The sequence below is a fragment of the Frieseomelitta varia genome, unplaced genomic scaffold (genome assembly GCF_011392965.1).
Source record: "Frieseomelitta varia isolate USP_RPSP 00005682 unplaced genomic scaffold, Fvar_1.2 scaffold_493, whole genome shotgun sequence".
Taxonomy (NCBI): domain Eukaryota; kingdom Metazoa; phylum Arthropoda; class Insecta; order Hymenoptera; family Apidae; genus Frieseomelitta; species Frieseomelitta varia.
The window spans coordinates 78679-222857 of NW_025110249.1; the positions used below are offsets into that span (position 1 = coordinate 78679).

The following is a 144179-nucleotide window of genomic DNA, read 5'->3' on the forward strand; positions in this document are numbered from 1 at the left end:
TAATATTAAAGTTACTAAAAATATTAATTATAATATCTATAATATTCTATAAATAAAAACAAGTCAATTCGAACGTGTGTATATTCCTTCCAACGAACAACTTCGCCCAGGCAAAATATTAAAATCTGGTAGAACACGCGGGAATCAGTTTCGTTTATCGGTAATAACCCTTCATCCGCAAGAAATATTCTTGATACTCAGCGTGCAACAGCACGTAGATTGCCATTTACACGACCGAATAAGATTTACGTTGTCATTATTTTTTTTTTCCACTGGCCTCTCGGCGAAGGCGCATAAAATGCTAGCGACTTTCAGTGGAAATCATAATTAATGGTCATCCTCGTCTCAGGATCCACGCATTCGCGCGCCTCAAGTCGATCCATCGGATTATCGATAACGACTGTTTGGCTGGCTCGTTCGCCGCAACGAGACGACGAGTTCTCGATAAAATGACGTGAAAAGGCGTTTTTAAACTGAAATTTATCGCCGAGATCGAGCAATGTGGCCGTCATTGAAATGGAATTGTTTCATTTCGCAGGGAAATATGAATATTCTCTTCTCTCTTTCTTTCGAAGCTTCTCTCGTCTTCTGTTCATTAAAAATTGCGAACACGTTTTAATTTTACAATATTTTCCAGTATCAATCGGAAGAAATTGGAGAGTGAAATGAAAGAATGTTTATAATACAACGAGGAACGTGAGCGTTTATTGTGGAAATTTGGAAATTTCCAATCTTGGAAGTTTCTATGAAAAACTGTCACGAATTTGATCAAAAGTGAAAGGTAATTTAGTTTCTCCTTCTCGTTTCTGCTACATATTAATTTCGCGAAGTATCATCAAATAATGACTTCTAAACGTTGTAACATTAATAATGGGAATAATAATAGAAATTAGAGTTAGTATGTAGAATTGGAGTCAAACACGAGTTACATTGGTGTCGGACATTTTATTTCTCTCGGAATCGTGGCCTGACAAAACACATGATTCCTCGTAATGACACCTCGTAAAAAGAAGAAGGCCAACAGAATCTACTCCCAAACATGCACGCTATTTGTACATTATCTCGACTAAAATGTATCAGCTAAATATACTTTGAAATTCAGTGACTGAGAAAAAGTATCGTCAGACTACACGCCATTGTACTTAATACATCATTTATATATACCAATTTTAATAGCACAATATTTTAATTAATTGCAATAATTGTAATTAATTAAAATATTACGCTATTAAAGCTGGTTCTATAATAATTATAATTAATTGAAATATTGTGCCATTGAAACTGGCATATAAATTATATTTGTTATATTGCAACAATTACAATTAATTATAATAAGATTTAAGCATATTAACTCGTGTTATTAATAATAATTCGGCAGTTAATAATAATTTTTATAGCTTCAAACGGTGGTGAACGATCGCGCTGAAATAATTTCTGCTAAAATGCACAGATACTGTCCGAAATTTCGTGGTATTTTCACGAGAGTACAAACACTCGCCATTTACATTTTCGCGTCGAAAAGTTTCCAAATACTGCACTAAGTAGACTACGAAACTTATCAATGGGATTTCCTTAATCGGTTTATCTCGATCTCCGCATCGATCGCCGATAGTCCTTCGACTTCCAGATTCTACTCGAACGTTGCGTTCGCCGTATCGCGAAACGATCGAAACGCGAACTTCCACTGGGAGAATTTCCTTCATAACTGATTCATCACGTAGATTATTCGCGTTTATCTTTACCGGTGTGCAACACTAACGATCATCGGGAAACGACCATGTTACAGTAATTGTTCATCGTTGAGGATTGTACAACTATTAACAGCAACAAATAATTTAATTGTGAGTATTCTTTTTAACACATCACGCAAACTAGGAAAATGTACTTTTTCCAAAACTTTCTGAAATTAACAAAAATATCTATTTAAGAATCTTAAAATATCTTATATTATATGATAATATTTTATATTTTATATTTATATTTAATATTAATATTTTATATTTATGATAATAATCTCGTTAATAAGAAGGAACATATCTTGTCTCTCATATAAACATTTCTTTATTATTAATGTTATATTTTATTCAATACACCCGTGAATAATATTAATGATCATTTGTCGTCGCGATTGAGAGCTTTGTAGTTTAAAACGGTTTGCAATGATTACGGAAGAAAATAAATAATAGGCTGCGCTGTCGCGATTTTGCCAGACCAACAACAGAGTGAATAAATCTTTCATCAAGTTGGAACAAAGTCGATTTAGAAGTCCTGAAGATTGGTGAAAGCTTCTTTCGAATTCGCGAAACACGAAGAATTGCCCTCCGTTTGTCACCGAAAAGTTTACGGGGTTTAACATTTATAAAAATATATCCGAACGCTTCGTATCAAGAAGAATAATTGCAGTCAAGGACTGGAAAAATTTATTAATATACTATTATTCATTCAAAATCCATCGTTCTACGTTGCTCGGGAATAAATCAATTTGTTTTAACAATTCAAATTCCTTGAAAATTAAGATTGGCAAGGAACGAAATTGCAGAAGACGAGATTCGAAAATTAGCAAAGGACTTTTCATTTTAACTCGAATAAAAATTTAAAAGTTTCGTTTATGTGTTAAGAAAAAATAAAAAAAAAGAGTCACACTTTCGCGAAATTAAGCAATTATCTATGAGAAAAAAATTCGCAATCATTGTCTAGCTTCGAACTTGCTCCGGATAATAAGTTAAAGTCGATACACGAATTTTCAGTCGAAGAAGAACCTGAGTAGAAGATAATCCATCGTGATTTTTATCCTCGCGCGCACACGCCGCATTTGTTTCGAGATTGGATTTTCACTTATAACAAGAAAACGTTCAGTCACTTTATCGTGTCGATGTTAGTACGCGACCGTTCTCGCACAAGGGGAATTGAAATTCTGTCGTAGTTCACTTCAATCGATTTATCATCGCGTACGGTGTACGTCAGGTTTGTTAAGAAACGTTTAACATTAGTTCCATTTCTGGAACCAAAGCTGTCTCCTCACGTTTAGCCCAATTTGATTGTATATTAAATAAATTTATTGCGTTAAAAATTACTGCGCAAATATCTGTATTCAGAAAGAACTGAATCGATTCGATATTATTCGTTTATTTGTTAATAATATAATTATAACTAAATAACACAATATATAATATATATAATGATGTTGAATATTAAATACATGAAGCATACAAAAGTTATATAATATAATATGTGTAATATACATATATTACTTTTTACTAAATTAGAAATAAGTATATTATAATAAGTATTATATATATAAGTAATAAATATTATTATTATTATATATTACTCATTATATTATACAATTTTTATATTATATATCTATTGTATGCTTCGTGTATTTAACATTCAATATTATTATTCAATATATCGTATTATTGGGCCACTTGTCATTGAATATCATAATTCCTGGAGTATCGACGAATTATGAAAATTTATGACTATTGTCGAATTACACGTTCACATCGAACATCGAATTTTATACCCGCCTGTAATATTGATACCGATTGCACATTCCTTTTTCGCGTGTGCGTGAATTATTAAGGGCGCGATACATCGAACTGAATATTAATGAAATGCCTGGAACAGCTGCTGGTCAGTTGGAACGCGCCGTGGCTGTACAGATTTCTAAGTTTGTGGCAAAACGTTGACACGGGTCTTACCGGTACGAAGTCTGTTGCAATTAAGCAACTGTTGTACAACTTCCCATAACATCGTACGACATTCCTGCGTTTTTATTTAGTCAGTGTGTTTGTTTAATGTGTTACGAATTTTGATGGCAATGCATTGTAAGATTTTTTTCTCAGTTAATAAATTATTATCGACAAATATATCTCTGTTGTCGTTAACTAAATACTCCTAACAGTTAATTTCAATTCTTCTTCGACGAACTTTCACGAACGAAATTCTATTTTCAAATTTGCAGCACAAGAATATCACCTGAAACTACGGATATCTTTAATTTCGTAAAGTATTGAGAAATTATGATAAATCATTCTACTTTATCAAATTCTGCCTTTTAGGGTTCGGAATTTTCCACAATTCTATGTACAAAATTTTGTGAAAATCGAAGGGTACACAACACGTTCCGCAATTTCAAATTGTCGAAATTATTTACGACACTCGCTTTTGTGAAATTCGAAGGAAATTGAGTTACCCGCGACACACGGCGACGAACAGGTGGAACGAACACGCGTTCGAAGCGACACTATCGTACCACGCTAATGCACACTATCTGCTGTCGAATGATTAGAAAAAGAAAGGGAGAAGAACGTGTGCTGGTGCTGGTGGCGAGGATGGCGAGGAGGACAAAACGATTTCGAAGCAGGCTGGTCGTAGATTCGACGGCCCCGAAAAACGTCGAGCGACGACTCGATCGCGAGATTAATCCATCGGATGTAATTGGAAGGTCGCAGCCCGGTGTCACAGGCCCGGGAGATTTACGAGCACGTGTGTCCCGCGCACACACGGGTCATTCATGCTTTTGTTTTTCACCGCCGGGGAATGGCAGGCCTGCCGCGCGCGACAATAAAGACCATTTCGGCGCACGAAGGAGCCGCAAAAGCAGGAAATTCCGGCGAGAATAATACTCGCCGGCCGAGCGATACATCGATCAATCTTCGTCAGTTTCGACTGGTTCGTTCGTTGGATCATCGGCTCGCAAGTATGCGAGGAATCGGGGAGAAATTTCCCCTCGAAATCATCTCCCCGTGGAATGAATACGATGACTATGCGGTAAACTCCCAAGTGCAAATCGTTTTATACTTGTGGAACACCTTGTACACGTGGTACTGTGGGTCAAAGAAGCAACGATCTAGTAATTTCGTAAAAAAATATTCAAACAGATTTAAGTAAATAAAATTCAATTAAATCTGAATAAATATTTAAATTATTTATAAATAGAGCTAGTTCCTTTTATTCTTGTTCCCGATGATTTTCGATTAACGAGTTGTGCAATGATCATACGAATAATATGAAAATTCGGTTTCATTCTCAAAATTCGAAGAACGATTGTACAGCTATTAGATGAAAACTTCCCTCGAATGCTCCAAGAATCTAGAAATGATTTAAATAATAATTCTCAATTAGAATGATTCCGAAGCAAAGTGAAAAGAAAATTGACGTGATAATTAACAAATAAATGGAAATTAAAATATCGTGACTTTATCAGTTGTAATAATGGTACCACATTTTGACATGAGAAAGAAGATAAGATATAGATAATAAATTATATATAATTTTATATAAAATAATATATTATATTATATGATTATAATATATATATATATATATATAATTAGATAATATATTATATTATAATTTATATAAGATAATAAATTATAATAAAAATAGATGAGATATAAATTAAAAAAAGATAAAAAAAGCTAACATGTAAAATAAAGAATATAAAAAAAAAGATAAGATATATAAAAAATTATAATAATATCTAATAAAATATACACTAAATTACAAAATAAAAAATTCCAGTTGAATAATATTTTACAGAATATATATTCTACCAGTTGAATAATATTTAGAAAGTAAACTTTGGGAGTTCTTTAAATTTCTCTCTCTCTCTCTCTCTCTCTCTCTCTCTCTCTTTTTCGTCGTTCCTCGATTCTTTCTCGATTCGGGACCACCGTGTAAACCAACCCCAGCGATATTTCATTCCACGGCGGCAGATAAAACCCAGCGAGCGGAATTCGCTATTTTTTTCCCCCGAAAGTTCGAGACTTTTTGCAACTCGCGCTCTTGCGTTCTTGCTTTGTGCGTTCGCAACATGTGGCGCGCCATCGTCGAGCAGAGGGTCTAATTTTAATTAACGCGGGTATCGAGAGACACTCCTTTGTTTTATTCAACAACCGGTTCGTTGTAACTGCCGGTATTCGTCCGCGTCCGGGGATATTTTTTCAAAATGTTTTACAGACCCACCCGTGTCGGTATTAGCTGTCACAACGTGTTGTATACTTCGTCAATGATTGAAGGATATACGTGTGTTTTATTTATAAAAAAAAAAGGAAAAAAAAAACAATGCGTCGTTGAACGGAAGAAGTGCTTCGTTTCGCGAAATTTGATGTCAAGTGGATTTCTTTTACAGATTGACCCAGTCGAAATAAATGAAACTCAATGAAAAAAAGGAATTTTTTAGATCTCGAGATTTGACGCGTGATCGTTTATCCAGAGGCACAGTTTCTTAGATGACTTTTCTCTCATCGAATGTTTCAGCTTCTCAAGTCAGTGTAGGACAATTGAAACACGTGTCACTTTCATTATTTGATTATATTTTGTATTTGTTGGAATACAAACTTTGTATCCGTGATTCAACAATTCTTCGTTCTCCAATGAAAGACACTTTTCAACACGTTTCAACGAGTATTCGACGCAAGATCTGAAGACGACGAATCATAATGAATTCATCTCGATACACCAAGTTTTTGACTCACATTATCAATGCATTGAATTTTGAAAGCAATCGTTTGTAAAAAAAAAAAAAAAAGAAAAAAAGAAAAAAAAAGAATAAGGACGCATCGACGCTTCGATAAACTATCAATTTCAGCAAAGCGGTGAAAGAAGAAAGTATTACACGCGGGCGTTACCGTAAATTCCTATAGGTCGCCGCGATGAATGCAAGTTGCAACTGCGAACGGATTACGGGTGGCGCCGACAAAGCCCCCCCTCTCTTTTATTTGCAGCTACGAGCGCGTTGATCATCGGAGTCGACATCAAGTCGCCTGCAACCGCGGGAAACTCCGGCTTACGGAGATTTCCTCTGGCTCGGGCATTGTTCGCGCGGATGTATTCCAAAAATCGCGAACTGAATGATATACAAAGGACAAGGAGAAGAAGCAAGGAGCAATCTTTGGTCGAAGAATGAGCTGAGAAACAGTGGCGAATGAAATAGCGTTGGAACTAAAGAGAAACGTATTTCCAGAGATTATTAGATATTTTTATATTTATATCGATTGAAGTGTCCGCTCGATTTTTCATATTCCTTTTTCTTTAATTATACATTTTTCCAGGACGATGAAACAATTATTTTTATTACTTTCATATGATTATAAACGATTACTAATAATCATGGGCAATTATTATTTCAACTAATAAATTCCACTTGCGTGTTTCAGAATATTTTTCTTCAATTTCAAATACTGTCTTATCTCGGCGAAAGCGTTTCAATTGTTATTCGCAAGATTTTTTACTTGAAATATGACGTAGGTCGTGAAAATTACTTAATACAAAGTCTGGATATTGAAATATTACGTCAAATAATCAAGACGTTGTGTTTTAGTTGCTACTTTATATCAGTGCGGTTCAAACAAGTAGTATTAGTCAACCGTAGGTCAGGTGGTTACTCTAATATTCACTTCCCATCGATTCTGACTTTAAATTCGTGTTTTATATGCATCTTTGCAACGATTCTTAATATTCTGCTTTATCGCGTTTAGAATTTCATCCAACGCTAGTCAGTCAACAAATAGTATTGGTCAATCAATAGTCAGACACGATCCTATTATTAATCCTTCATTGAATCTACGTTTAAATTCATATCATTTCTGCAGTAATTACCAATATTTTGCTTCGTTGGAACTCCGTCGAAATAGTATTTATTAACAAATAAATATTAGAAATCTTTGCAACGATTCTTAATATTTTGCTTTATCACGTTTAGAATTACATCCAACGCTAGTCAGTCAACAAATAGTATTGGTCAATCAATAGTCAGACACGATCCTATTATTAATCCTTCATTGAATCTACGTTTAAATTCATATCATTTTTGCAGTAATTACCAACAATTTGCTTCGTTGCAACTCCATAAATAATATTTATTAACAAATAAATATTAGAAATAAAATTTTGAATCATTTTTACTCGAAACGTGCAGGACTCGTTTCACTGGAATAATTCTTTGTATAATGCACGATGACAGTATTATTATTCAGAATAAGAATAATAATAATAATAATAAACTGATAGAAATAATTCACTATTCATTTTGAATCGCCGTTCTCCATTCTGTTTGGAACGTAACGCGAGATTTTCCGGGACAATGAGCGTTTCGTAGGATCACCATGTGGAGGCGTAGCAGTCGTCGGATTCATCGGAAGCACGTGGTGGTGGCAGAGGTCGCTTCTAAGACTCGCAAGCTTTCAAACTGCAAGCAGTCAGTCGCCAGCCGACCGTGCCGCGCGAGTCGCGTGAATTATGTTTTGCCCCGTGTTTTGTCTCGTAACGCCGTGACGACGACGCTTGGGGAAACGCGGGACCTGTGGATCGTCGGTAAGATCGGTAAGTTCTCAGACAGACAACGAAACTTATCTGTCCCGTCGTGGTAATTAAGGTTTTAGGATTTTTATTGCACGAAAATACTGGAAACTTTGTAATAAATTTTGACAACAAGAGGAGAAAGTTATCCGCGAGTTTTGAAATTGAATGTGCAAGGATTCGAAATGTTTTTTTTTTTTTTTAGATATCAATTGAACTTTGTGTGTGTATTAATTTACTTAGTCTTGTAAATTAATTGTAACGAGTTACTGTAAAAATTTGTTGTACCTCCATAAAAATTATAAAATAAAATATAATAAAAATTCTCTGCCTGTTAATACAGATTGATTGCTAAAATATACTTGTATTAAATACATACAGCTTTGTTCGATAAAATTTTTAAATGTTTCGTATGATATACATAAAATGTATAATTGTAAACTATTTCTGCAGCTGCTCGAATACTTTCGTGAGCATCGTTGGAAAACAATTTGACAGAGCGATTCGACTCGTTCACGATACTTCACGTTAAATCTTTACTTTACGTTTGTTTCTCACAATACGCTAAGAAAATAGAAACTTCTGTACATTCTAATCGTCGACGAGAGACAGTTATTGCACAAGATGTGAGATAAAAATGGAAATTAAATCACGAGACTCAGGTAACTTTTACTCGATACTTGCCGAGGTTTAGGTTCGAGATAAACGTTTACACGTGTTAATTCACGTGCCTTTCTTCGGTAAATTAGCCAGATGAATATCGTTCAACGAGCTTCCCCAGAAAGTTTCCCAACTTTGCTTGCGCGGGAGAGTCGAGAAATTTCAAAGACACCTCGATATCTTGCCGCGTTCGTTTCGAATTCGAAGCCTCTACTTTGAAAAAGAAACCCGCGAATTTGAAAAATCCAACGGGGAACGCTAATCGTTATTCTTTTTCTTTTCGACAAATGTCATTAAAATCGTGTGTGATGAATATAATGTACCGTGTATGCATAATACGTTACGCGCGAAATGATATTGGAAAATTCAGTGGGTCGAGCGTTATTAATTATTTCAACATCGTTCTATATAATCTCGGCACCACTGACTCTTTAATCCCGACGTGTTAATAATCCAAGCACACCATTTGTTACACGCGTTTGAAGTATACTTATCGTTCGTACCGTCATTGAGTCGTGATATCTCGCGTGTTAATAATCCAAATGTAACATTTGTCACACGCGTTTGAAACACATTTATCGAGGCATCGCGTCAGACATTTCACACTTTGAAAGCTGTCTCTTTGTTTCTTTCGTCGGGATTCGTTGAAAAGCGCACACTTTTCGTCGAATTAGAATCACACGGTGGGAATTTCAACATCGTTCCAACGACACTACGTTGAGAATTTCATTCTTGCCCTCGTGAATTATAACAAACGTTTCATTGTACATGAAACACTGGCACGCGATTGTATTTATTGTAATACGCGACGCTTACATGTTAATTAATCAGGTTCAAGTATATTAAATGTAACAGCGCCTTCGTACGACCATGGAAATTTAGCGCTACGAGAATGAAAAATACAAATTAAATATTAATCGAACGAAGGCATGAAAATAGGCATGGAATTCTAGGCCATTTTAAATTGAATGACAAACTGAAGCAACAAATATAAATATGTTATGTGGATGAAGATCAGTTCACGCCCAACATTTATTAATTCTGTTGCCAACAAATTACTATTTATTATGTTGCAATAATGTTGAGCCTCGCTATATGTTCAATTCTAGCTAATGTGAATACCGTTTCAAGTTCAATCAAAACACTTCTTTTTCATTGTTCGTCACGATCTGTGTGTTCGTTAATTTCCAGTAATTATATTTCAAATTTGGAAATAATATTATTTTATATAATAATAATATTAATTTAAATTATTTAATATTAATTATAATATATAATAATAATATTAATTTAAATTATTTAATATTAATTATAATATATAATAATAATATTAATTATTATAATAATATTATATTATATTATGTTATATTATGTTATGTTATGTTATATTATGTTATATTATGTTATGTTATATTATGCTATATTATCTTATATTATATTATATTATATTATATTATATTACATTATATTATATTACATTACATTATATTATATTAATATAATATATTTCTTCTGAAGAGAATTTAGAGCAATTCAAATTACGGATTGGATCTAAAGGAGAAGAAAAGAAAGTGTGATCGCCGTTTGAATCCTCTCTATCTTTGTTACGTAAAATTCAGCCAGCATCTAAACACGATCGACACAATTGCATATGCAGTGATACTCGTCCAGTGACCATGCATCTTTCCGCGTGAGATCGATAGCCAGCTCGAGTCCCTAGCGGCGACTAATTACGCGACTTCTTTTTTTTGTTCGACACGACGCGCTCGTTATACGGTAGCTAATTAGTTTCCTGAACGGCGTCTGCCGGGGAGGAACGAGAAGAAAGAGAGAAGGCGGGGGAAAAATGCTCGGGACATCTTAACTCGTGATAATTATAACGTGTGTGTATGGTGGCATTCAGAATCCGGCGGAACGTTGACGCGGTTCGTGAGCACGCGCCGACTTCAATAAAAGCCACGAAAAAGCGTCGTCTAACGACCGGTCGTCTCATCAAAAACTCCCGCCTCGTCAAAGAGCGAACCACACCAGATACGATACGTTATTCAATGAGCGTGCACTCGGTTATTTACGAATCCATTTTTTTTCACGAGATTTTTCACGTGGAAAGCAGCTACTCGGTAGGCGTGACAACGCAAGTGGACAAATTTTGGAAATTCTTGGATTCTCAGCATCAAAATTGCTATTTCGAAATTATCATGCACGCACGTTGAACTATTCAAATTCTAATCGATTCGCGGATACTTTAATATAGAGAATGGGCCAAAAGTTTCTTCCCAACCTGCTTTTTCTTTTTTTTTTTTTTTTTTTTTTTTTTTATAAAACATCCAAGTATAAGAAGACACTGATTTTTATTAATTTTAACCGTGATTTTTCTTTCGTTACGTTTTAAAAATTACTTCTCCCAAATGTTGACCGCCAGAGCGTTTCGAAAATTTAGTCATTTATTTTTATTTTTTCATTTATTTATGCTGCTAAGAATACTTTGGATGAAAGAAGTCGTTTTGCAATTGATCAGTTCAATTATTGATACTATAACTGGAATTCAGAGACATTTTGTTACATTCAATTCTTTCAGATTCTATCAATTGTGCCAATCGATATAAATCGATTTTCCAATGTTAAAAATGAATAAAATTCGTCTTGTTAATAATGACTATCGTTTCGCGGCAAAATTTTCGTGCTTTTGTTCGATTCGATGGTTTCATTAATCTTTAGCTTTTTCATAGTGTACGAGTTCTATAAAGATAGGCGACAGGAGTCTGAGAAGATAAAATATATGGGGGAATAAATTTCTCTAGAAGATAAAATATTATTTATATCGATCCGCGCTGTGCGTAGCTGTGCGCGAACTCTGTATATCGCGCATGTACTCGCGACACAAAAGTCGGCAGTTTGCAGGAACTTTATCCGCGAGATCTTCGTAATAACAATAAGGAGTTTTCATCGCAATAAGCAAAGTTTCGATTGTCCGGATCTGGCCAGGTACGCAGCGCTGCTCGAGGGAAGTTGCGGTCTCTCGCGAGTTTTCTCCCGCGACTCGATTTCGTTCCGTGAGATTGAATATTCCGGAGACTTCGGTCGTTACGTTACGAGCCCGGCAGCTCGTTGGCGGAAAGGGCGCGCCGAAAGGAAATTGTAAACGTTTGCGGAATAATTATCGGTGCCATTGGACTCACTTCTTCCCAACTTCACGATCTTTTCGTTGCACGAGAATCGACGGCGGCCGATTCCTGCGAAATGAGTTACTTCGCTCCGTCGGTAAATAGCTCTGTTTGCTGCGAGGAAAGACACAGAATAATTTTAAGTAAATTTGGCACAATGGCAAACTTTAAAGGTGAGTTTCTTCTCTTGGAGGACTTCGAATTTAGGAAATTTCAAATTTGGGAATTTATGTTATTATCAAAGTAACAACAAATTTGAGGGGAAAGTAATTTTTAAGGTGAATTAATAATTTTTTGAAATTTATTATTTCTCGAGTTCTCTAATTTTACAATAGCAAACTTTAAGGGTGAATTTTTGGAAAACTTCGAATTTAAGAAATTTGAAATTTGGGAATTTAAATTATTATCAAAGTAACAACAAATTTGGGGGGAAGATTAAAGTAATTTTTAAGGTGAATTAATAATTTTTTGAAATTTATTATTTCTCGAGTTCTCTAATTTCAAATTTCTCTCCTTTTGTGCAGGAAGGAATACGAAGTTAGTTTTTAAGTAAATTTGGAACAATAGCAAACTTTAAAGATGAATTTTTGGAGAAGGTCGAATTTAGGAAATTTGAAATTTGGGAATTTAAATTATTATCAAAGTAGTAATAAATTTAGGGGGAAATTTAAAATAATAGTAATTTTCGACGTGAACTAATAATAATTTTCTTAAATATTATAATTTCTCGAGTTCTCTAATTTTAAATTTCTCTCTTTTTGTAAGTTTGCTTGTTGCAAGAACAGGCACAAAGTAAACTTTTAAATAAGTTTGGAACAATAGTAAACTTTAAGGGTGAATATTTGGAGAACTTTGAATTCAAGAAACTTTAAATTATTATCAAAGTAAAAATAAATTTGGGGAGAAATTTAGGAAGAGTAAATTTTTAGACGAACTAATAATTTTCTTAAATTTATAATTCCACAAGTTCTCTGCTCTTAAATAGCTCTTTTTTCATCAAACATCAACTAAAAAATAAAATTCTATTTGTTTTTCGAATTTTAAATGTGACATTTTATTTGAGAGGTGCGGAAAATATTTAAGAGTTTCGTTTTCGAAATATTTCATTCATCGTACACATTATTGATGGATCAATAATCATCCACATTCGGAAAATACAATATTTCAATTTCCACAATAAGAATAATAATTTTAAAAATTCCTACACAAAATAATACTGCTACTTGTTAATTATTGTTTACCTTCAGCAAGTTAATTAACTCACCTATTAAATTGTTAATCCATTAATTTAATTTACCTGTTGATTTTATCTGCCGTGTAAAAACTCTCGCCAATATTCTACGAAAGTTCTCACCAGTTTCACAGTTTGTTCAAAGTAATTTTTCAGTCGGATCCATCACCAACAGTACCGAGAGATTTCTTTTTTCGCGGTGTCAAAGCGACGAAAAGTAAAATAATCTGTCGCGTTTGATAGCGCGTACTTCTTTGAAATAGCGTAATACATTTCCAGAGGCGAATATGGAATATACTATTCCTTCTACGATTGCCTTAAAAGCGGATCTACGAGGTGTAATAAAATGTTCGATAAAATTGTCGAGAGAACACTATCGAAAAATAATACCGAACGAATTACGATCGATTCATTCGTGGCAGAAAGATGTCTTTTAAAAAATATGTCCGAAATATTACTACAAGCTTTGTCTCCAGAAAAATATTTGCATCAATTTTTAACTGTGTGTTTCTCTCTCTCTCTCTCTCTCTTTATCTTTACCTACATTAAAATCGCCAGAATCGAAAATAAATAGCCGAATGGAGCCGAAAATAAACAGGGATATTAAAATTGAAGTCGAATATTAAAATTCGCGGAGCATAAACTCTCGATATCGAAAATAATGAAAAATTTTCACCATTCGCAGGAGAGCTCGCCTAGTTAAATAATTAAATGCTAATTCGTTTGATTCCGGAAGAAATGCAATTTTGGGCGAAATTTTTCGTGCGTCTAGCGTGCAAAACAATAAAGAGTTGCGAGTTAATTGAATGTTTTGCAAAAGTTTTTCGTTCTTCCATGGTTTACAATGAGCAAAATAGTCCGGTAAAAAATTGCAATTTAATTTTAAAATGACCAACTGAACCCAGTTGGTTTGTAAGTGGATTTTAAGCTGATCGAGTGTTTTATTAACGACAATTTTCCTTAAGGTTAATAATTACTTGGAATTTATCTATACGTTGGCTCTTTCATCGATTCATAGAAATGATTGATTTTCCAGAGTAAATTCAACGTACGGATAAATTTTGATCGAAATTTGGATTTAGAATAATAGACAGTGAAGTTTTCTGAAGCAAATTTAATAAAATATCTAAATTTAATTGTACGAACAAAACATCTAATTCCGAACAACAGAAACAATGAATAAAATATTCCAATCTGAATTTCAAATATCACACAAACGAAACACCATTCTACAAACTTGCTGTAACAAACGGAATTTCAAACGAAACGAATTCGCCGCTTGAAATAACAATCCACGGTAGAAAGAAACTGATAAACCGTGTGTAAGTTGTATCGTGGAAATGCTGGAATTACGCAGAAGCGAATGATCAGATAGGAAGCGCATGCACGTTGTTATGAATGGTCTATCGACAGTCCGTAAAAGTCTATTGCTGGCTAGCCAGACTTTGTTCGATAATCGATACAGAACTTTCACGTGGCATCCTTTTTTTTTTTTTTTTTCTATTGGACATTCGGATATCCTGATTATCCGTGCGAACTGTCTGTCTAAGAACTGACGTTTGTCAAAAGAAAAGAAAAAAAAAAAAAAGAAAAACACCTCGTTTTCGTTAAAATTGCGAGAAAAAAATTGGCAAAGTTGCGCGTTTCATTAAAATTCCAATTCTCTCTGGCGAGAGAACGAGGACAGAGGACATTTCTCATTACTCGCTCGATATGTTCACGCTGTCGAGATTCAATCTTCGTCCGCGAACGTCGTACGTTCGCCCCGGATTACCATAGAATTAGAGTTCGATAGACTTGGATAGCAAAGTTTCGGAAAAACAAGGCCAGCAATTTCCTCTCGCTCGCCCGAGGGAAAATGTTGGCGAGCGTGTCGATGGATGTATAAAGGATCGACGGCGACGTTCGAGGACATCGGCAAACAGAATTCCATTGGCGTTGGTAACTTCAGAAGCAATTTGTCCCATAAACACGGAAACGGAAACGAAGAAGACCCGGCGTTCTGCCCGACGAATGTAAATCGCCGTCACGCTACCAGCGGATCACTCGTTCTGGCCGAGTCGAATTAAATGTCAAAATGTCCGTCTACGTGTCAAATTTCAAAGTACAAGAGGCTTTCGAACGTTTCGCGAGGAAGTTTAAAAATTTTTTAAAGAAATTTAAAGATTTCCAGAATTTTTAGAATTGCACGAGTTTTAAAATCCCGGCCGTGTCTCTCGCGTTTGTTTAAAGGAATATGTGAATAAGGTGTGTTGGGGAATAATAATGTCGGGAAAGTGTTCGAACAATTTGCAATAATATATTTATATATATTTATAGTGTGGAAACTTTGTGAAACGAACAAGGAAAATATTGTCATAATTTTCCCGTACATTTCACAATTTCTTGCATTCGTTCAAAGGAATGTATAAATAATAAAGTAATAATATAACAATTATATAAATTATTATAATGAAACAAACAAAATAACAATTTTATATAAATAATAAAACTCAACGTGTATTGACGTTTTTATGAATGTTCGAATAGTTCGTACACATAATGTACATACAGTTGCCACTGATTTTGTTACTTTGATTAACGATAAAGCTCCAAAATTAGGCGACCGGATCTTAAACTACCGTGATCTTCAGCGTCCAATGCTACCTAAGTTTAGAGTTAAGAGTTAATGTTGCCGACACGGTGTTCCACTATGCAGAATGCTAATTGTCCCTTTAACAAAGGCCTCGAGCTCGCGCGATTCTGCCCTCCGCGCTCTCGTATGCTCGAGGTTGCCGGCCTGAGAACAGCTTCTTCGTCGAGAGTCGTTCTCCTTGCCTCTTCTCTCCTGTCTTTTCTTCGCAATTTCCGCGTAGAAAGAAAACATTTCGCCGGCGAACGATCGGCGTAAATGAAAAAGTCGAAGGCCAGCTTCTCATTTGACGAGTCACGCAGAAATATTTACACCCTTTCCGCATGTCATTCAATGACGATGAACGTCGAAATTTACGATGTATTTATGCATTCTTTCGTTTAACTCTTGAATATTATTGTTTAAATTGTTCACGATGATCGCGTGATCAAGCTACAGAGAGTTTTTCAAACGTTTGGAAATTATACCAACGTACGTGCGTAGAATAACAAGCGGGACGAAGAATAATTTTTCATCTACTATGTTACGTCGTTTTAATTATATTCTCGTATACTTGCACGCGAATTTGCATAAAAATCCGCAGTTCGGTCATTTCTCTCTTGAAATGACTTTTTGAAATAGTTTCAAAACACTAGTTTCTGGTATTTCAAGTAAAATATTCTACATACTGAGACTGTTCTAATGCGAAACGACAGATTCGAAAAGTGTGAAAAACTTAAGAAGAAAGTCAAATTTCAAAGGATCGTTAATTACAGAAGTGAGAATTGAACTATATTTTCTCTAACAGTTTTTTTCTTTTTTTTTTTCTCGTACTTGGCACGCGAAAACGATAAAATCCTACGCGTACACACGCGCGCATGCAAATATAAAGAGAATGCAGTTAATTAACACTAAACAGTGCCTCATATGTTTAAAGTAAATATCCACTTGCGAGCGTGTGTTGGTCAAACGTTTGACGTCTCTAAAATTACTCCAGCTTTCAACGAAGTCGAGCTAGCACGCGAGAAGATTGACGATATATAGGAAGACTGGCACAGACCTGCGTACATTAAGTTTCCAGATGATTCAAAAAATTGGCAACTGATATAACTTTCACGATTCTACGTTTATTCTTCGTGTGTATTCTTCTTTTCGAAAAATGGTGTTGTTTTTCGACACTTAATCCACGATGGACTCAAAGATCTAAGCTTCCTCTGAAACCTTGCTGTACAATTCCTCAAAAATTTTTAAACGATGAAAATCCGACGAAGTCTCACCATTCAAAATTCAACGACTTAAAAAAATCACATGACAAATTTCAGAAGGTCATTGCAAGAAATAGACTTTAGCTTTCGAACTGATGGTAGGTTCAGTGGCGAAAAGAATTTGTGTTTCGAGAGGCATTATCTCTATTTTCCCATTTATGTTATCCCACATATAAATTAAATTTGTCTATATAAAAAAAACTAGATATAAATAAATACGACAAACATTTAAACATTTTTTCTAAATATATATGATATTTTTTCTATTTTACAAAAAAATAATATATATATATTTAGATCATTTACTTTCGAGATAATTGAATTATTAAAATAAATTAATTAACCCTGATGCAAAAGGTACCAAATAAATTTTACTTGTTTGTTTTTAAAAAATTCATTTTCACTGCTTTAAACTATTAATAATATTATTAATTTTTAATTATTACTAAAATATATTTTTATTGTAAAACTTTATTCAATTAATATATTAATTTAATTTATATGCATATATATATATATATAAATAAATTTGGGAACTTGTATTACGCGACATTTTGTGAAAAAACGAAAAAACAGTCTAAGTATCAGTGATTTTCCGAAACATTCAATTCAGTGTATGCAAGTCCTGGTAATATTTTAAACATCAAGGCTTCGCAATAAAGCCATTTTTCAATATACCGTTGAACGACGAGGGATTAAGTTTCTTCAGGCTGCTGTGCATCGCGAAGGAAACAAAATTTTCTTCTCTCAGACTCCCCCTCCTCTCGGTGGTGACTCTTTGAGCTCGCCACGTCGAGCATAAAACTCATAAAGTTCTTATTGAAATCAGCGTTTTGTTGCCGGCGTCGTGGCTGGTTGGAAACGCGAGGCTCGCGTGTCAAAAGGATCGACCAGTTCACCGCGCGATCATTTTTCAGAACGCTTCGTGACATTCAAATTTCGTCCGCTTCCTGCGAGAGAGGATGCGAGGGGGAAGGGAGAAGAGAAGAGAGAGAGAGAGAAAAAAAATAGAAAAATAGGCGAAACTCGCCGGATGATTGACGGAAAAGGAACCCGGCTTCCTTGATTAGTATCGAAGCCACACCGTGGTGCTCGACAGTTTCACCTGTTATCGTGATCATCGACTTCGTTTCCGATTTTTTCTCGAATGGTGGAAATTTCGAACGCGAGCGTTTTCGAATATTAGGCCTCGATGCTGACGAATTTCGTTCTCGAGACGTTTGGAAGAAGTGAAATCCTGTGTTTTTATCGTGTTTCATTTGCATTGAAGAATGATCGACGGAAAAAATTTTTGCTGTTAAATCCTCACGATTTTACTCTTTGGAAACAAGTGCAGTCACTGATTTATCACAGAATTTGTTTAAACAGTATTAAATTTCAATATTAACAGTTGTATAATAATATGATATCATAATATTGCAATATTAATACAGCGCATTATAATAATACAATATAATATTGCAATATATTATAATAATATATGTTAACGGTCTCATATGTGGATTTTGTTCATGTACATATAACTATTAATATTGTATTACTATAATACAGTATTAATGCATTAACATTAATATTATATAATAATACAATATTAATAGCTATATGTGGAATCCACATATGGGACCATTTACTGTCGTCATATAAAAATTATTAAACGTACCCAATTATTATTATTATACATAATTAATATTATTTATTGTCTATAAAGAAACGACGAAAAAACTCAGTTTCTGAGCGGTTAAACGACAGTAATTAAATTAAATAGTGAATGAATTTTACGTACTACCAACTTTCTTTACACAAATTACAATAATATTTAATATACGACATTATCAATATAATATAATATTTAATATACGACATTATTAATTTATATAGTTATATAATTATTATAATTATATTATAATATACTATACTTATAATTATAATATAATATACTATATATATTATATTATAAACAATATACTAATATATTTATATTATAAACAATATACTAATATATTAATATTATAACATAATTATATAATTATTAATATAATTAATAACTAGTTTAATAATCAATATAATATAATTACTGTACTACACATAAATTGATCATTCTTGCCAATTTTAAATACGTACCGATCCGTCGATCATTCGAACGAATTGTATCACTCAATAGTAAATTTTGAGAGAGAAACCCCGAGACGCTAGCGTCTCAAACTGTCCAAAGTCTAAGCAAATGCAAGAGCTTCTCAGAATACGTTCAGAGTGATTCGATCAGCTCTCTCAGCGCGTGCACGCGCCGGAGAGACAGTGAACGGGCGCGTTATTTCGATAATCGATTCTACGCGCCGTGTCGAATAATGGTTTACACGATCGGTGATCCATCTTATTCCAGTCGAGCATGTAAACGACTGGGTACAGCGGACGGAGCTCGTAAGCCGTCCGTTCAATTTCCATCGGACTTGTACAACTGTGAGGAATAGAGAGTCGGGAGAGCTTGACGAACGTGTCAACGTGCAACTGCCGTCTGCGATTCGAGCCGCAGATTTCAGAGTGCGCGTCGCGTGGAATCGGATAGAACAATGCTCGAAGATCACGACGTGGAATAGAGGAGAAATTCGTTGTTGCGTGGAAATATATAGTTTATTTAGAACAATATATTTTTTTAATATAAAAAAATTTTTAATTTCATTAATATTTTGAATATTATGCTCTATACATATGCTATTTAAACATTATATATATATTGATATAATATAAAAATTAATATAAATTAAAATAGTTAAATACAATGAAATTTTATTAAACGTTAATTTTATATTTAACGTTGAAAATAAAATTATAATATTAGAAAATATAATTTCATAAATTAGAATTTTATAATATTAGAAAATACAATTTCAAAAATTTTTTCACAAATGATTTCATATTTATTTAAAAATTTCATTAAATAAAAAATAATAACTTTATATATATATATATATTTTAATTACAAAAGTAGAATTTAAGAAAAACTAAAATTTATTTTTAAATAAATTGATTGAGAAATTAAATAGTTGCATTAATGTACTCGTGTTAGCGGAAAGTACGCGATATTTTGTTTCTTCTCACGAGACGTATATTTTTCTTTTTAAACGAGCTGTTTGCCGATGAAACTTCGTTTGTTTGTTTAGAAACGAGCCAAAAATGCCGGTGGTGCAGAGTACACGGGCGAAGCAAACACTTTATAGATTGTTTATTTTATAGGAGAAACTTTTTTAAGATATTTGAGTGTCAACCTTGTAGTGTAAATTCGTCGCGTGAAGAGAGGTACTTCGTACTTTTCCAACTGTATGAAAAGTTTGAAAAACATTCCAAATTACGAAACAGTATAATTCATTTAAAAATCGCTTTGAAATTAAAATCATTGTAAAATAGAATATTTGGAATATTTGTTCAGTCCAACTTCGTAATAATGAAAATTAAGAATATTCATGAATTTAACATACTTTGGAATATTTTGAAACTGCAAATAAAAAGCAGAATTTCGCTTGAAAAAAATTTCATTCAGTCGCTTAAAGATTTTCTTACTATTGTTATTCTGTTTAAATATTTTATTTTATTTTTATCACAGAAATATTAACGAATGTTTAAACTTTGTCAGCAACGTCGACGAATTTAAGTAATAAAATTATTGATTTTTCGAAGATAACCAACTGTCGCGTCGTTACGATTTAATTGAATTTTACAGCGAGTTTTCTACATAAATGTTCTGCGTTTCGCGAGTGTATCTCTTGATTTTAGCGACACGTTTAACAGGTCAATTACTATTTTAATAAAAGTACGGATTCGCACGGGTCCACGAGACTTTTCAAATAAATGTTTCATCGAATTTTTCACCAACAATGAAACGTTCAGTTGAATGCTGTTAAATTATTAAATCGGAATATTATTGTTTAACACTGTGGACGCGTGAGTTTCTAACAGCGACTTAATCCAGAAACATAAAGTCGCTGTTAGTACCCACGTGTTCGCGATGTTAAATGATTAAGAAATTTTTTGCCATTTTTCAAGAGAATTATGTATCAAGTTGCGACCTATGGTTCCTTTGTGATGAGTAGAATACATTGCAAAAAAGAAATTCAAGATCAAAGTCAATTTTGTGAAAAATTCATCTATGATAGCCACGGACAAACATTTCTTTCCACCCTGTGCTCGAAAATTCTCGTTTTCGTTATTCCACTTTAACTTCAGCCCGGCAGTTAATAGAAACACATATCAGTTGAAAACGTACGTACGAGATCGCGAAGGATTTTCTAGAAGCAGTGTAGACTTTGTTAATTCCTACGAATAATTTCGTTAGTCTTTTCGAGCGTAGTCGTTTCGCCAGCTTCCTGGGAATTACATAGGTTTTTATGTAATAAAGTACGCAAAGGGTTGACAGTGAACGCTGGCGGGCGAATTTGAAAAAGTTCAACTACTGGTACACAGTAGAACAGGCAAGGAGGGCGAGATATAGGAAGATACCTTTCCTGGAAAAATTTTACGCGCGGCCATTACTAAATATAGTATAGTGAAACGATGGTTGTGCAAGTGCTTCTTTTGAAATTCTAATTCGCTTTCGAGATGCACGTTTAATCAGTTAAACGTATTCCCTTGTAACTTGCGAAAGTTCCCTGCAATGAAAAAAAAATCGAGAATCTCGGGGAATTAAAATGAATAACAATTCTAACTGGATATTTCGTAATTTGCAAATGAAGCACGTTACCGTAATAATTTAATTTACTCCCTAGGTAGCTAATCGTCTTCAATTTCAATTTCGAGAAGATGACAAGTTCAATTTTAATTTCAACAATGAAAAGTTAAATAAGCTCGAACATTAATATTTGACCAGAGTTAAAAATCTAAAAATCCATAATTATGTAACACCAAAGTTATTTCCAAACTCCCAGAAATCCCTCCTTCCAATTCTAAATTCGATTCAGCTTCGTTTTCAAATCAAAGGATGCACATGCTCCGAATCTTCGTTCGTGTATTAAATTTTCACATCGTGTTTCAAGCATGAAAATTCTCGGGTGGAAGTTGAAGACTCAAGTACATGTTCCTTGCTACGTTTCGTCTCTCTCTTTCGTGGCCAGAATATTTCTTTTCGAAGAATAAAATTACTCTACGAAATGTCACGAAATAATTCGCGAAATTGCGAGACGTTTCGTTATTCAAGCGGGCAACGTATCAAAAAACGAGATGGTAAATATATCATCGTCTCAAGTATAAGGATTACCTCCCGGTTATTTCGTTTATTTCGCGGCTTTCCTCGAGTTTACAACCTCCCCCCTCCCAAAAAAAGTTTATTTTCTCCGTTTAATATTAGTCGTTTTAATCCTGGCTCTTTGTTTTAAGGCGCGTTTAAAATTCGCCGCAGGAAGTCGGCTATTCTTTTTCATACCGGGGATTTATATCATTCTTGTTAACGAAGCACTGTTCTTGTTTCAATGCCGTACACCGCAGTCGGAGTATCGTTTATAATGCTTAAATTACAGAATAGAGTTTCACTCTAGCCTCAAATGTACATCGTGCGTGCAATTTTACGTAATTTCCGATTAAATTCCGTTTCGGTCAGTGTTAACGAGGCATAATGTTAACGATATTAATTAATGACTGCTGCAATGTTGCTCTGATTACCTAGGAATTCGTATCTCTGTTGCTAATGTACGCGTCGGTAGTCTCAACAAGTAGTATGAATCAACCAATGCTCAGGCGTGATCCTAATATTGTTTTTTTTTTAAATAAATACAACTTGTAATTCATATTTTATATGCATTGTAGCAATAATTACTATCATTCTGTTTGATTCTGCCTAATATCTAGAATTATATTTGATATTAATCACTAATTAAGTAGTATAAGTCAATGAAAGGACAAACTTGGTCCTAAGATTCATTTTCAATGGACCTCAGTATTTAAATTTGTATTTCTGCGTTTTTTTTTTATAATAATCAACATTTTGCTTCGCTGAAAATCAGCGAAAATTATATATAAATAAATAAACATTACATATTTTCCTACTAAATCTGTTCTGCTACTAATACACTGTTTCATTGAAAATCGACCAAATAATATTATATTAATATTATAATAATATAATATTATATAATTATATAATAATATTATAATAATATAATATATAATATTATAATATTATAATAAATATTATAATTACAATAGTTATACTGTAAACATAACAATTATATTGTACGTTCCATAAAATCACAGCAGCAGCAGCACATTTTATATAAGTTCAAACCCTTCTGCTATTATTCTTCTATACTTAACTAAAATCTACTACTATAATCTAATACTAACACCAATCCAATACTATACTAAAATCCTCTTGAATCCTCTAGATTCAGCTTGTTCACGCTTATTTACGCGTCCCGCGTTAATTTTCACCGAGTGATAACCGCGATAATTCACAATTTCAATAATCCGAACAGTACAGCTTTGTTCGCGAATAAAACAAAGAAGACCAGTGTATGGCTAACTGGACGAGTGGTCAAAGCAGTCAGACGCAATCAATTGGGGTTGTTCGTGATGGGTTGCCTTACTTCGTAAATGACATATCGTATATAGGCGTTCTGATTGGCGTTAGCTTGATCATCTCGTAATCTATCGTTCGCTTCGTACACAGATAGACGTCAATCGATCGATACGTTGTACGCGGTCTCTCGTATAATGAACGCTTTTGATGCTGTTTATCGATGGCTGGCGTCCCACTTCGACGCCGATACCGCGTAACAATAATTAAATACCATAGTAAATATATGTTCCGGTAGTAGCGCTGTTAATTGTTCGAATATGCTGCTTCACATTTAATTTATCACGCGGTGATAATTGTTGAACCCCCCTCTTCTTCGGCGAATGGTTCACGTTATGGTTCACGTATTGAATCGTCTTGTGGAAATGTCGCGGGTGCTGAGAAATGAGGATCGTTGCGATTGTTTCGATCTGTGCTAGATTAAAATCGAGGATGTATATTTTGACGTATACGAGATACATTGTGAATTTATTTTACACTGTCAACTCACAATCAAGTAACAATTTATTTATTGTAATTTTGTTAAAAGAAACTACCTTCGTCCGTCAATATTTGGAAATATATTAACATCTGGTCTTTGATTTCTCGATGAATTAAACCCGACTTTGTGCACATTCAATACCAAAAAACAGAGGTGTGGACAAATTTTTCGCTTTAGCGATTTATTTTCATTAATCGTGAATAACGACGTATATTTTTGCAAAAATATTGCCAATGGAAAAAGAACTGCCAAATAATTTCCAGGTAATTTCATTACAAGCCACGCAATTTCCCCTGTTAAACATTAAATTAGTTTCACCGAATTTAAATTAAATTATTTTCTCGTCGAATATTACGTGCGTGTATGTATGAATCTTCGACGAATGAATTTGTTGTTAATTTCGTGTTCTGGAATCCGCTTCCGTCAATGTTTCATTGGAAACCGACCGATAGCTGGTAGAAATCAGCGTGTACTGAAAAATTGGTGAAATTTCGAAACCGAGATCTCTCGTGTTTCATCACTGACATGTGTTTGTAATTACCGGGGCATAGAATTTCTCGTTTCTCTACTGATCATACGTTTCCTACTGGAAATTTTAAAGCGCAGAACACACTGAACCGAAGTGAATTTTGGTACATGAAATAATTATGCTTGCGTTTCCTTCCTTTTTTAATTGTTTCTAAGAAAACGTGAATCATAGGTGTTCATTTCTAAAGAAATATACACTTGTGAAGAATATTTGTATTACAGAACTTGGTATTATTGAAATTAATTATTATTCAATCCTGTATCATTATTCATAATCATTCAAATTCGACATGGCTATTATTTTAAGACTCCATACAACAGAATATCCACTTGTGAACAACATTTGTTTATCAAAATTTGGTATTATTGAAACAAATTCTGCAGTATTACTTACAATCGCCGAAATTCCATATAATTATCATTTTAGAATATTGTTGGAAATCATTTTAGAATATTGTTGGGTATAATTGTCAGAACATTCTTGACAGATGACTTGAAGTAATTAGAGAGGCAAATAAAAATTCGAAATAATTACCTAAAATGACTGAAATTCGAGTAATAGAAGCCAAACTTTAAATAAAATTTCCAAACAATTAATAATTATTGCATTTGAAACATATTTAAAATTACAAACAATTTCAATGATAATTCATTCTCGGTCTCAAGTAAACTGAATTTAAAATTATTTCCTCTTTTCTATTTTCTTATTTCGAATAATCCCATGATTTATACCATGTCTTTCTATTTCTTTTTCACTCGACACGCGCATTCCTCGAGGTGGCAAAAAACGCCACGGGCCAACCACGAGGTATCGTACACCTCGAAGCCATAGAGAAGCGAACGAGAGGTTCTCCTCACCACGAAATTGCGTTAAACTTTGACACACTCGGTTTCGAAAAGCCAAGAAATATACATATATACTCGTGTGTATATCGCGGAAAGCACTTTGCTTTTTTCCAACCCTCTCTCTCTTTCTTTCCCACCCTCTTCCTTTCTTTTTTTTTCTTCTTTTTCTTCACTAGGAAAAATTTAACATCTTAATATTCGCGTGAATGTTTCATCATCCGCAGCAAGTCGATCAACAAATAAACCATTTCCCATACACGCGCATGATAATTAATAATTAATAGTGAAATTCCAAAAGAAAGGATCGTAGATTGCAATTAGACAGACACTGTTTTGTGAAAAATTGGAAATTGCAAGAATATTACACAGTCTCAAATCGAAATATATATTCTTATAAAATGAATAAAACTGCAGAATATAATTTCTCACAAAAAAAAAAAAAAAAAAAAAAAAAATAGAACATTCATTGCAATATATATAGAAATTGATGGTTATTTAGATTTCGAGCAAAGAATTGAAAAAAAAAAAAAATAATAAGAAGGCAACGTAGCGGGCAAAGTAATGCAAGACAGTATCGAGAAAGGAGGGAAACATGTAATATGTCGAGCCCGAACTAGTAACAGATTAGAACTGGTGATACTGGTTGGAAACATGGTCGCGATACAGAAACGGAGCGAGTGGAGGGAAGATCCTGGCCAACGCTGAACGACGCTGGAACGATGCGAGCGCGAAAAAATAATACGCCCTGGGCGATGCGAAAAGAATAGGCGCGTGCCTCTTGTTGCGTGGACGAAAAACGAAGAGAAAGAGCAACGCGAATATTGTGAAAAAGAAAAAAAAAAGGAAGAAAGAAGAGAAATGCATTTCCTCTACGTTCGTTCGCTAATGGAAGCTGGCGAGAAGAAAGAAAGAAATTCTGAAGGATACACTACGAGATTAACGCGTATGGTTATTCGAATTGACTTAGAAGAAAACGTTTCGAGAAAGAATTCATCTTTTTCTACGTTCTTAAACTGACTAGAACTAACGAAGGACTAAATAGAATTTTGATCTAGAAGAGATATTAAAGTGAAAGAAATAGAAATACAATAGAATACGCAAACTTTTATTCCTGTATTTTGTAAAAAATCATTTACCTTTAACCTTTAAAAATACACTATTTTGATATTCTGTAATATATCTGAAAAAAATCGTGAATTAGTCATTTTGACCACTCGGTAGTTCTAGTGTTAAACATCTCTGGACTTTTTCCTCGAATATTTTTCGATATCCCCGATCCCAGGCTTTCGTGCATTTAAAAATTTCTACCGAAATGAAACCTGGAAGGGAATTTGCTTCAACAGTTAATCTGCGGTTTAATTCTACGTAGAATTTTTTATTATACATACGAGAAGTACCGAAAGCAACATTTCTAAAATGTTTCCAAGAAAAAAAGAAAAGGGAAACGAAAAGATGTTTTTACAAATCCAGATTATTAAAAACGTCGCAGTCGATATTCCTAACTCTGAATATTTTACACGCTTTCCACAGACAGCATGTTTGAAAATCCGCAGTTTGGTAATTACACGCTGCTTTTAGCTCGACGTTTGACGAAAATTCCCCGCGAAATCGGCATCTGCCGCGGAAGAAAGGAGCGTTCGAACGAACGAAGAGGAAAATAAAATAGTATAAGATCGGCATTGCCGACATTTGATCAGTCGGAACGGTATCGGCAATCGAACAAGCTGATGCTTGTTTACACGTACGTATGAAAGGTAGAGGCCAGACACAAATCCGGGATGCATCGATCTGACGCCGCCGGGCAGATGCACGATGGGTGGAAGAGGGGGCGGGCCAGGGAAAATAAATTGTTTACGTCTTTGATTTCCCCCACGTAATAAAAGATGCACGGGAAACTTCCTGACGCGCGGCGGCCGCCGAGTTTTGCAACTGATATCGCTTCGTTGAACTTTCTGAAAATTTTAATGTGCCCTCCCCGAATTATTGAGCATCGCTCCTGTTAGTAACCCGCGCCCGGTTTGCCCTCGTTACGGACGAACCTCGAATTTCAATATTTCGATCCTTGAAAAATTTAACGATGTATCTGTATACTTCTTTGTTTTCGTTACTATTTTTTTTTTCTTTTCTTTTCTTTTTTTTTTTTTCTTGTTTCTTAACCGACGTTATGACCTAGGAACAGACATCTTAATCTTTCGTGCACGCTGATAAGAATTTCTTCATTTTCACGGTTCAAACTTGAGATATTTCTTCGTTTCAGTGGAACATGCGTGGATTGACAATATAATTTATTGAATTTACGTATAACGAAATGAACAAGGGAAATGTATAATACGAAAGGGGGCGTTGCGTGATCATTTCCTTAGACGTGAGTCGAATATTTTCCATCTCGCTTCGCGTGATGTACAAATATGCGTCACGTACCACTGAAACTCTTGGGTTACTTGAAAACTTTCCGTAGAATGGTCCGCTTCTCGTCGTCGTACATTTAACTCTGAGTTAATACTGCACTTAAGAGTAGCAATGAGTCACAGTGACAACGTACCAAACATTCATTACCAATGCATTTACTAATTAGCGAAGCATGAATTATATTTGCGATTTTGTGCATTTTTACATATATAGATTAATTTCGTATTCATGGAATTATGTTTTTTTAACACGTATCGAGAAATTAAATTGATCAAAATTCAAGTAGTAACAGTAAATGAATTAACTCACGCACTATAACTTTTATCAGAGTACAGAGAATTCTGTGTAATACTCTAAATAAATACTTTACTAAAAAAAAAAATATCACGTTAGAATATTTTAAATAAATGTCATCGATGTTTGAAACGTAACTGAAGATTAAAATTTATTTTGCCAGACGATATTTCATTTGAACGGTGAATTTTCGAGCGAACGAATATTAAAGCACATATTAACAACATTGGTAATAATTAATATTTCGCAACGATTTTTCATCCTTTGGGAAATTCTTTCCCCCATAAACACCAAAACGAGTCCAAAATGTCATTGCCATCATCTTTGTAATAACACTATTTTACATTATTTTATATTGCTGTTGCTGTATATTATTGTTACACTTGAAATAAATATGAAGTATTGAATATTTTAAAAGATAGATGGGAAAACTTGGATGGAAGAAAAAAATGAAACTTTTAACTAACGAAAAAGTTACGAAAAATTCTACTATACGTGCCTGACAATACTGAATGACCGTATTATAACAAAATGGAGCTCATATATCACTCTACTTGACAGCTTTGAATGCGCTTCTAAAAGTGTCGAATACCACTTTTTACGCAGAATGTCCGAATGTTCCAATGTTCACTTGTTGGCCATTTTCTGTATGGTAAAATATTCGAAACTCTTTCATGCTCGCTCCGCGTGCCACGCTTCATTGCTCTTTCGAAACTCTCCTTTAATTTTTCGGCCGCGAAATTCCTCGTTCTCGCACTTTCGGAGACAATTTGTCAAATTTCCTATTTCTTTTTTATTAAATTTCAAACTTTTCTAAATTTCACTAATTACACCAAGATCGTGTGATATTTTTTTTACGGCTATGGTAATCATTATTCCATTATATCAGAACCATCCAACTTTAAAATTTCACTCGGAAGTAGCTACAGATAATGCTTCTTCGAATTCAAAACTGCAGTCTGTTTAGAATTTACGTTGTAATCTGTGAAATCTTAATGATCAATATGAACGAAGTTTCATTCCACTTAATAACTATCAACCGGTAATGACCAATATTTTACGTGATAATAAATAAAATACTCAGTTCCATTAATCTAGCTTTACTTAACTTAACAGAATGATCTAAAGTCGTTAACAAGATAACGATAAAACATGCAATTCCATTTGTTTAAATCGAAAGTTGATAAATTTATCCTCTCATTAAAATAGTAACATTTAAGAATCGACGGAGCGTCAAATCTTAAAATTAATTCTTCCAACTTTAATCATTTTTCAATCGGAAAATATAATGATCTTTAATCCTCGCCCATCCCTTGTGCCAGTGTTATATTATTTAGCTAGCTTTAGAGACGAGAAAACGTGTAATCATTATTTACATTAATTATACATATAAATATAAATATTAATATATATTAATTATTATTTATATTAATTAATTATAATTTATAGTGACTCCACGATCACCGTTTCTAAAATGCATCACAGACACCTTTGCTATCGAATATACTTATAGTACTTATACAAATGAAAACTCAAAAATAAATTATTACAACGTCAGACGAAAACTGAAGGAAACAAAATCGCGACGTAGAAAGCTGGTCTATCTGTTGTTAAACAAAGGGAAAATCTTCAAATCCAGCTGTTTATCTTTCAGTTGCGTTAGCTTTTTCGCTATCGCGCCAGTGTTTGGAGAATTCAGTTGGGAAAATAACAAACGAACACGGACTAATATTGACGGAATATCAGAAATTACGGAATCGTGCAAAATCGTCGCTAAACAAATTGCACTCGTTCAAGCTTCGCCGGCCAGCCAAATATATTCTCGTTTCGCGCGCTCGTTTCTGTCGCCGCGGAAAATATTCAAAGCCTCAAAAAAAAAGAAAAAAAAAAAGAAAAGAAAAATGCGTGTGGTGCACGTGTATCTCATCGCGGTTGCTCGATCTACTCGATTAAGTCCGATTTCCATTGATTAAACGTCGCCCAAGCAATCGTTCATTTCCTCCCTTTTGATTATCGGTTAAACGGTATTCTAATTAACTAAACGTTCCCCCTTTATCTCTCTCTCTTTCTCACACACACACACACACATTACGACAAACACGGCAAAAGCTGACAGAGTGTTGCAGTTGACAACTCTGGCCAGCAGCCGCAACGACCGCGTGTGTTATCTTTTCGAGCCTGGTACGGGCTGTTTAACGTTTGTTGTTTTCAATTAGATCGCCTGCGTGTCGCGTGCCTCCCCCCCCCTCTCCCCCTCCCCCCTGGCCAAATGCAACACCACCGCCTATAATTAATGAGTCTGAATGGGGTTAACTGGCCGCGTTAAATTTCACAGCGACGAATCTACTATTTCGAACAGGTTGATCCTCCGCCCCTGTAATCACGAACGTTCTCTCATCATTCTTATGATCGATTTTGCTCGATTTGGACTCGCCAGGTTGTACTTTCTGGCGAAATTGTTTCGGCTCGATTTGGATTGTCTCTTTTTTTTTTCTTTTTTTTTGGTCTTCATTCGAAAGAACGAACGAGATCGGTAGTTTATTTTATTATATATATATATTGTTATAATAATATATTATATATAATAATATATATTATTGTGTATGATAATATATTATTATTATATATATTATATTTATCCACACTGGAGCCAAAATGACCAATTTATTAATTTATAGAATCATTACTTGTATAATTTTAAAAAATCATAGAAATTTTATATTCAAACATATTTTATACTCAAAACATTATTTGTATAATTTTAAAAAATCATAGAAATTTTATATATAATATTTATGAAAGGATAATTTTTAGAGACTCGAATGATTTTTTATAAACTATTTGTACAAACAGCAAATGCGCTACTGAAAATTTTCTCTAGTGTTGAAGAAGCTTTTGAATGTTTAATATATTATATTATTGTTATATTATATATATTATATTTATCAACACTGGAGCCAAAATGACCAACTTATTAATTTATAGAATCATTATTTGTTAATTTTAAGAAATCATAGAAATTTTATATATAATATTTATGGAAGGATCATTTTTAGAGACTCGAATGATTTTTTATAAACTCTTTGTACAAACAGAAACTTTGTCGTACTATAAACGCGCTACTGACAATTTTCTCTAGTGTTGAAGAAGCTTTCGAATGTTTTATTGAAAAATAAGATGAGCTGAGGTTTGAATAAATCTCGATAACAACTGGATTGAACTTATTCACACAATTTAAGATTAGGTTGCTCAATTTTTAGTTAAATAAAATTGGTAATGGAAATTCTTTGAACACTGTACTTGCATAACATTTTACGCTAATTAATTAGCTTCGAGCACGTAAAAATTTCGTATCTCTGAGCAATGTATTCACGCAACTAAATGTAAATTTCATACTGTGAGAATGAAAAGTTCCGCAGAATCCGCTGAAAAAGGAGCTTTTATCGAGAGAATAATAAAAATTACAGCCAAATAAAAATAAACTTCAGTTTTTACTGTAACAACGCTTCAATATTATGCGAAATCAAAATCTCGAGCTTGAAATTATATTTCACCGACCGTGTCGTAAATTTTGCGACAATCACCAGTACACACTGGCGCTTTTCTTAATTATTATAACTAGAAATTTTTAATAACCAGACGGTTTAATTTGACATCGCGTAATAACGCACTGCGTATAAACAAAAGAATTTAGTAATAAGTAATACCTGACAATAATGTACAATTTAACAATTTAACTGTAACGTACATTTACTATAAATAATTGCAACTATCAAAGCACAGATTATTCGCTCTAGCAGCAGTGGAGAAATAGTAAAAATTTATGTCTCAGTGAGAAACAGTGCTGAAAATGCAAACAATTCTCGGTCCGAGTTCCTGCAAGAGACCATTGTCTTTGTCGTAAGTATTGTTTGCAAGCGATCTGTTATCTCGTAATTAGCTTGCAGCGGTAATTAGTTCGCTTTGAGAGCAACGCGGCTCGCAATCAGTGTATAAATCTTGTTTAATATCAATCCGCGAGGATAACCTTTTTCCACGCTGACGTTATCTCGTTTGAAGTAAGAAACTGTACGAGTTGACTAAAAAGTAAGAATAAATATAATGAAACTCGTGTTTCATTTATAAATTCAAAGATTTGCAAGCCCAAAGCTTTTATTTGTTCAATTTACATTCACTGAATGAAATTTTACCATTATTAACTACTGTCAGTTAGACGATGCAATTATAGTTGTAGTTTAATATAGTTAAATAAAAGTTACGAAAGAGAGGAGAATTTTATGAATATCGAGATTCTGACAGTTCGTTCAAAGTTCATTCAAAGAGAACTAAAGATTTGAAAATGCTAAATTTAATATTTAGTAACTTGATGGTTAAAATATAAAACAGATGTTTGTAAATTTTTCGTTGTTGGACAACATTACTTGAAGATCACATTCAAGACTTTCCGACATAATCTCCACGAGATTTCACATTTTTTACATATTCAGCCGAATAAAAACAAAATACATATATATATATATTTTATTTTAAAATCTGTAAAATGTTAATCAACAGTTGCACAGCAAATGCAACAGAGAAATTTAGATATATAAATTGCAAATTCTAAAATAGAATTTATATAATAATAGAATATAAATATAAATTTCTATAAAGTATATTCTATAATTCATAATACATTTCACGGAACAAAATTTCTCCCCGCGAAAATTTTGCTAATTACTGCGTGGAAATATTGAAAGTTCATAGCGTCCTAAGACTTTTGAGCAAAGGTGTACAGAGAGAGAGAGAGAGAGAGAGAGCCTTGCAAGGCGGCTCTGATAAACCACAGCGGCCGCGAAATGAAAACTGCATGCTCATCAGCGTTGGAGCAGGCGCGTGTGTCGGATTAAAAAATAAATAGGCTTGCCGGTTCGGAGCCGATAGAAGAGGTCGAAATTACTTGCAAGCTGGCGATATCGGAGCGAGGCGAGCGGAAAGGTCAAAAGAAAAATGATCGAGCGTGGCGCATAGGGGTTAGAACAGCGAGCGCTTTACAAACGTTGTTTGCCTTCAATTTCAAACCGGAGCTGATATGCAACACACAATTGGAAATACTTCTCATGAAAATTTAAATTTATCGAACCTCTGATACCAGAATGCGGAAACTCTTTCCCTATCTTTTTTCTTTTATCGTTTGTTTTCAGCTCCGTGCACACTGAACAACCTACGTGTACACGGCAAACACACACACACACACACACACACACACACACACACACGTATACACGTGTGATAACGCGCACAGAGAAATGGACCTCAACGAGACTTCAAACACAAGAAATCGCGGAACATAAATTTCCACCGAGAGAAAAGAACAATGAGCGAGGTTCTTTTTGTGGCGTTTTGTGGACGGGCAAACATATTTGACGTCGAACGCGGAGGATGTATTATATTTGCAATGACTCGAGAGATACGTATCTGCCGTGTCTGCTAGAGTGGAAACGGGAATGTTTGGTGCTCGAGTCTTGGATTGTTCCGCTATTTCAAATTTAATTTAAAGTCGCGGGATCCGGTGAAATTTAAACGACGAATCGAAATTAGTGAAACTGAAGTGAAACTCTCTCTCTCGTTCTCGGTGGAATTTTATAACATTGATGATAAATATATTCTATAAATATTAATTTAATATAATAATGAATTAAATAATAATATTTAATTAAGATTTATTATTTAATGTATTTATTAATTTATAATAATAATAATAAATATATTCCATTAATATTAATTTATTATATTTTCATACATTAACGATATACTATCGTTTCTCTCGACAGCGATGAATGTTACTCTTGATTAAAATAAGACGAACATCATCGACGAGAAGAGAATGACTATGATGTGCTCATTTAAATTTGACGAGTTAATCGAGTGAAAATTATAATTTTCAACGGTGGAAGACTGCAAACTAAGATCGGTTAGAAAGTCAAAAATTTTAAGAAGATATATATTAGACGAGTGAAATGAAAATGCAAAATAAATTATGAGATCAATTGAAAATTTCAAAGTCCCAACAGATATATACCATTAAAAATTCTTAATGGTGGAACATCTTTAAATAAAATCAGTTAAAATATTAAACTAGAAGCTGCAGAAAGAAGAAGTTTCACGAAGATAATAAATTAAGAACAATTCGTCTGACCGAAATTCATCTCTCGAAACGTTGAAATTTAATAAAATTCTGACCGATGATTGGCACTGACGAGAATACATATTTGATCATTGCCGATTTAATCACTCAGTCATCAGATTGTCGATGAAGTCACTCACAAACAGTGCAAACAAATTGTACAACGTGACACAACGATCCAATCCGCTCGTTGTTTCAATATTCACGACGTGTTCCAGCTTTGAACCAGTTAACATAACCAAGTTGGAGTTTGCAGACGGTGTGAAACGACTCGGTAAAGAATTTACACCGCCTTCGTCTGCCTATTTTTATAACGAAGCGATGCAACGAAGTATCGATTCTTCGGGCAAATAGGAGGACGTTAGAATCTTGCGGGCAATTTACATTAAGCTGCGAGCTTAGCTGCAAGTTCTTGTTACCGCGTTGACGTGATCATGTCTACGAAGTTAGCCTCGTCCCTGTTAGACTGTAAGTAAAGAACAATTCGCCGACTCGCGCGATACTTTACGATATTTACCGAAGTCCACGTACTCGATCACTGCTGGATACTTTTGCCAGATATTTACGTGAAACCTTTTCGATTCTTATTGAAAAAGTTTCGTGGCGTGACACGAGCTACTTAAATTTAAGGCTTTCTCTTCTAGACACGAAGGTAAAATATATATATATGTACACTCGACATTTTCAACTGATCAAACGATTCATAAAACAATTCGATCCAGTTGGATGAAGCCTCTGTCTTGACAGCTATTTTACGTCAGTTTTTCTCAAGTAGCAAGTAAGAAAGTGTCCATGAAAATATTGAGAAATTTTTCTCGTGGTCAAATGTATCATAGTCTTGAAGATGTATCAAGTCTCCCTTTTACGAACGAAAATATGCTATACAATTTTTTCTCGACGTTTTATTGAACTTGGAACATTGGGATTAAATGACAGAGTGTCAGAATTTTTGTCGTTTCACTCTCTTCAATAAAGTTCAATAAAGTTCAATAAAGTTCAAAAAGAAAATATCGTACAGTTTTGGAGGATTAACGTAAAGATTTCGATCTTCGAGACTGTGACAGAAATCATGAAGAAAATTTTTTCGATAATTTTCGAGACGTTTAAATTTTAAATAGACTGAAATGTCACAGTATAAAAATTTTTTCATCGAGAATTGAAATACTTTTCTCCACCTCCGCCTTATTTGAGATGCCAATTATGCACAAGAAATATTATTTATATAGAAACTATTTTGTAATTGACATTACAGAAATTTCACGAATAATTGTACGATTTTTGTCATGTCGATGGATATTTTTAGTTTTGATTTAGTCACGTATCAATCATCTCGTACATTCGAGATAAATATATTGCATACATTACTGAGCAGTGATTTTAAAAATTTAAAAATTTATCAATTTTCGTCGGACATTTTTATTTTCGATTATTTCCCGAATTAAGGAGAGTTTAACGAAGCTTATATCATATTTAATTTTAGTTACGTTTATCAGCACGTTAACTAAAGTATGGCTGTAATATCTTTGAAAATAGATTACACGTGTTCGTTTCACGCGTTCCAATCCATTCATTTTTTACGTTATGTATTCGTGGGTAATTTTATACTCGTTTAAGTATAATACACGGCTCGTGTCGTTCGTGAAAAATTCCCTCGCTAAACTTACATTATATTTCTTGGCTAACACACGTGCCGCACTCGCATACATATTAACCAGGGTGTGCAGATGTACGACGTCGGAGAATGAGAAAATTATTCAAAGTGTTTCGTCTATCGGTGATATTAAGTGGCAATTCGAGTTCCATGATTTAGTTCCATCATTTAATTAACTACGAAGAAAATAATAATGATGTTTTATATACGTGTTTCAATAGTACAGAGTATTACTGACTGAATTTTTATGCGTTTATAGAAAATTCGAAGGCATCAGAAAAATTAAAGTATTTATTTATTTAAGAAAGTTATTACTTCTTTTACTAACATGTAGCATTTTTGTAACTGATCTACGAACTATGCAACAATGAGATAATATAATGAATTCATTTTTGCGTCTTCAGGTTTCCCATAAATGTGGTATGAAAGCCCACAGACCAGTTGTGAATAGTTAATAAAATTCGAAGAGCTTTTCGTTAAAAATTCTGCTAAATAACACCACAATAAACTATTGGATACTGATGATTTGCATCTACAAGAATATACCACTCAACGAGCATTTACAGGAGTACAAATAATAAAAGGGTGTCGATAAAAATTTTCACACAGCTCCTCTATACTTGACTTTAAAAATACTATACTTCGGAAAAACTATAAGAATTAAATTATTAGTTTAGAAAACCAAACAAATTATTATATTCTCTTATATTATATTGATCTTTTTTTATCCCTAATATTTAAATCTTCTTTAGGTAAGCCTAATACCTAAATCTAATATAAATTTTCAATATCTAAATCTAGTATTTAAATCTTCAATATACAATCTCTTTTCATTATTTTCGTCCCTTTTCTTCACAAAATATTCTTACAAAGAGTTAAATTTATTCTATCAACCGTTTAGAGCATCGCAACAATTTAGCACCTAATAATTAGTCTATTCTGGAATAGATAGTTTGAAAATTCAAAGAACATATCATATTTCACTATATCAAAAGTACACTGTTAAAAATGATTAAATTTTTAACTTCTTTACTGCTCTATTCTCTTCGTTATCAAACTTTTGAATTTATATATATATATATGATTAATTCTACAAATGGTGTTTTTATTCTCCTGTGCGTTTAATAAATTAAACCACGACGATTGAATTCTAGCAAAATATTACAATCGATTAAATGCTAAACATTTAAAGAGTGAAAACGATGTAGATCTTGTCGGGGAGAAGAAAAAGTAGCGTAAGAAATGGAGGAAATCTAAGGAGAATCATTTCTTCAAACGTCACTTATTACTCGAGAAAAATGACGGTGTATCCTGCGTTGGTATTGTCGGTAATAGAAACAATTTTTTCCTCTAATGGGAGCAGAAAGGGTGGGAAGTGAGAGAAATATATACCGAGAGAAACGGAAGGGAAGGTTATTGTTTAACCGTACGCTTTCTGCTGCTGTTGAATATATTCAAAAACACAAGCGCACAAACGTAAATTATACGTTGACGCTTTTAGCAATAAACGTGCACGGCGTTCGCGTTATAGTTAACAATTTAGAAGCTTCTCATTTGGGAACAAGTTTCTACTAACTTTCGTTCCCCGACGAAATATCCCCGTTACGCGTATCTTATCTCGTTGTAACTTAACCAAACAACGCAATTAACTTTAGTTACCGTTGCTACGTTTATCACTTTGATGTGTCTTTGTATAATGCGCGGTTACATGTATCGGAATTTACAATGCACGAGATTACTCGGATATCGTACACGTTGTAACGGGAATATTTGTATTTAATCATGTTGAACGCCCATGCTGTGGGATCAGTAACTTCGAAATTTGAAATTACATTCCAAGTTTAATTATAGAATCTCATCGATAATCATGCAGGATCCACTGGTTTCTGCAATGTACGAATATCATCTCCAAGTTCAATCTAAATATTACCGAATATTAATATCTAGATTAAATATCTAACTTGGGTATTAGTTTTGTATACATTATTAGTTATCTATGGACAAAAATCCAACACAAATGAATATGCTTCGCCCACGTAATTCCCAGACAGAATTTCTCCTCCTACTAATTTCGCGGAACCTTGAATCATACAGCCGATCAGTCAGAGTCCGGAGATCCATCAAGATCCAAGAAAGAAATAAAGGAACCAGCAATCACCGGCAAACGCCGCCGTCTTTTCCTTCACCCGGTGAAAATAGCACATTGTGGCTGGCTTGTGATCGGTGATCCCTCCTATAAATTTGCCGGATTACGAACCCACCAGCCGGAGGTCGGTAGGTGATGGCGTGTCGGTGGAACCGCCGCCTTCGTCGAGCCTCGCTTCGGGAAATACGGGCCGGCCGCGCTTTGTCTTCGGTTAAATGACACCGGGATTGACCGTGTGGCCAACCTCTTTAAAGCAGCCGGCCGATAAAACGGCGAACTCGGAACAAAGGTGCAACTATCGAGGCACAATCCGCAGTGGGCCAACTGCGAAATCATTGAAGCCGTTTTCGCCTTTGTGCCCCGTTCGGCCCCGTTGTTTCCTTTATTTCACGGCTGTTTCGTTCTCGAGACGTTTCACTGATATTTACGTGCGAGGAACACGTACTTTTGTACCAGGGCCACTGTGTGCTCGATGCAACGACGAAACGAACGTTCGAACTTTAAAAGCGATAAGGAAAATTCGGTGAAATTAGAAACATCGTCGAGTTCTTGCGAGGGCTGGTCTACTGAGAAATGGCCCCCATTTGGTGCAAGAACATCCCTTTTGACTTTTCGTATTCGCATCCTCTGAACGCTCGCGATACAATTACAGGCGAGATATTTCAGCGTCAATGCGTTGAAATCAAATTTTTAATTGGACGAGTTATAGCAGCTACAATTCGTTGATAATCCCCTTTCATTTACAATTTGCAAATGAAATTCTAACTGTAAAAAAAAGGTCAATCGCGCTGGCTCCAATCGAAACTCCGGCAACACCGATAATCATCGCGAGTCGCTCATTTGGCAAATTGACGAAGCCCAACGTGTAACCATCAAGTCGCTTATCCGTGTATTATTATTGAAAATCATCGCAAATTAAATTGATCGAAATTACATCGCAGATTGAAATTAATCGGAAATTACTGTAACGTTGTAATTGGAAGTCTGACGACTGACAGTCGTCACAAATCGTTCGTTTGATATATCGAAAAAAGGTGATCTCGATGTCAATTAATTTATTTACACGATGTCGTAGAGTGGTACGCTTGGAAATGTTTATCGGTTGGAAAGGAGTTGCGAGTTGGTCGCATCCCATCTCTAAGAATTAACAGCAGAGGCTGATGGTTGTTCGTGCAGCCATTTAGAATCGTTTACGTAGGCGTGCGCGGAGACCCGAGTCAAAGTTACGATCTGCTGTTAATAATCACATTAAATAGACATGCAGATACCGTGGCTCGCGCTCCCCCTTGGGCCGCCATCGTGGAATTGACTTTTTAATTAAACGCGCACCCCTCATCGGTCAGCTCGCGGTGGATTAACGAATTTATTGGCAAATCGTGTTACACCCGGCGCACGTGAATGTTGGCTAATTAAATCGTAACCCGTGACTTAGGGGTGTTGGAATTTCATCGAGTGATAATTTATGGTTGCTCGAGGGACCAGGCCGATTTCATATGGCAATGTTTGTCGCCTTTCTCTAGATTTTGTCGTTCGTTTGTTGTTCGTAAATTGATAAGAGAATTTAATTCTTGGTAACCGGAGCGAAATTTCGAAATAATAACAATGATGGCTGAATATAGAAATTCTACGTTGGACAGAATAATAGATCGATCGACAAGACCGTAAATGGCTGGACTTATATGTTGCATTTGAAACTTTCAAAGCGGTGAATAAAATATTTGAATTTAAAATGCATTTACAATTGACCTGGTTTTATTATGAAAGCACTTTTTATTATGAATTAGTTTCTACATCTTGCAGATGTAACGTGCATTCAGAAATTAATGAATTCGAACTTTCAGGAAGAGTTTTTAAAAGATTCATATTACACGTTGAATTTGGGATCTTGCACTTCTGAATCTCTCCATTCAAATTTACTTTATTCAAAAATTCAAATATTTTTATCACTTGAAAGATATTCCAGTGATTTCTATTTACATTTAGTGGTTAATAAATTACAATCTTCTATGTCTACATTTCTTTACAGAAAAGAAACATATAAAGTTTATAATTGGTACTTACATGATGAATTTAGAGGCAAATGAATTAAGATCTTGGGTTTATAAGTGATACGAGGAAACTCTAGGTTGTAAAGAATTTTTAAAAGTCGTAGAATAGTTTGTAAAACTTTTCCTTGAGATAAGTACGCTAAACTTGAACTTGCAAAGAAACTCTAGAATCCATACAGTTCCGTAGAAATAAATGAAAAGATTTTTAGAATTGAAAATGTCGAAGAACTTGTCGTGTTTCTAAAGCTTTCTCTCGGAGTGTATCGACATTTCTTATAATTTATAAGAATTATTTGTCAACCTGTTCGACAGGGGAATTTCAGAAATTATACAGAACTGGGAATAAAACGAAATGTTAAGAGCCACAGTAGAAAAGCTGTACCATAACTGTACGTTCAAATGAAAGCAGGCTGACCTCTTCTAAGTAGTAAATTCTCTACAATAGTACAGAGAAAAAGAAGAAGACGTATTTTTCAAAATAACGATAATAAACCTATAAGAAATGTTAGACAATAAAAAGGAATCTTTATCTATATATTATATATAAATATATATAATCGTTTTGTAAAATAAACAAAATAAATATATATTTAGAAATTAAATTCACTTATATCATATTCATTAATATCTAGTTTTTTTTTCAAAAATAAATTTAATTTATATGTAGGAATCTAACCCTCAAAACAAGGAAGGCGGGAATAGTTTGGGTTGAAGCAATTTTGAAGAAGAGTAGAATCCACGAGAAAGTAGAATCAGGACAGAATCGTTCATCCAGCGGAAGGTCTCAATCGACCTTTGTATCGCGTGACTATCCTGTTCACCTGGAAGGAATCAGTGATCCGTGCACGTAGCGCGGAATGCATGCTGAAATAGTAGCGCACGGTGGTCTGCGGTGGAACGTTCTCCTCGATAGGCCATCGGCGAACGGGTGCATCGCAAATGTCCATTTTTGTTATTTCGTTCGAACGACGAGGGTCGAAGCGGGCCGATATCGGTGTGCCTCGGATATGTAAGTACACGTCGAGAGGATGCACGTGTTACCGGGGACATGAAAGGGAATTTTTACGACGCAATCTCGGATCGCTGCCGCGCATAAAGCCGACGTGTTTCTGCGTGCACGCTGTACGAGACGGGAGTGGCGAATAAATTGAATTATACTCGCGACAGAGGGAAGAGACAATAGACAATCGATCTTCCGCTGCGCTACTACGTACTATCGGTATGCAGATATGCTGGACTTTTTTATGGGATATTTGTGATAAATTTGATCGAGTGCGTTTGTCTCTGGGAGATAAATGAGGGGATTTGAAAAGAACCGCGAAAATAGTAGAGGATGCTTGAGGAATTTCGGGAGGAGGCTTTCAGAAATAATCGGTCGGTTCGTAGGAAAAATCGTCGAAAAATTGAAATTACATTACGAAGCAAACGAAAAGTGTTTAAGAGAGAAAGTATTTAGAATTATTAGAATTAATTTGTAAGGAAATTTATTTGTAATTATATTTATATTATTTATATTATATATAATATCATTATATTTTTATATAAGGAATTTATTTTATATAAAGAATTAATTTTTAAGGAAAACTGTTGCAAGTATATCGAGGAGTGTGAAGGGAAGAGGAAGAAAGTGAGAAATATTTGAGGAATCTGAAAAGAAAGATTGTTCCAATCATACTACGAAGAATATTAATTTTCGAAATTCTTAGAACACCAATTTAGCTTTTGATATTTCGAATTTCTATGAGTAATTGACAAATTTGTCGTGGTTTTCTCTAATGTAACGTTGAAAGTACTTTGAATTTTATTTGGAGGGTCTACGTTAATAATAATTACCACATTAGTAGGTCACACTAGCTGACAAAATTTTAACGAACCTGTACACCAACTGAAACTACAATTTCTCCATATTATTTAAAATTTTTAATTACGAGTACCACGATGCAATATGAACGTCACTAATTTAACTAATTATTAAATGTATCGTATAATTATCAATATCTTGCATAACGTACTAAATTAACTGTGTTACATAATTATCTCGTTTTTTCTTCACACGTGATACTTGTTTCACAATTTCAACAAGAAACTTTCAACCGGAATACGTATTTTCATAAATACGATACATAAATATTTCAAAGAGAAACGAGATACCTCAAGATATTCAAATATAAACGTGAATGATTAGAATTGAGAGGGCGTTAGAGAATAAATAAAGATTCACCGGTAATCAACCAGTTTCGCTCTTTCTCCGAGCGAGACGTGTTAGATTCACGACGAGAATCGGTTCGCAAGCTGCTGTACCGGTGGAAATCGGTCGGCCAAGCGCGCGCGCGGTTTAAATGACCGTAATGCGCGTCCGGCTGTCCGCGAGATTCAATTAAACGAATGCCGGAATGCATAACGCGACGCGATTGTTTCGAAAAGGTGTGTGCATATGTGTGTGTGCGCGCGCGCCATTGTTGCCGCGCGATCACGTTCAACGGAACAAGGGGAGAGGAGGGTCGAAAGAATTCGACGTTCATTTGCATTCATCGACGGGCGGCGTATTGGTATCGGTGTAGCACCGATCGGCCGTGAACATTAACACCGTGGACACGTACATTACTGATTCCGGTTTAACAAGAGCTTTGTTAAAGCTGTGTGTTTAAAATTGAAATTCGCCGAGCGAACCTCTTCCCGCCATTAAATAAGGAACGCGCAGATAGCACGCGAGGATACGTGTTCTCCCCATCTGAGCTTCTGCTTCTAAGGATTTGCTTTCCTTGGCGGGATATTTGAAATGACAGTCGTGTGCAGGAAATAGTATTTTTTACGTATGCTTCGTAAATAGCTGTACAATTTTTGTTACCGTACTATATTCATTTGACTGATTTTCAATTTAATATATAATGCACTGCAACTATTAATATAAAAAATATTTCTAATTTTAATTTTTTTATTTAAACTTCAATCGATGCAAAAGTGGTATTATGATTATTTCACTTTCTTAATAGTATTTCATTTTAATTTTGTTGCGTAATTTTAATTCATTTTGACGTTCCATTCTGGAACACAGTTTGTTACAATATCACGATAGTTGTAATATTGAATGTTACAATATTGAATAATTGAACATATAATAATTGAATAATATCGAATGTAGAATTGAATAATCGATTCTCTTCAATTCCTCCCGATATTTTAATTTACTCATTCATATTTATAAGAATCAACGAGAATCAATTTCAGAAGTAATTTAAATACTGTATCTCCCTCCTCAAAAAAAGTAGTACGCTAAATTAGATAATGGCTTAGTCAATTCCAAGTAATACATTTCACGTTAATGCCTCCACTTCGTGAATCAATAAAAAATTTCTGCTCCATTTTCCGCAAACTTCATAGAACTCTGAAGCGAATAAGAGGAAATAAAAGGGGACGAGTTACACAAATTGACTGGCGAGAAAGAAAATGCAAATAGAACGTTGCGTCACATTCATCCGCGGTAAGTGCAGGGAGAATGTTCTTAAAACTTTCAACTGCGATAAAAGTTTTACACGTAACGTAGTTTGGTGTAAGAATAGAATATAAGCTGACGAGCGAACTGGTCGATTTATTTTGCGCGCGCGGTGTGATAAGGATGAAATTTGCAGCCACATTAAAATCAATATTCGATGCCGGTACATCTCTCTTTCTCTCTCTCTCTCTCTCTCTCTCTTTGTGCACGTAGATTGTGAAGTTGTAAATATTTCTACGAAAAACGCGTGCCTTTTTAGAACACGAGAACCATTGTTCTGAAATTAAAGAGAAAAATGTTTTCACACGGCACAGTTCAAAGTGACTAATTTTCGTTCGTAAACGAAAGAAATCGAAATGGAGGAGTTCTTGATAACTCAGTGCAGCTTAATATTAATCATAATGGAGAGAAGAATTTCGAAAGAGAAACTCGAGAATGTCAAACTTGTAAAGTTGAAGCTCGTCGAGAAATTCGTCGTGGATCAATCATCGTTTCACGAATGAAACTTCTCCGGAAGCACAGCTCGAAATCAAGCTGAAAATAATTCCGGGACACGTGTATTATTCTGATGGCGACGTCGACTTGTTGGAACGTCGGAGTCTGGAGAATTTCGAAGGGAAACGCGAGTAAAAGACAATTAAAGATGCAACACCCTGGCATTGTTGGTATGACACGGTGAAAATGGAACAATAGTTGCCTTTTCTACACGCGAACGTTTGCTTTCACGTGGGCCACCTTTGTAATGGAAATATACTCCTTCTTTCCTTCGTCTCTGTGGCTGGCAATTGCGAAGGAAATGTCAAAGTGTTCCCTCGTCCTGACTTTTTTTAATTTCAATCTCGCGAAACAACGACACGAGTCTAAGTAGATTTCAAGCAAGTTTCCATGTTGATGATTCTTTGATTTACTCTCAGATGTTTATTTGTTGATAAACGAATTACATAAATTGGTTTCTATCCCGAGAACAATTGTCGGTAAGTTAAAATTTGAAAGATCCATTCATTCATAAATTTATATCAGTTACAACCGGCTTGTCGTACAAGTAAAATTATTGTGTCAACGTGTGACAAAATGAATGAAAATTATTTCACGCGACCACACGCAAGAAGAAATGACGAAAATTCAAAATAATAAATAGGAATGCAGCTTGGCAACTTGACAAGCATGTAGACAATTAATTCCAACGATTGCAATACGAAGAAATAATTACCGGAGATAATCAAGTGAATTGTTGAATTCTCTTTACGATAATTATAAATTAGCCGGCCACACGTGGAAGAAGTTCCAATTCCCGTTTCGATCTACGAAAAAAAAAAAAAAAGAAATGAAAAAACAGAAAAAAAGTTTCACGAACAAATGTTTGTCAGATTTCATTGGGTTTGCACGCGCACGAGCGTGGGGGCGATGAATAATTGAACGAGCGCGGAATAAATTGCAAATACTTCGTTCGCAAATTAAAATTAAGCTGCCGAGACAATTTGTATTCGCAGAGGCTGTATCGTCAGTGTTTCGCCAACGGTTGACTGATGGAATAAAATATTTCAAACGCGCGGGCCAGACGACTGGGTCGGCGTGTCTGCAGCGCGTTTCGACGACCGCCTGGAAATCGCTTAACCAGTTTTTTTAACCGCTCGTTGCACGTCCGTCTCGACCTCTTTTGTCCTTCTGTTAATATCGACGTATCGATATTGGTTCTTCGTTTACTCGACTGTAAAGTGTTCCATCATGCTCGTTTCACTGTCGTCCGACTCGACGCGGAGAATTAAGAACGATAAGAATCTATTTGCGGAGTTATGTAACGTGCCTCGACGTTTTAATATTCAGTAATCTACTCGGTGGTTCTATATATTGACACTTTATGTTCAACGTTTAACATTCGTTCGATATTTTTATATATTTTACGATACACGTATATTTCACATTGCGAGTTGCTTTTTTGATTTTTTTGAAATTTCACGAAATCGTAAAATCCAAATGAGAAAATACTAATAAACGAGTCTTCGAAACGGAGAATTTTATGACACAAGTTAATCGAATGGAAACGAAAAAACAAACTGCATCGCAAATTTTCTCATTCTTTCAATTTTTAAATAGATATAGCGTCGATCCTGCAACTTTTCAGCAAAAAATAGACGACACCAAGAAACTCGACGTAATGAATTTTCTTTTACAGGTAACAGCGGTTTCATTAATAGTGAGTTATGACACAGACATAATCGAATGTCACCGTCCTCATTGCGTAGATCCATTAAAGACGCTATTATGGCGACGTTTACATGGGCCAAGTAACCCGGTATATCTCACGAAACTACTGAATCAGTACAATTAACAATGGGTAGGCCGAGACAAAGGGCCAGAATTACCGCAGCAGACGAAACGATACAAGGTTTTCATAATCAAGACCCCAAAGCCCGTGAAATTTAACAACGCGCGAAAGACGCTCGAATGCTATTATGATGTGCAACCCTAGTTCGTCTCTCGCGCCAATTTGACAGATTTTTCTTGTAAAAATCACGCTGTAAAATTCACTAAATATCTACGTTCGAGGTTCTGCGCAATTTAATCTGTCTGTTGTTAACAAAAGAATATGCAAACTTAACTGTTAATTATTTTTTCACCGTAGATATCGCTTTTTTAAAAATTTTAATTAAGGTGAGAACAAATCAAGTTGGAAAAATAAGGGCTGAGAGTTAAAGGATGAAAACAAAAACACTCGTTTAGTTATCAAGCGTTCGATTCGATTTTTAATTATACAGTTTTTCGATATAATTATTTATCTTGCAACGTTTCGAGTGGAGAAAAATTTTTTTTCCAGTTACTACATAACGTGAGCTCCAGTTAAATTAAAATTGAAAATCCTCTTAAGGATTAGTGGGAAATTTGCAGACTGTACGAAGTATTCAAAGTAAATTACAAAACGTAATATTCAGTGATTAAGAGAAATCGTGTAGTTCCTTTTTTCCAGTGAAATTCATCGAAATTCAAATCTGATACAAATAAAGATGAAAAGATTTTCACTAAAATTTAATTTTTAATAATGAACATTGCTGCCAATGTTGTAGTGTTATTGTATAAGTTAATACTGTATAAGCTTAATTAACAAAATTAATTGATTTTGTATTGTACAAGCTACAAAATTAAATTTTCAGCTCTGTTTAAATTAAATCTGTTTAAGTTGATTGTCGAAATTACACAAACGTTTGATTTCAATCAGACTAAAATATCGTCGCGTCAAACAATACGCGAGCTTCAAACGTCGTGAAAATACATGGCTAAAATATCACGGTGAAACGACATTTCAGTTCATCCAACATGTGGAACTCGAGAGGGGGATTATTTACAGAACATAACCCTACGAATAAACGAAGACAATTTCACTACTCCTGCTTCCACAACTCGCATTAATCACAACTTGGGCAAACAACTAAAATTAACCAAGAGAGAGAAAGAGAATACTCTGAGACCAGATGACCCAAAAGATCATCCAAACATTCGGAGAGACTGCGGGGAACATGACCTGGTCCTCGACCTCTTAAAACTGATAAACTCCAACGTCCACGATCTACGAGTCAAAGGATTCAATCTAGGAATCCTATCCTGGAGGAGAAACATGGCAGAAACTTGGCATTTATTGCGCCACGATCAAAGGGATTAATCGAGATAAATATCACAGATATGAATCAGAAACACAGCACCACAGTGCAAAGACTTGGAAATTTTACCAAAACTAAATCTCAGAATCGTGATACGATCTTGATACGATCTTGTACAGTTAAATCGAGGAGCGTGGTTCTATTGGGACGATCAAAGTGATTTATTCAGTGACAGCTACTGCGTCTCTCGACAAAGTTACTGAAATCACAGAGCAAAAGCTTTCTACAGTTGAGTCTAACTCGGACGAAGTGTAAAATATATCAAAGCAATTACAAAGGAGTTGATGATGAGTTTATTACTTCTTAATAATATCTATCCACAGATGTGAAAAGAAAAAGACAGCGACGAATTGCTGTATACGGTTCGGTCACTCGTTATGGTCCGCGAACTAGTTGCCAGCGCAAGCGGTTAAAATCGTACGATTCTGTAAGAGTTTAATATTAATATTAAATTAAACGAATTCCTCTACTTTGACAAGACTCAAGTGTACTAATTGTAAGAATACTCGACCGAAGAGAAATACTAATTGCAAAGTATCAATTTGCTAATCAGAATAAACTATGCTCCGTACAGATGCTCGTCTCACCTATTTTTGCATCCTGTACGTGTCTAGAGTTCTAAATTTCTCGCTATTACGAGACGAGCGAGACGATTTGTGTGTCTTTTCAAAATCAAACGCAGAGAAGTGAGTTTGAACCTCGTCGTGGTCACTCCCAAGATCCTCGTTTCGCCGAAGCACGCTGTGAATCACATTTCTCAGTTTGTCCACGAGTCTCGTAGCTGTACGGCTCCGATATCATCAAGGTCGATATCTCCAGACCTAACCTTGGAGATGTGGTTTTCCAACCGCTCGTGTGCACTCGCGTTCATTATAGTTCCCTCTCGTCGCGTTTGCGGCCACTGAAGTAACACGCGCTCGCTGTGGGAAACACAGTCTCGGTTATCAAAGCCATCGTCTGGCTTTGGAATTTGCAACGAAGACGCACCAGGTAAGAATCGCCAACAGAACGCGAGACGTCTCGCCTTTGTGAAGGCGAATGTTGTTTGTGTACGATTGAGGACCATTCAAAGAAAAGTTTTTCATTCAGTCAGTCATTTCTCGTCTAACTCTCTTTTTTTTGTGAAATTACATCCACTTTATTTTAAAAGAGCAGATAAAACATTTCCTTTGCCACGCATCTATTTCATAAAATTATCGTGTCCTTTACAAACAACCGGTATACCGTTTGCAAGAATTATTATTATATTTCCAAATCATATTTAATTAGTAACCTATCCTTTTCCCCCTCTCGTGTAAATTACAGCAATGTTTCTGACAGTTGTTACAAAGGGAATCTTTAATTAATCAGTGTAAGAATTATTATTCAAGTACATATAATTTGTCAATAATGTGCCCTAACATCGAACTATATGTATCATTTTTCGTACAAATAAAAATTATTTTCCCTCCTCTCGTGTAAATTACAGCAATGTTTCTGAGTTATTATTGAAGGAAACTGATCAAAAGGAATTAATTAATCTTTAATTCATCAGTAATTTCCGCAACAGATTTATCGTTCACCTTGTCGACGATTAATTCGTTTTATACGACCCGGAATTAAACGTTTAATTACACCTGTCTCGTAAAACTACATTAACGACCCTATTTACCATTTTATTTCAGAGCTACCGAAAGCTTCTATCGCTTAAACTCTGTTTCCCCACGATTTCCCTCACGGGCAAACGAAACTCGTCATAAATATCTTTACGAAACGTCGCGTATTTTCTAAGCCCTTCACCGTTCACAAATCCGAGAAAACCACTTCGTTACTCGGAACTAAAATCTTTTAACAATCTCGCGTATTATCTGAACGGCCGTGCGTGTTTATTGTTCCATCATATTTGCGTTTTCATGGCGGGAACTGTGCCACGGGAGAGAATTTATCGCATTCCTGGAAGAGAATGTTGGCGGATTTCGTCGAGAGTCACGGGAGGATATTAATCATCGCCTGTGCGATGATTCTCAATAATTCAAGTTAAACTCTGCTTGATAATCCTTAATCATTCAAGTCACTGAATTTATTTAAAAAAAGAAATAAATTTTCTGCAAGAAATAATGGAAAATTGCACGTGAAGGAAATTTAAATGTTTTCGGGTAAAGAAAGTCTTGGAATTCTTGTATTTATAATATTCTGTGCTATATTATCGCCAAAATTGTTATATTACTACCAAAAGTATATATTTGTTATTTAAATAATAAAAATAATATTTATTTAGTATTTTTTTATATTTAATATTTACTTGAATAATAATTTATTGTATCGAATTTCAGACGAGCTCGAGAAACTCTCGCGTGAAACATTCGTTTGCTGGAAATGTCGAGCTGAAAATTCGCAACACGTGGCGAATCAGTTTTGCGATACCGTTACGCTCGAATTAACCTTCAACGCATAAAGTTAATTAATGTAATTAGAACGGCTGTTTGTTCCCTTATTCCCGGCAAAGCAAGATTCCACCACGCACCTCGAATCCCGAATGTTATTCACCATGTCTTTTTACATTCATTTTTCTCGTTACGTCGACTATTTTGAACGTGTGTGTATTTACACGGCCCGCTTTGTTGCAACAAACAAGCGAGACTAATGCCTTACATAGAGATTCACGTAGACAAAGCAACAAAAGTAATTTTTTACTCGCTTCCAATTCCCAAGAGACGAAATTTCATTTTCCCTCGGTTTGCTTTTAGGCGTCAAAGAATTGCACTTATCATGCAATTAAGATTAATTAATTCTTAGATTAAGAATCGAATAATTTCAATTGCTAATCGCAAAAGTGTTCGAAGAGTATGAGAAATTTTTCTGAACGTATCTCTGGAAGAACATGGCTGTTGTGCAAAATTGGAAATTTTCGCAACACTCTAACGAGATACGAAAATCATGATTTGAAACCGCGTGCATGTACAAGACGATTATCGATCGTATTTTGCACGTAATATATTATACAGTCAATTATATCATCATCAATCACAATTTTAACAAACGTATGACTTTAAACTTATATCATGATTTTTTAAACCATGCATTAGTAGTTAATAATTATTTCGGAGTGTATTTGTATATTTCAGACTATTGTTTGAGCTATATATTTTTAAATTTTTTATTCATTGCATATTTGATATAAATTTATTAATGTCGTCTGTCGATTTCAAATTTAACAATCATATCTAATTATATTTTCTATATCAATGTAAAATTATTAAATCACAATCTTGACAAACATTTTAAATATTTTATGATTTATGATTTTTTGAACCATTCATTAGTAGTTAATAATTATTTCGGACCATTTGTTTATTTAAGACTATTGTTCAAGCTATATATTTTTGAACTTTTTATTAATAACATATTTGTTTCGTGATATATTATATATTTTAATTACAAATTTGTCGTGACTTCTGTATAAATTTTTACACCGATTTCAAATCTAACAGTCTCGTTGCAACATTTCTTACGATTAATGTAGAATTCTTACTACGACATTTCCCGTGATCAATATGAATCTGTACCAAGTGCAGATAACGTAACATAATCGTACGGTTACACAACGAAAATGTGCATACAAAAAAAAAAAAAAAAAAAAACACCACCGTACATTCGTCAAAATGCGTTCGTTGCAACGAACGTTCGAGTAGTTTTCCAGAATGCCGGAATTCAATCGAAAAAAATTTCCGCGAATTTCACTCTGGAAATTGCATTTCCCCGCGCGCCTCGCGCACAATGCAATCCGGCAATTCGCCGTTTATAAATCACTGGGAAGCACGTAGCTTTAGGAAATCACGAAATCGCGTTTCGCGCGACGCGAAAAAATACGCGAAAAAGGCGTTCAAGTTCGATTCAAGACGCGACGTCGGAAATTTCAGTCGAGAGACGGCGCGCCGACGTACGTCTAAGTCGCTTATGCAAGAGGACAATATACTCTGCATTGCAAATGCAGATTCACTTTATTATGCGTTCACAATAGCCCGGCTGCCTAACGATGCTAACCGGAGAGCGCGCATATTTTAGAGACGGAGCGTGGTCGCCCGCTTGGAAAAATCGTGGCTTCCGGTTTGCGAGTATCACGCGACTGATGTCGAGTCTCTAATGTGGAAAAATTATTCGTTATTATTATTCGCGGTCAGTTTTCGTAGCTTCACTCTGTCAGCTTCGAGATCGTTTCATCCACTTTCGCGACATTTCCTCTTTTGCAGTATTGCTGCTGCTGATGTTTTGCCGATTTTCATAATTTCTTACGACTTGAGCTAAAAACAGTCACAGTTTGTCGCATTTCACACGACACTGATTAATCTTTGGTGTAATTTCCAATGAAAATATATATAACAAATAAATAGACTCTGTAAAGGTAATGAAAAGACTCTATAAAAAAAAATAATTTCTTGAAATACAGTCCACGATTTCACAACTGAATATAATAATATATAACATATTATAATAATATTATATATTATATTATTATATTACTATATATTATAAATAAATTTAATAATATTATTATATATTATATAATAATTATAATAACAAAATACAGTAAATCGATTATATTCAAGAGACACAATCTTCCGAAATATTAACAACTCGCAATTTCTAATATATCTTCACGAAATTCATTTAATGAAAATATAACAAATGAAGGAGCTGTATGTACATTTTTAAGAAATACTGAATTTTCTGAATTACGTGTAATTTCAAAATTGCTCGACTCGGTCGGAAGTTTGAAACAGCTACGCATTTTAACAGTTTGCGAACGTTTAAATTTCGACGAGAATACATCGTGCTCACCGAAAATCGGTCGAAAAATTCTCTTTCATTTTCAAGAGAGCTTTCCCTCTGAACCCACGATACGTTTACACGACGCTAAATTACAAGATAATGCTAAGCTACTTATGGTTTATCTAATTCGAATTACCATAAGTAGGGAGTAGTCTTTTCTACCGGCATCCTATAAAAGAATTGCAGCAGAGTTTCAATATTTTATGCAGATACTTTCCACAGTGTTTAACTTTGCATTTTGAAAGCTTCTTTAACTGACTACTTTCTCAAACAAGGCGGAACTTTTTAATCCGTACTCGTACTCTCCTCGTTCCGGTTTACAGTTTAGTTGTTTGTCGTTCTTGTTAGATCTTGCCATCTTCTAATCGCCACGCTAATTCATTTCAGATCGAACTCGGACATTAATCGAACAATATACGATGGAAAATTGTCAAAAATTTAAACATAACTTTAATATTCCGTTCTAAACTAAAATTATACTTATACTCTACTCTGAACTAGAATTACAAACTAAATTCTGAAAAATAAATCGTACAACAATTCAGGTTCGTTTGAATCTGAAATACCTAAATTTTCCGCGTGAAAATCAATTTCTCTATTTGCAAAACAAGGACGACAAACCGGTCAAAGTAGTTCGATTGAAACTGACTTATCCACATCTAAAAAAAAAAAAAAACAAGAAGAGTCAATTCCTCCATTTCTAAAATAAGGACAAAGTGATTCGTTACTTTACACTTCGCAATTTATTTGTTATTTCTCGAGTTCCTAGTAAATTTTTCTCTCCACCATATTTCCCGAATCTCCGCGCCTATCTTCACTCTGTCTGCCTCAGTCGCTGACCTCTTTCCCCCCCCCCCCCTTCCCTGCTGCTCTATCAGCTTACGGTAGCGTTTACCGTTTGTCCAATTTCAACTCCACGTCACGTTCCCATTCCGTTTCCACTTGTAATCCCTTTTTCCGACCCAACTCTCTAATTGTGCCGTGTTTCCAGCGAGGAAACATGCACACGGCCGTGCCGGAAGATCGGCACCTTACTTCGGCACCATACGCATTACGAATTTTATACGTGCGCGAAAGTCTTGAAGCGCGTTGAAAATGAATCAGAGAATGGAAGACTGATTGCCCGTCGTAATAAATTTCAGTAATTGGAAAAGAAATCGTTCCTCTTTGAGGAGGAGTATCATTTGTTCGATTTGAAGGAAAATTGCAATCGTAGGAAATTTCGTAACGGCCAGAATTAAACGGTGATTAAAGGGTGATTAAAGCGAAAAATTCCCAGTCGGAGTTGTTGAAGTAAAGCGAATAAAGAACTTTATGATACAAACGAAGTTTAAACGCACCGAGATCTCATACGTTTTACGGGAAAAATCATTTAAATCTCCAAAAACATACTGTTCTGCATGTATGAAATTGACAGTAATAATATTTAATGTGTTCTTTCAAGAATACACATCACTCGAGCCAGTAAATTAAATCTGTAGCGATCGAGGGGAGAAATTCAATGGAAATAGCTTCAAAGAATCTGTAAACGAGTTAGGTAATCATTATCTTTTTTTAAATCGTGTCGCGAGCAATCTTTGTTAAAACATTAACACGCTCTGTTTTAATTAGATCGCTCGATAATATATGTGTTTCACAACGCGCAATTAAACGAATATAAACAATTTTACAAGAAGAAACTTCCATCATCCTAATCAAACCGTGAGCCGGTTTAAAATGCAAAAACTTGCCCCTCGGTGAAAAATTCTTCATCGTTGGGGCGAGCGTTCACGTGTGTTAATGCATAATGCGGGATTATAAATTGACGTTAATTGCCCCGAGACCGTGCCCCTAACTATTACAAAAAACGCCAAAGGTATGACCTACTTAAGCAGCCAGTTACAGTTAATTAAAAGTTACGGGCAGAAAGCAATATTGGAAAAGAAGTTTGCTATCGACATTCATTGCGCGCGTTGTCCATCCTCGGATTGCTTCGCTCTGCTACGATATCCCTTCTTTCCTCTATGAAAACTGAAGAAAAAAAAAAGAAAAAAAAATAAAATAAAATATCCGATCGTTTCGAAAAATTATTTCCACAACGTGATTTAAAAAGGGGATCTCTCGTTTCGGTACAGAAATCCGCTCGCCCGATTTAAACGAATTTGTAAAAGTAACAAAGCAGTAGAGTAATAACGTGGAATAACGTACAATTTTACAAAACTGTGAAACTTGTATCAATCGAAAGGCTGATTGAAATTTGTATCGAACCTCGAGAGAAAAAGTGTCGCAAGCTCCGAGAGTTCCGAAAAGAAATTGGAAAATTAATTATTTCCTTCGTTATTTCCCAGAGCTGTGTTAATTAAATACTTCCCCGTAAACGTTTCTTTCATTCAAATCGCCATTAATTCCTCTAAATTCCTTCCACTTATTCCCGCCGCTCGCGAATAAAACGCCGTTCGTGTCGTTCAAAGGCGAACAATTCAACTTCGAATTATTCGTATTATTCGTAGTATCCGGGAAATTTATTTGGTAAAAATCGGCTCGGTCGGTGAATCGCGACTAATTCGTTCCGTCACAAAACGAACGGATTGAAGGAGAATCCCGCTCGCGTGTTTACGCCGACCTTATCAATGGGAATTCCATTCGACGATGCGTGAAACTCGCGCGAAAAAAAAAAAAAAAGAAGATGGCACGATCGTTATCCCTCTTTCCCTTTTTTCATCTCCGTTGAAATCCGCGTTCCATTCGACGACCAATCGGTCCAGTCTTTGCAAACTGCAAACCGAATTGATCCCGATTCTTTGTGCTTACGAACGAAACTCCCGTTTGCGTCTCCGGAAAGCTTTCGACGCTCTCGTTCCTGCTAATTTTGGAGAAACGAGCTTTCCTGAAGAAGAGAATCTACGTAATATTGCATACTCTTTCGTACTGTGTGCTATTCTTAACGTGTGGTATTAAATAACATGATGAATTTCGTGACATTTATCGTGTGGATAATTTTGGAACGATATTTTAACTGGTTATGAAGGTTATTTGAATATTTAGTCTAAAGGTATTTAAATCCAAAAATCAATCTAAAATATTTGATATGATACTGGTAGGAGCATTTGCGACGAGCAAACGTGTACGTATTTCACCGAAAGCATAAAAACAAATTTATTATTTGCTGAAATATTGGAAATTTTACGCACTCTGACGCGTCAAGTGTAGTCCAGGAATTTTTGCATTTTCAGGCTTCTCATAAATACAAAAAAGTTCCCAATTTTTTAACAATTGAAGGTTATTGAAATATTGAAATATTTAAGGTTAAAACATTATTCTTCATCCTGAGAACATTCGAGTACCAAGACTGACAATTCTCTAACAATAAATCTGAGACTGAACCAAATAAATAAGCAAGTGTACTCAAATAATTTCTCTGTGGTATTTTGAAGAAATTACCGTATAATTACAGCATGATTAATAAAAATGAATAATACTAAAATGATAAATTATATATATAATATATATAAATGATGATAATAATACAAAGTAATTGAATAATATTCAATATTTTGAGGAAGGTCAAGAAATTATTCTCCATCCCGAGAATCCGCAAGAATCAAAACTGAAAAACCTCCAAGTCTGAGACTGAACCAAATAAATAAATATTAAGTGACATGTAAATTATTTAAATAATTTTTCCGTGGTATTTCGAAGAAATTACGTAAAATGAATAATATTTTGCTCGTACGCGAAGCTCAAAGTGCAGCGTCGTCCCTCGTCATCCTTTCGTTATCCTGCAACTGATCCGCGGATGTTGCTACATGAACGGATGTCAGAAATTAGATCAAAGTGTTGCTAGTTCGGTGAAAGTCATCTACTACTGTGGATGTAACACGCCTCACATCATTATAGCCAGAGCTCGTAAAAGACGCTCGTGAACACGCAACATTAGATGTACGTATCGCACAACGATCAGTAATTGGACGACGTATGAAAACAAAGCCTCGAGCGTGGAAAAATTCATCTCTCGTACTCAATTGCACGAGAGAATATCCGTGCGCAACGTGTACCGCGGGCAGATAGCAGAAATCCGATCAGCTGCGGACGTGTGTTAAATTCAAACGGGAACAACCCAAGTGGACAAACACGCGTGCAGCCCCTTCGTTTGCAAACACCCGTGGCTCAGATAACGTAATTTTCGTCTTCTGAATTAGATTTTCTAATTTCGCGGGCGTTCGCGCGAAACGGCGAAAAAAGCCTTTTGCAGGAAGTGTCGAAATATGAGACGATGGTGCAGATGGAATTTCGTGAGAGTTATTCCCACGTGTTTGGAAGTCGAATTTCCAGAAATTTGTATTCGTGTAAAATTGTTTCCTTAAGCAAGGCTTTGAGAATCGAATTTAATAATTTTCGCATCGAATGTTGAAAATTTGTTCTTCCAGCGTTAGAAATTATTCGAAACTTCGCTAATATGTCACGGCTCGCAGCTGTCTCGAAATTTTACAAAAAACGATCAATGAAATTTAAATTATAATTTTAAAAAAAGCACTATTAATTAACTGTCGATTAAAAATTCAACGAACGATAACGGTGCCTAGCAACCGACGAACACTCGACACCCTCGAACTAGTTATTCCGATAAATATCACCGTCGAGGTTCGCAGGGAGACGTGACATTTAGCCAAAAAGTATTTCAAGTTGCCGTTGTTACAAATGGATCTAAATGAAAGGATCGACACTGGACGGCTAGACGAGTCCGCCAAACTAAATTGCTGTTCTAATACGAGACGCGTTATTAAGTTTTCAACTGTGTAGTTGCTCGTCTCGCAATTTTTATCCTCGATCGATCGATTCAACGACGAGAGAGAGAAAGAGAGAGAGAGAGAGAGAGGCTGTAATTAAATGGATGAGACTACCAGTGGAATCCGTATGGTCGAGCCGAGAGCACTCTTCACGCGACTCATTAGGTTGCCAAGCGGCTGTGCGCCTCGCTTTTCATCTTTCCTCTCTCTTTCGACTGGTCTCTTCGAACCAACGAGGATCAACGTGACGATGTCGGTTAAATAAAGTCTCTGTTTCGAAGACAAATGACAATTGAACTTAAAATTTACTTAGAAAACCAATGTGTCGAAAGGATTTCAGTTGCTCCTGAATTTTACAGATTTTTTTCGAGTGATCTGTTTGATTCGGTTCTTCTATAGAGATTGCAGGAACTAGGGGTTAAAATAAATCATTGGCATTTTCATTTTTCGAAATTTAATATTATCTTTAATTAAAATAATTTTCTTTTTAATTTTTAATTATTTTATAAAATAAAATTATTTTAATTAAAAATAATACTAAATTTCGAAGTTGAATTATTGTTTTTGGAATTTCTTTTGATATTCACGATATTAAAAAATGCATTCTGATAGTGTAAATTAATTCTTCTAAATTACAAATGAAATATTAATTTTATTTTTTAATTGCATAGATTAATTGCAAAAGTGGCAATTATACTTTCCCTTGGAACTTCTTCTGAATTCCAATATAAATTTTCCAAACGATTTACTGTCTCATTTAATTAATATTATACTAATTATTATAATCTCGATATATTAACTTCCACTACACCTAATTTTCTTATGACTATCAAAATTTACATCGCTGTGCATAAATATTTGGACATCTTTCAAATGATTGTAACATAAAATAGAGTTCAATCGAATTAATCTTAGCTGCAGTTAACAAATATTGATAAGAAGCTAATATTATAATAATAATATTATAATAACTACGGCTGAAGATTCTTTAAATATACACATTTATTGTTGAAACTCTAAAACGATTGAAATATTTATTTTTAACCACACTGACACATAGCTTTACGAAGCATCAGACGTTTGTTAGAAACAAATTGTGGAACACAAAAATACAGAAAATTAACACCAATCGTAACCAAACTGCGTCTTTATACGTTCGAGGGAAATTTGAAGATTCAAATGAACACGGGTGACGTGCAAAAATATCCAAGGTACGATATTCGTGGATTAAATAAATTCAGTACCGATTCAATAATTTAGTAAACTGAATACACATCTGGTAGGTTACGTTTCTATTTCTTTCAAATGAATTTATACAATGACAATTGTCGAGAAACGCAGCAAAATGGAGCTGCGCCAATTGCAAGTGTCCCTTGCAATTATTTATATACACCTTGCGCCAAAATGTCTTCAAACCTCGGAGATATTTGTTTTAGTGAATCGCACATGTGTCAAAGAGAGAATGGTTGTTTCGTTGCTTGGCGAAATTCGCGTTGATCTTTGGACAAGTTGCACGGGGGTTTCAGCAATTTTTCCAAATATCACGCGCGATGAAAGAGATCCACGTCGACGGCCTGGATGCTTGAATAGATCATTCTCGGTCGGGTTGCCGAATGTTCTGCACGATGCAACGGCCGGGTACTTGCATCTATACAGGTTGCATCTATGCAATGGCATGCATTCGTACTTTGATCACATCTCCGTTAGAATAGCTACCACTTCTCTCTTTCTCTCTCTCTTTCTCTTTCTCTGTACACCGTTTGGAATGATCACGGCTTTCGGGATGAAACGAGACTTTGATATTATTTATAGGTTGGCGAAAAATCGTTCGTTTAGAATCGACTGCCAGCGTCAAACGATACACCGAACACTATTGACAATTCGCTTGGAAAGTTACTTGGACGAGAAAATAATTTCGCACATACTTTAGTGATCGTGTACCTACAGTTTTGTTAGAATTAATTTGTAGCGGATTTCTGAGAAATCTGGAAAATGATTTCGATTGATTCTCGTACGAAGAATAAGGGAAAAACACAGGTTTGCACGGAGAAAATTAATTTTTAACCTTTCTAGCGAAAATTGGGAATTCTTTGGAAATAATATTGATTTTTAAGAATATTCTATAATTTTGTTAGATCCTTAATTTCTTTAGATCATTAAGTATGTAGGTCTTCTATTTCGAAATCTTCCGATAATAATATCAGTTTAAAATTAAGGTAATGTTAACTTTGTTTCCAGGAGCATTCTACAATCTTCGAATCTTCTATTTCCAGCGACCTAAAATGATATTAATTTATTATCGAACGCAGCTACTTTGACATTTCTCACGCTTCTTATAAATAGCTGTCTTCTTTTAACCTTTGAGAAATCTTTCTACTACATCTAACCAATGTAAACTTCAAGACTTTTTGACAAATTAAACAAACATGTATAGTATATGAATTAAAATTTATGAACGGTGAATTAAAAACGGAGCCAAGTTTCATTTCTTAGAGGCTCGTCGAAAGAATGAAACAAACTCCTTGGTTCAAGATTCGACTGCGCAATCAACGTGTTAACAAACTCACCTCGCCCACTTCTTCATAACGAGAGAAGATTCGTTCAACTCTCGATGCGAACTGGCAAAGCATCGCAGCAAAAAGGAGAGAGAGAGAGAGAGAAAAGCTTATCTCGTTGCACGGGTAGATCGGAAGCGGAAGCAGACTGCGAGCGGCTGTTTGAAATTTTACAACGCGACGCACGAGTGGAGAACAGAACGGATAATACACGGCGGAGCTCGTGTCTCTCATTTCCGCCACTTGTCTGATTTTTCTTTCGCTAACCAAATGCAAATTGACTCTGTCGCGACGCAAGTTTTATTTACTCGGGAGGATTTTCGCGCGTTTACCGCGGAGATGATAAAAACTTCAATTGTGACGGAAATGATAAGAGCATCACGCTGTCTGAGATTCTCAAGAATTTTGACAAGTTAAAATTCCAAGTAACTAATGTATCTCAGTTAAAGATACTTAAGCTCTATTTTCTCAAAAACGAGAACAGTGGGCAACAAATTTTATTTAATTTCACTTTAATCACACTATACGTTATAATTATATACTAGCAACGATATAGTTCGAAGTTTTATTTTTTTGCTCGGCTGTTGGAAATTTATTAAATCGAATTTTCAAGTTCGAGTCTCTTGAATTAATTTAACTCATTATTACAGAAAATATCATGTGCACAACCTACGCGATATAAATGTTTCGTCAAATTAAAATTACTTATATGAATATTTCTATTCCTGATGTATTTGTACATAGGAATATGTAAATCGTAGAAATTACACATACGCGACATCCACGAATGATAAACATATGATACACCTGTATAGAAATAACGAAATATGAACATTTCTATTCCCAATATATTTAGTAGGTAAATTATAAACGTGAACATTGCCACGTAGATCTAAATACATATATTCGGCGAAAATTGCGCGTATTGTTCGACGACTGGATTTAACGCCATTGTCACAAACTTTCTGGGCGATAATTCACATTCATCGGGCAACTATCGGACTGTAACTAGCAGCAACGAGAACCGAGTAATACGTCAAACGCATATCTATTCTCGACAACGCTGTTACAAACTGCACCAACAATTGGCTGTCATAAAGTGTTCTCCCTCTGTGACCATGACTAGTACCATCGATAATTATCCCTTTTTGTTCGAACTCCATTAATTACCGGATCACTGTCACCGCATTCTCGTCTGTGATCAAACAAATTTTTTTATCACGTTTCCTCGGTTTTTCCTCGAAGCTGAAGGAGCCGAGCTGTGAAATTAGGACACCCTACGCCCAAAACTGGGAATTCGAGAATTTTGTAATCAAAGTTCGAACCTCGATTTGAAATTGGAATTCCCCCAAGTTGGCGTGTCACTAAAGAGGCAGATTTAAATATAAATTGAACTACGAAAATTCGAACTCCCGTCGAAACGTAAAATGTCGCACTCTCCAACCGAGACTTTGATTTTTGCCAGGGGGGAAAAAAAAGAAAGAAAAAAATGGTAACTTTTTCACAATTTTAAATTCTATCAGTTTCCAATTCGAAGGAACTTTCCAGTTCCTCTCGCGATCATCAATTTCGACAATTTCCGTTCTTTTTTTTTTTTTTTTTTTTTTAAATTGCGGTTTGGCCAATTTGATAAATTCCCAATTCTCGTCAGAAATCCGAGCTTCGTAGCTCAACTTTTTTCATTTTCTTTTTTCTTTTTTTTTTTCAATACACTGCTCTATTTTTATGTCAATTTCCACGAAATGAACGCGTTGTTGTGTGACCTATATTTATAGCGCAAAGTAATATTGCTATCGATCAGCATCGAAGCGGATATGAACAATTTTGACATCGACACGTAACGTTGAACGCGACTCGATTTATTCCAAACAACCGCAGATTGCGCGATAGATCGAATTAGACGCGTGACAAACGCTTTTGAAATGTACAGAATTTTCTCTTATCCTTTCTCTTTTTTCATAAACCGAGTCAGCAGTGACAAAATTTGTATTTTTCAGATAACGAGCATTTTCAACGGAAAATTACCGAGAGTTTCAGGTATCACGAGATGTAAAATTCGTAATAAAAAGAACGCTATCTCGTTATCCGTGTTACGTTTTTCACTCGATGATAGATATAAATGAACAATAAATCATAAAATTTATGCCTGCGACATCGAATACATTTGCAGAAATATTACTAAATATTATACAGCATGCAGAATATTATATTTTATTTTACACGCGTTCCAATTGCAGAAACATTCGTATTTAATAATAAATATTTCTTTCCATTGGCCAAAGTTCTTTAAAAAAAAAAAAAAGGAAAACAATATTCGATATTAATACTCACAGCCAAACAAACTCACAATCAACGACGACCTATTTTCTTTCTGACAGTTCGGGTTACTTTGATTAGAAATTCGATGCGTACTAATTTCGACATTCGAAACTTTTTTTCCGATAGATATCCCGCGCGCAGAAATAGAATTTCAACGAAACTTTATACGACTCTTCGATATCGAGTGTGATATTAATTTCCAACGTTTTTGACTATTCGTCACAGCGTGCCGAATGAAGGAAAAATATTTAATTAATAATGTGAAAATCGTTTCTTTGCAACGTGCAAGGAGATTCCAACTCCAAACCAAAATCGACATTTTGTTTACTTATGATTCGAGTTTCGTTCATTAGTATCTTAATTTAGATGAACCTTTCAAAGAATCAATCCTCGGACGTTCTTCTATTTTGAACAGCAGAAATAATTTTTCAACTATATGCAAAAATCCTAGGCTCAATGTCGAACAGATCGAAGACACAAATTTGAAATTTGAAGTAAACACTGATCGTCCTTTCTTATTTTCTCTGTCACATTCTTGCACGAGTTTCTATCGTAATTTTCGGAATTTTGGCAGACAGTGACGAGCTTTACCGCTGCCAGTCACGAGCTAGACCCGACCAGACTAGAGTCTCGCACTCTCTGATCCTCTGATCTGTGTTTGGATTTCAGAGACAGCCAGAGAGATACAGATTTTCCGTCGGCGGCCCGGTAAAATCAACAGACGCCGCGGAATATCAGAAGCTTCGGGGGATGCGAAAACCGGTGGACGATGTCGATGAGACCGGGCTTGGGGCCCAAGTTGTTTCTCGTGCTGGTGACGACCACGATCGTTATCGGCAATTATCAACGGCATCGCGAGAGGACTCACCTGCGCGAGCAGCTCGTTAACGGCCACAAAATCACCAGGAACGTCACTCGATTGCAAGGTATATGCCGCAGCACACCAGTTTAGACGGAACCTCGTTGATTCTGCGAGTATTTCGGTGTTTGTTGTGTTTAACGCCTAAAGGCCCAAGTGGCGGAGAAAGATGAAATTCATGTTTTCTAAGAAACGGATTATTATCCGTAAAAAGACGCCTTTCTTTCTTTCAAGCGCATGAGTGTAATATTTTGACAATTGATTTATTTGGTTCGTTCAAATCTTCTTTGATAAATGAAATTCATCAAATTGATCGTCGATTTTCTTCAATTTCGAGGAGTAATTCCAAATTTAGTTCGAAACGAACGTGAACAGTGAGACGTAGTGACCAAAACCAACGAGATGTGGAAATAGGATTCGTATTTTTCCATGAAACTAACTTTCGTATCTGAAATAAAATCAAAGTGAAGTTCAACTTTTACATACTACATACGTGCTGTTAGTTAGGGAATTCTGCCGTGCGAATTTTTAAAATTCTAAAATCTTCCATGATAAAAGGGACTCGTACACTTAATACAAATTGCAATATAATTAAATCACTGTCTGAGTTTCTTACTTTATAAAATTCATTAAGATCAGGCCGTTAGAAGATGAAAGACAAGATTGTGCACGATCGAACTATATTTCTTACTTCGTAGACAAAACCTGGACAATCGAACGATTAATACCTTGCGCTGGCAACTGGTTCGCGGACCATAACGAGTGACCGAACCGTATACAAAAAATTCGTCGCTTTCTCTTTTGTTTTTTCAAACTCGTCGGTATGACATCACTGGAAGTAAGAAGTAATAAACTTATCGTTTGTTTCACCTGGGTTACATTTAAATATGCTTAAAAACCTGAGAAAATGTTGCAATTTGGGACAAAAATTGGCTGAACAGGTTAAACAAACTGGAATAATTATTGATAAATGAAATCATTAACCATGTGTATTATTACATAATTATATCAGATTTCTGACTTTCTAGAATCTCTTGAAATCGAACAATATTACCATATTAATCGTTATTATATTTATTTCGGATTTCCGACCTTTTTAAGATTCATCAAACCCAAACAACGTTTGATCGAACGATCATTAGCACGACGACGTTTAGAATCAGTCGACGAACGTACACGTGAAAATTTGTCACGCGCACGTTTCCACGTTGGAACAACGCTCGTTTCTAACGTTAGAAATCGCACGAGACGGTCCGTGCGAAAGAGACCAGTCGTGTCGTTTTGTTTTAATTAACGTCCCGGAGTTTATTCGTTGTCATTTGCTCGGCGAAAGAAGCGCAGCCTGGCGCCGCGTCGACGGGCAAAAACTCGCCGTATAATTAACTGTTATTTAACACCTGGGGATCTCGTTATGAAGTATCGCAAATTAGAAAAGTTCCCGTCCGGCGGCAATTGTGCCACGCGTATTGTTCCCATTTAGTTACGAAGTTCAGCTTCGGGACTCCGCCGCTGCCCTGTTTAATAAACGCGTTCGCAGAGAGTGGAAGGCGGAAAATCAGCGGCGGGAACGTGTTCCCTTGCTCTTGCAGACACGAGAGCTACAGGTGCGTCATCGGGAGTCATAAATTCGCGTCAGCCTTGCCTAACGAGACAGGCGAGAACGCGCGGCGCCGTTAAGTGGGATTAATACGTCGAATCCTCGCGATTATCAGGAGAAATAATTGCAGAAATATATTCTCCCGGAGTAAAAATTTCGTAGACAGGAATCGAACTTCGTTTCAATTGTAAAATATAATGTGATACGATGGAAAGGACAACGAATCGTAATTTCGTAATTTTTCCTTTAAAAGCGAGCAGTTGCTTGATTTGAAAAGATTCTCCAGAAAGAAACGGAGCTGAGTTTTAACCAGAAGGTTAAAAATTTACGATGCAAACTAGTGACAAAGGCAAATACAATCGATGATCTTCCTTCTTGCCCCTTCGCCTCCGCGAAATTAATTCACAAGCGGAGAAAAGTTGAAGAAAACACCGATTTTGCTGAATTGGCGCCAGAAATTTGCAAAATTTCTCTCTCTTTCTGTCTCTGCGATGAAAATTTCGAAACAAAGGTGACACGAGCGTGGGTGGGTAAACTTCACCAGGTTAAGGAATCGTCGCGGAGTGTGTTCCAAATTCCGCGGCCCCGAGAGTCGAAAGGTGAATTTTCTGACGAATAAATCGCCGATAAATCGCTAGCACGCGCGCTCGATGCAGAACGAGGTGTTATCGAACACGATGCCGACGCGACGTGACGTTGCCACTCGTTTTTCACCGTTGTTCGATGCTTGTCTAAAAATCAACGCTCGCGATATCGCGTGTCTCTGCTCCTGTTTCCGAGCTCTCCACAGGAGAATTGCCTTCGTCAACGTCGATTCGTTTTCTTCCTTTAATACACTTTGAGAAGAACTCGTCTCGTATTTGTTTATTGTAATCTACTTCTTCGAGTACAAGTGGAGAATTTTTCAAAATTTGTCAGAGAACTTTTCCTTTAGAGGAGGAGACGAATTTCGGAAATGTTTCTTAGAAAGTTTGTCGCAAACAAGCGAATACGTCGTTTCACTATTTTCTCAAATAGTTGATAAATCACTAATAAAATTATTTACTCGACATCATCGAGTGATTCACTGTATACGAATCGTTGCTCATTATTTTCGCAGGTTACTGACACAAATCACTCGATATTACTATAAACAACGTACAAAGTGAAAAGTTTGTCCGTGTAGGCGAATTCATTGATCCACGTCACTTCGCTTCTCATTCATTCATCATAAAACAGTGTCGAGACTTTCGAGAAAGATTCTGGCGCATCCAAAATGACTCCCGAAACTGAGAAACAATCCAAATTTTCAGCCCACGTTTTAAATTTGTGTCTTCAACATTTCGCTTCTTGCCGGCTGTGGTTACGGTCGCGGGTAAATCGAGAACAGTAAGAGAACAAAACGCTCCGAAAGACGTGAAACATACGTTGCCGTGGTTTTCTCTCCTCGCGTTGCTGTTACATGCTTTCTGTTACACGCTCGGGAGAAAGAAAAAAAAAAATTCTACAGAGCAAGACTCGAAAGCTAGCTAGTAGCCCACTCGCATTCGTTCCACTTACGACCGCGGAAAAATTAGTAGCGCTTTAAATGAACGAACAACTATCCTCGTGATTACGATCGTTTTATCGAAGCTTCCGTTTCTTCTTCTTTACGGTCACTACGGTTTACAATCGCGGTTATTTGCCTGCGACGTATTCTTTTTTTTTTTTCCAAGCTGAAGCCAGCAAGAAATGCAAACCAAGTCTTCGAAAGAGGGACCAAAAATTTTTGAATGACCCGTTCCGTGAAACGATTCTTTCTTTAACATACTCGAGATTTTGGAGAGAATATTCTCAACGTTTCCAAGAAAACTTTGCAATTTTCCTGTATTCGGCCTGTCTTCCTCTGGGTCGATTATTTAGTACACGATATTAAAATGAATTTTGAAAAATGCTGAAATTTTTACATACTTCAGAAATAAAATTATTCGTGTTATATAAATTTATTCTTGGACCGATTATTTTGCATATTAATATTAAAATTAAATAACGCGTCGACTGTCACAGTCAATCGAATAAATTGAACGTCTGCTGTTGTAAAACAGAAAGTGATAATGTTATTATAAATATTAAAATGAATTTTCATACAATCGAAGGCTTTGTTCTACAATTCAATAAAGTGAAGAATAGAACGGAATTTTTATAATTTTAAACCCGAAATCTGTTAAATCTGTCACTCGCTGTGTAAAATACTTTTCCAAATACATCTCGATACACGTTCTCACGACCGTGACGATGTTACTTCGCGGGCAAATATAGGGCGTTCGCGAAATATCTCGCTTATATCACTGTTTCGCGTTACGAGGTTACTCGCGACAAGAATATCCCATCACACGCGGCTGTAGTAAAAAAAAAAAAAAAAGAGAGAGAAAAAATTGGGATTAACGTCCTCGATAAAGACCGAAAAAACCTTTATTTTCAGCTACGAAATTTTCGTTCAAACAGAGACACCAGAATTGGAAACGCGACTCGTGAATGTTCAAGGACTTGAAGTGGGCTGAATTTTTGATACTTGTGGCACGTTAATTACTACGAACATGACTTCTCAATTTCGTTTCAAGCGTTCTTCCTCAATTTCGAAAGACACTTCCACGAAAAATCCCTCGTCGTCTTGGAGTTGGGTAAATTTGACTTGAAATAGAGATTTAAGCATCACCGCTTCGAATAACGAATCATTTCCATTTTACCTTTCATCATTCGTTCAAATTAGGTAAATCGTTTAACAGACATTCCCTCGTTCGAGTTAACGCGATTGAAACGAAACGGCAAATTGAAATTGACGCGATGGTATTGAAAATTGTTTGAGAAACGGTTCGTAGAAACAAACATAGAAGTAAAAGATCATTGTACAATATTCGATGATCGAACAACTTCAAGAAAAATCACGTGTATAATATAAACGTATACTGAATTTAAATTTTTATCGTTGTACTATTTGTAAACTTTGTGACTTTCATTTCATTTTTACTACTGTACTTTATGCACACTGTGTTCTCGAATTTATTTTTAACTTATCGTATTTTGTTACCTCGCGCAATTTACTGCTTTTCAAACAAGCATCTCGTGCGAAGAAATATGCTCGAGTGTACTGTCATTCGACAGTTTGATCCGATTAAATTGAACGGGGTGTGCGAGCATCCGCACATTTCACTTGTTAGCTCATCATTGTTCAAAATTCTATGCTAAACGTCTTGCGTCTTGTCTAGCTGTCCCATTGAGCTCAATTCAATCTACAAGTAATTACATACAGCACCTGCTGCCTATTGTCACATTGAAACAAAACAGTCGCGAGACGACCTTGTCTCGTTGAACGGAATATTCAGAGCTAAACGGGGGGCAGGTACAAGATCCAATCCAAGAAACTTAGTCGGTATTAATTGTTACGCGCGTGTATTAACGCGTCGACTATCACAGTGTAAAATCATTCAGAGTCGATCGAATGAATTGAACGTCTGCTGTTGTAAAACAGAAAGTAATAATGTTATTATAAATATATTAAATTACATATTTGTATTATAATATTACATATATAATTTATATAATAATTACATAATATATACATATGTATAACATATACAATATATATAATATATACATATATTTATGTTATATTATTATTTATATAATACATAATTTATGTAATAATTGTAACATATATAATATATATAATATATACATATATTTATGTTATATTATATTATTATTTATACATAATTTATATAATAATTGTAACATATATAATATATATAATATATACATATATTTATATTATATTATTATTTATATATAATTTATATATTTGTATTACAATATTATATATACATAATTTATAATTTCTACAATACAATATTATATATATCACGTTTATAAGAAAAATTATAGTATTTCGTAATTCTTGTATAAATTTTGCATTTATTGCATTCTTCATACATTCAAGAAAATCTTGAACATAATATTTCTGCGATAAAATACACAAGGGTAGTATATAAGAAACACGGCTCGAAGCTGCATCACTAAACAGATATAATTCAATTCGATCGATTCGATCTCAAGTTACACTTGCCACCCCGTGCAAACGAACATCCGCTCCCCTTAGGAGCCCCAAGTTTCCGAGATACCAGGAAATTGTACATGAACGGATAGTTAGAAGACGGTCGTCGTTCTGTAATTCATCGAGGAAGCACCCTCGATAGAATAAATACGCGAAAAACCACCACGATCCGTCTTCCCTTGGCGAAGAATGCTTCTCGAACTCGTCGAGAAACACCTTCCTCTTGGTAGATCAGGAAAGTTCATCGATAGTTGAACGTGGAATAACAAACGATGCAGACCGCGCAATTAAGTGCCACGCCACGCCACGTTGCGCCGGAGAATCTACGATTCCGTTTTGACGTAATAAACGATGCGGAGGGGAGGGAGGGGATTTGGAAGTGGAAGAGAGTAAGGAAGTCGAGCAGGTTTAATTACCTGGCTCGGCCAGACCGGTTGATCAATGTTGGCGGCCCAGCTCGGAAACCGAGTGGAACACGGCGCGGCGCTTCGCCGGTGATTCGTCTAGCTGGAAAGTTGCACGGAGCCAACTTTCTTACCGCGGCAACTAGTCGAACCCGACGTACCGGCCAACGAAACTTCCGTCCCGCCGTCGTCGAGAGATTTCTACACGAGACATAACTCCGTCGTCCGTGTGGGAGGCAACGGATGTTAAATAAACGCGGCTAGGTATGTATGGTTTCTTTCTTCGATTGTTTCGATCGAGGCTGATCGTCGACGGACAGAGAACCGAGGGTGGGAATGTTTGGGGGAAACGAACGTTACTTGAATCGAAATTTTCAACTTTAGCGTTCGTGAAATTTGTCTGAGAAAGGATAAGGAAGAATGAAGAAAACAGAATGGATGGATAGGTTTCACAAATTTTCAATTTTAAATTTCCAAGTGGAAGTTTTATAATATTAGCTTCGTTAAATTAGTTAAAGGAAAGAATAAGGAAGACAAACATTTTCTCTTTTGTGTCATTCATGTTTCAAGTTAGATAACAGAATGTTGCTCGAGAGATGAAAAAATTTTCAATTTTTCCAAGCTGAAATTTTTAATTTTAGTTAAATTAAATTCGTTAAATTGTCTGGGAAAGAATAACAAACGCAAATATTTCTCTCTCGTATTTGATATTTTGAATCAAAGTTGAATTATTCAATATGGTGATGATTCGAACTTGGCGAGGGGATTCGGAGCTAGATAAGTTTTGTAAATTTCACGGATTTCCACATATTTTTATATCTTTATAAACGCGAGAAATATCGTGGAATTTATATTTATATATATGACACGAATAAAATAACACTTTACCAAAGAGCGCTAATCAACAAATGAAAATCCAATATTCCTTGATACTTTAATGAAAAGGAAACGGGTTTAATTTTTTAAAATTATTTCCCCGTAGGATAAAATTATTCCTCTTCAAACAGTGTCAGACTTTTATCTGACATTGGGATAAATAATGTGGATATTTTACGTGCCCTGTTTCTTATGACTCGTTCCGTGTACAATTAGGTTAAAAGCTAATTGCCTCATCATTAGCGTATTTCATCTTGATTCATAAGGTCAGAGGCACATATTACAGTGGCTTTTCGGCTTCATCCGGAATATGGGATTGAATAAGTGATGGAAAAAGCGGTTTTGGAATTTATTCCCGCGCGCGTGAACTTCGCAGATAAATAATTGAAAACGCGTTGAACGGGTCGGAGCTTCGCCGCTGTAATTTTGAACGATAGCTGGAACACAATCTCGCATTAATTGGTCGTTCTCCTCGCGCTGTCGTTAACACATTTGCACTGCTAGCGATCGGCAGTTTCCATTTCGGAATAAAATCGTTTCAGAGCGAACGGAGCGATACGGTATCCAATTCTGCTCAGAATTCTTATAAATTTTTTAGAAATTAAGTATTCTACTCAAATGTAATAATAAAGTGAATGAAATGTATATCGTCACTTAAATCGATATGTAATAGTAGTTGATAAAATGTAATTGTAATTGCGAAATGTAGAATGTGTAACACAGCTTCGTTCGAAATGTGTCGTGCGAATTGTACAAAGCAGTGCAATTAGTAAAGTTTTAAAATATATATATATATATATAAAGTATAGTAATATTTTTACTATATATAATTATATATAATTATATATATAATTGTATAAAGCAATATATATAATTTATCGTAATATTTTATAATTTTTAAATTTATATAAATTATATAATTATATAAAGCAATCTATATAATTTATCGTAATATTTTATAATTTTTAAATTTATTATTATAATATTATATATTCAAAAATTTATACAAATATATATAATATTATAATAATAAATTTAAAAATTATAAAATATTACTATATTATATATATTTACAATTTTGTTGTCGACACTCGTCGTGTTGTTAATAAAAAAGGAGAGAGAGAGAGAGAGAGAGAGAGAGAGAAAGAAACTTTCCACAAAGTTTCCAGCAGGTGCAAGACGTGAAACCAGCCAGAGTATCGGCCTTGACAATTTCCACCAAAGAATTAGTACCCAACTGGATCTCTTTACAACCGGGTGCGGGAATAAACTGCGCGGAATGGCGGTGGGATCGCGGGTAAGATCGGTAAGCCACGTCGTGAAAAGTTAGAGATAAGTGGATAGACAGATACGTGGTGGCAATGGAGAGAAACGGAGGGAAAGGGGCGAAAGAGGGGGTTAAGACGGCGCCGGGACGAATTGTAAAGACATTTTATGTGGCTGTGCCTTTGCCACCGGGACGCCGAAAGCCAAGGGGCTTCTCGTCCCCGAAGGTCCCACGACTCACGCCTTCCGGTGGTATTTCCTTCAATCTCGGCCCCGGGATTTCCCGTGAAAATTTGTGCGCTTCGCCGCGAAAGGCTGGAGAGCAAAAGTTGATAAACCGAGACTTTTATTGTTGCGCGTCAAAGCCCTCTGCTCCCCCTCCCATTTCGGTTCGTTGATTCCGAAGCTCGACGTTCCGCTGTTAATTCCACTTTTGAACACGCGACCGGTCGAGAAAGGCTTTCGAGATTTTCATAATTCACATCGGCGAACGTTTAAGGAAGGTTTTAAATAATTAATTGACCGTGCACTTTTTTTCTTTTATAGCGGACTCGCCACCGATCAAAGCAATTGGTCTTTGGCAATTGGTTTTAATGCGAACTGAATGCGTTCAACGTATGAAAGTTGCAACACGATGCGAGGCAACAAACGCGCTTGTTGGTATTGTGAAATTATCGTTTGTCAGCTCGCGATTTTTACGCTATTTGTTTCGAATTAGACGCTTTTGTTCCACCTTTGTCGAAACGTTATTGTTCCGTGATATGATAACGAAAAGTTAAGTGGGGGGAAAAAGCGAATAAGACCCTCGAGGTGAAGGATAGTTGTACTGAAAAATTTAAGAGACACGTATTTGCGTCATTTTTCTGTACTTGCGTACGTGAAAGGAGAACAGTCTCTGTAACTTGAGAAAAATATTCAGAGTTGTATTTAATGACACATGCAAAAAGCATGAAAAATAATTGCATTTAGAAATTGAGAAAATGTCAAACTATTTGTGTCATATTTCTATTCTGCTTCGTCGTTTTATTATTTTATTGTTCTATTGTTTTATTATTTAATTGTACTTTCTCGGCGTATCGAGCGATATGCGCGATAATGGAAGAAACTAATGGCACCTAAATCGCGTTCCAACAGTTCTCCCAGTAGCAGATAATATCAGAATAAACGTCGGGGAAGTTAATTACTGTATAGAACAACAGCTTAATACGCGAAACTCCCGAGTGGAAAAGTTTCCCCTGAATGAACAATTCAGCAACCATTTTTCTTCCGCGGAAACTCCATCGCCAGACATTGCCTTAATGGTTGTTTTCGCGGAAGAGAGAAAGAGCGAGTGGGATAGAAAATATATAAGAGAAAGGAGAAATCTAAAACACGGAAAACACAAACGCAGGAAGAAGTGTTTCCAAGTCACAGGTTTAAAACAGGATGTTATATTCATTGTTTAACATTGAAACTATACTTAAACTTGCGTTCAGAAAGAATACAAGCTTATGTATCGAATCATCGACATTTCTAAGGGAACACTGTTGTTGTAAATCTAGAAAAATTCTACTATTATTCTTTTACTTCTTCATCTTTTTTTATTGTAATTTTTTTTTGACGTGATGATTGTTCTTTCGCACGACTGATAATTGACACAGTTTGCAACGTATATAATTATTGAAACTAATTATTCAAGAATATAAAACTTGCATCAGAGCGATAAAAAAAAACTCGACCTTGATTAAATGAAACGTTCGAGTTGAAGGAAAATTAAGAAACGAAAATTTGTAGAAACAAATACAAGATGACATAAGAAATTATCGTATCATATTTGACAGTATCAAATAACTTCAGGGAAAATCAACGTAGATAATATAAACTCACGGCGAGCCAAACTTTCATTATGTTTATTTTTATTATTGTATCAGCTGTAAATTTTGTACCTTCACTTTCATCACTTTATTCAGTTTACTTAAATCAACGAAGCGTTCGAGTTCCAGGGAAAATTTAATATTCCTAGGAAAGATCCTGATGTGGCGCGATGACGGCCTAATATCGAATTAAACGGAATTGTTCTATCGTCGCGAACGTTCGAAAAATTAAACGAAGAGGAACGTGGGACGACTTCCTCCGCTCCACGGTTTGAAGCAGAACCGTCGTGTAATTGGAGGAACGACGAACGATTGTCGAGAAGAACGTGACGAGGCCCGGTTTTTCGCTGCCGAGATTAATCGGCGCGTGAAACGAATCCGTGTTCCAGACACGACCGGAAACGGTGGGAACCGGCTCGCCGCGATGAATAATTCCGAGATCGTCTGAATACGAGCATCGTCGCCCTTATTCAACCGGTTAATCACTTTGCTTTCGCGAACGTTACGCTACGTGTTAACGCGACCGCGATGGAATTTCAAGGGGGCGGGGGGAGGTAGGGGGAGAGGAATGAGAATGAAAGCTGATTAAGCCTGGCCCGCTTAGCCGGACGGCGAAAGTAAATTGTATCATTTAACGAGTTTCGTTCCGCGAGCTTTCCGCTAATCGACCGGGATTTCTTCCGCTTTGTACGCCCAGCTTTCGAGAGTCTACACGCGCGTACAGTTGCTCGCGAAAGCGCTCCAACTTTCTGCACAATGCGTTCTGCTCCGTTACGTAAAACGTAATTTCTTGAGAATTTCGTGGACAGCGTTGCTGGCGAGGCACTTTTGTTGCAAAAAAAAAAGTCATGAGATTGGTTTACAAGTGACTGATTAACTCTGTGCACATTGGCGTGATAAAATTTACTCGTGCAAGTTCGAGATATGAATGAACTTGTAACAGTCTCCAGTTACAAGATAAATTTTTAAAGAACAGTCTAAAGACAACAAGATAAATGAATTTATCATAGTTTCAAGTTTCAGGGTCTCGTTACGAGAATGTTTTATACATTGGGTGAATGGAAAAAAGGGTTCGTAACTTCGATTTGATGGAAATAGTGAACCTTGAATTTTAAGGTCAATTTTTCTTTTAAAATTGTATGCTACTCATCACGAAACTTTTACAAGAAACCTAATAGTTCTCCTGAAAAATAGCAAAAATATTTCTTAATTATTTAACACGTGCGTTCTAACAGCGACTTTATAGTTCTGAATTATATCGTGGATTATATTTCGAATAATGTTAACAGTTAGCTTTATCATTTGACTGTTTTGACAGACTCGCACTGATAAACAACTATGATAAATCAAATGTTAGAGAAACCTAAAATGAACCCAAAACATGAAGTCGCTGTTAGCACTTGCGGCCTATCCTTGGAAAAGTTTAATACAATGCAAAGAAAGGAGAAATTTTTGACCTCGAAGATCAAGGTCAAGGTCAATTTTACGGCAGAATTTTCTTTACACGTATCTCCATCAAATCAAACGTTTTCTTTCCATCCTTTTCGATACTACCCTCCGAAGAACGCAGAAAACGATCAAGACATCGGAACAACGACTCGATTTGGAAGAGACTCCTCTTCCTCCTCCTCCCCGCCGCCGATAACCACGATCGAACGACGTTGAATCAGCCGCGAAACGTCACGAGGGGTTTGGGAAGTGATATTTCGAAAAAAAGAATCACGTCACGGACGGTTAAAATTTTAATTGCAGATCTCTCGATGTCGGCCAATCTCCTCGTGACGAGTGAGTTCCAATTAATTCCGATATTGACCGGGCCGGGAGTAGGAACGAACGAAGGAAGGAAGGAGATCGCGTTGCGCGCTTTTGATCCGTTCCCCTTTCGTCGAATTAGACCGCCGATGACGGATCGTCCGCAATTAACCGGCCCGGACGTAATTAAAATCGACGACGATCGGTTCGAAACGAAGGACAGATATTTGGGTTGATACGGTTGAAATGCCGCGTTTGAGCCACGACGAATGATGGTAGGAAGGTACAGTGGGATGAAAAACGGGGGTCAATTGGGGCGGTTAACGCGGTAGAATAATTGTCTGTGGATGCGGATGTGTACAGACGAAGGAACTACTGTTTGTTGCTTTACTTGGTTTGGTTTCAACGTGTAACTGAGTTTGATGAGGTTCGAAGATCAATTCCTCGTGAAATCCAATTCGATTGATTAATTAGGAACGAATTTGTTGCGAAGTCAAGTTGAAGCGATCGATGAATATTCTTTCGATTTGGGCGAAATGATGTAAATGAAAATAATTGTTTCCAAAGTAGTGAAATCAATTCGTCGAATCGCGTCAACTCATATAACCGAGATAATACAATCACGTTTAACTGCGGCTGAGTTATTAATATTAGAAACGAATATCAAAACAAACGTTAATGATACACTGAAATTTTATAATAAATACAACGTACGTAAAATTGCTGAGATTGCAGCCATTATATTCGATGAAATCAAATTGTTTGAAGATTTTTTATGATGATTACGTAATTCGTGGCAAAGAGAAGATAAATGAAGATGTGATAAAGATTTTCTCTGGAGAGATGACTCGATATCTTTTCTCCCACCTCTTCCCAACTGTCGAAAATCGGCCTGAAGGAAAGCTTTCCTGAAATCTACTAAGTGTAAAATAATTTAGCTGGTCGACCCAAATTCTTTTCCTTTCTACGTAGCGGGAAGTAGGCCACAGACAGAAAGGAAAATTATACGACATCGTGTACTTCAAATTTTTTTCAGAGCTACTTCCCTCCCAGATGCAGAGTGAGGAGAGAAATATGACATTTCAGAAAGTTCTTTAGGTTGTAGATTTATGAATGAGCTCCTTACGCGAAGAGATCTTTAGTTTGTAGAATATGGGATTTCTTTAAACAAACGTTCACGAAGGCAGCGTCGGTTCACGAAGGCTAACGTTAATTAGCATTGAAGTATCTCTCGGACTGTGGAATGATTTTTCATAAAGTTATTTACTTGTAAATTGAACAACGAGACTTCAGTGTCAAAATATGCAAACATTGCAAAAGCATTGCAAAAGCATTTTTTATTAATCAGAAAACTTTGTAACTAACATCAGAGCAACCAGTCTTTGAAATATTCTGCGCATAAATCACTACAATATTTAATTTAATTTAAATAATATACAATATAAGTTATATATTATATATGTTATATAATATATATTATAAATTATACATAATTATAATTAAAATGTAATTTAAATAATATTTAAAATTTAACACAAGCTTGCACAGCTATATCTCTGTCTAAATAGAAATCAATATTAATTTCAAATACCTGTATTTTCCTAACAATTAGTTAGCTTTTTCTTTCAACGGATTAACATTTATTATGATTTAATCGAGCCCTAAATTTTATATCTTGCTTATCATTGACGAAATCCAATTCAAAAACGATTCAGTGTCCAAGTTGCAAGTTCTAAAGAGAAAAAGACACGAATCGAATGAAATAAAAGCACTAACGTATTGTAGATTCCCTGCAGTCCTAATGGAACCAAGGTTCAGGACCGATTGAGGGCTAATTACAGTCGGCCCGCCAGCGGAATGGAAATTCGTTTGAACAAAAGTGAAACTCGGTTAGCACTCTCGGCTCGAGCGTTCGCTACTTGTCCTATCCACAGGTGGATCACAGAGACGAAACGTACGACGAAGTGGAATAGCAACGGGCAGCGTGGCGAATGAAATTGTAACGTTAGGTCACGGCTACGGTGTAGACGAGGCGCGCGCCGTCATCTGTCGCCAGGTCATGTATGCAAATAGCAGTTCGTTCGTTCGTTCGTTCGTTCGACTATAGAGTGTCACTCGACCGTCGGAAATACATGTATGTACAGGGTGGGAAGAAAAAGACTATCATAGATGAATTCTACATTTCTCTTTCGATTTGATGGAGACGGAATCTGCGTAAGGAATCTGCCACAAAATTGACCTTCACCTTGAATTTCAAGGTTTATATCTTAGTCATGACGAAGATAAAACTTTTCCAAGGAGCCATTATAGTTCTGTTGAAAAATGGCGAGAAAGATTTGCGGACGCGTAGGTTCTAACAGCGACTTTATGGTTCCGAACGCGTTTACATTTCGAATAATTTTATCGTTTGATTAGTTAGACTCGCACTGATGCTATGATAAATCAAATGTTAGTGAAAACTAATACGAAAATTATGTAATATAGATATACACGCGTTCAGAACCATAAAGTCGCTGTTAGCACACACGCGTTAAATGATTAAGATTTTGCCATTTAGATCGCGGCCTGTGGTTCCTTGGAAAAGTTCTACCTTCGTGTTGAGCGCAAGAAAAGAAATTTTTTTAACTCCATCAAATCGAAGATGTAAAATTCGTTTATAATATCCACGGACAAACTTTTCGTTCCACCCTGTGCATGTATCGACGGTGGCGCGCCACTTTCCACGCCAGAAATTTGCCCGAACGGTGCGCGTGATTTGTCATCCTCGTTGCAACGGAAGTTGTCCCGAGCTGTTAACCCGCGGTGAAATTTCGCGACGATGCCTACCGCGAATTGCCTCTTGCTTTCCCAGTTAATGTCGCTTTCATCTGTTTCGGTCGCAAGTGGACACTTGACGCGGTCACTTTTCGAAGTGGTCATTTTTTTTTTTTCGTCTCGACACTTTTCGGAGGTCTATGAATATATATCAGAGTGTCGCGGACAAAGAAATTTATCGGGCAATTTCCATTTATCAGGGGACAATTCACTCCATCGTTTTAGATTGTTATCGATGAACAAATTCTCTCAGGAACTTTGAGTGGCTGAATTTTTTATACGATTCCAGCTATTTAATAATTGATAAATTTTTGACAACGGCCATTGATTTCTGACAGTTATTTTCAATAGTTTTAATAAAATTTAATAAAAATTAATAAATTTCAATAACAGTTTTCTCAAGAGTTCCGAACTTTCAACAATACTGGGAAACAAAAACAAAAGATCGGTTTATGTTGTATAATATTTGAGGTGAATATTGTATAACATTTCCTATTATATATTCACTTTGGCTGAATTTGACTCTGATTTCTAAAATAATCGAAATCGATCAAATTTGATCTATTCCTGAACTGTAATGTTTCAAATCTGCTTCACTTGACAAAATAACGTACATTTAACTCATTATCAACTAAAAAATAAATCCTCCTCTAAGAAAATAACAAGAACTTGATTTATCAGTGTTAGTTTAACTAGTGGCCTCGTTTGAGGAAATATACAAGCATTTTTCAGTGTGCAAATAATCCTCAGGTTTTCTGCTACATCTGTGGCGAACACACTATTGTGACAGAAGGAAAAAATATCATTTCGCGAAACAGCCGTGTATTTAATACATTTTAAACAGCAGTTATCACATTTGTTCGAAAACCAGAGTCAATCTGAGAAAAATTAACATCATATTCGTAACTAGGGGTCCCTAATTATTCAAAATCGACTCGATAAATCTGACAGAACTGTGTACTAATTCAATCTCGCCAAACAGTGGAAAATCAACTCGGGGAAACTCGCCGAGCATCTCTAATTGCAAGTTGCTCGAGAAAAAAAAAAAAGAAGAAAGCAGAACGAAACGGAGCACAAAGCGAAAATTCCATCCCCGAAGGGGCCGCGGAAAAGTAGACGCTCTTCTTCTTTTTTTTTCTCCGATATTCTTTTTTTATATATTACGAGAAAGAGAGAGAGAGAGAGCCGTTAAAAGCCATCCTCGTCCACCTATTTATGCATGCGTTCCAGGATTATGGTTGTTCGCGCTTGGACCCATTTACCAGCGTGTTCCATGGCGGCGAGCGAGGGGTTCGATCCTTTGACAACGTTCGATAATAATTCAAGCGCGGTGTAATGCCTCTCGCACTGCCATCGGACCGAACGACTTCCAACACTTTTTCATTCACTGGGTCATTCCGTCCCTGAAAGCTGAAGCTGCGGACATTTCTCATGGCCGGCGTGCGAAATTCGGTTATTTTAACCGGCTTCGAGTCAACTTGAGTCGAGATTCTACGAATCGTTCCACGATTTCACCTTGCAAACAAATGGTTTGATTGAATTTCTGCTAAACGCAGGACGTTTGAGACTATGATTTCTCGGTGGTATTCCGATAAATGAAGTTCTTTCCGATCCTATCGAATAACGCGGAGTACTTGAGTCGGATTATCGAGATGTTTAATTTCGTCTTGTAATTTTTATTGTTTGCGAGAATGGAGAAATTGGCACTGGAGATGGGTGAAATTAAAAGTTCGAAAATTAAGTAATTTTAGATAAATCACTAACCACGCGTTTTGCATTCTTCGGTAGAAAATTGACAGGTTAGTAGATTGTAGATTAGTAGATTAATAAAATTCAGTGAAATTTAGGATATTTAATGTCATGTTTTTCGTGTTTCGCGTTCCTCGCGACAGAGATTGAATCGAACATTCTGAAATTGAAAAATTTCGTAACTAATCCAATTAAATAGGTAAATTAGGAAGAATAATAAATAAAATAATAAAATATGTAATACGATAATATTACATATATATAAAAAAACTATGTTAAATTATTAATAAATTATATACATAAAAATTATGATGTTACATTAATTATATAATATAATAATAATAAAATAATAAAATAGATTAGAAACAATAAAATTTCCTAGCCTAATTTCTAATATTTAGAATTAAAGAAAAAAGAGAACGAGCGCGTGTGAGAAAATTTTGAAATGTAAAATCTCGTGATGCAATTTTCAGTTCGTCTCCACTCGGCTTTGCGGAGCATGAATAATTCAAAAATCGAAAGAAAAAAAATCGGTTGTCGGAAGCGAAATCCCGAACTGAAAATCGTATCGTATCGTATTATTTTCAGCGAGAAATGGGCGAGAGATTCCGTAAAGATTAATCGATAACGTTTAGGCGGATCAGTGGAGTGATTTTTCACGGACGGAGAAACAAACGGGGACTCGGGAGTGGCTCGTTAGCGGTATCAATCGGCGCGTTTAATTGCTCGACGTTCGGATAATACAGCGCGATGCAACGGCACGTCGTCCACGTTGTGTTAAGATTAAACGAGCAAATCTGAAAAGAGCTCGCGCTGCCGGATTACCGTCAGTCCGAACGAGGCTCGTGGGGTTAATCTATAAATTACGAACTCTGACACGTGAAATGGAAATGGGTGAAGAACACGCGAAAGAGTTTATTTATTCGATACACCGACGGCGTATCCATTGTATCCCGAATCGTTCAACGGAACAAATGGATTGATTTCGGTGCTTAATTTCGAAGTTATTTCGAAACAAAGGTTGTGCGAAATTTACTGACGCGCCGATGGTTAACGAAATTGAACGAGTCGATGCCTCTTTGGCTTGTTTTCTCGTATCCACGTTCAAACTTCTCGCTCGATTTCCTATATTTTTCATCTAGATCTAGGTAGATCTCGTCCTACAATTTTTTGATTTTCCGCGATATACGAGTGTTTATCTTTCAATTTTTCAATCCTCTACGATATAATACTTTTCGCACTGCGTGCTCAATCCTTTTCTTCGTTTTTCACACAACACTCGGGGCTCTCAATTTTCACTCAGCTTTTAAATCTTGTTTTCTGTATGTTTCATGTTACACTTAGATTCTTTTAACCAACTGAATTTCTTGTAACATACGTTCTCTACTAGACGCAGTATTTTCTTTAATTCCGTTCCCCGTGATATTTTCGATAGTTTTCGATTCCTTGTCTCGTCCCAAATTCAATTTATACATTCTTCCCAAAGAGCGGGGAACAAGAAAGAAATTCGAACGAGATCCGATTCAAATGTACTTTCAAACTTTCGTCGCGACGTTGCCAAGGCTCCTTGTATCGCAACTCCTTCAAAGTTTCCCATTTTTGCACCGAGAATAAACAAAACGAAAACGTTTTTCACGTTGCCCGGAACAGGGGAAAGAAGAATTGTACGATGCATCGAAAGATACGAAGCTGAAATTTCGAATCAATCGTTCAAGTTCGAGATTAAATTAAAACTTGTTAAAGTGCTAGAACGTGTATTACGTAGAATTCGCTATAGTTAAGTAACTCGGGACACGCGAAGATCCGAGCGAAATTCGCCGGAATTTTGCACAGAGCCTAGCCAAAGTTGCTACTGTAACGAGATAAGCGTTGCAACAACGATATACGTATCCTAAATTTTCGGAAGCTGCCTGGCAATCCCTTAATCCCTGCTTCAAGTATACCGTCCTTGTAGATCAAATTGTTTTCGTCTTGATTGCAATTTGAGAAAATGAGATTACAATTGGTAAAAGAGGGAAGCGGAAAATTTTCGCGAAAAGTTTGCAATTTCAATCTGGCTATAGTAAACTGGCTATAGGAAGAAAGTTAAAAGCAGAATTTTTAACTTTCACGTTTCTTTCTCTCGAATTCTTTAATCTTCTCCGTGTAATTAAATCTCGACCACCACGAGAGAAAAATTATTTTGCTTCTATCACGTTGTGCTCCATGCTTCTTCAAAGCAAACGATTTGTTCTTCGTCATAGAACGTAACATATATCACTATTACAATGACCAAGATCATCGTACAAAACGTACAATTGTTGAAAGACAGAGGGAAATGAAAATTAACGGTTACAAAGAATCTTTCGGCGACACGAATTCACAGAAGAATTTTCCTGTGACAAAGGAAAGTAACAGAGGCATAAGTTAATAGCTACCTATAAGCGTAACTATAGTTACCCATAACTGTAACTTCCCGATGGCAGAAATTCAATAAAAAGAAAATAATAGACGGGGGGAACCTTTCAGACAGAAATTCAAGAAAAGAAATTTCCTTAGAATGGAAGAGCAAATTAATCGTTGTAGGAACAGCGGTGGCTAATATTACAGCGACCTGGTTATCGCGCTAGCCAGGGAACTGTTTACCCCATTCCCCGAAATCCTCATGAAAGTCCAATTTCGAGCCGCGCCGGGCGGATTTCTTCAAAGTGCCACTTACACTAATGCGATGTAATTTCGCGCTGCAGCCGCGGAAAAGTAACTGCATCGATACACCACATTACGCTAAACACGTGAAAGCAAAGACGTGTTATTTCAGCTAGAGTTCCTGCGTCAAACTACAATGGCCCACTGACATGAAATTTGTTGATTATTGTACCAAAAAAAAAAAAAAAAAGAAGAAAGAAAATAATAAAATCAGAAGCTTGGAAAGCTATGAAACTCGTTCAAATTTTACGAAAACATCGAACTGTTAGTTTCGTGGTTCATTTGAAATTAAAACAGCACTTCAATTGGAGAGAATCCGGACTCTGTTGAAGGTATGTACATTGTTCGATATTCTTCGCTTCATTTGTCTGTTCTTTAACGAACCGATTCCCTTGTTACTCCAAACTTCCCATTGCATAACAGAGAGTCTTTCTGCTCTTTATTTTAAAGAAGCGCTGTTTAAAATTGAACTACCGGATGGTTTCCGAGTTAACTTCGTGGCTACGAAATTGTTGCAATTAGCAGAGAAGCTGAAGCATGCTTCGGTGTAATGATATCACGGAATATCGTAAGATATTCCTTCTGCAATTAATACAATTGAATACTCACTCTTTCGCTTCTCGTTTACCTGACAACGAGATTAACAATAATGAGATGAAATTAAAAAATTTCACAATGAAACGACTCGACTGAAGCGAATTATTTTTACTTCATATTTCCATGACAGTGACTGATAAAAAACGGACGAAACGGAAAATTGTCAAGATTAAATAATCAGCTGCAAGCTGTCAGAATATTAAAAAATTTTGAAAGCAAGCACTTTGTTTGATTTTATATTTCATGTTCCTCGTGACAAAGAGAAATGGAAAATTTCGAAATTAAATAATTCAACTCCATTTTACTTTGTTCTTCACATTCATTATGAACGACGAATCTTACTGGTAAAGTTACCAATTAACAATTACTAAAAATTTTTCAATTATGAAAAAGTCTCCAAAGTTATCAGACTAAATTACTCCTTATTATTTTCATAGATTTATAAACCATCTACTTCCAAATTGTATTTCAGTTGTTTTACATTTTCTATGAACGACGAATCTTATTGGATTTAAGACCCACCATTAACAATTACTAAAAAGTCAACAGTTTTCAAAATTATCGGGTCACTTATTTTCATACAGTTAAGCCACCTAGTTCCAAACTATATTCCCCAGATTGCCTATATTGCAGTCCTACATTCCACAGAAACCCAATTACCAAAGCCTCGATACCGACATAATCACCGACGCAGTATCGTCCCGATTTGCACAACGTAAACGTGCCCGAAGAACTGGCCATTATTCTAAATAACGCCATTACGCCGGAGCCTCGGCGCAGATGCTCCGCTTGTTAGTTCAATCAATGAAAGACACTCGGCCCGAACAGAAGTTTTCAAGTGGTTCCATCATCGCGGGAGACGAGTCGCGCAGATCAACAGCCGCCAAGTGCAAATCGATTCGAAGCGAAATCGGCTTTCGAGTCGAGTCGGCAGCCCTGTAAAGGCAAGGTAGTTGCACGTTTAAGGGGAAAGTTGGCAGCGAACGACGATGGTGGGAAATGTCGTAAGCCCGAAAAGAAATCTAAAAGCTCTCTCTCTCTCTCTCTCTCTCTCTCTGTCGGCGCGAAGCTTTCAAGGATTAATGTCACCTTTCATCGGTGCCGATAGTGATTGATAATTCAGCTGGTTCCATCTGGGAGCCGATACAAAGTCGAAATTCTTCGTCGTGTTACTAACGATCTGACGCGTATACGTGAACGAGTTTGATAAATTTTCTAGTGTAGCGTTCGATTAAAACGTCGTGGAGTGTTTTAAGCGCAATATTCGACTCGATGTTTGTTCATTTCTCTTTCAAAGAATACTTCAACTTTTTAAGAGTCTGGTATTTAATTCAATTTAATTTAAATCTGTTTTTCTACGGGCAGCGAATTTTTAATTTCTACTAAATTCTTCCGTTGTTGAATATTTTAGCTTCTTAAATTTTGTAATATACGAGTATATTGATAAATAATTCCATCTACTAGATTCTTCCGTTGTTGAATATTTTAGCGTCTTAAATTTTGTAATATATAATAACTGAGAGGAAAAAGTATTTACGAATATATTTATATTAAATTCTTTTCTATTTCATAATTTAATAGTTTTGCATTTTCATGTAAAATAAAGTATACGTAACAGGAAAAAATGTACAAAGTGTCCAAAACGCAGAAATTTTTCCACGTTAGATGATTTTCTGAATAGGCGTTTTGTTTTTCTAAATTTCTTCAAATTTTCAGAAATTTAATAACAATCGAAGGAGAACTTATTCTCTATTTTTTAAATTACATTTCCACACGAAATACGAATATACGTAAATATCTGACGTTTGATAATGAAAATATCTTCCTCCGCGCGTACGCGGAGTAAATTTTTATATTAGATTTTTCCTTTACGTAATATATCAGCTTTCGTTTCTAAATTACCTCGATGTTATTTCAAATGTCAGAAATTTAAGGTATCTGATATTTTTACTGGTATATTTTCATCTGTTCAAACGACCCCATCACCGTCGTTAATAAAGATTTATTAATAACAGAATCAGGAGAAAATGGAGCAGAAAAAGCGAGAATAAATTGTCCCATAACACGGCAGGAGTTATACGTCCCACGACAGGAGGATGATTATTCAAATCTCAAAATACAATTTCTAGCATTAATCGCATGGTTTGCAGGTTCGCGGTGTTTCCAGACTGTTTTCGACAGTCGCAGATATACGCGTGCGTGCAGTAATTCATGCTTCGGTAAAAGAGAATTCATCAAAAGAGATGTTTATAAATCTCGACGAGCTTTTATTTATGGGTAATTATTTGCGAATAACGATTCTGAGGAGACAAACTAATTTGTGTACATGTGTCTTTTTCGAGTATTAAATCACGGAGTGGATAAATTGAGTCTGCCGTATTTTAGACAAAATATTTTCGTATTTTGCAATTTCTTTGTGGATTTTTAACTTTCGTATAATGTAGTGACGAATAATTCTGTGTCCAAAATAGCGGTTTAAAATTAATATTTTAACATAATATTTTCTCTTTTTGGAACACGTATTCAATTGCTGATTTAAATGAAATTTACAGTAACTCGAGTGAAAATATTCAGTTGAAACAATCATTAAACGATACTAATTGTAAAATAAATTACGAGAGGAAATACGTGAAAACAAAATACTCGCCTTTTTTTAGAAAATAATAGTTCCCGTATCTTTTAAGCATTTAGAAAATATAATTTAGAAGAAGAGAAAAGATACAGTCTCACAAAATCAAAATAACCTTTCAAGTTAATTTGTCAGTTGCAAACAAGTTGACAAAAGAAATTCGTTCGTCATATAAATTTGATTGAATTCGCTATTCAAGTTGTTTAGTATAAAATAGACAAAGAACAAGATCACAAGATGCACGAAGCTATTCTATTATCCAACTTACTCTCCATGGCGGACAGACGTTGCATAGACACTTTACAATTTGAAGAGGGTATAGTCACTGCACTATAGTCACTGGCAAGTTGTGGTTACTACAAAGAGTTGCATTGTATCGTGGGTGGCTATCGATATAAAAGTAAGTCTTCCTTCACTGACGTTGCCGATGAAAACATCCGTCTCGTACACACAAGTGAGAAAAAGAATCGAATTTCAATCGACTATGACATTCGTTACGTTGAATTTATCTCATTTTATTTTCCGTAGAAAATATAAAAATAGCAAAATTTTATTTAGTAATATAATGAATATTACTGTGCCGTTTTCTAAAGCAGTATTTTGAAATATTTTTACGAACGAGGAGAATTATCGTCTGTTCCTTTTTTCCTTTGATAAAGCAGAGTTCTTTTATCAAGAAAGATGACTAGTCGATTTAAAAAAAAACGAACTGTTTCTTGTGCCTTCATTTTTAAATATAATAGATAATATTTTAAATATAATAGATAATCTGTTTTTTAGTATAATAATAGATAATATAATTTCCTCTGTTAAATAATAAAATATAATAGATGATATAGTTTCCTCTGTTAAATAATAAAATATAATAGATAATATAGTTTCCTCTGTTAAATAATAATAGTAAAATTATAAAAAAATCTTTTTTTTTCATATGATAAATGATAGATGAATAAATTTAAAATAATAATACAAATATGTAATGATATAATAATAATTATAAGAATAATTTAAATATATAATATAAATTCTATAAACTCTATAAATGTCTTTCGTGAATAATCACTATTCTTCTTTCTTCTACTCGATAGAACTAAAGTGACTGAAGTGTTATTAAACGACGCTTCTGGATAACTTCGCTGTCCATAAAATCGGCCATTTCGTACGTAGGATGCAAACGTTATTCCCTCGCCCCCCGTGTTGGCTGATGTATCACGCTTTCCGAAACAATTTCGCACCCCTGTATAATCGACGGTGGACGGCAAGCGCGCCGCGCAAATGAACAGTAGATAATGTCAGTCGTTGGTCAGACGTACCGGCGTACATTAGCTTATTGCACTTTCCTACTAAATCAAGGACGATAGCGATCGCTGTGCGCACACAGCCTGTCGTCGCTAACATTCAACAAGGTCTCGAGGTCTGCTTCTATCTATCTGGCAAATGTTTTTCCGTCGCGACTGACTAATCGTGTGTGCTAGAATAATATTTGCAATTCTATTTCACGTAAAATCCTGTTCAGACCACTCGCGCTCAAATCCTCCCGACAAATAGAGTGCCAATTTCATTTCAGCTGTATCAATGGCACTCTATTTACGAAAGTATATTTTGTGATTAAGTACACATTTTCAGAATTTCGACACCGAAAGTTACAATATCGGACGAATATCGGAGAAATTAGTTTCCGAGTTCAAAGTAAATTTATATTAATAAAGTTCGTCATAGCAGACTGGCTAGTAAATTCGCTTAGTTTGCCATTAGTAAATTTGTTACAACTCAGGAATAGTTCAGTGAACGATAATCGGTAGAAACACGAAATACAAAAATAATTCTTCTTTCGGTGTAACGAAGTTTCACTGCAGTTACAACGTGTCATGAAGAAGAGAGACATTTACTTTTCGACACGAGAGACATATCTGCCAAGACTTACGACGCTCGTAAACAATCGTACACAGAAACGATGCGTGAACAGAGAGAGGAACCCTGGTGCAGATAATACGAGCCAGGCACTGCACGATCTCGAACGTCGAAACGGCTCTGTTCCGATCGATTTCCTCTAGGTTCGACCGTGCAAAATCCGATCTACACACAGTGTACACACACACAGATATATATATATATATATACATATAAGTGGAACGAGTTGTTGATTCGCCACGAAACAACGGAACAAACAAGACACGAGCGAACAACGCGGGCGAGACCAGCTATTGGCTGGCAACGAGCACAGAGATAACTAACAGGTAGACAAAACGCGTTCGTCGGATAGTGAAACACAGTATCAATCCGCGTTAAGCCGATACTCCATATCGATGGACTAAAGTGTAGCTTTTTTTTTTAGACTTGAACGATCGACGTTTGTTTCTGGATTTTCGATGGAAATCGATGCACGCCCGAGTATGTTCGAGATTTACGTAAAAAGCGTCGAAAAAAGTGACACAATTTGAGGAAACACGCCGGTTAGAAGAAAAAGAGAAAGGAGATTAGGCGTTATTTTGTCAATCGAAGACACAATTTAGGTGAGCACGCGTTAATAGTGATTAAGAGAAAATTTGTGGCGAGACGTATTTATGGAGTAGGTGTCAGATGAATCAGGAAGAACAATATACATAACTGTATGAATTGTGAAGATCGAGGACTGTGTCTGCAACATTTTTGCAATTTTTAAGTTGCAAGAACTTACGCGCAAATTGATTTCCTGCAGAAAGATAAGTAAAATACGTAGTATTTAATAAGACCTGACATGTGTAATTTGAAAGAAATTAGATTCAAATGAGTCTTTTTTTTTTTGAGAAATCGAACAGATTTTACACAAGAGAAGTAATGATAAATTCGGTCGAATGGAAAAATATATAATATATAATATAATATAATAGAGATAAATTTAATAAATAAATATTCTGCGAATTTAAAATAAATATAGAAGAAAATTAAGCTAATTTTATCAAGAGAAGTTTAAACAATGTAAAAATAATAATTGTTTAAAATACAGCCCTATATTTTTCTTACTCTTCAATTAACAGAAAATTTAAAATATAAAATACTTTACATCAAAATAGATAAGAGTTCGCCCAATTGCTGGAACTCGGACGAAGGAAAAGAGTTGATGAGAGAGCGAGGCGGGATCAAACGATCCACTAATTTGTGATAATTAATATCAGAATGTGTCTTGTAAACTGGGGATAGCGAGATCTCGTGAGATTTAATATCGTGCATCGGCTGGGGGGTTACAGAGCGGATTAGGTGGAAAGTTTCATCGTTACGGGGAAACATGTCGCCTTGCCGGAGAATTAGTCCAGTGTTACCTGACTACAAACACCTTTCGTCCTGTAACTGAAAACTCATTACCCAGAAAGGACGACAGAGCTATATTACGAGTACGTCATCTGCATAATATTTCAATATTCAATACGAGTACGTATACGTATGTACGTGGAACTGAGAAAGAAGAAGAGCAGAATATCCCAGGATTACTCTTCTGTTCCATAAATGTATTCTATAATCTTGTGTCAAACGAAAATTCAAAAATAAAGCATTCTAATAAAATGCAATTGACAATTGATAAATATATATGTATATAATAAAAATATCTAGCGTCTTGGATATTTAGTATATAATAATCTACAATTAGATTAACTTAATATATATATAATAGATAAACGCCTGAATAAGTATTCAATGAGATTTATATCTAGTGTGAAAGACAATTGATAACTGATGGACATATATAAAAATATTACCTAATACATTCTTGGATATTTAGTACATGATAACATCCTGACTCATAGTTATTCCTTAAAACTTGAAATTTAATTTCAATTGAATTTACCCATCACCCAGATACTACAATTAGATCAACTTAATATCGATAATAGATAAACGCATGAATATTGAATGAGTATTCGATGATATTTCTGTCTAGTGTGAAGGATCAGTTTAAAGGACGAGCGCGAGTGGGAGAGAAATGTAACATTAGGTGCGAACAAGACAGATAAGACAGCAAACACGTTGTGAGAGTTGTTTAAGACGTAAACCACCGGTATGTTGAGAGAACTTGCCTGGAACGAAAGCTCCACAACTGTAGCAAAACTTGCCAACTTGTGCAATTTAATTAGTCGGAGCCTTCTGCTTGTCCTCGAACCCGCTGTCCGCGAGTAATCTCAAAAACTTTTCGTCCACAAATATCCAGCCGGATATTTATCAAATAAGTTGATGAAATTAATCACACGAATCCTCGAACTTCACAATCCTCGAATGAAACACAATTCCTAAATTAATCCCTGGAGTTGTCAAATGTAGTGACAATGTTATAAAATAAACGACAATGTCGATTAATTTAATAATAATTATTATATTTCTTCTCGGAAATATTTTTACTGTCGTCAATAATTAATGTAATATTATATCGTATACTAATATTTGTATTTAGTGTTATTTCCTCTCGAATTATTCTACGCTGTTCAATTACTATCGAATCAAATTTTGCCAACGTTTATTATATATAATAATATACATAATATTAATAATAATTATATTATATTATATTATATTATATTATATTATACTATATTATACTATATTATATTATATTATACTATATTATACTATATTATATTATATTATACTATATTATACTATATTATTCTACATTATATTATATTATACTATATTATAAATATTATAATGTAATATTTATAATAATAATTTTATATATATATAATAAAAGATTATTAATCGGATATTTTTAGTAAGAAACTTGTTAACTCGCACAGTATACAAATCTCTAAAGAATCTTCATTTAAGTTAATGCAAATTTCGTGCCTCGTCGATAAAGATGGGAAAAATTTAAAAAATTCCGACACAGTGTTAATGCTTCTTTCCCACTTTCTTTTTTTCATCGTGTACTTCGGCCACGGAGTTACTCAATTCGGTTAACCATCTAGTTAACTCTCTACACGTATACCCCTAGGGACGTGCGGCAACTTTAAAAATCCATCTCGCCACAGTTGAAGGGATTGTTAAAATGCGTCTGCACGTTTCCGGGCAATTTCCGCGGTTTTTGCAGGGACGGTTGTCCGGACGTTTAAAAACAACAACCGCAGGTTTCCCCCGGCTCTAATTAGACTACACTTTTGTCCTTCCTGATTCCCAGTTCTTTCACATATTTCTAAAGCCACTCATCTTCTTTTTTTTCTCTTTCTTTTGTCCTTCTTTATCCACCACGCTCGCGAATTAAAATTGCGAAATTAAATTTCCAGTTCCCCAGAAGGGGCACCGACTGACTGAATGAATTTTCTCGCTCGTCATCGGGCCGAGCAGATTTTCGTACGTCACTCGGAGAAAGAAATTCAGCAAGCAAGAGATATCTGCGATTTGGGATGGAATTCGCTCGATAAATTGAAACGAATCTGACAACCAGACAGCGTTTCGTCGATGAGATTGTAATTAGATGATGATGATGACCTTGGCGTGTCAATAACACCGCGAGATCCTCCTCCTCCTCCCCCTCGAGTTGGCAAACTTGGTCCAAAGATTCGCGTCTAATAGCGAGCGAATGTACCTACTTCTTGGAACTCTCTGTGTGTGGAGCAGTCACGATGTACTTCCTTGATTAAGCAAGTTCGTATCGGCGAAGTGGATGAGCGAAAGTTTGCGTTAATCGGGGAAAGATAGATAATTATGTGCCGTTATAGTTACTAATCTGTGTCGTCTAGTGACTGATACCACGTGCGTTCGTGACAATGATTTTCTACGGGATAAGAAGAATATTTCCCTCTGTGAAACTCAAGTTGACGTTTTAGTTTCTTAATTTACATTTCGACAACTATTTTATTATTCTTATTTGGTTGAAAAGTGTCATTGACTCAAATTACATGGAGAGATTTTAGAAAATTTGTACCAAAGAGATGGAGTGAAGAAGAATTCTACTTTACTAAATGTATATTCGACATTTTGTTTCTAAAACAATTATCCCACTATTATCATTCGTCGAGAAATATTATTCGAAAATAAAAATTTATTCCTGAATTTGAACGAAGAGACAGAATTAAATTGTAAATTGTTTGATAAAGCTTCACCGTACATTCAGAATTTTATTCCTTTCATTTTTTTCTCATTTTTCATTATTTCACTGTCACTTGCGTGGACAAGTTTTATCAACGTTTCGAAACGATAAAACGAGTGAAAAAATAAACTTACAATTAGTGAAAAGTCTAGCTGACTAATGACAATGGCTAGCTGATTAATTTTATTTCCACGACGAAGTTATTACTGCCATTCCTGGAGGAAGAGCTTGGGATATCTGTTATAGAAATGCCATGGACCCATTTGCAGATCTTTCTCCGCGGAATTCTAATGATCTCGGGGAACTCCTTCAAGGGCTTGTTCGTTCTTCAATCTTTCCAGTTGAATGTTCTTTTCCAGATAAATCCGCTCACAGATGGAAAATGGGTCGTCCTGTGTAAATTTGTGGAAATTCTTTGTGCAAGTCGCGCCCGGGGTAAAATGGGTCAGATTGATGTTGACTGATTACTGACGAATAGCTGATTCGCGTTATTAATAATCGCTCTCCCGGAAACCCCCCCGTTTGTACCTTCGGAAACACGTCTGCCACGCTGCCTCATCAGCATTCATTTAAACCTAAGTAGGTTTCCTCGAAACGCGCGCGAGACAATTTGCTCTTGCTGTAATTTACGAGGTGGCAAAGAAGCTCTTCAATTTGAATGGGGCTCGAAATTTGAACGACATCTAATAATTACACTGGAAATTTAAAGAGGATAATTACTCAATTCTGTGATGTTCAACTTGATTTAGTTGGTCAATCAGCGAATAACTCTATATTTCAATAATCTAGAATTTGTAACAAATCACTGTATAAATCTTAACATGATTTTCATTTTCTGAATAAACTAACGTGGATGTGCGTACAAAGACAGAGCGCTGGCAACCGATTGCGGACCATAACGAGTGCCGTATATAGTAATTCGTCGCTTTCTTTTTAAACTCGACGATATGATATCTTCACTGGATAGAAATTATTGAAAAATAATAAATTTATTATTTGTTGTTGCCTGGGTTGTGCTTAAATATATTTAAAACTAGGGGAATAGTGCAATTTTGGGACAAAAATAATTCTCGACGTGCGTGGCACGTTATTCCAGCGCAAGTAGTTAATGTCTCTTTGCCGTGTTCGGACTTGTTCAGTTGCAAAGAAAAAAAAAGTACATAAAATTCACATCGAAGGATAGACGTAAAACATACACACAAAGGACCTTCAGATCTTTTAGATACCTGCGAAGATCCCTATAAAAGACCAATTATTCATTCGGAGGTCAATTGAATTCATGTACATGTGTCTTACACAGTCTAACCTTAATTCCCAAATTGGCAAACTTTATGTCTCAAACTATACTCGGTTGAAATTTCCCCCACACTAACGATATCCGTCACTGCATCCACTTTCGCGCCCGCTGCGAAAGTGGAGCCTGTCAGGCTTCTTGCCGTCATTTCTCAAACGGACGGAGGGAAGGGGCGAAGAAAAAAAGGAAGAAAAATCAAGCACGAACGGTCAAACTAGGAGCAAGAAGCCGGAGGAACAGGAGCGCTTAAAACCAAGTATGCCGCATCCTGTCTGCAACTTTCGCGTGTAAACCCGCCCCCCCCCCTCTTTCTCCTCGCCGACGTCGTTTCACATGTTCCCGGTACAAGTTTAAGGAGGCAGCTGAACGTCATTTCGGTTTGCTAAGGGGAAAGGTATCAGAGCCACCGCCGATGAAAAACGACCGACAAGACGAATGATCTCCAGCAACCGTTTGCTCGCTGGCTCTCCGCCGCCATAGGGCAACAAACTTGGAAACAAATGGTGTCTCGGATGTACATTTATTACGCGCAGAGATGAGATCGAGTGTCTCGAGCAACGATCGATGCGATCGGATCTCCGGTCATTGGGACTTCGGTCACTCTGACGATTTCCAACGGTTGAAGTGCACTCGCGACAACTCGATGGACAGTTTGCGAATTTCAGTCTCGCGAGATTTTCGGAATAAACACACAATGGACAGTACGAAGCACGATGAAACTACGTTTATGTGAACTCCGATTCTATCTGAGCTCGTAATAGAGGAGAGAATCCCTATGAACTCCAATTATACGAACTATTCCGTCTTTCGACTGAGTTCTATTGTAAATTGCAACGGATGGATGGATCGAGTGCCGATGGAAGTAGATACGCATCAAATGTTATTGACTTGACGGATTTTCTATTTGAAGTAGCATCAAACGATCACCTTCGGATCGAAAGAGACAAATCTCGCTTTTCGAGACGAATCACACGGTATAATAGTGAAGAGCGTAATGAAAAATTGCGAATATATAATAATCTGAACTGATACAGCTCTGTTTAAAAATATCGTACAGTGATTCGCTTGGCCTCATTTTGATTTTGATCTTCTAGTCGCGGTACAGTTTTCTCGAAAATTGTCAATATTCAAACATGAATGTGAAAGTATGAGAAATTTCTTTTCGACTCCACCGTCTTGTTTTCCCCTGCACAACGATTCTTTAAAACTTTTTTTAAAATTTGCAAGTTTGTAAAAATATGAAATTTTAAAGTCTGTTATAGTTTGTAAAATTTAGCCCGAGGCGAGCATTCGGCTTCGACCGAAATGAGTACAGACGGCGACCGTAGTACCTAGAAAGCGAATTTTAAAAGCGTCTTTAGGCGCCTTTAGGTAGCCAAAGGGTTAATTACGTGGTCGATGCGAGTGTCTACGACGACCTCGATTGCGAGGCGTGCACCGACCTCGTTGCGATGCGTCGGTCCCACGGGCCGAGAAACCACCGACCGAGGGGAAAAAGCGGAAAAAGCCAGAGAGACAAAGCTACTGTTCGCATCGTCGTCGGTGCCCGGTTTCTTTCCGACGAAACGCCACGGCTGGGAAAATAAGGGGACTCCGGCGCAACAACGACCTCGATGCGATTATTTCGCTGACTTCGCTTGTTACGGTTTCGGGTATATGGCTTTTGTGGCCAAGCGCGCGTTTCGCTGCCTCGGTGCGTGTTTTTCCAGAAACACGTACGGTTATCCCCTGTTTCCTCCCGTCAGCGTGGAGGATCGAAATTTTTGACGACTGTACTCGAGAAAAAATATATAAATATATATCTACCGATTTCACATATCAACGAATATATATTATCCAGTTGGATTAGTTTGGGCTTTGGGTTGGAGTCTACGTACGTTCGAATTTACGTATTACGGAATTTCGTATTTGCATTTTTTTGGTCTTGTCGTTGGTGAATGAAAAATATGCCATTAGCGAAGCTGTCACAGTCGTATCGTGGAACAAACGAAACACGAAACAAAAATTCGGTTGTGTCGTAATGTTCCTCGCCCAGCCAATGGAATGAAAAAGGCTCGTGCTCGTCTCTGCATCAGTAGAACGAAATCTCGTATAAATTCCAATTTCTTATTTTTCTTTTATTATTATTATTTAACTGAGATCCACTAATTAACTTTATCACGAATTATCCATTTTATCGACAGAGTCTATGAACATATTTTACAAATTCTTTCTGTCGCAGAGTGAACTCTACTTGGAAATTTCATATTATACATTAACACTTTAATTATGTTATATTTGCACCTAGATTTTGAATACGGTGTCAGCGTATCTTCATTAACAACGTTTGCTTCGAGGAAGAATTAAATGTCTATTGAACGGTGAAGAAACAAATAGGAAATGTATCTGTCGCAACGTAACAAACGCGACGGACAAACGCGTTATTTTCCACGGGACCGACAAGGAGAAAGGGACGGAAGTCGATTGAGAATTTAAAGAGATTCTTTGACTATTAAGTAGATTGGTTCTTATTCAGGGAACTTTCTTTGAGCACGATGTTGGAAACTGATGAAAGCAAATTGACTCGCTTTTGTCCCCGCGAATGCGAATACGATAATGTACTTTTGATACGAAATGTAACAATGCATTAAAGAAATTGGATATTCGCCTGGCCAGACGAATTATTACATTCAGGCAACTCGAGATAATTCGTTTTCTTCAATTAATAGATTGAAGAAAGGACTTTTCATTCGGCCATGAATAAAAAATAAAGTCAAGAGTATTAATTTATTTCTAAGAGAATAACGTGATTGGCACAACCTTTGTCTTTTTGAAAAATTGGTAAATAAATTGTGTACGTTGCATATATTTAATAGACGAACGATTTTCAAATTTTTAAGACTTTTATACGTATGAAATAAAATAATTGTCGTTTCTCAAAAGTAAATATTTACTCACACGTTTTTAATCTGTTTCTTGAGACATTATATACCAAAACAATTTAGAAAATTCAATGCATTTTTTTTCCTACTTTTTATTTTATTCCCACTTTTAGAATTTAAGAATTTTTCACACGTAATTGCTACAATTTTTTTTTTTTTAATAATTCACTAAATTTAATTTCACTTTCCAAATAATTTATTAATTGAAAAATTGTATCTCAAATTTTTTTTCATGGAAAATTAAAAGATTCAAATTTCTAAATATAGAAACACGTAAAGACAGCACGACAATACCAAAATATGAAATGTTTGATAATTAACAAACGTGATTGATAATTAATAACAGAATAAAATAGTACTAATTTCATATGCAACAACCTAACAATCCCCTCACACAAACTACGAACGAATATGCATTTTTGGAAAAATTACATTTCGAAAGAATCATTTCCCAATGAAGTTCTCACTAACGTCACCCACGCGTGAAGTAATTTCTTACACGCGTCTCTCGCTTTTTACGACTTGAAATTGGGCATTACTCTCCCTTTGAACTCTGCTTCCTCCCTCCTACCCTTCCGCGTTAACTTTCCGCATTAATGGACTGTGACGCTCCATTTAGAAAATAATCACCGCGCGCATCGTCCCGCGAACAAGTGAGTAGTCACGGTTTAATAATTCGTGCTTCTGAAAGCCGTTTTCCAACCGAGTTCTTTGTTTATACCATGAATAGTAAATTGCATGGTCCTTTATGACGACAACAAATCCTTCCGCTTTAATATTTCCCAGTGTGTGTGTGTGTGTTTATGTGTGCGTGTGTAGTACAATAGCGGTCGAATTAAACTTTAAAATCACTCTCCTCGAAACCATTTTTTTTTTCTTTTTTTATATCGCTACTTATATATAAATATTCCAAGTAACACTATCAACGGCCAACGATCCCTCGAAAGAAAAAAGAGGGAGAAGAAAATGTGTTGTGTATGTATGAGAGGCTTTCGTAAATTTCAACATTACATTACGAACGCTCCCTCGATATTCCATTATAAGGATTCTTTAGCACGGGAATACAAATTTCTTCGCAATGCATTCGCTCTCGTTACTTGTTTATGTACTTTCAATATTGGCGCAGTAAATTGCGTCGCGCCTTCTGGGATCTTCGGAATCGTTTCTCTCAGGAATAATAAAGCTCCGAGTAATCCTCTTTCTAAATATTTTCGTATTTGGGTTGTTCGGAAGATCGAGGAAAAGTTTCGACACGTTAAAATGTTTATTTGCGACTTTCAATCAATTTATATTTATTACATTTACATTCATTTTCTCGTACAATTACCATTTATTCGCTCATCGATCGTAATTTTCGAATTTCTCGGCGTTTTCTAATTTTGCATATTTGGGATATACATTTAAATCGAGTTTAGCCGCTCTGTATTTTAAATTCTCGAGGAATTCCAATTTTCAATTTCAAATATTCTTTTTCGTCAAACGAATCTTTTTCCCGGAGTTTTCGTTACTTTCCTTTCCGTATACCACGATGATATTGTGTACTCACTGAATATTAATTCCGAAATATTTTTCAATTATTTCTCAACAAAGGAACGCCGTGTTTAATAAAAGACTACACCGCGTATACATATTAAACTACAGATAAACGAAAATGCACGGGATATTCGTAATGTGGAAAAATGTATAAAACATATGAAACGTTTAAATTGTGTTCGCCGTAATATACGGCCGACGAAATAAAACCTCCACTTACGTTTCGTTGTTTCAATTACATCCGAGAAAATATATACAAATTTGCATAAATATTCACTGTTCAATTATCCTGGTTTACAGTGTTCGAAGTACCATCAGGATATTTTTTTCTGTGACCATTGAATGTAAAAATATTCTCCATTAAATTTCTTTGTAGAAAAGCAAAAGCTTCAAAACGTGAGCTCCGGTTGGTCGAGTTTTTGTTTCAAATTGTCTGCTAAAGCTTTGATTTCAATTGAGCAACAAATTAATTAGATTCACTCGTATTTCGTAGCTATTTCATATTTCACCAAAGTGGAAATATCCCGAGTAAAAATAAAGGCACAACGCGAAGTGAAAACACGCGGAATTCAATCGTGGAGGTCTGCTTTGATTTAATCCGCGGCAGCGGACTACTTCAGAAACGTTTCAACTGACAGCGCGAGAGAATAGCCCGAATTGCGAAGAAATTTTCTACTTCTCTATCGCAATGGCGTTGCGCGGCCAACGTTCGTAAAATTGAAATAGACTTTTTGCCGATAGTTGTCTAGATTTCCAATAAAAAAAAAAAAAAAAAAAAACACCCCCGAAACTTTCGACAATGTTTTCGCGTTTTTGAACGTGATTTACAGACAGAAACTTCTACACAACTTTGTGAAACTTTCGCAAACCAAACAGTTGGAAACAGTTTGGAAAAAAAAAAGAAAAGCAAAAAAAGATTGCAATCGATCGTTCGTGTTGGAGGTGAAACGGTATTCAGACAAGCGTGGTTATCGCGGCGAAAAGTACTTGGTGGCCGAAACACAGTCGAACAAAGCGCATATTGAATAAAAAAAACTGTATGAAAAACTTCCCGCGATACACAAAGGGCTAATTCACCTAATTCGCGTGAAATTTTGTTAAACCTGGTGCGCACGTACGCATCGAGCCGACTTGTTCGGAACACGAAGTTGCACCAATCAATATCATTGGTTCGAGGATCGGTATTTTTTCGTAAAAGCAACAGTCTTCGTTTCCATAATTTCTTAGTTTTCGTCGTACAAATCATACAATACAATCATCGTACAATACATGTACTATTTTAATTTAATTTAATTTAATTTTAATTTAATTTAATTTAATTTAATTTTAATTTTATTTAATTTAATTTTAATTCATATCAATGTAAACTTTAGTTAACTCGTTGTTCATCGTACCGTTAACATAAAATAGAAAGAATCAAGACTAGAACGACGTAACACAATCAAGTCGCTCTTGATTTTCTCAAATTATTATTCATAAGGGATCGGCCTATACACGCTTATTCAACGCTATGTAAATGCAGTCGAGAGCAACCGCACGCGCATTTATACTCTAAAAGATCATTAATTAGCTCAGTGCCACGAGAATTGGCCTCGTCAATTCTCTCCAAAGGTCAACACCGTGGACACTCGCGCGCGTTCTCGTTTTTTTTTTTTTTTTTTCGGACTTAATTCGCCCCAATTAAGATATCGTATTATTCAGACCGGCTGGCAGACCGGAAAGGTAGGGAGCGTTCCGGCATCGATCTGGAACGGCGAATGACGTTCGTCTACCGACATGGCGATTGCAATATTCATTAATTGGGAACGCGAGGGAGAACAAAAGGTTCGCGTCATTTATGGAGAATTTCCTGGCGAAACCGGGACAGATGCCCGATCGCGTGATCGAATTATTCCCGACTCATTCTCACGCGTCAATGACGCGCGAAATATTCACCCGGCTGTTTCCTCCTCGAGGAAGGCGGCGGTCCAGCTGCCCGAAAGAACATTAATTAAGCTGTCCGCGTGTCCTTTAGGCGGTTCGAAAACGCCCCTGTATATAAAGCCTGGCTGGTATGAAAAAAAAAAAGAGAAAGAGAGAGAGAGAGAGAGAGAGATCTTTCATTAGCGCTAATGGGAAGCGGCTGAATTCACGTTGAAAAATCTCTCCCTTCGCCGGCCCTTCTTCCTCCCCCTTTCCCCCTTTTTTGCCAGCCGATTCTCCGGCAAAAGATCGGGATTAAAGCGCTCTTGGACCAACTGCACGCCACGAGATGATACACCATCGATCGAAAGTTTCGCGTCGATCGAACCACCGAACATCTCGCATTTCGCTGATTAGCATCAGTTGGCTCGGAGAAGTCGAATTTGAAATGGAGCACGAGCTAAACGACCGCGTTTAAGTTCCCGGAAGATTTTTGTTACCAGCGTGTATAATCTGCGAGTTATAATTCGAGGTGTATCTGACGTTAACTTAATGCCCAAGACAATGAACCTGACCTGCAATCTAACTGGCTTGACCTACTTTCTCGCCGTATCTCGTCTAATTTCACATCTTGAAAAGCCAACCAGTCGATGATATAATGCGTCATTAACCAATGTTTTTAATTCATGCACGAAAGGCGTGTTTCGCGTCATTTAAAATCTCCTCCAGGATATTAAAGCCAACTGCTTATTACGCGGCCTAATCTCAACCCTGTAATCTAACCTAACCTATCTCTTTGATACTCTGCGTGAAAGATTCCCCACATTTTCACCATATTCTCCGAGATATTAAACCCAACTGCCCATTACGGGATCTAATCTCAACCCAGCTTATCGTTATTAACAAATCCCAGCAAGAAAGATTCCCAGTTTGTTTTGTCTAATTTCCCCGTCTCATTGTCGGAGAATTAAACACCCTCCCTGTCCTTGTTCGTCGAGCAAACATTGAGAATTAAGGACCGTTTTGTCTTTCGCTGAATGCAATTTGCGGGCATTCGTTCCCAGGTATTGTGCTCCCTCTTTCTCTCTGAGCGCGTAGTTTTTCAACAAAAAAGAAAGGAAAAAAAATTACAAGTGACTTGCTCCCTTCGCTGAAACGATATATATAATTTTATATTTGTCCCGGCGGTGAACAACTTCCTTCTGGGCTTCAGCGTTGCGCATTAGTCAGCGCGCCGTTTGAATTGTCTTTAATTGTTTCGCGGTTGAAAACTCGTCCTTCTAAACGAATATTTAGAGAAAGAGATGGAAATTTCAAAGACCAGTTTTTCGTTATTTAATTATCTCTTTCTGAACTTTCCTTTTGAGAGAGGCACGTGCCGCTGTTGCTGTTGTTCCTCCGTGTATGAAAGACTTAACCTCTTAGCGCGAGAAAAGTTATTACAATTTGTTGCTTGAATTGAAGTTTTCGTGAAAGATAAAATATTTGTGAACTTTAGACATTTTAGAATATCTCGAATATTCTCTTGCTATCAATATTAATTATCACGAATTAATATTAATCAAGTTAAACGATAAAATCATTGACTTAAAAAAAAAAAAAAAAAAAAAACTAGTGTCATGCGTTCCCTGCAATTTAATTCAATTTTACAGCAGCTGCACATACTCTGTATCGTCATTGTACAACGTGGACGCCCGTTTTCAAAAGTGGCTGAGATGTTGAAACATTCACAAGACAGAACAAGAGAAATTCTATCCTATTCCAATTCATTTTTCATTGAATTGCCGAGACTCCGCAATCCGAGTTAGAAAGTAGTCGCGTTCGGACTTCTTGACCGAGCATGTACCTATGTACGTCAAAGAAGAGAACAGGAGAAAGGAAATCGAATTGCTTCCAGAGGAAGCTACTCGCCGGGACTAACGTAACGAAAATAACATATTCCTGCCTCTCGGGACCAGCCATCGCAAACAATGACTTTGTAACTCGTGGAGGATAGCGATGGACACGCGGAGTGCCCGTCCCTGGCCTCACCGTTGCCAATACCTCTGGGGCGAAGTTAGAGACCCTCGCCCCTACGCCGATGGACAATGGATCCCCCTAGTCATTATGAAGTGAACTCGCCTCCGTCCTCCACCGATGGCTAAATCTAATTCGACGCTCGTGCCGAAAGGGTCCACGGGCACGAAGGGTTAGGCCAGGTTAGAACTATCGCCAGAGGGATGCCGATGGTGGATCTTCACTGTGTTCGCGTGAAATTTCCAGCCGGTTGCTCGGGGAAACGGTGCCCGATGATATTCCGAATTGGTTAATTCATGGATACAGGTGTTTGTCTTCGATGAAATGAAATTAGATGGAGAGAGGAATCGGAACGACGTTCTCGACATCTAATGGAGGAATAATAGAGATGATACTCGAGTATCTCGTAAGTAGCTTCGGACCTTGTTGGATTGTGATACGGGATGGAAAAGGAAAGTTCGTGGCTATCGTAGAGAGAGAATTCGACACCTTCGGTTTGATGGAGATACGTGTAAAGAATCTGCTGTGAAATTGATTTGTCCTTGAATTTTTAAGTAAAAAAAATTTTTGTTGTATTTATCTATTTTACTCATCACGAAGGTAAATCTTTTCCAAAGAACCATAGGTCGCAACCCAATAGTTTTCTTAAAAGATGGCAAAGAAATTTTTTCTTTCTTCTAAAAAAAAAAAAAATTGTCAATAATATCTAAATTTTAGGATTTTTCGAATTTTTCTCGATTAACTACAATATTCGAAATCTAATAAAATGATGGAATGAAATGGTATAGGAAGTTTTAAGGGCTCGTTCTGAAAGGAACAGTTCAATCTGCAAGATCATGGTAAATTTAACTACGAAGAAAATTTCCCCGCTATTTTAGAGATCTTTGAATGAAGGATGTTTCAATGAGATCAAGAGATCAATTTTTCGCGATGTAATGGAACTGCGTGGATACGATTTCGAGGATCAGTATGTACAGGTCGCTGGAAGAAGATGTAACGGAGCAGCGGAGGAGGAATGAGTTTTTGGGGTATAACGTTACTCTGTGTTACAGGTAGTCCTCCCAATCAGGATTACATTACACGGTTTTATTGGTTTATATCGAGTGACTTGGACGCAAAAGATACAGGCCTCGTATTTGCGGTAACTAATTTCGTTTCGTGTTACGTGTTACGTCGTGCCCGATTTCCGTCAGCTACTCTGAACCGACGAGGTTCATCATGAGAATCGATTGAACACGAGAACCGTTGCAATTGCAATGACAATTGCATTTTCATCCTTTTCGAAAATCTTAACTTAACAACAAGTTAAATTATAATTCAGTTATAATAATTATGTTACCGAGATAATAAAATCTGGTCATCTCTACATCATATATTTTTACACCATTTATTTTCTTTCTCTGTCTTTCAAATTTCCTACTAGTTTCAAAATTGTGTTGTTAGAGGGTTACAGATGGGAGTCTCGAGAGATTTATTATTGAGCAAAACACTTATCTATATAAAAAAGTATTTAGCTAATGAAAATATTCAGAAGGATTATTACATTCTTTAATACCAGGATTATTATATTTTTATAATATTTTTTAATATTTTTAAATATTTTTTTTTAATAAAATTGAAAAAAATAAAATAAATTGATTGATTTGGAAAAAAATTAAAACAATTAAAATTTAAAAATTTTAAATAATAATAAATTTAACTATAAAAAATAAATTTAATGTAATAAAATAAAAATAATAAAAATATAAATTATAAATTAAGTATATATTAATATAAATTAATTAAATAAATATAAATAATTTAATTATTAATAAATACATAAAAATTTTATTATTTCAAAAACAAAAAATAGTTTTAAAAAAATAATAACTTTGGGAATTATAGATAATTTAATAAAATTTTTTTTAAAGTTATATAGTTTAATAAAACATTAATTTTTTCGTAAATTAAAATTTCGTAATTTATAATTATATAACTAACATATATATTATATAGTTAAAGAATTAATTTTTAATATCGTAAAAAAATATCTAACTAACGAAAATATTCAGAAGAATTATTACATTTTTTAATATCACGTGCAATAATTTCACTGCGTATAAAAAACGTAACTATCTGTTATTGTTGAGACTCTTGCTGCAAAGAACTGCGTGATACGAGAGAGGGGTCGAATCGTTTTGTCGAAGGACGGAGAATCGTACGTCTGACAGACGAATCGTCGCAGTGGCATGGTTCGAGGGTAGCGATCTTCCTTCTCCGAAGAGAAGAGTGAACGGCTGGTCTGAACGCGGCGTTCAATCTCCGCTCTCGATCCTGGTTAACCGAATGGCCTTGCGCAGCAACGTTCCCCAGATCGTCTGTACCAATTAACACCGACCGCGCTCACGAGCACACCTAACGGGCAACTCGCGTTACCAATAAACCCATCCTCGCATAAAATACGAACCGATGTCATTAATCTCAATAGCCAGTCTGAGACCGGTAATTAACGCTATACAATCGTGGCCAAAAGTTCGGTGGAACGCGATCGATACTAGATCGCGCTACATCAAACGTCTACATGTACTTTTTTCAAATAAAATTTCATCTTTGTAAATGGTGAGAACTTTGAGAGGCCAGAGAAGGAATTTGTTCAGTTATGACAGTTTAACAGTTGAGATAAATCTTGTTTGTCCATTTTTCGTGTGCTTTGGACGTCTTTTTTTTTATCATATGTTTCGTATTTTCTGTTGTAGCATGTATAATATACATGTTTATTTTATGTATGAACAACGAGTCCTGAAAAGAAATCTGTAATTTTATCAAACAGTGGATTTTTCTATATTTATAGAATGCAAAAATATTTAATATACAAAAAGTATATTAATATATTATTATTAAGTTACAATATTTAGTATTTTGTAGCAATTTGAATTGTAGATTTTCGGCTATATTTCACAAAAATATAAAAATTCCACGACGATTCGTTGTCTAATCAGTAACGAGTGCTATACTACTTTTGATATTTAATGCATTTTATACATTTTCGCAGTCTGCACTCGTATTTTTCTATATTAAAAGTTTCATACAGCTGCATGAAAATCCGCAGTCTACTAATGTCGAGTTGTTCAGAATCGATAACGATAAGATAAATAACTCGAAGGGCAGAGAACGTCGTCAGAACGAGCGTAATTCGCGAAACATGAGAGCCATCGAGAAGAAATAGTGCCGGTAAATCAGAAAACTTTCGCCAGAGAGAAGATAGGCAGTAGCCTGAACGAAATTATATTTACCCCTGGCTGCTTGAGGGATATATTATTATTTTGGGGGAGACACTTGCTAGGATTCCATATCCACTAGGAATCCCTACTTATTCTCTACGACAATGGAAATTTCGTGGTAATTCGATACCGATTTTTCCAATCTTCTCGACTTTCGTCAACTTGTTTTATCATTATATTCTCCCTGCTCAATTTCATCATAGCACATCGAATACCTAATCTTCTTTTCTTCATTTTTAACATATGGTAATTTAACCTTTTAGACAAGTAAAATACCAAAATATTAATTATAAAATATTGAAAATATTATACATAATTTGCACTTTAATTGATTCGATATTATAGGACGAGAGATTGAGAATAACAAGGATAGTTAGGGAATGCAAAAAATTAGTAATTAACGCACAAACCTATTTCTGTTCGTTTCGTAATTCAATTCTAAGGGGTTAATCATCCCTCGAGAGAAATGTAAAATTTCGTTTAGGATGAAATATCTCAAGAATGGATGCAAAAGGTGTCGATGAAAAGATTTAAACAAAAGTTACATGGTCCTCTCACATCTGCAAAGCTACTTTAAAAAACTTCAGAAAATAAAAAAATACGAATTTTTCAAAAAATTTTCTCTTTAGACACATTCATCTTCAAACGTTGCGTCCAATGTTCCTCCATTTGTATCGACATAAATGTGTCCGATGCTTACGGGAAGCTTCACTTTTGGTCGATCACGAATAAGAAACAAATCTCTGGCAATTGCATCGCCGACTATACCGGCCCGTTTTCCCTTGAAAATTTATCGAGGGAATCGTCTCGGCTCAAAGAGACTCAGCCATACCGAGGAGAGAGGATTCGTCTTAATTCCCGCGAAGGAAGCCGATCCTCGTCGAGTTTCGGGACAGGCTTCAGCCTTGGCAATGGGATTACCCGGTGTGGAAAAGCTTCGGCGAATTTATCGCCGAAGACTTCGTTAGCGGGTCGGTGCAAATGAAAACTTATGCCAACGTTGGGAATCCACGGGCCGACCGCTCTATTGCATCGGGGTTACAATGATCGGACTCTGTACCGGTTTAAATTGCTTCTCGCGCTGATTTATCGACGCCGCCGACGCCAGCCCGGATACCGCCGGCTCTAAATCAATTCCGCTGCTCGCTGGACCGTTATCAACCGGTGTCTTACGCGCGTAATTGTATCGAATTCTTCGCAGATTCCTCCATCTCTTCCGTGTTCCGCCGCGTCTTTGTAAAAATTGCATTACCAATAAAAGATATTGTTAATATGTAAAGATATCGTTGCCAATAATAATAAAAAAAGAAAAAAAAATTACCCAAAAAGATATTGTTATCGTCGAGTTGTTGGGTGCTTAATTCTTGAGAAATTTATCAAGTATTCAAAAAAGTTCACTTTCTTGAAAACAGAGCTCGAAATGCTGCAATTCAAGTACACTTGACTAATTTTCATATTCGATTTTCTCGGAAGTTTTAAATAAAAAGAATTTATTTTAAATCGCGTTTTTATTTTTTCTATATGTCATTGGAGACTATAAAGTTCATTCGGGTATACAGATTTTAGTTTATAAAATCATCTTCTAGACTTCGCACAATCAGTTCTTTTATGGATCACCAATTTGCTTCTGTTTGACGATTTTTCACAAAAATATTCATTCTGTGTTTGATATGCGCTACAGGAAATAGCTCATCTTAAACAAATTTCTGACTTATCTATTACGTAATCTTGAAACTTAAAAATTTATTGATAAATAATGAATTGGCTGTTTTCTGAAATTTTTACGATAATTTCCCAATCTTAAAAAGAAATTCTCCGCTCTCAAAAAATGGTAGAAGCGTAAGTTGATATAATCAATCGAGTATATTTAAATAAATAAAAAGTTAACAATATAATTAATCAAGTATACTTGGATATATCTAATTCAATAAACATGTAAAGAATAAGTTTCGGAGTATATTTTGTAGCGAAGCTAAATTCATCAATCACGATGTAACGATTTTCAATTGCATGTCTTCCAATAACTACTTCTATTTTATCTAATGTCACTTTCATTTCCCACAATTGCCTAAGAATCCACAGTCTACCAGTGATTCATGGCGGTATTCATAAAAGTTTGCTGCAGTAAGCGTTCTGATGCTTTCGCAAATCGCTGTTAGGTATACAAAGTGTCCCATTTAACAGTGACTCTTTATTAAGAGAACGTAAAAAATATTTTGTAATGACGTTAAGTGACCATCCTGCTGTTTCTTTTTTCGAAACTCATCTTTTTAAACTCATCCATGTTTTCTTTTTCAAATTTTTAAAGTCACGTTTCTGTTTCTGTTCATCACAGAGCTCATGAAAAAGAAAACGTGTATTGTGACATAACCTTCAAACGAAGGTTGAACGTAAAAATTATATCTGGATTTCGAGGAGAATGACGCAGGCTTTGCGAGAGACGCTGTAAATCCCAAGAAAATGTTCTTCTGTCATAAGATGATGGAATGGAAACTTGTAAAGCATTTATCACTCACTTTCGTTCGACATTTATTCTTTTAATCACTTGCGTTGGAATGACGTGCCACGCACGTCGAGAATTATTTTTTTCCCAAAATTGCAAGTGTTTTCTCAGTTTCAAGTATATTTAAGTATAACCCAGGCAAAACAGATAATAAATTTATCATTTCTCAATAATTTCTATCCAGTGATATCATACTGACGAGTTCAAAAGAGAAAGAAAGCGACGATTTGTGTTGTATACGGTTTGTGGTCGCTCGTTATGGTCCGCAATCGGTTGCCAGCACAAGCGGTTAAACGTTCGAAATGTCTCTACGTGAACTCTTCGCGTTCTTCTCACCTGTGAATTTACCATTCATCTGAATGAACGTTTGTTGATGTACACCCTGTACAACAGACGCGATTCTTGTTAAAAAAATCCTCGTCGTAATTTCATAATCCCGGCCGATTACGCAAGCCGGCCGCAATGTTCTCCCCTAATAAACGATGGTTACGGCTGGTTGCATTATAGAAGGCCGGTATTTCGCGATATTGTGCAGGGTCCGACGAGCAGGCTGCATTGTCGTTTACCATAGGGGAAAGGGATCACCATGGATGCGGTCTGGACGTTAATGGCATGTGCTACGGCCCGCCTGTAAACGCGACCAGCCTGCATTGCGGCTGCACCTGCACTCCGTCGCGATTCCAAGCCGCCGGGCTCCGACATTGTATGTAGCTGACCGCATCGAGCATCGCTCGTCCTCGCGCTATATCGTGTGCGAACACCTTCTGCCGGATGCAGCTGGCTCATCAAGGTGAGAAAAGTACAATCGCTGGCCGCGTGTTTAAAGGTCCTTTCCCCTTTTTCGAAACGCCAGTCATCCACGTTTGTCACTTTTCGGCAATGGCTGTCTCTTCGAGGCAGCTGATTTCCTCGTCAGGGGATGTCAAGGGCGAATTATCCTTGAGTGACAGTAAAATGACTTTTGTAAATGGTAAGGTTCGTAAAAAATAAATTTCGTCGATCATTCTTTTCAATGTACGTAGAAACGAAAGTGATTTTTTTTTGTAAGTGACGAGTAACAAAAATAAATTACCCACGTTGTGTACACGGCTACTGTTAAAATCTACGTTGCACTCGTTCGAGAGGATCACAAGAGGTCACAAGACGAATTGATCCAAGTATCTTATCGATTCAAACAACGTTTGAAACTCTTTTCTTCAGAGTTGAGAAACTCCAAGCGAACAATGATTTTTCTTTGTTTTTTCTTTTTTTTTTACTTTGTGTGACTCGCAATTAATTCACGCTACGCTCGATTCCTCCGCCACGATTACGTCGCCACCGGATGAAGTTCCGCGCGTTCGTCACACTCTGATTCCTCCGGAGCATACCAGCCGAAACGAACCCGAAAAGGAAGCAGCGTAAAGGAAAAAAAAAAAAAAAAAGAAAATTAAAACAAAAAAGGGAAAGGAAGGAGAAAAAGAACGTACCGGGGAGGAACGAGAGAAGCGCGAAGAGGGGAGTATCGGCAAAGAGGCGGTAGGAAGCACGCCGTGTTATTGCACGCGAATGTAAGCTGCGTGTATAATCGCAGGCCCCCCGAAATTGTTCGAAAAACGCCGCGACGCCTGGTTCGTTCACCCCTGTGAACGAACTTTCTCCTCTTTGTTGCTCGTCCCGATCGGATCCACGCGATAACATCTACCTGCGATTTTTTTTCGTCGCACCTGCAACGCTTTCACCGTGCTCCAACGCCATAACGTTTTATCGCGAAGTTTTATTTATTTATTTATTTATTTATTTTTTTCTCTCCAAGATCCATCGCGATCCATAGTTACCGCCGACGCCCGGTTACGTTATGAATTAATTCGCAATTCCTTGAGATGTAAAGTCACGTCATGTGCAACGCGTGTTATCGACAGGCATTCGTTGTTTTCAAGGAAACAGTTTTGTAATGTTCTTTTGACCATAGACTGTCGACAACGGGTTTTTACTTGTACATACAGAGCACTTTTGTTTTGGCCAGTCTCAGTCGTTTTGCGTGACTTCTTTAATACCGGTTTTACGCACGTTGTTCTAAGAAAGAAAAATTGTTAAATGAGAGAAATCATTTCCACACCCCATCTTTTGTTTGACGAGCCAGGATCCTTGACTTGATACATCTCATCGTATAATTTTCATTATATTTTTATTATATCGTTACATCGTTGTTGCATTTATTCTGTTTTTATTCTATTTTTTTCATTGTAAGTTGCCACATAGTTTCTCACCTTATAAAAGACAACTATTGTTCGCTACAGCTACAAGTCGCGATTATCACAAAGATAAGAATATCACAAAAATATGTGTTACATACTTCTTTTCATCCTGCTGTGCACGCCAATGGGTCGAGAGATTAACAATTAAATGTCAGCGATATTTCACCGAGACGGAGGACGTAAAATATTACCAACGAATCACTTCGATGGCCAAATTCACCCTCTCACGAGGAAATGGTCCCGGAGGTGGAGCGGGGTTCCGAAAAACTTTCTGCACCGCCTAATGGCACGAGAAGTCGAACGGGGTCTTAGACGTTTCCGTCTCACAGCCCTCCGGTTCGTCAGGCAGAACACGCGGAGGGTGTATCCGGATCGCGTTCCCTTAGGACGGCGTCAAGCAGACAGCGATTGCCTGCCGACGTCGCGCGCGAACGTTCCCCCGAAACCAGTGAAGAAATTGAGCGACTCTACGGGGAAGCAAACGATTCGTGTGTTCTTTGATTTGCTCGTTTGTTCGATGAATTATAACTTGACGGCGAAAGTATGTTGCGTTTCTGTTGGAAACTCATTCACATTCGGACAGTATACATATATAGTTTCTATTTTTTCCCTTGCATATTCTTGGCATACGCGAAGAAATTAGCTGAAACAAAATTGACTCGACCGCGAGCAACGTTGTATTTTGCTAGTCGATCTTTTATTTAACGTTAGAACTATCGACGTCGTTAAACTGGAAAAAAAATTTTCGAAATTTACAATGCAATAGAGTAGAAAAGTACCTATTTGTACAGTTTACGTAGAATAATTCAAATCAGTAAAAATACACTTTTACGTCTATATATAATATAGAATTTCTAAGAAAAATTATAAGTTAACACAGGATAATATAGAATTTCTAAGAAAAATTATAAGTTGATCATATTTTGATCGTTTTGGTAGTTTTAGTGTTAAGCAATTATAAGTTATGAACGATGGAAGATATTTAAGGAACAATTACATTGTTTAAATAACTTCTTACGGAACGATTAAAATGATCAATTTATAATTTTTTGCAGGCATCTCTCAAATTTATAATAGTATATTTCTGGCAGTTGAGCAATTCTTGTATTATAAAATATACGAAAACAAGCAATGTCATGTGAATAATTTCATCTGATGATGAATTTTCAATATCATTTTAGTCCACTAACGAAGAAACAACTATTTGATGAATTTAATTATATTATTCACGAAACGAATTAATACCTTAATTATTCATAAAACAGTCTGTTAAATTTGACAGCGATACAAATCTCAATCTGCATCGCAAAAAATGTACAGTTTTCGTTTATCCCTCTCTCGTATATAGGGTGGGCCAAAAATCACTTTCAACTAAAATAAATCCATAATTTCAAATTTAATTCAAAATCAATAAAATTTGTCTTTTCTTATATTTCAATGTTTCATTGAAAAAACAAATTTTGGCCTATTCTGTATATTATCTAGACAAATTTCTCCAGAATTATCTATCTTTTCACACCGTTCACTACCGTTTTACCTCCTTCGATACTAACGTTACTCTAGATAATTAAATTATTTTGTTCTCGTTGCGTCGTAACGTAATGTACGTAACATTGTTACAAAGGCAAGAAGCTAGAAAATAGCTTGGCCGAGGCCACTGACAATCTTTCTCGTATGATGTACGCGACCCTCCAGGTGCTGGCCGCAGAGATCCAGGCACTCCTTGTCTGCTCTCTATCGGTCCCTTTTAATGGATTGAGTTATTCAGACTGTTGACAGATACCTGGTCCATCGTTGGGTCGCGTGGACTCGCGTATTCATCACGCAGCACGCCGCTATCGATCACCATCTTTTTCGCAATTATTCACGCGTTTAGCGCGTCACGCAGTCGTCGCGGACTCGGCTTTAATCGATAACTGTCCATCGATAAGCAGCCATCGATCGTTCCGCCGCTCCGTAAACAGACGCACACCTGCGTGCAAACGCGCCGATAGCAAGACGAATGTCCACTTTCGCTCCAGAGGATTCTTCAAACTTCCAGCGATTTTCGTTCGTTCGTTCGTTTTGGAATTACGTTTGCTCGATGCACGCATTCGTCATTCGAACTGACTGGTGCAAACGATCAACGATCAACGAGCTTCAACGTTGCTCGCTTCGAACGGACTTGTAACTTTTCATACCACCTTTCCAGCTCGTTTCTCATCTTCTAATGCATCCTAATCGCTAATGCGTTTCCTTTGAACGATCGCTGTACGCGAAGACCATTCCGTGCAATCATCATTTACCGACGGTTACTCTTCCTTTACGCCAATGTGCCTCTAACTGTGATTGCTTGCGATTGATAGCGAGCAATCGACATTGCATTACCTCGGTTATTTGGAAAAATCAGTTTTCTTTGATTGATCGATGCACTGCGACGATATGATAATTTGAAGAGCAAGTTAATCGCTATCTTGCAATTGTTAATGAAAAACAATTCAAAAAAAGCTTTGATTGCAATTGAGGTTTGCTTTGCTATCTTGAGCGACGTGTTAATGATTGATTGATTAAAAGAAATTGTAAACTCCGTAGAAAGTTCTTCCGATTCTTTTTAGGATCGATGTTACTATGATCTCAATGTCAAAAATTCTGTGGTTGTAGATGTCAACTTCCATAGAATTATATATATTAAAAAGTAACTAACACCATATTGGAAATCTTTCTTCGATAGATCAAATTATCTCCAATATCAGTTACATGTATATATAAATTATAACTTGTTAAATTAAATGTTAATAATATAATATGATTAAATAATAAATATTAAATTAATATAAAAAATTAAATATTGAATATAATATATTATACAATATCTATCTGTTATTTTATCTTTCATTTTCATCTGCTACATTTTTATATTTTTCGTATAAAATTGACCTCCTGTAGCTTATATTCTCCAAAGTTACGTTTTTCTGTTAAAGAAACATCGAAGATCTTGTCAAAATTGTGCTTGCCTTCGTTCTTTCGCTGCGTATAACTATAATTGTTGTTCTAATTATAATTTTATGTATTATTGTTAATAATAAATATTATTACTACAAAAAAGAGCAAACGCGTGAATCAATGTGTTTCTTGTTGCGCGAGCGAGCTCCACTGGAGAAATCGTGTTCTTCGAGCGGTGACTGTACCGGGAGCCGACAAAAAGGTTGCGGTCGTGCTGGAAGGTGGTTGTTTTGTCTGTGAAGGAGGCTGACTGCGCCGTCTGGTCCTACTGCTTGTGCTGCTATCCGCGTGCTCCTCGGGATCGAGGTCACGGGCTCTCGGTTACGTAACACGAACAGCAGGAATAAGCTGGTCGTAGTTCGCGAGCCGACTCGATGACGCACAAGCAGGATTGTATCCTGCGGTTGCCAGCTTGTCCTCTTCTCAGAATCACGCGGTTCGGCGCCAGCGTGTTCGGTCAGCGTGAAATTTGCACTGCTGAACGAACTGATTCGTGTTCGAACCAGGTACGAAGAAGAGCGAATTTCATTTCGGACAAAAATTGGAAGAATGGAAGGAAGTTCTACTTTTAAAACGAAGTTGAAAATAAAACCAGTCGGTTCGAAAAGGAAGAGTTGTTTCGTTCTATTGTTCGTCTGTTTATATATGAGACTGAATGGAAACGTTCCATTTTTAAAACAAAGTTCTAGTGAAAGGTCTAGTAAATTTTTAAAAAACCAAGTGGAAATGGAGGTGGTTCGAGAAAGAGTTATTTTGTTCTATCATTGTTCGCAGGTTTAGGACTGGGATCTGCAAAATATTCCAGTTTTTAGTCTGGTCAAGTTGTTCGGTAGTTGTTTAAATTGATACTACAATTTTGATAACAGAATAAATGATTTTAATAACTTCTGTCATCTCCACTGGTAGATTATAAATATTAGCGTAATGTCCATCGTTATTGTATTATAATAATTCTTACAGTAATAAATAAATTTTTCCCGATATATATATATATATATATATATATATATATATATATATAGAATATTATATACAATAATTGGGGATAGAATTATTATAATACAATAACGATGGACTAATATTAATATTAATTAATATATATTAATAATATTAATTTATATATATATAATTCTTTCTACGTTATATTATCACAATATTATCGCACAATGATAATAGTTGGTTATCAACGACTCGTCTAAAAGAGATTAATTTTTGTCGTCTTAAAAATAAAACCAAATTGAATTCAAATTAATATATATATATTCAATAAAAGAGTGCATGTAATCTAAATATTTTTATTATCATTCAATAAACAGTGTGAAACTTCCTGCAATTAAATTTCTTGTAATACTTACAACACAGATCAACGATAAAACTGTAATACGCTTCATTGAAATATAAATTTTCTGACCGTTCTTATTATCTTTATCTATGTACAATATATTCTAAGCACTGAAATTCGACAAGCGATCTCTGACAAATACACTTACACACCGTCGCGTATGATAAAAAAACGTGACAACAATTTTTTGAAATACATTATGTCAAAAGTCGGAGGAAATAGATTCTCCACATTTCAATATATATTTTTCTAATTGAAATTCTCACAATGGCCTTTTGAGGGGTTAATTCCACGCAGCAAAATCGAGGAAAATCGAGAGAAAATGGATGACAACGGCGGGACGAAAAACCATTACGTTAACGTATTTCCTCGTAATATGGAGAATTATGTAAATGCCGGAGCGTTACGAGCGAGCTGGGGTTGTTGGTTAAAATCGAAGCGTTATTTACGAGCGGGCAGCGCTGGAATTCGAAAGCGGACGGGCGCTTCTCCCCTCCTCTCTTAACTCTCGGCATTATGCGTCGTTAAATCCGCAGCAGGCTTTCTCTCGCAGCGAGTACAGGCTTCGTAATTTAAAAAAATATTATAATTGGCACGTTGCGCGTTCTTTGTCATCTCTCTCGCGGGAACGTGAGGCCGTTCGTTTCTTCGAGCTCTCTTCGGTTTCCATTTCGCCGACGATCGATCGTCGGCGAAACGTTTGATTTTCAGGCGTGTCGTAAGTCAAAGAGGATGAAGAATCGCGTGTTAACGGCAGCCATCAGCCGACGGTAAGTGGAAAGAGGCGTAGCAACCCAATTTCACCGCGGAGGAAAGAGCTTCGATTGCCACATACTGGCAGCCGTCACGAGCACTTCCACCGAGAGGGAAAAGTCAAAGCGGGGCAGGGGGAGGGGGGGGGGAGGGTGAAAGCTCGACGAGCGACGACGGCACGTCCTATCTAGATGAAAGTGTGACAAAATTCATGCAATATTCAACTTTTGCGAAAAACCTACCCTCCATCGTCGTGGAGTTTTAACGCCGAAATCCAACAATTTCAACGGTGGATTTCTCCTCTCGGTAAAGTAAATTTCGTGCCCGTCAAATTAATCTCACATCCGTTAGATGTTAGCTTGATTAAGTGCGTGTAAAAAATTTCGAACAGTTAAATTTTGTTTCTCACCTTGAAATCACGTACACTCGCGCTTTTTATTTTTAACATTCGGTGTTCATCGTTGGGTTATAAAATTTTTAATCCGTCAAAAGTATGCTAAATTTTCAGAATTATTTCCAACTCTTTTTATTTTGTTACTTCACTTTCTTATTATGTTACATGTTATACTGTAAATTGATATATAATAAAAAAGGTTTCTATTAAAATTACACGAGTTTAATATTCGGTGTTCATCGTTGGGTTATAAAATTTTTAATCCGTCAAAAGTATGCTAAATTTTCAGAATTATTTCCAACTCTTTTTATTTTGTTACTTCACTTTCTCATTATACTACATGTTTATATTGTAAATTGATATATAATAAAAAAATTACTATTAAAATTACACGAGTAAAGCTTGCAATTTTTATAAACTGACATCAACACTTGACAGACTTCTTTGCTCTATAAAGTGTTATGTCATTCCTGCAGTTTCGAAATAATGGTATTCCTAAGACTTTTGAGTGGAGCATTCATTGCCTCGAACAAACGACGAGAGTAATAATAATACCATTAATTGTAAAATAAATTCGTTCGAACGACCATCGAGCAGATTCTAAAGAACGAAGAATCGATCGGCGAGAAGTTCCGATAATTAACCGCGTCCTCGATGGATCGACCGGTGATGGTGATCGACGAAGAGAAAAAGAAACACGCCGCTTGTTATTTCAGTTCCCGAGGTAAAACGGTGTTTGCATAGGGAACGGAAAAGGTTCCGTTCTGGCTGTTTCCATCCGTCGTCCACTTGGCGGAGCGTAACGACTAACCAAGCCAGTCAGCCAACCAACCAACCAACCAACCAGCCAGCCAGCCGGTTGGCCAGACGATGGACTGGGAACTGTCTGGTAGACCTTGAACGGCCCTTTAACTGGTTGCACTCCAGTCAAGGTTGCCTTCTTCCTCTTTCCACGCCGCTGTTGCGCCCCGCGGCACAAGGGACCGGATGAATAGGGTCGTGAGTTCGCCACTTTGTCAAGGTCGTAGCCAGCCGCCGACGGAACGTACTCCGCAGACCGGTAAAAATCGTACGGCTGGCCTTTCAGCCGGCTGATTTTTCAGTTTCGCATGATCGAACGCGACCAAGTGACTGCGAGCCAAGCCGCCGTCACGGTAAAAAGGGAATAGGTTATTAAATGATAATCCATCTGGAATTTTTAGAATAGGCTGAAAAGGTGTTGGTAATAATTGTTTCTGGATCAGTTGGTATGAATAATGAGCGTGAGAGATATACAAGTGTAAACGATTGAAGTATGCGATTCGGTAAACAGAAAAAAAAAAATAAAATAAAATAAAATAGAAAGCGCAATCAAACCGAAGGCAATTCAAAGATTATTATTTTGTGTTACAGTAAAACATAGATCATTCTTTCCTCTTTAATGTTATGTTTCAATTAAATTATATTTTAATTGAAAGCATGTTACAAACTTTTCGTTGAACGAACAATCAATTCTTTCACCAACAAAAGGACTCCTTGATTTCGTTTAGCGTACACATAAGCTATAATATATTGTTATCGCGTGTGAGTACGTTCTTTCGTTTCGAGAAATCGATCGTTACCGCGTTCTGTTTCTGCATGTATGGAAGAGGAGAAGGAACAGTAATTACAAGGAAGATATTCCGTCGTGAATATCGCAAAGTGACGATAGACAGTAATCGATGACTGGATGTACGCACCATTCGTGCCATTCTTCGTGTTTCGGAGTTTACGTCTTCTCTCGAACGTAACAAAACGAGGCTCGAGAGGATGCAGCGAGATGGTTAGAGGGTAGACCGACCCGGGACGGCATTCCTTATCATTACGTCCCATAAACACTATCCTCGGTTCCATCGAGAATGATTCCTCGATCCGGCTACAAGGAATCGTGCGGAGGTAGCACGTAGCCGACCAGTGGGAGGGACGGAGAGCCACGTCGAAGGAGGAACTCTGGAGGAAAGAGGACGGAGAGAGGGACTTGGAAGGCGGCTGTAAACGGTTCCAGTCGAACAGCAGAGAAGCGAGATTATTTCGTTTCTACCTTAATATCTTGCGCGTACCACTCGAATTCGTTGATTGCAAGCTTTGCGAATTGTTTCTCACTTTTCATACTTTATACCGCTCAATGTGTATTTTTTTCTCTCTCTCTCTCTTCTTATCTAAGTTAATTTTGAATCTGGACATTTCTGACAATAGCGACGGTACGCACAAGTTTTGTAAAATGTTACATCGTCATTTCGCAAAAATTCTTGTGAAACAAAGCGTATCGGGTTCACGCTGTGTCTGTTTTATTTGTTCTAATTAAAAAAAAATATATAAATCTTCATAAACGATCACAGTCCTGCCATTTCTACAAACGCTAACCTCACGAAGGTTTTCAAATTTTTGACCGTCATTGTGATTCGAGGAAAAAAAAAAAAAGAAAATAATAGAGAACAATTGTACGAATTCAGAAAAATTCGAAAGGATTTCTGAGCCAGTAGAAACGAGTATCCAATATTCAAAGTGGTCGGTGGGCGCGCGTTTCGGGCACCATCGGCGTAACTCACCGGAATATCGTTGCTCGTGACGGTCTTTTCGAGGGTGCGCGAGGGCCACCGCGTAGCAGAGAGTGTACAGAGCTGATAGGAGCCACCATTACCCACCCCCATGTACCAACAGTCCCGTGTACAAGACCGTACAACCCCTGTGTACAATCTCCGCGTGGCCAACAGACCGGCCGAGAGCCCCGGGGCCGTTCGTTGTCTAGCGCAACCGGTCACGTTCGATCTGACTACCCTTCGGAAGCTTCCGTCCGATGCTAATTAACTGCTACATCCGATCGAACCCGCTCGACTTCACGCCATTCTGTTCGAGGAACCTTGCTTTATCACCTGGCAATTTGGTTAATTGAGATCTCTGCTGTGATAGCGTTTTAAGAAAGGCTGAGGCAAGTGGCGGAGGTTGTTTAACGATTAATCGATACTCGTTAACGCTATCGTTTACGATTTTTGGTCAGACGATTTCAAGTTGACTCGATCTCGTGTCGTTCAACTGCAAAGTTTACACCGTCATCTCGTCAACTTTGTTGTTCAACCATTAGCTAACACGCAAACAGATTTCACGCGTATCGTTGGCAATTGTGCAATTAATTTACCGTGCCAGTTGAAAGGAATAATCGTTCGGAAAATGTCGGTAGGCTAAGTGAACAATTTTTGATCAACCGATCGGGTGGATCGATCTCACAGTGCGACTTCGTCATCTGACATTTTGTTGTTCGATCATAGTTAGCGCAAAGAGATTTTACGTATATCGTAATATATCGTTAGCAATTGCAATTAATTTACCGTGCCAATTGAAAGAAGTGATTGTTTAAAAAATGGAGAGAAAAGAACTAATTGTTTAAAAAATAAATAGAAAAGGATGAGGGTTACCGTAAGTGAATCCAGTTACATTATGATCAATCCGCCCCCGAGTAAAATTTCCAACACGCTCCAGCTTGCGACTTCGTTAACATATTCGGGGAACGAACAGCGATCCTCTTAGAGATTCGAACGTCCTCTCTGTTTGTATCAAGAAAAACAGTCTAACCGGATTATAATTTCCTCTGGCATCGGAAGACTCCCTTCCGACCAATCTCGTTTCATCCGAGACCTTTCATCCCTGGGGTTCCTCGGTGTTCCTCCGCGAATCGATAAACAAAACACGCGATGCGTAAACAACCTAACCCCCCGTGCGTAATATTTCCTCGGTCGCAAACATCAATCCCGGCGAGTAAATTCTCCTCGCCGAGTCGTCAAATATTCCGCGGCAGGATCATCGCGGGATCTGGTCTCTTCGTGCGACGAAATCTGCCGGCAACAGGATGCAAATGACGCGAAATTGATATTCCCCAAGTTGGTTTGTTCGTCCTTAACGACAGTCGATCGGGAGAAAATGGAAACCGAGGAAATTGTTTTTCGTTTTGGTGGGCCAAAAATCACTTTCTACTATCCGTAACTTAAATAAATAATTATATTATTAATTTAAATAAATAAATATATCCGTAACTTTTTTGTTATATATTTGAAAAAACTTTTTTTTATAGAACATAATGAAAAAATCATGTTTGAGTATAAATTTGATTTGAAATTAGTTTTTTCTTATAGTTTAATGTTTTATTGAAAAAATAGGAAAGAAACTTAAAAACACAGTGTACATCAGTAAGAAGAGGAACGTTGAAAATTTTATTTTACATGCACAGTGACTCACGAAAGTATCTGAGTGCTTACGAAGATTCATAGATGTATCATGAGTGTTAAACTTTTTGAAGTTGTATTATATTGTGAGAAGCACTGACTTTACTGATAAACTTTGAAAGTATATTAATTCAATTCACAAACAAGGGTGGAAATTTGATTTTGACACAAAATCAGTAGAAATGTGCAACAAATAGAAATGCATTTTATTCTCAGAAAGTATGAAAGGAAAAAGAACAGATCACAAACTAACAGAATTAACAAAATTAATTAAAAAGCGAAACTTGTTAGTAAACTATAAAAGAGAAAGAAACAAATTTCGTATGTGTCTGTAACAACTGAGAAAATGACTTTACATTCATTAATAATCAATAAATATAAAATTATTATCATAAAATATAAATAATCAATAAATATAAAAAATTATATTAACGATATTGAGCGAAGCTACTCTTACACTCAATGAGAAAACGACTTTATTACATTCATCAATAATCAATAAATATAAAATTATTATCATAAAATATAAATAATCAATAAATATAAAAAATTATATATTAACGAACCTCGATATTGAGTGAAGCTACTCTTACACTCTAACCTTAAACATTTTCCACTCGATTGTTTCAATTGTTAGAAAGATTAGAACGTAGCAAAGAGATACTCGTAAACGAAGCTACCTCGTAAATATACAGCTCGGGGAGAAACGTGCATTTATCGCGACAATTACAGCAGCCAGACTGGGTCTTATAAATAATAAATAATCACCGGCTGCATCGGACCGCCATGTCGTCTTATCCCGCGATCTTGTTAATTCGTTCGATAAGCGAGGCTCTCGAACGAAGTGATAATTCTCGACGGAACTGTCGGTAGCTCCGACATATTCCACTTTCGAGTTCCTCGCCTCTCTCGTCCCGTGCATCGATGAATATTTATTTTCCCACCGATAGCTTGCCGATTAATTCGTTCTTTAATGCCGACCGGTTTCTCGGCGTAATTCATCGAGGCTCGAAAGCGTGCCTCCTCGTTCAGGGGCTAAGATTGATCATGCTCGACCCAACGTCGTGTTAATTTACGCCTGCACGATCGTCGAGCGTCTAATACGCGGTCTTCGAGATGAAATCGACTCGAGCCGAAGCTGTTTCTCGGACGCACGTGCATCGTTAATCACCACCTGTTCTCGTCCGCGCGACTTCGTGGAATTCACGTATCGCCAGGTGACTTTTGATGGATCGTGAAACGCCGCGAATTCGCCGGGATTCGCCGATGGGAACAGATATAGTCAGCAACGCGAACGTTTGATTTCAGACTGTTCATCGCTGTAACGCGACGTGATTTACGACGGGCACACTTATCGTAATTGGCGAATTATTAGCACTCGGGGCAATAAATTATTATTGACTTTTGAATATTTTTTTAGCTTTCTTGAGAATAACGCTCATCGAAATATTGGTTCGGTAATAGTCGTTCGTACTTCGTACACGGTTACGATTAATGTACAAAATTCAATATGTTAAGAAATTTAAAATTTTTCCGAATTTCAGTTCTAACAAATAGAATGCAAACACAAGTCTACTTTGAAATTTATATAAACATGTCAAAAATTTAGTAGATATCGAGAAATTTATCAAAATTAAATATTCAGACAACTAATCCGAATGTAACAAGTCAACGAGTTGTTAAGTTGAATTTCAGTAACCTAACAAACACAGATACAGTTTCAAATCATCAAATTCCGTATGACTCTCAACGATTGTGAAATTGGCCATTTTCTATGCAACAGAGAGAAAGAGAAACTCCAACAACAGATAAAGAAATCGTCTATCAGAAATGTATATCTCTGTCCTCACTGAAATCTCAATTTCCCAATATCGTCAATATTCCTTATCTCGGTATTCTGGTAAGTTGATATAACGCGAGAGTCCTACAAACTATGTAGGTCGACGAAACGACCAAAATCGAGTCAAGTGTATTCATCGCGATCGATTGTTAAAAACGTTCGACCGATTTACGTGTATTCGGTCGGAGCGATTGTTATCTTTGCAGAGAGTGACGTAATTGGCTGAATATAAAATTCTTTCGGGAAGTTTCTACAACAGTCCCGTTTGAAAAACACGAGCCGCACTGTGTTGTATATTTGTTTCTCGAAGAAGCGTTTACCAATCATTTCAATACTAATTGACGTATACAATATGAGATAGCTGATAGATATCGCATTAAAGATAATGCCTGTTCTACCTGATGATAGCTAGATTCTTTATCCATTCTAAATCGTATCGTGATCAGTCCGTGGCAAGTGGACGACGGAAGAGGAGCACGATTTAACGACACAATAAAAACAATATGGAACACGGCAGAGGTGACAAGAAAGGGAAAACGCGGATAATTCCTCTTGCTTTGGCATTCGTGTTTTTCACGAATAATTTAGTCAACGGTAAGCAAGCAAAACGAATGAACGCATTTTGATGAACGCACGCGATTGTAGCAGTTGTTCCATGATTGTTTCATAATTCTATGAAATTTTCTATCCTTATGATGTGTATCGTTTATTATTTCATATCGACGTAACCCTTAATTTACGAGATTTTGAAAAACAATAATTTTTATTTACCAAGACAAAAGTGAAAAATTAGACAACAATTTATGAAAAACAGTTTAATAGAGGAGAAAATTGATTCTAGAAAGTTTAAAAGATAGCCTGCGTGGCTTTATAATTTTACCACGTGCAATTCTCTGTTCGTTTTCATTTGTTTATTCTTACGTCTTATGATTGATTGCAAGACACAAACGCGACAAAGTGCGTATTTATATAATGGAAAAAATGTTATACAACAATCTGATAAAGGAGGAAAATCAATAAAACGAAAATTCGTAGCATATACTGTTCTATAATTCTACAACGATGTGCAATTCTCTACTAATATTCGTTTATCTATCGACAGAACTCGCCGTACTAATTCTTCAAAAGATCTAAAGATTTCGATCAACGAAAAATACGAGTGTATCTTGAATTGATTGAAAAAAATATTTATATGTATAATTATATTATATATCTTATATTGTTACATTTATATATAATTTCTATAGGTTTCGTTCCACTGTCATCAACTGCTCGAGAGAACAAGACCAACGTGGATCCCAAATTAATGGTAGAATGGACACCCTACAACTTGCATGGGCGTATAGTTAACGGAACAAAGGCGGCACTGAGACAATTTCCTTATCAGGTACGCGTCGCACCGTCTTGTAAGATCGAGTGCTTCCTTCTTCGATACGCCAATTGTAATTACACGGTTCGAGGAATAAGTAGATTGTCTTCTTGGAAATGATTCGTAGGTATCTTTGAGAGAAACTCACAACTTGGAACATTTTTGCGGAGGATCCTTGATAGCTGAACACACGGTGCTCACGGCGGCGCATTGCATGTTCGAAGAGTGAGTGGCGTGAAATTCCTTCGCAACGCGAATTCTGAATAATTGACAGGCCAAATATTCATCACGCGGCGAGAATTTACCCACTCGCGCGCAGCGACACTCTCAATTCTCAACACTTGTGCAAATTCATATTTTCGTAAAGTTACAATTTAAAAAAAATTGCAACCAACGCGCGAGATTTGTTCAATCCTTTACACATTACAACAGGTGCTTCAATTTGGTTAAATCGCGCGTATTCGTCGCGCGTCTCGCGCGTTTTTGCATATTTAAATTCCTCGTAAATGCGTAAATGTTGATTACGTTGGGCAGACGGTGGACGTTTATGCAAATCCGTGCCTCTGAACGTAATGAAGGTAACCAAGGAAAATGGAATTTCAACAAAAATTTGCTTCACTTATTCAGCGTCGCATCGTGCATTCCAATTTGAATAATTCGTATAGTTTTGAATATTATGGTAAATCACGTCGTTGCATATTTAAATCCCCTTACGAATGCATGAACATTCGTGGCTCTGTTTATTAGCAATCGTTTTGAATCGCGTGTGTCGTTTTCACAGAACTGGCGACCAGGTGCAACCGTGGAGAATCACGGTAGTTGCTGGAAACCTCAAACTCAGTCAGTTGAGCGAGACCGGTCAGAAAAGGGGTGTGGACGAGATTCACGTTCATGCCGAATTCAATCCCAAAACACTGGAGAACGACATAGCTCTTCTTGCTGTACGATCGTTTAAATCTTTGCCTCTTTTTGTTTAATTGTTTTCACTTCCACGTGTTAATAACAATAATTCTACCTCGCTGACATTTACGTTGCAGCTCAAGGTGCCGTTTAAATTAACGCCGGAAGTTAACGTTGCTCCCCTCGCGGATAACAGCCCTATTCCAGACACCATTTGCCAAGTAGCAGGATGGGGTTACCCAGCGGAAGTAAGTTCGTTTGCTTCTTCTATCATTAACTATTTTTGGAGAACATTGCGTAGGTTTGGGTACACCGTGATTAATTACAAAAATTGAAAATCAACGGTAATTTATATATCAGAAACAAGAACGTTTAAATAGGAGAAAGTCTTCGATTTTATAAATTTAACGAAAGAAATGAGTAGATACGATATATAAATGACTGTCGTTGTAATGATGATAAATAAATATAAAAGTTATTAATTTTTACCATTGAATAGATTAATTTATTAACTTTCAATTTTTATTTCAATATCAATTATTAATTCAATATTGATTCAATATATTAATTAAAAATTAAAATATCAATATCGAGATATTACTTTAATTTTAAATTTTCGATCTTCCGCTACTATATTCAGAAAAATTAAAAACTAACTATAATCGACGATTCGAAAAATATCTTGGTTCAATATGTGAGACACTTTTGCGTAGGATTATCCAGTGACGAGCGAGAACCTTATGTACGTGGACCTGCCATTGTTGAGTCGCGGCACGTGCAAAAAACTTCTGGAAGACATAACTGATTTCCCACCAGGGATGCTCTGCGCTGGGTATATAGAGGGCCAGAAGGATGCTTGCCAAGTAACGTATACGTTCTATTAAAACATCGAGCAATTCTTGCGAGAAAACAATTTGAACGACGCTAATCGGGTTAAAATATACTTTGTTATTCTGACAGTGACATATTAATCACTTTGCTAAAGGCTCCTCTTTCGTCGCGTTAGATACAGTTGCAAGCTCATCGTTGATTAATCTGATCCTTTCGTCGCGACAAATTTGTTGCTACGTTTCGTAAGAATATTATTTTATATGGATCAATTCAGACGAATTTTTCGAATATGAAAGTAAAACTCGCGGTGCAAAACTCAATGCAAATCGAAAAAGTGAATGAAAATGTAAACTTGGCGAATTTATCGTAAACTTTCTTTAACCGAATGTTGCATTAACATTTCACCAAAAAAAAAAAAAATTTCTTTCCGTAAATTTGCAATATCCAATTCCGTTTTTTTTTTTTTTTTTTTTCAATACCGACGACTATGAAAAGTAATTCCAAATATCTCTTTGATCACCATTTCATCCATTTGGATTCTATGGTAATTGAAGATTGTAAAAAAAATTATTGCTTGCTTCTTTACGAATTGAATCTTTCTTCTTTCAAGGGTGATTCCGGAGGTGGTATGATCTGCAAGGGAATTCTAACCGGCGTGGTTTCCGGCGGGAATGGTTGCGCCCGGCCACGTTCACCCGGTGTGTACACCGACGTCAACTACTACAAAAAATGGATCGCAACACGTTCCAGTGTAAGAACACAGGCGACGAAAATCCCATTTGAGAAACAAGGCTCTGGCTCGGAACAGGTGATGGCTACAACGTTGTTACTCTCGATTCTACTTTCGTTACTGCTCAACGTTTGACACGACGAGGATGTTTGTTCTAGTTTCGCTTTCAAATACTACAGCTACAGTAACGCCCACTTAGTTGCCAGAATTTTGAAATCTTATCGCGAAAGCAAGGCGTTAGAATCAAGTAGATTAAAGTGAGTTGCATCAGAGATATAGAGAAATCTCGTTGAACGTGATTGTTCAAAGTTTAATTAAATCCTGCAACAACGAATAGGAATTACCACTATCAACTAAGTGGGCACTGATGTACGTAGTTTTAAGACTACAATCGTTTACTTGATTGCATAGCAATGGTAAACGTGGAACCCCAATACTCGAACAGGTCCAGTTTCTCCGTGAGAAATAAAATTGAATTAATCTGTCTCAGACTCTCAAAACTTCTCCAATATAAAACGTTTCAAGTGCCTATTTATATATAAAAAACGTTTTAAGCATTTAAAGATTACGTCCAATAACGATAAAATAAACATGTTTAAATTTGAGAGAAATTCACATCGAATTTAACTATAACTTGGTTGAATCTTTGAAGGAGCGACGAACAAAATTTCATTCGTTGTCTGATATTGATTTCTCGAATTTTCTGCTCGAGTCTCCAATTTTTCGAATGTTACGTATTACATATTATACCGAAACGTTACCATGTAACGGCACGAAGACAATGCTATGCCATCAAACAAGCGACAATTCTCAACCAATGATTTCCAAACAAACGCAACCGAGACAACACCAATTTCCCTCGTAATGTTACTGTTCGCAGATTCACTAATTTCATTATCCGAATTATCAAATCTCGAATGGAATTCATTCGAAGTGTCACGTTCGCCACCCTTGAAATCCCACGGTTCGATCATTTCGACGGTCAGACGATCACTTCGGTGGATGACTTTCATGGCGGTTGGTTGATTGGTTGGTTGGCTCGCGTTCACGGGCTGGATGTTAGCTCTGGTGAAACGAAACCGGAGGGATCACGGGGAAAAATACACATCTAGCCGGTCGCTTTGATGTTGAATCAAGAGCTTCGTGCAGACGCGCAGAAAGCTCGCAGCTACTTAATACGATGCTCCAGAGAGAACGATAACGAAAACGTATCAGCGGTATCGCCGATGGCGATGGTGTCGAACGATATCTCTCCGCCGCGTCTGACGATTCCCGCTTGTTTCTACTGAATTTCACACTCCTCAAAGGAGGAACGCTCGTCCTCCAGATATTGGAAGAAAATATTTGTCCATCCTCCACCCTCGCCGAGGGGGATAGAAAAGTTGATGAATGTACGAATCGAAGCAATTACTCGGTAGAAACGTCGTAGGGTTGGATCTCGATGGAATGGACCGCGGAATGCGGATGGGAACGTCTGTTTTCGTTCGATTAGTTGCACGGCTTCTGTAGTAAGCGCGGTTGCTTGAATTATTGTACGTGACACGGTCATTTACGAAGATCGGATGGAATCTTCAGAGGTTTGATAATCTATAAAAAGAGATATTTGATATTTTCTCCTTGGCTCACGTTTATCTTAGATAAGGTTTAACACGTGATTTGAATTGCGTCTTCCGTATCGGTGTAATTCGTGTAATAATAGCGGACGTACGCTATTGTGCCTGAGTATTTGGACAGTTGTTTACTACAGATAAGTAAAATATTTATTACAGATTAATTTATTTATTACAGATAAATAAAATATGAATCGCATGAACCTTTTTAATTAATATGTAACAATATCAATATCAGTAATAATAATATGGTATAAATAAAATTGAACGTCACTGAAGATTAATTTTGCAAAATCTTAGTCAAGTGACTTTAAATGTGTCATGTTCAATGTAATATTAGAAGAAAAAAATATATATATATATATTCTTCGTTACATTTAAAGTTATATCAGTTAGTTATGAATACGGGACTTTGTTTCAGAATAAATAAAACATTTAATCTCCGTTATGGTAAAAACAGTAGAAAACAGTAGATTATTACAAAACAATAGTATTAGAAAAATTAGTATTATAAATATATAGTATTATATAATAATATTTATATTTATATATATAAATAATACTAGTATTTATAATACTACAATAGTATTATAAAAACAGTAGAAAAATGTGTTGATCGTAGCTACAGAAATGAAATAAAAATACCAATCTTTTGATAGAATTACACTAGATGTCCAATTATTTATGCACAATAGCACTTGTGATCGTTACATTTGTTAAATATAATATAAATAATTGATATATATTATTATACCATTATTATATTGTATCTTTAAGCGTGTTATCTTAAACGTTATGTTATGTTCATAATAAATGTTTTGTAGCTTCTGTATACATTTTCGAATCGGTTTTACCAGTACAATATTCGGATCCCATTACAGTGCGTTCATAAAGATACGTAAGTAAGTGACGAACTATAAAATCCGGTGCAAATATAACTTTAATAATCTGCGGTGTTTCGAAGAGAGAGCTTTTACGCCAATAACCAGATTCGACTGCATTGTTTCGATTCTCTCGTTCGCGTGACAGCAATTTCCCTCCCGGGAAGGCTTCCGTTTCCGAAAGTTAATACACGTTGAAACCCGAAAGGTGGTCGGTACTCGGCTGTACGTTGCGACGAAGGGCATCGCGGATCGATCGAAACGCACGATCGTCGAGAGCCGCGCGAGAGAAACGGAAACGGAGGGTGGCGAAGGAAGCTGTACAAGGGTAAACTTACCTACAGCCTGGAAAACTGCGCGCTTCATACGATAAACGTAACTTCTGATACACGATATCCTCCCGCCCTTCGCCCACTCCGTCCACTTTTTCTCCTTACCCGAGAGCTTACCGAGAGCTTCGAGTTTTCCACCGCGTCCCCCTCTTTCTTTCACCGCCCCTCGCGACTTCTTTAATTTCGGCATCGAATAAGAATTCATTAGCGAGCGGGGCCATCCCTCGCCTCGCCTCGAATATCACGGGGATTTTAAATAAATTAAAAGTTTACTTTTTTTCTCTTCCCACCCGCGCAACTTGGCCCGCTGTTCGCGACGGAGTGGTTTCAAGGAAGGAATCGAACTCGCGCCGCTCCTCGCCGCGACTCTTCTCTCTAATTACTCCTTCCAAAGGGGAAAGCAGAGGGGGGGAGGGGGGGGGCGCAAACTGGAACTTTCAGAAATCTATTCGCCGACCGGCCGGCGTCGTCGTCGTCTTCGAGAATTCAAACTCGACCAGAAGTGGAGGGGAAACTCGCCGTGAGTTTTCAGACTTTGAACAGGCGCGGGCCTGAAGAGAGTTCGAGTGATATTTTCATGGTTGAATATCGGTGTTAATATTTCGCAATACTCTCGCGGCGTTCGAGTTCGAGTTCGAGTTCGCGTTTCGCGCGGCGGTGAGGTCGCGGTTGAAATGAAACTTTCGCTGGGATATTAGCTTCGAGGATTCTACGGTTAATATCCTTCTCTCTTCCTTCTTTCTGCTTCTCAAGTGAAATAGGCAGCGAGCCAGGAAATTCCAGGGGAGTATCTTTCTATGTGCCAATTATAGAACGTAAACTGCTTGTTGGTTATCGCTTTGGTTACTAAGATCGAAGAAATTATTTCTTACACAATTATTGTTACACAGTTTAAATCTCACGTTTAATCTTGTTTGGCAGTTCGAAATCTAATTTCACGATCGAATATTTCACGTAATATGTTAGAATCTGAATCGAACGAAACATCGATTAACAGAAAATTTGGATGTATGGTTTTGAGAATAATTGTCAAAATGACCTCCACAGGATTTTTTTCTTAGTAACATCAAATGCGTTTCGAAATCGTTTAAATCCTACTTGGTCTTTTTTTCTTCTTCTTAACATTAATAGCACCATTAATAGTAACTTAGACGTTCGACTTGAAGTTAACACCCTATGCTTATTCGAAAATTTCTCTCTTCTCTTCCCGTTTAATAACCAGCCATCGATTCACCTCCTCTCCCACAGGTACAAAACTACTCGTTTCTATCAGAGTGTGAATTCCACGATGTCTGGAGGAGACGCGAAGGGCGAATCCCCCCCCTCGCATCGACGCGATAAGAAATAATCGAGTTTATATGGCACGAAGCTACCCGATGAAGCCTAATTGATAACACGAACCGTTTACCGGAGAGAGATACTCGTTACACGTGGGCTGAGAGAGGGTCGGTGCTTAAATTGTGGCAAATTGCGAGCCAACAGGAAAACCAACAGGCAGCCGCTCCATCGCGTTATGGAAATTTCGGGGCCGCGCAATTATTTCGATCGATCGTTTGCGAGGGCAATCTCTTTGCTCGTTCGCGGTGCTCCTCCGCAACGGAGGGGAGATCAAAGGGGCCGCTTTCTCTCTAATTACGGAAAATTTCGTTCTCAGAGGTATTTAGTCAGACGAGAGGTGAGAGGAGAGAGTGAGGTTGGGGTAGGGGGAGACGTTTCCTTTGCGATACAAGGGGGAAATCTTGGCGAGTCGTGCCGAGATATGAACGAAGCGTGAGACACGCGAGGGACGCCGGTGCTTGTTCGACGAAGCATCGACGATGATATTGGAAGTCAATCTCTTAACTTGGAAACCATACCTTCCGTGAGTGAACGTTAATTTCAATCGAGGAGGGGAGGATCGAAATTTTGTTTGTCTTTGTAAATAATTTTGAGAAACCGACGATAGGTATTCAACATTTTGTAAATTTTTGCAACAGTTTTATATTTTACAAATAATAAAGATCATGGGATGAATAAAGATCCTGTTTCGTTAATGAAATTTCAGAATGTTCCTTCTAATACGCACATACGTCTCTATGATAATTGTTCGAGAAGTGAGCTTTTTCACTTGTGTTTTCTCATTTTGATGCAAATTGTTGAAAAATGGCTATATATTTACGAGCGACAGAAAGTACATCGAGAAAGTTCTCTCTGCGAGAGGATGAAGTCGATTAATAAAGAGTGGATGTTAGGGAATGAAGAGGCATTCACATTGAAGAAACTTCTTATGAATAAAGTTCGTTAAACCGCGTGAAAAATTAAGCACCGAATTAACAACTCCGATATCCTCCCCCGATACTTTCTAATATCATAGTCTCCGAGTTGAAAAACTTCTTATTAAGCATTCAATTACGTGTAGCCTCGGAGGGATTTCGTAAAGAATCAAACTTGACGCGGTTGAGGGGTGTGACTTCGCGTTACGTCGACCTCTTCGTGGAATAGGTCAATTAGGGTCAACGATCGACAGAGGAAGAAACTAACGGAGGAGATCCACACACGATCGCTTTTGTGATCGAGGACGATTTTATGGCGCATTTAAAGTAGGAGAGAGAGAGAGAGACCGTGTCAAGAATGAGTCAAAGAACGAAGCTCGTTTATTAATGACCGAGTTACGCTTTAATGGCCGAGACTTCCTCGAGAAAAAGTCATTGATCCGCGATGTGACCGGGAATTCGAGCGGCAGCATGTTGAAAGAGAAAGTTCCTTAATCTTCGAGTCGATCTTTTGTTCATTCACGTCGTATGAAAAAAAAAGAGAAATGTTTAAAATTGATGACGTGTACGAGACTAAATAAAAAAGTTGGGTCAACACAGCTTGGTCCTCGATGGATTATTGATGGACTAGAAAATATCTATATATTCTATAAAACATAACCTCGTCGGAGGTAAACTCCCAACAATGTTCATTTCCAATTCTTCCCCGTTGAAACTGACCCACAAACCGGCCATCAATTCACTACACCGTATGAAAAATAGATACACGAAGATTCCAACCCTAATCTCGCTATCCATCGTTTCAAATTCACCCCGAAAGCTTCGGAGGAGCCCCGGATCCAAACGACAGTCCCTGTTCCCTGTCCTTGGCCCTCGACTTCCGGCATACAACGCAAACACAAACTCGCGCCTTGAATTATAGCAGCATTCACCGTGTTCCACAATGCAATAGTTGTCTATTCTTATTTCAATATTTAATTTTTATTTAATTCTATATTTTACACGACAATTTCTATCACACGAGATACAGAAATATAAATGAAAGTAAAGAATGAGAAAATTTATATTCGTACGGGTCGATTACGACTTAGCAATTTGGAATTAATTCTAAATTCAAATTAAATCTCAAAACAAGTTAAGTTAATTAATTTAAATATGAATTAAATTTTTCATAGAGCGAAGGATTTGGATATTCACTACGAGGAGGATTGTTTGCTGTCAGAGATGTAAAAACATCACAAAGAACACTTGTTCGTAGAACAATTTTTCAATCCTCACGAAATTATTGTTTAGTTTGGAATCATAGCACAGCACTTCTAAATTTTATTGAAAACCAGAGAAATTTTCTATTCTTAATCAGAAAGTCTTTGCAAGATTATCTTTCGCAAATTAAAAACAATCAACGTACATTAACACGAAAATTATGTACTGGATCGTCGTTTATTGCGAATTTAGATACGTAAACCTCTCCGTAGAGAATTCGAGAATTCGTACAGCGGAACGTTGAGTTGAATTCTACAATATCAGGAGATACAGCATTGTCTTGTTCTTCGGATTGGCCTCGTCCCAAAATCTGGAGAATTGGCTAATAGTCGGCGATGTACGCTTATGATAATGAGCCGGGTGGTTTCGCATTTTGTCGCTGGTTGGCTTAAAACGCAGGCCCGAGGCGAGGCCTAGGCTTGTCCGACTATAACTCGCGATTCACCCCTTTTATGGGATTAAGAGATGCTACTGATGCCCGCGCTTTACGAGGCGGGGATAAAGTCTGGAGGCGCGCCAGAGTAAGTAATTGCCTGCTGCGGGTAGAGATAAAACGGTCAAGCGATATGTACCTTGAATATGTAATTTTTCGGCTCGAGGGCTGTTCCTCAGCCATTGCCGGATATGAGCTTAGTTTCAGCGAGTTTGCTACGTTTTTATCAAACGACCTATTGTTTGATTTATCGCGTACCGAGGTTCTAGGGCAACGACTGATCTCTTGAAAGTGGAATTGAGACGAGTCACATTCTTAATTTCTTTAGAATGAATTACAAGTTAAAATTAGCTACCTGTTTTAGAGGTTGATACGCCAAATTTACTACTGGGGGTGAGCCACCTATTTTCTTTTAGCAAAACGTCAACATATAAGAAGAAAGCAATTTTATTAATTTTAATTTAAATTTAAGTTCAAATATGAATTTTTCACTGTAAAGAAAAAAATTTTTTTTAAACATATAATAAAAAAATTTTTTTCTTTACGGATTTATTTTAATAAGAAATAATTTTTGTCCCACCGTGTATCTTTTATAGAGATAGTCAAGTTGTCAATCTGTTACATGTTAATGAAACTTTTCACTTGGTTTTAGAAGCACGTGTTTCTTCTTATCTTCTTTAGAATTTTAAAAATCTTGTTCCCCAGTAGAATAAGCCTAGACTATGTTACTAAACAATTTCTATTTGGTTTTCAAACTCAGCATTTTCTAATCCTCTCCAAAGTTACATAAAAATTATAAAAAATTCATGAGACGTTGAAACATTGCTTGTCACAACAATCAACCGAATCCCTTATCACGATCTTCAAACGAATACCCTACAAAGGATATACCCTCCTGGGAATACTCTCCCCTCCCATACTACTAAAATTGTCTTTCTATTTGGTTTTCAAACTCAGCATTTCCCAATCTCCTCGAAATTATACGTTTCATCAAACTTTGAAATATTCCTTGTCCCAACAATCAGCCGAATTTCTCATCACGATCTTCAAACGAATATCCACCTCTCGGGAACAATATCTGCGCAACAGAATCGAAATCTGGAGCCAGCGCGAGCAATGCACAGTCAACTAATTACTCGAATCGCGGATCGCGGGACGATCGAGTAGAATCGTCGTCTCAGTCGTTGTCGCTCGTGAAGAAGGAAGGGGTGCAACGGAGGCCAATTAACCGTCTGCGAAGACACAGCCCTTGAGTAAACGCAAATAAGTGACTCCGGGAATTTCCGAAGCTCGGCTCGCCTCGAATCTGAAACGAATCCGAAGGAGGCGAAGGTTGACGAAGCGATGACAGCAGGGAGGGAGAGACGGGGCTAAAGAGGCTGGCAGACGGCGGACCGCCGCTGGATGAGAGAGCAGAAACGGCGAGTTGGGTTTACATTTAATTAATTAGACGGCCGGCGAGTACTGCTGAAAGGAAAAACGAGGAAACATCGCCGGGGCCCTGACAGTGAAACGCGCGGTTTAAAACGCGCTTCTTTCATCTACGCGCGCGCACGCCGTAATTCGGTCTAGCTTTTTCAAGGATCCGTTTGCGGCTGGCGTCGCGAGCCGCGAGTACTCACGGTTAAATAATTATCGCGACATTTCCGCCGCTGGATTGTCCTTCAGTCCGTTCGTCGGAGACCTGGTGTTGTTAAAATTCCACCAGACCTTCGGGGGAGAGCTTTGGAGCTCTGAAGCACCGCCACTCGCCGCGGACGTAACGAAAATTCTGGCATTTGGGAAGATCTCTTTTCAGCGGTCTCTTTTTATTTCGTTATCGTTCTTTGTACGATACATCGCCGTTCTCCCTGGCTAGGATGTTTCAACGATGAAATTAAACCTGGCGAATTTACGAAACTGTTTGAACTTTGAGCCATGGGACTGACTGCAGGGAAAAATTTCGTCGTTTCTTCTTTTAACACTCACCAGTCAAATTGAAACGTTTTCAAACCTTTGCGTACAATTTCCTACATCGTTATTTATCTCTACGACTTTTTTTAAAATATATATATAATAAATTTTTATTATATATATATATATATATATAAATTTATATATAAATATATTATTATATTATACATCACACTGAATTAGAATTCAAGACACTTCACGTCTGATTCAAGCGAGATTTCCTGCAATTATTGTCGATAATATTACGAGTGCCTTTAGTTTGAGCGCATATATATCTCGGAAGCAAATTTTCAAAGCGCCTTTAGGTTTAGCCAACGATTGTTGAATGTAAAAATTCGATGGCCATAACGGAGAGATAAAGCCAACTGTATCAACATTCTGAAACAGCAAAATAGTCCTTTGTGCCTTCCCGCCGCGAATAAAGGCACCGGAATAATCGTCGGTTAAAACTTCGAGGGAATCCTAAAGTCGGTTCGTCTCGCGGCGAAACGAGTTTCCTGTACAGCGCGAACACCGATATCCTGGTTTGTTTAATAGTTCTTCCGCAACGATTTGCCGTTAATTCCCTCCGCCGCGTTTATTGCGCGCGTTAATGCTTCTTACGAAATTCGCGTTAACCTTGCGTTTAAGCTATCCTCGGTTCTCTTTCTCTCTTTACTTAGCGGCGCTTCCTTTTCGTGACTCGGACGGCAAAGTCGTTAAGAACTTTCCCACTCAGCTTTGCGGCTATGGAAACCGACGAGATCAGTCTGTCGTTATTTTCCCCCGTGTCGTGTCTCGATGGTTCCTAATGGATCCAGCATGGCGGGGAGGGTCAGTTCACGGCCGTGGTCAAAACGTTTTGTCTTCCAGATGGTCCTTTGCCCTCTCTCCTCGAGGTTGACGCGACCAGACTGTCGCACCGTGAGATAACAATTTCGCGGTGAATCAAACTCGGCCGTGGATACCATCGGAAAGTAAATCACGCGGAATTATTAGGGATTACTCGCGGCCGACTAGGTACGCTCTTTTCGGTAACAAGACCTCTTCCCCGGCTCGGCGAGGGAGAATTCCGACGAGATGCGACGAATCTGCAGCTTTGTTGATTATTTAGATGTCGGAGAACGAATAATTAGAAAATCGCACAAACGTGTAATTAGGGAATCGTTTGTTTGTGTCGATGAATTGTTGAAGTTGCAGTTCGAGATTTTTTCTTTCATTCTGCGATGAAAGAAAAAGGACTTCTTTTAAGGATATCTTTATTAACTCGTGTATTTCTCGAAAAATTTCACTTCGAATTTTTGGGAATCTCTCATGGATTCTCTAATGGGAAGAAATCCGAGATTAATCTCAAGTATCTCTCGTGTTTAATACTGCAGATCGTCACTTTCACCCTTGCAAATCTCACAATCCTTTGTCAACAAACATTAATATTTCTTTGGCACATTGAGAAACATTCACTCAACGACGAGAAGTGTCATTAAAATCAGTGTGCCTACAACACCTTGCGAGATCCCCTTGTTAGATACGAAATCTAAGGCGGTGTCGAGAGAGAAAGATAGATAGAGAGAGAGAGAGAGAGAGAGAAAGCTATGGTAAACGAACAGGCTGTCCCATCATTATTTTCCTCATGTCTTCCTAATGGTTTCGACGGAGGGGTGCGCCACACCCTGCGGCCAAGAAAGATCACCACCCTTCATCCACCGAAAACATTTTGCCTTACGTGTCGTTTTCTACGACTCTCGCGACCTGACCGAGCACAACTTCCTCCAACATGTTCTCCCATGTTTCATCCCTTCTCCCTCCACCCGACTTGGCCGAGATCGAACGAGCTCGGGTGGAATGGGCATCGGAAGGGAGTTTGTACATCGATGGATCTCATCGATAAAGATTTCCACGGTATGTCGAAGTCGTGGGACGTTTGCTTTCGCTGTGCTTTCGAATCCTCCTTGACCTCCCCCCCCCCTTCGCTCTTTCTTCGCGAGAGACCGGTGTCTGCGCGATGCAATTACTTAAAGCAGAGAAACGCCACCCTCCTCCCTCCCGATGTCTGATGAAAAACGCGTTCTCCCCGGTGGTTGCGCCGCTTAAATCCCATCCATTTGTCAGCTCGCCCTTGGCCATCGGTCGGCCTTTTTTTGCTTCTGCATCGTCGTGAACGCGCGGAGGTCGCCGACCGTCTACCACCCCCGGTAGCCTCCTACGGATCCTCGAGGATCGTCGGGAACGTCGGTTCGACGACGAGAAGATTTCTTCACACAGCTGCTGTCCAGAAATGAAAGGCATAAATCACTCGGTAGACGGTAATTATATAGAAAAGGACGTGGATCCAAGTTCCCGTTCGTCTTGATGCACGTTGCCGAGGTCAACGTTCTGCCATCGTTCGGATTTAGACTCTGGTACATATCGAAATGTATTTTCTCAGAGCTACGAATTCAGTTTGCTTTCCTCTATTTAATTATTAGAAGTCGAGCACCTCGCAAGTGGTATATTCGTAACCTTTTCAATATTGTTCAGTATTGGTTATTATAATTAATTTGCAGTTATAATTTTGGTTATGTTTAAATATAACAGATGGCCAGTTTGTTGATCATAGAAATACACGCATTGAAAATAAATGCATGCACTGAACTCGACTTCTGAACACTGCGAGTGTTCTTGACTATGTGATATAATTGTTCACACAGTTCGCTTCTACAGGGATCGAGAATTAAATGGCAAAGAATTAAATATTCATCCGGTTCGTAGCATCTTCTTTCTGATTAAACGATCAGGTTAGCAGCAGCCGGAATGAAATTGGAACTCGTTGGCAAATCAACGTTATCAGCAAGAACTCCCCAGCTTCTGCCTGCAGCGAGCATATAACAATGATTGACCAGAGGTTAGTTTTGCTCCGGTGACAACGCGAAGGGACTGTCTGACAGACGCGTGTGCGTCGCTGTGAACGCAGTTGCCAGCACGACGTTTCTGCCAGGCTAACCCAATTTGCCTCCCTTTCGTCGAGGGTTGTCGTAGATCGATGAGTCCAGGTTCCTGGCATCTTGCTGCGTCCCTTTCGGTCCCTCGAATTGCGACGAAACGCAGATCTGCGGGCGCAGCGTGCACAACGCCGAGGGTCACTCCACCGATTCTATCCCTCGTGGTCCCGACTCGCAGAAACCGGGACCGAGTGGGATTTCGCAGTGAAATCACGTCGTTCGTCCGAGGGAGCAGGCGAGTAAAATTTCGCCGGAATTGGGGAGAACACGTTGAAAATCGAATTTGAGCGAAAAAAATACGCACTGTCAGGCGAAAGTAGATTTGCTCGTTGTAGGTCAGACGTAGTAATATTCGACGTAGCAATCAATAATTGTAAAGATATCTACGGTGCCTCTGTTTACGGTGTTTTCTCATTGAAATTAGAAATATTCGTGTAATTCAGGATTACAAGTGGAAGTAGAATGGGGTCGTTGTTGGTCAGACAACGATATTCGACGTAATAGCAAATATGCGTAAATATGAAGGTATCTATAATTCTTTTGCTCGTGTTTTATAATTGAAATTGGAAATATTTACGAGATAGTTGCGTTACAAGTGGAATGGGATCGTTGTTGGTCAGACAGCGATATTCGATATTTGTAGACATATAGATATTTATAATTCCTTTGCTCGTGTTTTTTTTTATAATAATTGAAATTAGAAATATTCACAAGATAGTTGTATTGATTGCGAAATTTATGTGAAATGTGTACTGAAATTAGATTCGGTCGTTATACTAATAAATATTTGTAGGCATTGTACGCACGTAAGTATTGTCTTATAAGTGTTAAAATATCTTTTTGAATTGATGCGAATAATATATAACATTATATATATATATATAACATTAACATACATTAACATACTCTCCAATTAATTCTTTATAACAATAAATGAAAAATAATATCACATGAAATCGCATCTTCACCTATAACATGTTGTGATCATTCCAGTCGCGTCATCTATTTGACTTCCGATACTTTCTACGTCGTAGTGTCATCGCGAAGAGTCGGAAGGAACGGAAGTTGAAAAGTGGGGACGATTCATCGGCGAACGAATTCAACACGAGCACGCCATCGACATCGAGTTACGTATCCAGAGCGTCGTACATTGGCGCTCGAGTTTCCATCGCGTCGGCGAACTTTGAAAAATAGTGGCCTTCCTTCTGAAAAGGATATCGTCGTCTCGAAGAAAGCCGCAGATAAATCCCGCTGTGCCGTCGCCGCGTTATTTACAGTCAAGTCGGTTTACGATTCGTTCGATTCCCGCGGAAAGTTTCGAATTTGCAAGCCGGTGGTCGCCTAAAACCAACTGACAGATGATATTTCTCCTTCGGCCTCCGCGAACTCTCCGGACGAGTTTAATTGCTGCAAAACTCGCCGCGAGCTTCAAGTTTTTTCTTTCTTTCTTCAATCGAAACTTTCTCTTTCTTCTCGTTAATTTTTTTCTTTGAAACGTCGCCCCTCCTCGCATTGTACGCAGTTTCATTCCTCCGTGCCCTTCTTTCAAAGTCGATCGTCCTTTGTAGCTCGATCTTTGATTCTTCCGTTCGCGCAATTCGAGTTCCAGATAGCCTATTTTCTCACCGGGGGACGAAGTTTCCTTTCCGTGTCTCCCTAAGAAACTTTTCCTCGTTTCTTCTTTGTTTCCTCGTTTCGCTCGCTTCTCATTGTGACTCGAACTCTGGTTCCACTGTCGTGTAATACGACTTGCAACTAGAATTCTTCAGATTAACCCTAACGTTGGCAACCCACTCATTCGTGGATTCCTCCAAGAATTCACTGGACGCGTGTATGTTGATTTTCGTTTTTTAAAATGAAATTACGTGCACGAAATTTTAAATGGCAAATTTAAATGTCAAACGTTTATTGAATAATAGGGACTGAATAATACAATTATACGGAATAATAAGGGAGTGAAGTATGTATATTTCAGATATTTATAACTTTCGAATATGATATGTTCACAAATTCATAATTTCATAAAAATGGAATCAAACATATCGTTTAATTACAAATAATTTTATTTAACGATCGTTTATTCGAGAATCTGGGCCCTAAATCTCGTAGAGAAATAAATTCTTTTTCATTCGTCGTTATACAAGTTTACGTTATCACGCTTCAGCATAAATAAATTATTACAAGTTTCAAAACACATTTAAAACAATTGAAACAACATGACGGGCTTTGAATTTCCTTTTCTTAACAATCTCGTAAAAGATACGAGTATTTTTGTCAAAATTAACATTGATTCCTGTTTGGACGGAAACATAATTGTACAAATCTATTCAATTTAAGTATCATCGTTCAAATTATAATGGCTTGTGCGCAGAATATATTTCAATGCGTATTAAACGTATTACGCCGATTCTTTTAGCGTTAACAACAGAGACGATTTCACATAAAAGATTGTAAAAATAACAGAAAATCGAGATAAGAGATGCATGAAAATCCATTGCGAATGTTTCGATTGTCTACGCGAGAGGATTTAAATGGGCTCGTGCTCGTCTCATTGGAAACAACAAAAATAAAGACACGGCACCACGTTTCGCCATTTTAGTAGCAAACGTCGGGGCAAAATTCAGTGTCGAAACGAATGGTCGGATGATTCGAACGAAAACGTGTCACGCATCGTTGCGTGGCGCAATCGTGAAATTCGATTATCGGGCACGGGCATGATCGCGGATCATCGAGCCTGACAATTAGCGTTCGGCGTAGACCGGCCGTGTGCCAGAGCTTTTAAATTTCCGGCTTTGGGGTGCAGGCAGCTGGAAAAATATTTGGAGTATGGCGGTGGGTGGAAAACAGGAGGCGAAATTACGCGGCGCGCGCATCGAAATGAATTCACGATGGCTCTTAGCGAGCGGTTTCTGGTTCTAGCGAGCAAGTTTCATTGTTTCTTCAGTAATTGAGTGGCCGTGGCCATCGTATTGATTGATTCGTTGCGAATTAATCGTCGGGTCGCCTTCTCGTTGACGATCGTCGACTCACTAAATGAGCGTTGATCTAACGAACAAACGCAAATTTGTCGAAATAAAAACATGTACCGAGGAACGTTCGTAATCTTAACTGATTTGCATCACAATTTAAATTGCATACGTCCACGTGTACCATAATTTGTCAAATCTCGATTTAAAGATTTTAATTATTCTGTCTTAGTACTGACTAATTACAATGAAATATAAGAATACGAGAGTACAAAGTACATAATGTTATGTGAAAAACTTATAATCTGATCAACGTCAGTTACTTTACTTTTACTTTTGATTAAAAATATTATTAAAATAACTAAATTACTAGAAATAAATTATTCTAAATTGTTATTTAACTATCGATTGATAGCTTTAATGACAAAAAGAATTTGTGTAATACAAGCAGTTTTTAATAAGAAATCACTTGCACTAATTAATAATAATTCTAAGCCTTTTGTACATATATTGATAAATATAAGATTCTGAATCGCTTCTGCTCTAAAGCCTTAGGACATTTTTTACTCTCAATATTTACGATATATTCAATACAATTTTTAAGTTGCATGTTCGTAACACATTATTCCATATCATAATACATATTACATATTATAATACAATTGTTAATACATTAACATATTATTTTATCTTAAAATTTTGAATTTAAAATTCATCATGAAATTACGTTATTTTCAATTTTGAATAACAAATGAATGACCTAGAGTGTACATGGTACCACTAAAAATAAAGATATCAAAAAGTAACGGAATTAAAGTATAAAGCGAACGCTTTCTTTCTCAACGTGAAAAATTCGTAGAAAAATACAGCAGCAGAGAGACAGCTAAAAATACGGTTCTTTGTCGGGTGAAGGTAGCCGCGAGTGGTTTTAGATCTCGCCACGGAAAAAAAAGACACCGCGAAATTCCTGTTCGTCCAAAATTGGAATCGCGCGATGGTTCATCCAAAATTGTCACCGTAAAGAGAGAGAGAAAAAAAAAACGCGGGCGTTATATATATTTAATTGTTCGACGTGTCTGGCTGAAATTGATCTGACGTTCTCTTTGTTCTTTTTTTTTTTTTTTTCGATAAACGAAACCGATTTCCGGGCCAATCAAATAACAATACCGCGGTCGATTCGAAAAATTTCACGCTGCTAATGAAAATCGCGGCCGGATATTAAATCGAGGCTCGATGAAACACGACGTCGGACGAATTCGTTCAGCGGATGCGATTTTTGTTGGTATGGAATGCGGCATATGCTGTTATCGATATCTGATTGGTTACGTTGTATTCAACGTTGTACGGAGTATTTTCTGAAAGAATAGCTAGTCGTGGTTGTAAATTAAAGATTCCATTTTTTTTTCGTCTGCGAATTGTGACATTTGTCGTTTTCTACACGTGTTTAATATATCCTCTTTCCATTCTCTCTTTTTTTTCTAGTTTACTCTGTTTCGGTTCCTTTTACTGCTCTTCTTTTTTATACTTTTCATTTTTATCTGTTTCATATTTTTGCTTCTCCTTTTCTCTCGTATCTCTCGCTCTCCAATTTTGTTTCTCGTCCTCTTCTATATATGTTTTCTTAATTCTACTCTCTCCGCTCTTCCTTTTCTTCCCTCCTGATTCATTCTCTCCTCTCACAAATAAATCGCATAACACGACACACAAAAAGTTTACACTTTTCTAATCAAACTGTCCCGGCAGACTCGCGTTTTCCCAAAACACCTCAATTCGTTCGAGAAAACCACCAAAGAACGTATCACGTCGCACCCTCTCCTCCTCTTTTGGTCATCGCCCATAAATCCGAGAATTACACGCGACAATGTCACCTCTGTCCCGACCCGAAAGGACGGCAAGCAAATATTTGTCGGTGATCCTTGCAGCTGTAATTCTAAAATACGGTCACTTGTAGCTTAACCGAGAACCGGGAGACATCGTAGCTGTGTACATTCTCCTTTTGTTACTATGCACACACACACACACACACACACACAAAGAATTTCTCGATTTTCCAACCAGCAACAGCACCAGCAGATGTTTATCTAAATTGCATCTGAGTGCCCGACTCTTGACCGACTTCCTGATAATTAGCGCCAATACGGTTCATTTACCATTTTATCTCGCTGCGAGAATAGCATTCTTCCCTCTATTTCCCTATGTCCTCTTATTTCATGATTCCCTCTCGTTGCTCGTATATTCGGTCCAGTGGTCTCTTTTTTTTTTTTTTTCTCCCGTGGTAGTTCGCGCCAGTTCGTTCCCCGCGGCGCGTTTTATCGCGATAATTGCTCGATTTATCGCTACCGTAAATTCCTCCGCCGAAAATTACTGGTCGCGAACACCGGTGATTATCCTCGCTTCCGGTCCCGTCCCGCGATGGGGGATGCCATGGTCCGACAGTCGGGTTAACTGGCCCTCCAGGGAACCGATTCGATTATCTTTCCACGGAGAGCTCGATATCGATGGGAAAATCGCGCTCCACTTTCCTTTTCTTTCCTCTCACGTTGCGTCGTATTTTGAAATTTCGGAACGTCGTTGCCGATATCTTTTTCTACGTTAAATTCTGTTTTGCATTGAATAGTCATATATTGCGGGAAACAGTAATTCAAATAATGACGGCTTGAAACACGACCAAACGGATTCATGGAATTTCAAAATTTTCGATTTATAATAATCTGATAATTTTTTAATTCAAATCGTAATACTCTTTGGGTATTTGAAATTGTCGAAAGTCTAAATATTTAATACTGAATGAAAAGAATTCATTGTAAATTATTTTCAATGTATTGGAACATCTTCATACTCTACCAAGTACTTTGAACTGATTGTTTTATTATTCATTATAAGTAGACTGCAGACATTTATGCAAATTTATATCTTCAAAACTGTAACAAAAAAAAAAAAAAAAAAATAGAATCTTGTTAGAAAATTGTATTACATGTTAAATATTACAGAAAGCACTATACTTTTAAAATTTACACCTTTTTTTGCTACATACATTTCGTGCAATTTTGTACTTTTAATTTTCAAATTTAATTTAAAATTCATAATTATATAATTACAAGATTATCTATGTATGCTTTAGTAATACTTAAAGGGTTAACCGTTTATGAGCCTTAACCTTCATTCATTCATGAATTTCTCAAAGCACATTTTTGTTATTTTTAAAAAGCTTTTAACTGCTCTATAGTAAAAACTCTATTAAATAATCGAAAAAATCCATTTTTTGGAAGTCTAAAAAAAAAATTGCATGTGGATGAGAACGACTCAGTCTTTTTCTATGAACAACTGATAGTGCAATTTAGGGTAGTTTTCAAGACAAATTAGATACTTGAAGTTCTCACGGATTCTTGTTTTTAAGGAGAATAAAAACCTTTCCCAAAGGTCAGCCCTCGCGAGTACTTTTCCCAATGGAAATCATCTAAGAAGAAACACGTACGAAACATGTCGAGTTATTGGGATAAGGCCATATATAACATCACCTAAAGGTACTTAAAGTGGCGTTATTGCTTTTCGAGCCCGTTTAAAGATCGAAGAGAATCCTGAGTCCGTAAATATACTGATTCTCAAGGTCAGTTAAAGATCACGGGGTCACCGAGGTTGTATCATTCGTGCTCGATATAATTTCATGATTGCAAGACATGTGTCAATGGTTAGTAAGAGGCATTGAAGTTATGTCACTGGCAATTGAGATCACTTAAAAATCACACGAAGTGGCATTGATACCTTTAAAATTACCAAAAATAAAATAAAATTCTTATAACTTTAATCCTTCAAGGACATTTGTCCAAATAAACTAATTCCTATGAAATCTCTACCTGAAGTCATCTCACATTTATTAAAATTACTAAACTGTATGAAAGTTTATTAATAATAATCACCTGGCTATAAAAATAATTCTTAAATTTATCTAAATATTGCTAAATTATCAAAGAGACTAATCATCAATATTAGGGTCAACTAAATCAACAAATATTCATCAAAATTAAACAAATAATCGTCAAAAAAAATCGAATCAGTAACTCTCGCGTAGCCGACACCGGGTCACCGCTGACCCAGAACTTGATGCTATATATGTATAGGCAATGATAATAAATATGGCACCAAATGTCCCAAATGTTTACGATTTATATGCAAAGAACATGCAATAAAACACAATAACGTTGTATGTACGCAGTGCATATAAATAAAAAATATGTTTATAAAATTTTACATTTTTCAAGCAAACTCCTTGCCTCCCCATATTATAAACGTTATTAAATAACACCCTGTACCAAACAGTTAGGTGCAAAGCAAGTGTAGTAAAAATTCAGCTATGGGTCAAAAGTGACCCGACGTTGGCTCGCCGAGTCGCTCATTTACGTCGGCTACTCGAGGGTTAAAGAATAAAGTCGATCTAGTCACAATTCATTTTTAACAAAAGATCATCGTAAATATTCTCTGACCCCCTGGTACGAGACTCGATGAAGCTCTTCGAAACGAAACAAAAAAGGAAGAAAGTATTTAGAATATTTGTCGATGTGACAAGACTCATAACGTAATCCTTTAATTAACGGCGCCGATATTCCCAGAATTCTTCGGGAAGCGGAGTAAATTCACCGGGTAATCCCATGGTCGAGCGATCGCGTCCCCCTCTGTCAACGAGATACGGGCCACCGTTTATAAGAATCGACTGGAGAATGTATCCCGTAACAGGCGCACGAAGGACACGAAGCCTGGTAAGGTGGTAGTGGAAGCGTGCTGGCACAATATCTGCCACGATATATTTGGCCACGGGCCGTGACTGTCTCTTCGCGGCCTGGCCGGCCATTATATTTACCAGACAGCCACCGAGGGATGAAGGTAATTGCCGAGAGCTAGCCCCTTGCTCTTTCCACCTTCGTAATACCGTTATTTTTATTAAGTTTTTCCACGGTACGGAGTAACTCATATGGCGGGCGTCTGCTCACGAGGGGCGCCAGCGATAAACCAGGTGACAAACAGCTCGGTGCCGGGCAAGCTAAGAAACGCGGACAGGAAAGGCAGAAATTGTGAAATTCTTTGGGAGAATGAGTTTCCATTCCGTGGAACGACTATTACGAGAAAGTGGAAGCAGGATTTCATTTGGAGACTATCAGGAACGGGGTATGGTAGGTCTCCTATTCTTTCACAGGGAAGAAATTTTGGTACGTTTGGTATACTGTCGAGCTTGCTATTTGATTTTGGAATTGAATTCTTTGAAAACTCTCAAAATGTCAAACGTTAATGAAAGTTAATGTTGCTTTGCAGCTGTGAAACGGAGCTACGTG

The 144179-nt window shown here is 36.7% G+C and overlaps 2 protein-coding genes across 4 annotated transcripts; both read left to right on the forward strand.

The window, feature by feature from the left end:
• Positions 1-8195: 8195 nt before the first annotated feature.
• Positions 8196-74883, forward strand: LOC122533062. 2 transcript variants are annotated; one of them, XM_043662420.1, is made up of 4 exons: positions 8196-8322; positions 51412-51431; positions 62641-62887; positions 74638-74883. In XM_043662420.1, exons 3-4 carry the CDS (start codon positions 62731-62733, stop codon positions 74871-74873), a joined length of 393 nt encoding a protein of 130 aa, XP_043518355.1. In that variant the 5' UTR covers positions 8196-8322; positions 51412-51431; positions 62641-62730; the 3' UTR covers positions 74874-74883. The 2 variants fall into 2 exon arrangements, with proteins under 2 accessions (XP_043518355.1, XP_043518354.1); XM_043662419.1 differs by lacking the exon at positions 51412-51431 and having other exon boundaries at positions 8196-8331; positions 62631-62887.
• A 45928-nt stretch (positions 74884-120811) lies between these two features.
• LOC122533066 (trypsin-like) lies at positions 120812-125540 on the forward strand. 2 transcript variants are annotated; one of them, XM_043662429.1, is made up of 8 exons: positions 120813-120972; positions 121626-121765; positions 121875-121972; positions 122529-122688; positions 122785-122895; positions 123361-123510; positions 124089-124286; positions 125089-125540. In XM_043662429.1, exons 1-8 carry the CDS (start codon positions 120882-120884, stop codon positions 125095-125097), a joined length of 957 nt encoding a protein of 318 aa, XP_043518364.1. In that variant the 5' UTR covers positions 120813-120881; the 3' UTR covers positions 125098-125540. The 2 variants fall into 2 exon arrangements, with proteins under 2 accessions (XP_043518363.1, XP_043518364.1); XM_043662428.1 differs by lacking the exon at positions 125089-125540 and having other exon boundaries at positions 120812-120972; positions 124089-124699.
• The last annotated feature ends 18639 nt before the right edge of the window (positions 125541-144179 follow it).

Excerpts from the sequence above, each read along its gene's own strand:
- LOC122533062 (XM_043662419.1), top strand. The coding sequence starts at position 62,731 with ATGTCGATGAGACCGGGCTTGGGGCCCAAGTTGTTTCTCGTGCTGGTG. Across the intron at positions 62,888-74,637 it reads GAACGTCACTCGATTGCAAG|ATCTCTCGATGTCGGCCAAT; the intron begins GTATATGCCGCA and ends TTTTAATTGCAG.
- LOC122533066 (XM_043662428.1), top strand. The coding sequence starts at position 120,882 with ATGGAACACGGCAGAGGTGACAAGAAAGGGAAAACGCGGATAATTCCT. Across the intron at positions 122,689-122,784 it reads ACGACATAGCTCTTCTTGCT|CTCAAGGTGCCGTTTAAATT; the intron begins GTACGATCGTTT and ends TTTACGTTGCAG. Across the intron at positions 122,896-123,360 it reads GATGGGGTTACCCAGCGGAA|GATTATCCAGTGACGAGCGA; the intron begins GTAAGTTCGTTT and ends ACTTTTGCGTAG.